The sequence below is a fragment of the Citrus clementina genome, unplaced genomic scaffold, assembly GCF_000493195.1.
Source record: "Citrus clementina cultivar Clemenules unplaced genomic scaffold, Citrus_clementina_v1.0 scaffold_2, whole genome shotgun sequence".
NCBI lineage: Eukaryota > Viridiplantae > Streptophyta > Magnoliopsida > Sapindales > Rutaceae > Citrus > Citrus x clementina.
This window is the reverse complement of record NW_006262688.1, coordinates 22974488-23118666: the sequence shown is the minus strand read 5'-3', so window position 1 is coordinate 23118666 and position 144179 is coordinate 22974488. Positions and strand designations below refer to the sequence as shown.

Here is a 144179-nt window from a genome sequence, read left to right as displayed (position 1 = left end):
AGACAACAGAAGTGGTGGAGCTTGTTTTGGATAAAAAGGGTAGCATGATTGAAAGTTCTTAAAGAAAATCCAAGCAAGATTGATGAACCAGAGTATGTCTTCAATTTATTTTGTTCCAAGAACATGTAATGCCATTGCTCACTCTATAGCTAAAGTAGCTTTAGATTTTAAGAATCCTGTTATTTGGTTGGAGGATTTTCCAATGCAGATTATAATGTTACTTTCAAAGTTTATTCAATAAAAAACATTACTTTTTCACCAAAAAAAAAAAAACAGAATAATGTACTAAAGGCACTTCTGCAAGACACTCTTAAAGAATTGGTTCACCCAACAACCCTCTCTTCGTCCACATGATGTTGGCATGTTAGAATGTAGGGACTCCACACAACAAAAGATAATCATTAGTTAATATTGTGACCTTTCTAGAGATGAGGCAATTCACGTACTCATCAAGGATTCACCCTCTCCAATTCTTGCTCTCCAACACCCTACCCCAGATTCGATTGTAAGGACCAATACCCTCTACCTTACCCAAACATTTCTTGCCATCTATGCATTCTGACAAACATTCTATGAAGATCAGTTTTAAGTATAATGAGCAACTTAAGTCATAGCACCACTGTAATCAACCTCAGCCATTGCTTTTAGCAATTGATGTGCCCCCTTATCATCATTCCAATACTTAGTGGTTCTCAATCTTTCGAAGCTACCTACATATTACTTGGATTGGAAGTTGCCTGACAATTATTTAATCGAATTGCCTGACAATTATTTAATCGAATAATTTTGATTATTAATCCCATATAAAGGCTTAAAGACAAGCATGTTTGTGTGGGGGGGGGGGGGATGTTAGAACCAAAGTAGTTTATTTTAATTTCTTTCCTATGCATATTCGGTTTTTTTTATCACAATTAAGATTTAGGGTTATGATTAGATTATAATTCGGATTGTGTTGAGCTATTATAAATAACTGGTTCACAATTATATTTTGAACAAGCAGCAATAAAATTAATTAAAATTCCTCGGTAAATTCTTTTCCCTAAAGTGAACTCTTCTTTCTTCCTATGAATGCTTAAATTCTTCCTCTCTTTATGGTTAAATTCTCTAATCAAAGCCCTAGAATCATATTAGGGTAAATGTTGGTTTAATCTTTACATTTTGACATAAGTGTTCCTTACTCCCTCACATTTTGAAAAATACCTCAAAATATCCCTATAATTAAATATGTTATATTCTTAACCCTTACTTTTCTTTACTTTTACAATAAATCCTTCCAATAATATTCTTGATAATAATTAATTTATCTATAAAAAAGTAAATTAGCAAATTAACTAATAAATATTAATGTGAAAGAACTAGTAATTTTTGTACTATACAACAATCTTAGTAATAATATTTATAAATAAATTAATATCAGCCAACTTAAAACATTATTTAATATTCTTACAATAATCTAACTAATAATTATTTTATAAAAAATTAATTTACCAAATTAATCATAAAAGTAAAATAATAATCATAATTTGTGTATATTTTTATGTTACTGTTAAGGTTAATTTGATAAACTATCATTTTTTTTATTAATGTCTCCAAGAATATTGTTTGCAAAAGAATTATTGTAAAAGGAAAGAAAAAATAAGGGTATGGGTATAACATATTTAACAATAAAGGTGTCTTAAGGTATCTTTTAAAATATTAAGACTAAACGAGTACTTAATTTAAAACATAAGTATTAAACGAACATTTACCCAACCATATCATTTTAGCAAGCAGTAATAAAAAATAATTCAAATCCTCCTATTAATTAATTTCTCTCCAACGAGTTCTTATTTCTTCCCTTTGAATTATTAAATTCCTCTTCTTTTCTCTATAGAATTCTCTAAATGAAAAACTCTAGAACCCTATCAATTCTCTTATCTACTCCTTGTGCTTGCTTTAATTATTAGATTTCTGTCTTGAGTAGATTTGATTTTCTTGAAATTTCTAACTTAGCCGATAAACTAATAAATCAATAACCATCAATGCAGCAGCCATGCGGAATAACAAAGTTGAAATATTTTAATGGACACCCTTAAAATTTGAATTAATGACAAAATTACCTAAAAATTTGCTTTAAACTCCGTTTGATACAGCTTTTCAAGTAAAATCTATTTGAGTGGAGCTTTTGTGTCATAATCCAATCCAAATCTAGCAAGATATTATTTGTTTTACGCCTTAATAAGGCCCTCACGGTTTTGTTTATGAGGTGCCCATACACCTCAAAAAGTGTCTTACCAATTAGGGTGTGGATCACCATTTATAAACTCAATATCTCTCTCGTGCTTTGTCGATGTGTGATTTGCGTAGGGTGTTACATACACCCTCTTAAGGGACTCAATAGTTTCTGTCATAACCCAGCCCAACTCTGACAAGATATTATCCGCTTTGCACCTTAACAAGGTCTGCACGATTTTGATCTAGGGTGCTCATACGCCCCAAAACGCGTCTTGCCAATTAAGGTGTGGATCATCCCTTATAAACCCAACATCTCTTCAGTGCTTTGTCGATGTGGGATTTTCCTAGGGTGTTACATACAACCCCTAAGGGACTCAGTGTCCTCGCTAAGGTTTGCCCCACCATCGCTCAAGAAGACACGCGGAGCCGCTCTGATACCGTCTGTTATGACCCAACCCAAACCTGAGAAATATTAACAAAGTCCACACGATTTAGTTTCTAGGGCGCTCATACACTCCAAAACGTGTCTTACCAATTAAGGTATGGATCATCCCTTATAAACTCAGCATCTCTCACGTGCTTTGTCAATGTGGGATTTACCTAGGGTATTACATTTTGTTAGTAGAACTTTTCCAAATATAACTTTAAACCAAACAATTTTTATTATTTGGTTGTTAATGAGAGTTTTTATTAGAAATGATAAAATTACTTTAATAAACAATTTTTTTAAAGTTATGTTCTGACACGACTCAAAAGAGTATTACTCTCAAGTATAAGAGTGTCTAGTTATAATATAACCCGCTGAGTCCGGGGTCGAACCACAGGAAATTTTAAATCTAGTAGTTAATTTAAAATTAAGAAAATTAATTGTGGGGAAAAGAAATTATTTGAAATCAATTTAAAAATATGCTAAGGTTCAGTATCCACTCTTTGTATTCAAACTATAATTTTAATACTCTCTCATGTATACTTTTCCTCATTTTTACCAGTTAATTATTATATTATTTAATTTCATGTGTGTGGATAATTATGGAATAAAATACCTAATGTGCCACACTATATTAATGTGTCAACATTATGTCAAAATATCATACAGATCTAAAGAAATTTATAAATTAACATGACATCAAAATAACTAGAAAATAATAAAATAAACTTAAAAACTCATTTGAGAAAATAATAAAATTTAATAGTTTGAAACATTGAGCTTCACTCTTCACTTCAACTTAATAAAATTAGTCACTCGTATGGAAAAAAAACACAATATTCTTTTTATTTGATAAAATTTTGAAATATGTTACAAAGAAAATTGATACGGACGGAAACAAGAAAAACAAAGAAACAAAGAAATTTTGCAGCTACACCATTTGCTATCACTCTCTCTGAGAACTCAGTTCCCCCTGCTTCAGCTCATTTGCCTCCTTTTTATAGGCAACAAATGCTTTAACTTAATTTATTTTATCATTTATTTATTATTTTATTATTATTATTATTTATATTATCATCTTTTTGAAATGTGTGATGGTCAAGTGATGGCCACTTGTCCATCACGAGCAACCAAATTGCTTGTTTTTGTTCTTTTTTATTTTTTTATTTATTTACATCTCCTCAATTGATGAATTCCAAATTGCTTCAGCTGTCCTTCTTTGTTCCTACTTTCAACTCCAATTCAATCTTTATTCCTGAAAAATATTTACAAGATAAAAATTAACAAATTGCGAATTAATTTAACATAAAATTTATTTAGGGAGTATTAAAATAATTTAGAAATAATAAACGCATTAATCGACACAATAAGTGAAAAACTAATAATTTTATCCTCATTAAATGTACACTTTTTAGTGTCAATCACATCCCACAACCAGCTTATTGCTAGGCCCTAGCAATTTAAGCGATAAAAATTTAGTAAAATTTCAAACTCAAATTGAAAATCTTTTTTTTTTAAATTGTGTTTACTTCTTCCATCAAATTAATGACAACAATCAAATAAAAGTATAAGCATTATCTTCAGCCTAAAGAAAATCACACCCGCACAAAACAGTTCAGTAAAATCCTGTAAAATGATCAATTATCATAGCTACATTAATCAATCCACTTTTAAGAATGATACATTAAATCTCAAAATCTCACGATTAAGAATGACTCTCTAAAAAAAAGGTATACCCTAAATTAAATTTTTGCTCTAAAAATGGTAGATTTGAGATAATAATAAAACAATATCACACGCTCTCACCAAGATGAAAAAATAATACCCACAACTTAGAAATTAAATGATCTCAAGTTCAAGGAATTAATATCAAAAATTATTTTTATTTTTATGCATCACCACATCTTTTAGTCCATATTACCAGCTTTTACTTCAGACTATAGTTCCCTAAAATCAAGAAGGACTTTTATTAGATCGTAATGTAGGCTAGGATCATGGCTAACAAAAAAGAAAATAAGGAAAATAAAAATATATGTTTGAAAAATAAGAGACTTTTTGGAGATTATAAGGTGTTTTTTTTAATTGTTTTCTTTTTTTCTCCTTTTTTTAATTTTTTTATATACATATCCTTTTTTTCATAATACTATTATTATGAATACATACTCCTCACTATTTTCAAACATAATTGGGTGGTGGAAAATATAAAATATAAGGTGATACTCCACATTGGAGTGGGATAAAATAATAGGTTATCAAAGGAAATTTTTTTTTTCAAAGGCTCAAAGGGGTTAACTATGGATTCTTTATAATAGGGTTGGCTAAAAAGGCTCAAACAAATCAAAGATGGTCTTCTGTCATCTTTTAGGGCTCTAAATAATCTTTCATATCCACTAGTTCAATGGACTTTTTGATGCGGCTGCACATACTTTTTTTTTAACTTTAAAGAAATTATAGAGATCTTGTACAATAAATTGTGAAGCTGTATAGGCAAACATGGTTACTCTCCAAGGATAATAGGCTCAAAAACTCGTTTGGACTTTTCATAACATGTACATTCCTCCAGATGGCTTAATCAATTTTACTCATCAAATTTCTCAATTTACGTTTCAACATGCAATCGGGAAAATATAGTGTAACATAATTCAAGGCCAAAGATAATACAAATACCAAAATTTGAAAATCATCATGTTATCCAATATTAAAAAATTACATCAAAAAAGAAAACTCTTTTTTTTTTGTTAAAGAAACACTAAAAAAAATTGGGATTGATTGCAGAAACTTAAGGGAGATGATTAAGAGAAAAAGAGAAAAGGACATAAAATATATTTTTTTTTTTTGGAGAACAAAACACTAAAATTAAGAAGATACGTTTCTAAATACACTAAATTCTATATTATGTCATCTTCGACTCAAATTTTTATCCAAAGTTAGTCTTTACAACAAAAATTAGTAAAAACATCACTAGGACTAAGACATTCCACAATTGTCAACTATTCCCCCTCCCCAAACCTGAAGGAGACATTGTCCTCAATGTCTAAAGAAAAGAGTAGAGTTTAGAAGATATCACATGGCCACTGCTGGAAATATTTACAAATGGAGAGTTAAATCTAATTTATATTTTTTACAAGAATTACTGCCATCGTCATCAGTTGCCCAATCCAACGCCAAAGTCATAGGATCTGGCTCTAGTTTGTAAGTTTGTAAAAGATCAAGTAACTCATTAGCAGTAGGAGCACAAATAAAGAGTTTTTTCGCTGAGGATAGAATGAAATAATTTTTTATTGCATGATTAAGAAAAGTTATTAAGCCATCATAAAAGTTATTAACATTTAGCAAATTGATGAGTTTTTTATGGATATTCAAATGGGCCCAAGAAGCAAATGTAATTAGTGTCTCTAAAGTTGTAAGATATCCTGGCAAGAAAATGAAAGTGTTAGCATGATTTAACATTTCAGATATTCTTTCTGGCATACCCAAGACAACTAACTCTTCTCCAGTTGGTGGGTCTGGTAGACATTCTAAAGGTTTTAAAGCTTTTGGAATGATGTCTAACACTTGGCTTCCTCAAACGAAAGCAGCTTCAGAGATAAGCTTTGATAACTCTCGGTCACTCCCTCCATATACAAGATATAGTTTCCTCTCTCCTATAGCACGACCTAAATCTATGGCTGCTTAAACGAACTCATTATACTTTCCATAGCGAAATCCAGAAAGTACACAAATTTTTTTAAGTTCACTACTTGAAGTTGCTGCCATTAGGACAATTCTAAAAAGAAATAATTTGTGAGTGTTTGAAAAAGAGCTTCTATTTAAGCATCTTGGTGATGGACATAATGATATACATCTGTAAATGGGGTGGTGTGTTTGTCAAATGACGAGTGAAGCTTTTAACTTAATAATTCAAAGGCGAACAGTGATTAGACATTAAAAAAAAACACACACACACAATAATAATAATAATGCAAAAGATAAAAGGACAGTAAAATAAAAGGATATTTACTAGTAGTTGTGATTGTGGCTCACATATTCCTCTGGTTTTATGTCCAGTAACAGCTTGAACGCCCTTTATAAGTCAAGGATAGGCTTCCCATCTAGTTTTCTTATAAACTGGCAAATAAGGTATTTTAGAATCACATTCCCAAGACTAAACTGTGCACTTTCTTTTTGGAACAGCTTCCATAAATTTTGAATTTTACGTTGAACATATCCGCTTGGATGCGTCTTAAGAGATCGTAAAATATCATCCAACGATTCTTTACTCATGCCATCCTTAACGAATTTGATTTTATCTTCACGATTTACATAAAACATTCTTAAAGTTTTACAACGTGGCTTTTTGTAAGCAAGTCTTACACAGTGAGAACATTCAGAGCCAAGTCGTTTAACTCTTATTTTCTTAGCAAATATACTTTTACCAAAACCAGGCATGTAGAAAACGAATGGATCAGAAAACTTACCTGCCAGTCGGACCTTTGCTTCAATTAACCAGCGAATGTCAGCAGGAATCCCATTGATCATTAACAAACGCAGTCGTTCACAACGAGCTTTTTAAATCTTCTTAAGAGCATTTTGAGGGGGAGACGGAAAATGTTGATGCAATTTTTGTTGTATTTCTTCCATGCTTGACATTAAGATTTCAGTTATTGTGGGAAACTGAGAATACTGACTTAAAAAGTCACGGAGTACCGTTATCTGCCATTTCTACAGGAGAGTGAATCAAAACAAAACGAATCAAATCTTCATTCCAATTGCAGATTATAGATACCATCATCTATTTCCTTCAATTGTCTTTCTAGATCTTTCACGTAAGATACTAACTCTAGTGGTTGGAGATCCCAAATGGGATGTGATTTACAAAATCAGAGCAATTTCCTTAGGTGAAATTTTACATGTAAAAGCTCTTTAAGATGATCGAAAAGGAAACTTCTCATGGAGGTACTCATGACAAGTATAAAAATTTGGTGAGCTAAAGCACAATTGTCAAATAACACACAATTAAAAATAATGCCATGCACGCCACTCAAGATATAGGGAAAAGAAAAAAAAATCAAACAATTCAAACGATAAAGAAACAGTAAATCAAATTTACAAAAAGTTAAAATGAAAAAGCTTAATTAAAATTTGGTGGGTCACTCAAATTGATTTTAGTATCTACTTCACGTGGTTGGTATTCTAGATATGGTTTTAATCTTTGACCATTAACTTTAAGTGTGACACCATCCTTTGGATTATCAATTTCTACGGCTCCATATGAATACACATTTTTCACAACAAATAGACTATTCCACTTTGACTTTAACTTCCCTGGAAATAAATGAGGACGAGAATTATAAAGCAACACTTTTTGACCAATTTCAAATATTTTCTGAAAAATTCTTTTGTCATGAAAAAATTTGGTTCTTACCTTAATAATTCTAGAATTCTCATATGCATCATTCTTTAATTCCTCAAGTTTATTTAATTACAATTTACGCACATTACCAGCATCATCAAGATTTGAATTAAACTGGTAAGTGGCAAGATTTAATTGCAATGGCCCAAAATGATTTATGTTCAAGTTCAACTGGTAAATGGTAAGATTTTCCATAAACAAACCGATATGGTGACATTCTTAAAGATATTTTAAAAGCAGTACGATATGTCCAAAGTGCATCAGTTACTCAAAGAGACCAATCTTTACGGTTTGGATTAACTGTCTTTTCTAAAATTTGTTTTATCTCCTTATTTGCTAGTTCAACTTGACCACTTATTTGAGGGTGATAAGGGGTAGTAACCTTATGTGTAATTCCATATTTTTTCATTAAGGACTCAAATGACTTATTACAAAAATGCTTACCTCCATCACTGATAATGGCTCGAGGTATTCCAAATATGCTCAAAATATTTTCTTTTAAAAAACGGATAACAATCTTGTGATCATTGTGCTGACAAGAAATTACCTTGATCCATTTTGAAACATAATCAACAGCAACCAAAATGTACACAAATCTAAATGATGATGGAAAATGGCCCATAAAATCAATTCCCCAACAATCAAATATTTCAATGACAAAGATGAGGTTTAAATGCATCATGTTTCGCTTTGAAATAAACCTTATCATTTGACAATTCTGACACAGTTTACAGAATGTATGTGAATCTTTAAATAATATAGGTCAATAAAATTCACACTACAATATTTTTGCAGCTATCGTTTTTGAAGAAAAATGGACACCGCATGCCTCAAAATGACAAAATTAAATGACCTTACTTACCTCATCGTCTGGTATGTATCTTCAAAAAATTTGATCAGACCAGTACTTGAACAGGTATGAATCATCCCAGTAAAAGCTTATCACTTCTGTTAAGAATTTTTTCTTATCCTAAGAACTTCAGTCACATGGCATTTCACATGTTATAAGATAATTAACAATATTAGCATGCCAAGGCATTTTGTTTATAGAAAATAAAAATTTATCAGAGAAAGAATCATTGATGGGTGTTGTTTCAATTGAAGACTCATTTGTAAGTCTTGAAAGATGATCTCCAATAACATTTTCAGCGCCCTTTTTGTCCTTGATTGTCAAGTTAAATTATTGAAGTAGCAAAATCCATCGTATCAACCTTGGTTTGACATCCTGTTTTGACATTAAATATCTCACAGCAGCCTGATCAGAATAAACAATAGTGGATGAACCAATTAAATACGAATGAAATTTAATCCAATGCAAATATTACAACAAGTAGTTCTTTCTCAGTTGTAGTGTAATTCATTTTAGCACTATTCAAAGTTCTACTTGCACAATAAATGACAAAGGCTTACCTTCCTTTCTTTGACCCAAAACAGCGCCAACGACATAATCACTAGCACCACACATTAGTTAAAAAGGTAAAGACCAATCATGGGGCTGATGTCAAAAGAGTAGTTATTTTTTAAAAAGTTTGTTGACAATTTTCAGTCCATTCAAAAGGTGAATCTTTTATTATGAGGCTACAAAGTCGTCTAGATATGACAATAAAGTCTTTTATAAACTTCCTATAAAATCATGCATGTTTTAAAAAGAAACGGACTTCTCTAATTGTCTTTGGTGAGGGTAATTTTCAAATGACTTCAGCTTTGGTTTTGCCAACTTCAATTCCTTTTGAAGACACAACATGGCCCAAGACAATTCTAGAAGTGGTCATGAAATGACATTTTTTCCGAATTTAAAACTAGTCATTTTCTTTGCACCTTTCCAAAACTTTTTCTAGATTATCAAAACATGTATCAAAAGAATTACCAATACATTTAAATCATCCATAAAAACCTCAAGACAATTTTCAACCATATCACTAAAAATGTTTAGCATGCACTTTTGAAATGTTGCAGGAGCATTACAAAGTCTAAAAAGCATTCTCCTAAATGCAAATATTCCAAATGGGCATGTGAATATGGTATTTTCCTGGTCTTCTAAGGCTATAGGGATTTGATAATAGTCAGAGTGGCTATCAAGAAAGCAGTAGTAGGGATGTCCAGTCATTCTTTTGAGAATTTTGTCAATGAAAGGGGAAAATGATATTTTCTAGTTGCATCATTTAATTTTCTGTAATCAGTGCACATGCACCAATTAGATGGAATTTGTGTTGGGATTGGTTCACCTTTTTCATTTTTTACAACAGTTATTTCAGATTTCTTTGGTACTACTTGTGTTAGACTTACCCATTTACTATTAGAGATATAATAGACAATTCATACATCTAGTAGTTTAAGGACATCATTCTTTACCACTTCTTTCATATGAGGGTTTAGTCTTCTTTATGGTTGACGGGTTGTTTTGACATTTTCCGCTAAGTATATTCGGTGTGTGCAAATTAAAAGATTAATGTCTTTTATGTCTTTTAAGGTCCAATCAAATGCAGTTTTATGCCTTTTTAGTACAAATAACAACTTACCTTCTTGATCATGCGTGAACTGGGAAGAAATTACCACCAGATATATTTATTGCTCTCCAAGATATGCATACTTCAATTCTTCTGGTAAGGGCTTTAATTCGAGCTCTGGTGCTTCCTCTTCGTTTGGTTCTTCAGGTTGTATTATATCTTCAAAGTTCGATTGGTCATCGTCACCTGTAAGTACCTGCATAGAATCAAGTGTAGAACATATGTTGGCAGTATCATAATTTAATTTTTTACTTGATTCAAAAGAACCAGCAAAATAAATTTCCACAGAGTTTGTAAAATTATCATCTTGAATGTGTTCCTCAATGATTGGCTCGATGAGATCAATCTCCTCATTCTCATTATCATTATCTTCTTAGTGGTGAGGTTGTTTACGCATGTTAAACACATTGAGTTCCAATGTCATGTTGTCGAAAGATAAATTCATTAATTCATTCCTCCAATTAATCAAAGTATTAGCAGTAGCTAAAAATGGTCAACCTAATATAATAGGAATTTGTTTGCATTCATTAGTAATTGATTCCGTTTCCAAAACAATAAAATCCACAAGATATATGAATTTATCGACTCGAACTAATACATCTTCAATTATTCCTTTCGGAACCTTAATTGATCTATCAACAAGTAAAAGAGTGATAGAAGTTGGTTTTAACTCACCGAGATTGAGTTGTTGGTATACTAAGTAAGGAAGCAAATTAACACTAGCACTAAGATCAAGTAAAGCATGTCCAATTTTATGATCCCTAATAGTGCAAGAAATAATTAGACAACCAGGATCCTTGTATTTCAAAGTACTATTGGTTGAGAGAATGGAATTTACCTGTTCTGCTAGAAAATCTCTCTTTTGCACCTTATGTTTCCTTTTCACCGTGCACAAATCTTTTAGAAATTTAGCATAAGAATGCACCTGTTTAATGACATCCATTAGAAGAATGTTGACCTTTACTTGTTTAAAAACTTCATAAATTTCTAGACTATGGTTTGATTTCTTTGGCTTGATTAGTGCTTGAGGAAATGGGGTATAGGAGGAGAGTTGGTTATTTCTTCATGGGTTAACAGTTCGACAGACTTTTTCCTATTTTCTAAAATTGAATCTTTACTAGTTTCACGAGGGTTCACAATGTGTTTTTTGACCATTTTACCATCACGAAGGGTTATAACCAATTTGACTTGATTCATATTTTGGTTTCCTGAATTTCCCATTTGAGGATGTTATTGACTCTTGGGTTTGGTTCAGGTTGAGCAGGAAACTTTCCTTTTTTATGCATAGTCAGAGCAGATGCAAGTTTGGAGATAGTTTCTGTCAAATTGGTTAAGGTTTGCATCGTTTAGTTATTGATCGACTCTTATTTTTCAATAAACGAATGCAACGTGTCTTCCATAGTTTTTTCTTGGTGGTGGGACATATGATGGGTAACTCTGGGGGTTTTAAAAATTTTGACGTGAAGGAACTGGTTGTGAAGGTTGTGCATGATTGTCATTTCTCCAACTGAAATTTGGGTGGTTTCTCCAACTAGAGTTGTAAGTTTGGGAATGGATTTGGATTTGGCCTTTTAAAATTGTCGACGACATTTACTTGTTCATGCAAACTTTCTCTCAGAGCTGGCAAAGTTGGACAGTCTTGCGTAAAATGGTCAGTAGAATCGCAAACATAACATAATATATATTTTGAACAGACTTTATATGATCATTCTTTTTTTACTCTAATGCTGATTTTTCTAGCTAATGATGCAAATTTGGCTTGAAAATCATGGTCTTTCCTAAGATTATGCATACATCCACTAGATGGAGATGGCTGGGGTTTACTTGTTGACTCATAAGACTCAACTGTATCCCAATGTTGTGTATTCTCTTCTATATAGTCAAGATAGTCTAATACATCTTCAGAACTTTTATCCATAAACTCACCATTACACATTATTTCAACGACTTGTCTACCTTAGGATGTTAATCCCTCATAGAAATAACACACTAATCTCCATGTTTCAAAATCGTGGTGTAGGCAAATGTTAAGTAGCTCTTTAAACCTATCCCAACATTGGTAGAGGGTTTCCCTTGGTTTTTGAGTGAATGTGGTGATTTTTCTTTTAAAAGAATTTGTTATGTGGGGTGGGAAGAATTTTTTCAAAAATTGTGCTTGCATTTCATCCCAAGTTCTGATGGATCCTGACTTAAGATTTTGTAACCAATAGCTTTATCCTTTAGTGAGAAAGAAAAAAACTTAAGCCTGATTATATTCATGCTATAATTTTGATTAGTACATGTGTTACAGACTTCCTCAAATTCCCTTAAATGCAAACATGTATTTTCAGACTCAAAACCATGAAAAGTAAGAAGAAGTTGAATGATACCAGGTTTGAAATTAAAACGTGATGCATCAAGAGGGAAAACTATGCATGATGGTGACCCTATTTTAGTATGATGCATGAAGTAAGATTTTGCAAGGCTTGGTTATTTTTGTACTCCGAAAACTTTTCACCTCCTATGTCAGCCATATCTAAGGGTGGTGAAGATGATCTTTTAATTAATTTGCCACTATTTGTACGAGACCAACGACGCATGCAATGCTAATGATGTGTGCTAAACCAATGATGCATAAAACGCTAAATGAAAATTGCAGAAAATAAAAATAAACTAGAAATTAAATAAGCAAAAATAAGAAATAAAAAAATTGAAAAATAAATAAATTAGGCGGTGAAACCAGCCATAAACAAAGAAATTAAAAGAAACACTTTATGCTGTATTTTAAAACCAGTCATATAATAAAACATAAAATTAAATAAATTAATGTACAAGAATAAATAAACTGAAATTAAAATGTTAGGCGGTAGAACTGACCATATAAACAAAAATTACATAAATTAACAAAATTTAAATAACAATCAGGCGGTAGAGCCGACCATTTAAAATAAATGCGTAAAGTAAATTGCAGAAATTTAAAGAAATAAATTCAATTTGGGGAATGATATGCAAAGGTTTCTGAGCTAAAATGAAGTTTCTCACAAATGTTTTAGATAATGTTAAAGTTTGAAAAGAGGAGGGGTGCTAACTAAAGTTTTGCAAAAAGAGAATAAAATAGAATTATGGAAAGATAGTAATGTCAAAAAAATATTAAAATAAGATAAAAATAAAGTAAAGACAAAATAATACCAAATTTAGAAAACTCCCCGGCAACGGCGTAAAAAATTTGACACCACTCAAAAGAGTATTATTCTCAAGTATAAGAGTGTCTAGTTATAATATAATCAGGTGAGTCCGAGGTTGAACCATAGGGAATTTTAACTCTAGTAGTCAATTTAAAACTAAGAAAATTAATTGTGGGGAAAAGAAATTATTTAAAATCAATTTTAAAATATGATAAGGTTCAAACTATAATTTTAATACTCTCTCATTTATATTTTGCCTCACTTTTACTAATTAACTATTATATCATTTAATTCTATGTGTGTGGATAAATATGGAATAAAGTACCTAATGTGCCACACTATATTAATGTGTCAACATTATGTCAAAATATCATACAGATCCAAAGAAATTTACAAAATTAACATAACATAAAAATAACTAGAAAATAATAAAATAAACTTAAAAACTCATTTGAGAAAATAATAAAATTTAATAGTTTGAAATATTGAGCTTCACTCTTCACTTCAACTTAATAAAATTAGCCACTCGTATGGAAAAAAACACAATATTCTTTTTATTTGATAAAATTTTGAAATATGTTACAAAGAAAATTGATACGAACGAAAACAAGAAAAGAAAAAAAACAAAGAAAGAAAGAAATTTTGCAGCTACACCCTTTGCTATCACTCTCTCTGAGAACTCAGCTCCCCCTGCTTCAGCTCATTTGCCTCCTTTTTATAGGCAACAAATGCTTTAACTTAATTTATTTTATCATTTATTTATTATTTTATTATTATTATTTATATTATCATTTTTTTTAAATGTGTGATGGTCAAGTGGCCATGATGGGCGAGCAACCAAATTGCTCGTTTGAAATTAATACGGACGAGCAACCAAATTGCTTGTTTTCGTTCTTTTGTTCTTTTTTATTTTTTTTATTCTTTTTCATTTTTCATTTTTTTTATTTTTTTTTATTTACATCCCCTCAATTGATGAATTCCAAATTGCTCCAGCTGTCCTTCTTTGTTCCTGCTTTCAACTCCAATTCCATCTTTATTCTTGAAAAATATTTACAAGATAAAAATTAACAAATTGTGAATTAATTTAACATAAAATATATTTGGGGAGTATTAAAATAATTTAGAAATAATAAATGCATTAATCAACACAATAAATGAAAAATTAATAATTTTATCCTTATTAAATGTACACTTTTTATGTCAATCATGTTCTAAAAAGAATAAAATAAGATTGTCAAATAAGTAGAGGATATTTCAGAAATTTTAAAAAAAAAATTCAACCTCTACTCCCAAAAGCCAAAAATTTAAGCTTTTGCTAGTAAAGAAAAAAATTGCATATTTAAGCTTTAAAAGCTCTATTTAAAAAAACAATAACAACAGAAATTTTGATAAGAGTTTATGAAATTAAATAAGTACGTATAACCATTAGATAAGATATACCAAACAAATACTTAGTAGAGTTGAGGTGGGATTCATTAATTAGGTGCATATTATTTTTGCACATAATATAATATATTTATAACGTTCATTAAAAGTTTAAAAAAAATTAAATTTAAACGATATTGTAACATTTAGGCCACTTTGGTAGGTTAGCAGTTGTAGCTTTTGAGACATGATACTGAAGTGTTTTGTGAATACTTACTATTGTACCTTGAAAAATAAGTTGATTTTATTTACACTTATATAATAAAATATTTACAATATATCTACTATTTCTATCAAAATTATTATTTAAAAATCATTAATTTTTATTTATAATTATTTTTTTCTCACAATCATTATTCAACACTTCGTACCAAATATGAACTTAACCGACCTGCCAAATAAGGATAGCAAAAAAGCCTATTCCCACAGCTTTGGTCTGGGCCTTTTAGATGAGGGCCTAGACAAGAGCTTAAGAAAAAAGCTCGAGCCAAGCCCAAGTTCACTATTTTTAAAAAAATAATTTATAAATTAGAATAATAAATTAAAATTTTAAAAATAATAAAAGAACAAAATAAAAAATCAAACTTAAATTCATAATTCATATATCAATAATGAATCAAAAAACTTAAAATTATGATACTAAATTCTTTTTTAAGTGTTAATTAATTAAGAGAATGCTTGAAATAAAGAATGTAGTACTAAAAAGATTAAATTTCTAAACTTTTATTATTTTATTTTGAAATATTTATTTTTTAATTTATTATAACAAATTGATTATTATTAACTGATTTTAAGTTTATGATAATTTTAAAAAAAATAAAAAAAATAAAAATTCAAGCCTAGTCCAAATTCAACCCAAACTTATAATAAACTCAGTCCTCACACTTTTAGTCTAATGAACTTGAGCCTAGGTTTAAAAAAACCTGATCAAGCCCGTGTTTTAATATCCCCGCTGCCAAGAAATACAGCAAACGCGCGCATTTTTAAAACTGTGCGATAATATACCGTAATTGCCCAAAGTTGGTTACGTCGCAATGGCGATTCTTCGTGTCCACGTATTTGCTAAGAAAATAAAGAAACAAATTTCAATCATACATTACACACACATACAAACAGAGCCTCACGTGTTTCGTTTTCGCCCGCACAAAATCAGCCCCTGGCCCATACGTGATCCCCAGCCACTCCAAAACCCCCCCCGGCATCCGCAATAGAACTGGAGTAGAGAGAAAAGAATAAAATAAAAATAGAAGAAAAGCAAATCAATTAAAATTAAAAACATAGATAAAGAGTAAATGGACGAGGTCTCAACGGAGCCGGTGGTTCCGGCGGTGAAGCCAGACATGAAGCCATCATCCACAGATACCGCTCCGCAAGAAACGGATGCCGCCGCCGCCTCCGCCGCCGCTGCATCGACGTCGGAAGTGGGAGTGTCGGAGCTGGACAAGGACATGCTGTGTCCGATTTGTATGCAGATAATAAAAGAAGCTTTCTTGACGGCGTGTGGACACAGCTTCTGTTACATGTGCATCATCACTCATCTTCGTAATAAGAGTGATTGCCCTTGCTGTGGCCATTACCTCACTAACAATCAACTTTACCCTAATTTCTTGCTCGACAAGGTTTGCTAAATTCTAATTGATTTCGTTCTTATGAATTAAAATTAATTTGCTATCACTTGCTTACTCTAATTTTGAACTCAATTCCCTGTGACAGAGAACTAAGTTTGTCAGTTGCCCATTTAACCTATATGTTTTAAATGTTATTATGATTTTTTTTTAATGAATTTTGTTTTATGTACACTTGTTGTGAATGGCAGTGAGTATTCAAATTAACTATATAGATTTTGATACTTTTAGTAAATTATATATAGGAAAAATGGATTTTATTGCTGTGAATAGAATAGTTATAGATTTTAATTATTTGTTTGACTGGTTTATAAATTATTTGTATTTTGAAGTGATATTCTACACAATGCAGCTTATTGTTATACGATTTCTCTGTACCACATTTGTAGCTATTGAAGAAGACTTCTGCTCGTCAAATATCAAAAACTGCTTCCCCTCTGGAAAATTTTCGTCAGGCATTACAACAGGTCAGTTACCAGTAGACCATGAATTTACATCCTTGAGTATCTTGTTTCTGTTAGCGGTAAAACACTGGTAATGATTGAAAGAAATTAGCGTTGTGCTGGTGAACTTCCCCAGTTAGAAGAGAGAAAGAGAAAGAATTTAATACACTTCTATCCAATAGCAGTTCCTATTTGCTGCTGTTGACCGAACACTTATAGTATTGTCTTTTTAATCCGTAGCCGACGTTAACTTTCACTTCTGAATTTTATTCTTTTTTTTGTTATTCACTTGGGATGTTTTCTTGTTAGTCAGGGTTGCGGAGTGTCAGTTAAGGAGATAGACAGCCTCATGTCACTCCTTTCAGAGAAAAAGAGGAAAATGGAACAAGAAGAAGCTGAAAGAAATATGCAAATACTGCTAGACTTCTTGCATTGCTTACGGAAGCAAAAAGTTGACGAATTGAAAGAGGTTTTTTCTTCTAAGTTTGAAACCAGTTAATTATGGCTTAATCACTTTTGAAACCAGTTAATTATGGCTTAATCACTTTCATCTATAACTGTGTCCTACTCTATTTCTTTGCTGAATATAATTTTTGTTCAATTTTATATTGTTACTTCTAAGATTTATTTGCTGATTAAACTTTGGAGGTTGGCATATTTAACCATACTGAACTATTGCTATTGATGTTCTGCAGAGACCTTTTAATTATCCTGGTCTTTAATTGTTTTTATGTAACTTTGCCTAAAAGTATATGTGCCTGTATTAACAATTACATTCATTGATTTTCGTTTTTGTTTTTATCTAAAACTTTTGTAGATACAAACTGATCTCCATTATATAAAGGAAGACATAAATGCTGTTGAGAGACATCGGATAGATCTGTACCGTGCAAGAGATCGGTACTCTGTTAAATTGCGGATGCTTGGAGATGATTCTAATACAAGAAAGTCATGGGTTTCATCAATAGACAAGAACAGCAGTGGTATCATCACCAGTTCTCTGAATGCAAGAGGAGGGTCGTCTGCAGGAAGTCTTCAAAACAAGAAAGGGGATGGAAAAGCTCAAGCAAACTCTCATGGACATCAGAGGAAGGATTCTTTGACTGGGTCGGACTCACAGTGTCTTAATCAATCGGGTCTGTCTGTTGTAAGAAAAAAGCGAGTCCATGCACAGGTATGTATCCTCCATGGACTAAAGGACAATCTTTGAACTTCCACAGATTGGTGTTGTGTGCTATATGTTTTTTACGTTAGATGCATTCCCAGACATGCTCAACTCAGCACCACCTTATTATAATTACATGGTGTTGACCATGTGAATCTCTTTATCCATGTTCTGAGTCTTGAGTATCATATTGTGGAATGTTCTCATCCTGGGCTGTATGAGCTTCTTGTAACCCTTGGACTTCCCCTTTCCCAGGATGATTTAATTTATAGGCTTGATTAGCTGATACAGTTGTTGCTTGATAACAAGAATATGCACTGGACAGGAATCTTCCCCGATTTTATTTGCATTTTATTGGCAATAGATTGGTTTACTATTAGTGTGTAATTTAAGGGTTTCAATGTTGTCTGGTGAGTGCTAATAATTCATTAATCAAACTGCTTAAAACGTGCTGTTTTGCCTATGTGCAGTGGTTTTTTTGTGTGTAAAGTATTTGAAATTTTGTGCTCAAGCCAACTGAACTGGTATACAAATTATCTATTGCCAATATTCAATATTTATGTTGACACATTATGCTTGTAAAAAGAGAGAGAGAGTGGGGGAGAGAGAGACAGAGAGAGAGAGACAATTGTGGATTGCTCATCACATATTCTATTTCTAGCTTATTCTAAAATTGTTTAGGTCATGACATGCTGCATTTGAAAGTATTTTAGATACATGCACTGCTCAAATCTGCAGGCCTGGGAACATACTCCATATCTCTTTATTTTCCCTCACTGGATTCATTTTCATTCATTTCATCCATTGCTGCAGTTCAATGACCTACAAGAGTGTTATCTGCAAAAGCGTCGTCAGATGGCAAACCAGCCACATACTAAGCAAGAAAGTGATAAAAACATTATACACAGAGAGGGCTATAATGCTGGTCTTGCAGATTTTCAATCTGTGCTAACTACTTTTACTCGGTACAGGTATAAAAGCTGATCTTCATTCCGAGATTTTTCTTTGTTATTTGTGCTATTATGATTCTATTTTCATAACATGTATTTTGTCTGTTTTTCTCTTGTCCGTCAAACAGTCGACTGAGGGTTATTGCTGAACTTCGGCATGGTGATATATTTCATTCAGCCAATATAGTATCAAGGTGAGTAAAAAGTTTTCTTTTCCAATATCTTTTGAGCTTTTGATGCAATTTATTCTCGTTTTCTCCACATGTGTGCCTGTTATACATACAATAATCATGTCTTCTTAATCTTAGACTCCTGACCATGTGTTTTTATTGCAGCATAGAATTTGACCGCGATGATCAGTTGTTTGCAACTGCTGGTGTTTCCCGACGCATTAAGGTCTTTGACTTCGCATCGGTAAGATCTTGATTTACTGGTGTCAAACTCATTGTTTTAATTGTTCAGAGAGTTGCTAGTCACAAGTGAGAACAAGTATGTCTAAGAGACATGGTTAATGTCATACTTTTAGGCTTTAGCACAAGATAATTTTCCTAATTTCTCTGATTAGAGGGTTTGCATTTGACTATTAAGAAAAATGTGGGAATAAGGGGTATACTTTAATTGCAGTGGTTAAGAACGTTATTTGACTGATTTTATATCTTCTAAATTCTTCATCTTTATTGCAAATTTTGGTTTCTTGTCAAAAAATATTTTCCAAATTCTCTGATTAATACTTGGATGCCATTTTATAATTTATTTTTTGGTAACCAATTTTAATGAACCATTATCGATACATATGTGAGACATTCAGTTTGAAGAAACCTCCTCTGTAGGATCTGGTCATCACTCAGTAGAAGTCAGTTTTAATGGCTGTTGTCTGTGCTTTGTAATTATGTGTAAATGTTGTTTCCATTTGGCAGTTAGTGTTTCCTCTCATAATGATTGGCGGAACATCCTTGGGGGAGATTTTCTCTCTGTTTGATCTAGCTAGTAACACATTGACATTGATCTTAACATTGGTTACTTTGCTCTTTTCTAATGCATAAATCTGCATATGAATTTTTCATCCTCTGTCTTTGACTGTTTGGTTAACCATTGCAAATTTGCATGCTGTCCAGGTTGTGAATGAACCTGCAGATGTACATTGTCCTGTCGTGGAGATGCCAACACGTTCTAAACTTAGTTGCTTGAGTTGGAATAAATTCTCAAAAAATCGCATAGCTAGTAGTGATTATGAGGGAATAGTTACTGTTTGGGATGTAACAACTCAGCAGGTAACTGTATTTTATAATTGATGTGTGGTTAAGGTTTAATCTTGTTATGCACCTGCACATTCTTCATGTTTAAATTTTTACAATTGTAGTTATGTGCTTATCTCAATAACTTTCAGTTTATATCACACATACATGAACCTCTGTGCAGAGTGTAATGGAATATGAAGAGCATGAAAAACGTGCATGGAGTGTTGATTTCTCACGCACAGAACCGTCAATGCTTGTATCGGGTAGTGATGATTGTAAGGTACTCTATTAATTTTCATATCTTTAACCAAGAATTTCTTCATGCTTTGAGATCCATAATGCACTCTTACATTTAAAAGATAAAGCAAGGGGATATACAAGAAGGGATGGTGCAGTTACCAGCCTTGCCAATTTTTAATCACTGTTTTAAATTTATGCTGGGGTTCGTCTGAGGGGCAATGTGTGTCTTGCCTTAATTACACTTCACTGGTGGCATTATTGCTGTTTTTTAGTAATATGTTCCTCCTGTTATAATGTTGTGACAAGTTTGAGCTTTTCACCCCTTAATTTTGAGCTTTTGTCTCTTGACATGTGGCCATGGCTTATGGGAAGGTCAGTTGAGTAAGAATCAAAATTGTGTTAAGGATCAAAATTGTTTGGGTACATCTTATCTGGTGGCAAAAGATAGAGCTTTGTTTTTAAAGTTTACAAGATGTGCCCAACTATCCATTTCTATCTGTTTATATGCCCACTGTTCGCCTTCTTCCTTTTTTAGTTTGAGTGGAGAATTTTGCTGCATAGTCCATGTTGCTTCTGAACTTTTCAGATAATCAAATTTTGGTTGGTCTAAAGCCTACATTTAAGTTGAATTTTGCTTTTAACAGGTTAAAGTTTGGTGCACGAGGCAGGAAGCTAGCGTTCTTAACATCGACATGAAAGCAAATATCTGCTGTGTGAAGTATAATCCCGGATCTAGCAATTACATTGCGGTATGAGTGTTTTACTTAAGTATTAATGGATATGTATAATATTTAATCACTTATGTCCTAAATATTTTATCATCAAGGAGCTGATCTAGGCTTTTACCCTTAATGTAAAATTGTGCACCCGACAGACAACGACCAAGAAAAAATTATTCTAGTCTTATGCACCAATGTGATTTTGTCCTTTGTGCGCATGTGCATTTATGAGTAGTGCTCTTTGAAATCCATTTATGGGATCCCTCGGTGTTTGGGAAAGGCAAATCGTTAGTTCATTGTTGTTGAAAACTTTAACATGATTATTGGAGCACATAATTGCTAAATATTTTGTTGATAATTATTTTTCAATGGAATTAGCAAAAAGGTTTTGTAGTTTACTCTCAAAGTAATAGGTTGGAAAAACAAGTGCATTTATAGATCTTCCATATTGTAGCTTGTCATTATTAAGTGTTGTGATAATGGTCTCATTCCTTATCCAAAATAAAGCGGTGATAATTTGCATGCACCTGTTTTTCCATGGCAAAAGGATTCTTGAAGTGAAACCATCTCTGCTTTCCAGGTTGGTTCGGCAGATCATCATATCCACTATTATGATTTAAGAAATATCAGCCAACCGCTCCATGTGTTCACAGGGCACAAGAAAGCTGTTTCATATGTGAAATTCTTGTCCAATGACGAGCTTGCTTCTGCTTCTACAGACAGCACACTAAGATTATGGGATGTGAAAGAAAATTTGCCGGTGAGTAATAACATGCTTTTAATAAGAATATCTCTTAGATTACGCCTTCGTCACAATATGTCAAAACTAGCTTCTAGACTTCATTCTCATTAATCAAACTGATAGAAGCAAATTACGGTGCACATGTCAAATCGTTAACAGGAAATTTCAATGTAAATCATGTTATAAATATTTTTTCTTCATTCAATGCCTTTGTTGAAACTTCCAAATTGTGGTGACACTGTAATTGAAACTGTCTAATTTAGTAGTTTCCCGTATCTAGGTATTTCTAAGCTTCAACATACCTTCAACAATGGTTTATATAAAACAAAGAAGACTTCTAAAAAAATTTTAAATAAATAAAGCAAAGAAGATTATGAATTGTCTTTGGCATTTTATCATCCTGTATTTCTGCTTCAAGAGATAGATTCACTCTTTTTTCCATCTGGTTTGCTGATGGTTTGTCAAGATATCAGTTATTGCACTGAGTCTCCATCCCATTGCATCTTCTCTTCCCATAATATTTGGGATGGAGGGTAAGGCATGGCTAAGATGAATTTCATCAAACTTTAGTACAGTGCCTTAGTCTAACTTTTCCAGCAAAGGAGAAAAAAGAGTTTGAATTATTGGCCAATAAGAAATTCTCTTGTTTCTTTGCAGAGTAATTATCATTAATTCCTTCGCCATTTATGATCTGTATTCCCCAGACATTGATATAATTTATGTATTATGAATGTTGGGTGGAAGGCTACCTAATGTTGTATCTGAACATGCTATGATTAGCGACATTTGCAGATGTTATTGGTAGAATGTTTTCGAAGAAAACTAGGTTGGGAAACTCTTACTAATTAATTGGGTCTGAGCAAGTATAGTTGATTTCCATTTTTTATCTTTACAGGTTCGTACCTTCAGAGGCCACATGAATGAGAAGAACTTTGTTGGTCTGACGGTAAATAGCGAATACATTGCATGTGGCAGTGAATCAAATGAAGTATACGTTTACCATAAGGTAAGAAATTCATGGTAGTCAATCTTCATACACTCACGTCCCCACTCACCCCACTCTCCCTGCTTTCCCCCTTCCCCCGGGCCGGGAAACTAACTATAGATTTTGAATCAATGTGCAGGAGATCTCGAAACCTGTAACGTGGCATAGATTCAGTTCACCTGATATGGATGATACTGATGAAGATGCAGGATCTTATTTCATCAGTGCTGTATGTTGGAAGAGCGATAGTCCTACAATGCTAACTGCTAACAGTCAAGGAACAATAAAAGTGCTTGTACTAGCTGCATGAGTAAGTTAGAAGAAGAATAGAAAAATTGAAAATTGAAAAAAGAAGTGGAAATTATTGAAATTCTCTCTTGCAATTTGTTGGTGACTGCCATGATTATATTTTCTGTAGATATCACTGAAGTGTGAATAGAAAGTTGTCTTACTTGTAGGCCATGGACCCCATGGTTCAGTAAATTTCATAACTTTGCTGAAAACTACATGTACCCGCATCTCTGAGTAAGCATAAATTTTATTATTTTGCTGAAAATTACATGTATCGCCATCTCTGAGTAGCATTTAACTGCTGATTAATGTTGTATCAAACCTTCCCGGTAGTGCAGTACAAAATTTAATCTGCCGGTAACATTCTATTCAATCCTTTTTGGGTGTTTTTGTTCGAGCTATGCTTAGTTATTGCTTATTATGTTCTTGCAGAATTATTCCCACATATAATTCCGTGAATTTTGAATTCCTTTCAATTTCAAGCAATTGTTATTACGTACACAAAAATGAGCCAAGATCATAAAACTTCCCGAGGTAGAAATTGAATACCATAAATAGGAGACACTTCATTTTCGTTATTAAAAAATTTAAAACGAGGATAGAGGAAGCATCCAACAGCTAATATATTTCCATACACCAACAAGGAAATTTCAAATTATATTAGTACGTAGAGCTTATTCAAAACAACAGCAGAAAAACAACATCAGTGCATTACATGTTCACGACAAATGTTGTAAAATAAAAACTTGTTATGCTCTGCTACCCTATCCACACGATCATGATCATGGAGAGAAACAAAAAGAATGGGATAGAAAAAGGAAGAGAAGCCTCCACGAAACGGTGAAGCTCTTTTTGCTTTGATCCTTTGAAAGGTTTCTTGAACCTTTTGAAGGTCGAAAAGAGTGATGATGACCAAAGGTCACCATGTCTTTGGACTTGCAAGGTCAAGAAAACTCGAACGACCTTCGTAAGGTTCAAAGAAGAAGGGAGGAGACGCAAGAAGAATAAGCTCAGGAGAGATATCGCCACAACATCTACAGCACTGATTCTACTGTATCCCTAAAATCTTGACCTAGTTGAACTATGAAGTAGATAAGTTTGAAAAGGAAGGCTTCGTAGTGCACCAACGGAGACAGAGCCATGGCTATGACCCGGAGTCAGTGTGTGAGTTGACCCTTTGAAAGAGCAGTGGCAAGACAAAATGAAAAAGATGGGTGTTGATATTTATAATCAAAGCCTCTGCCGAGTACTGCCTGCTAGCTCTGCCTCTGCGTGTGAAGAAGTAAAGGCTAAGGTATAATTGGCTGTTCAAAAAACACAAGGGGCGTTGATGTATCATTTTCCAAAAAGCATTCCAGGATAGAAATAGATAATGAGAGTTTGTTTGTTCCCTTGGGATTCCACATAAAATTTTCTTTTTATTTTTATTATTATTGTTGTTGTTGTCCCAAAAACTATTTTATAATAGTGTGATGATAAGAATTACAAATATTTGTACAATTTTATATAAAAAAATTTGTATTATATTTTACTTGTATTCATTTTGGATGCCTTTGGCAACTCATTGAAGCATTTTTTTTTAATACAAAACCATGTTTGGCTACAATTTTTAGCCACATTGTACCGTATTAAAAAGATGGCTAATCTGATGAAAAAAATATAAAATATTTCATGAGGGAGTATAGTTTAGGTTATATTGCATTAAAATACTATTCATTTTTAAATGTAATCATTTCACTTTTATTATTCAATAATTTGTAATAAATTTTTAATTTTATTAAATAATAACTTATATTTATATTAAATAAATCTATTTTAAATAATAACATAAAATATAAAATATCAATTAATGATAATATATTATTTTACTTTTATTACATGAAATCATTTTAATTAATTTACTTTAAATATGCAAAAAGTACTAAAATACTAAATTTTAAAAGTAAATTTAAATTAAATAATTATTTTTTGACATAAATAAATAAAAATTAATTTATAATTAATTTGAAATTTTAATATTATATTACATCGTATTGTATTGTATTATATGATATATTTCATTTTATTTATATTTATAAAATTATAACATTATACTCTTTGATAATGGTATATCATTAAATTATTTGTATGTCATAAAACTTAATATATCAAAAATAATTATTTAATAATTAATTTCACAAATTAATAGTATAATACTAAATATTAATAAATTTCAATAATACTAATTTAACTTTAATAATAATATAAAATAATATAACAAAATAATACTATACAAAATCAATAGTATACCAAACATTGTATTGCATTATAATTTAATGCAATACACTATGATATAATACAACCAATATAATGAAATGCAATTTAGTGTGTCAAACGCACCATTAGTCATTTCACTCATTTGAAGGCTTGCAGTTTGTAATATTTTAACCCAATTTTGTTGAAAATAAATAGTATTATTCCTTTAAATAAAAGAAAAAGAAAAGAAAAACAAATTATGGGTTTCATTTAATTAATTTGTTAAAACAGGGGCAGTATTGAGGCGTTTGTAATTTAAAATTTAACATACTCATGAAAGAAAAAAGTGTGGCCACCAATAGGATTAAACAAAATTTCAGCTGCTGCATGAGACAGTGGGAAAGGGAAAAGACATGAACAAAACCCTAGGAATTTCAGCTGCAAATGGGTATCTTCCCCAACAAGCTTTAACTTTGTATGACTGTTCCCTTTGTCCCTCTGTGTATTTTTTTTTCCCAAATTCATACAGAACAAAAAGAACCCAATACCTTATTTCCCATGTCGTATGTAATAATTAAATTTACACACACAGAACAGATAGCAGTTTCAGAAATTGGGACCTGCATTATTTGTTGCAAGTCAATCTCAGCAATGGGTCTCTGCCCTCCTCATTGATGATGCAATTGGGGTAACAAACATTTCACCCTTAGTTAAAAGCCCTTTTTTTTTTTTTTTAATTTATTTGGTTTTATAAGACTCTTAGCAAAAGCTGAATGTACGTACGCACAATGACAAATCATTCAGAAGAATCATACCATGTATTTAATGTTTGACAACAATAGTAGCAAGGGTAGTAGGGTTTGGTGTGATCACTTATTCACACAGCAGTTTTGGTGTTATAATACTGGGAACCCCTTAAGAGGTACATAAAAATAGAAATGAATAGCATTTTTTACAGGCATGCTTGAGTAACACCCACCAGAGGGTCAAGTGACCACAGAGAGACAGACATTTATTATCACAAAGTCATGATGAGGTTGGTTTGTCATCTTATGTTACCCCTTTCAATTAAATTTTTGGGGTCCCATTTCTTGCACATCTAATTTGTCAAATTGGTCGGCAGACTTTGTCTTAATCTTCAGTGTCTATTTCAAGAGAGTGAAGCTACTTACAGTTTTCACTTTTCACTTTTCACTTTTCACCAAACATACTCTTAAAATTTGAAATCCATTTTTCGTCTATATTTACTTTGGTTCTAAAATTGTCCTTTCAATCAACACCGTTGATTTTTTATTTATTATTTCTTTATTGTTTAGCAGTTTTATCACTCTTAAAATCCGATGTACGATCTCTTATTTATTTCCTTTGGAGCCTTGCTTCTTATTCTCAACATTAAAAAGTTTTTTCAGTGATAAATTTTTAAATGAGAATCATTGTCTTAAATTAACATGTCTAAGGATTATAGTTTGAAAGTAGTTTCGAAGCGTAGAAGTGAATTATTGTAATTGAAAGAAAAATAAAAATTAAAAAGAAATTATTTGAAATTTGAGTAAACAAAATTGATAGACGAGGACAACTCATAATTAACTAAGGATTATTAATAAGTAATAGGAAAATTATTAGTCATCCACCTTAAATTTATTATGTTATAAGATATGCTGCAAAAATTTAGATTTGTTTAATTTTTGGCCCTATGTTTGTAGTTTGCATCAATGGTCTACCAAAATGTTAACTTCCACTTGTAACTAAGGACATCACAAGAGAAATTTAGATATTTAACATGTTAAATAGAAAAGAAATTATATTGTGGACTAAAATGATGAATTCAAAACTTGGAGCAACTAAACGGCATCATTGGGTGATGTTTTAATCAAGGCTCAAGTAGCGCATGTGAGGATGCATGTGAGAAGAGAATCAAATTAGCTATAAAGTCGTTATCCACGTGGCAGCATTTTGTACAATATGGGTTTATTATCAGCTGTTATATAAGTCGATTGATGAGGCAATTTCAGGATTAATTCTAAGAGCATTCTAGAGAGATTTTAGAGAGAGAGAGAGTGTGTGTATGTTATCTTGTACTTTGTAATCTTTTTTGCAATTGCTCTGTAACTTCTTTTGAATCATCAATAAAGCCCATTCTAATGGCTTCTCCTGTGAATGTAGATTGTGCATTCTTACACAATCAAACCACACAAATTGGTCTTCTTTGATTGAGTGTTTGCTTCTTAATTCAGTTCAATTGATTTGTGTTTTTTATCTTTATTAATGCCATAGAAAGGAGTTGTTAATCATTGAATCATCTAGGCTGATTTATTGATTCATAAGCATCTTGTGTTGATCTTGGGCAGTGATTGAATTGCTTGCAAATCTTTGAAGCATTCATTCACAACATATAGTTTAAAATAAATAAAAAAATAAAAAAAATATTTTTTTATAACCAATATTCAATTGAATCATTTAAAACTATAATTTCTTCCTTAATTAAAAAAAAAATTCTAATTCATCTTCACAAAATTACATAATCAAACTTAATCTATAAATTGTTCTAAACACTAATTTATAAACACCCAATCAATCCAATCTTAAAACTCAATTTCATAATTTAGAAAAGAAAAGGCTAATTTTCTTCTCAATTTATCTTTACAAATTTATATACTTAAATCCAATTCACAAATTACCCTAAACCCTAATTCATAAACACCTAGTTAGTCCAATCCTTAACTTAAGGTGGATGGTTGATAATTTCTTTAAATTTTATTTTATTGTTTATGATGCTAATTCAAAAAAGCCTATGAATTCAAGGGTAAAATAATCAATTTGCTTAAATTTTGTTAAATAGTTTAAGGGTGTTAACTTTTTTTGTGGATGACTGATATAAATTATAAACTTAGTGTGAAAATTAAATAAAATTAATTTTTTTATAATATTTTTAATAACAAGATAAACTTAGGATGAATGATTTGTGATACTTGGGATGAATGGCTGATGATTCTCTTATAGCACCACTCATTTTAAAACACTCTCCCCATTTTGATGAAAAATCGTTAATAGTTGGAAAAAAAATTGGGCCTAAAACTTGATTGTTTTAATGGACATTTCACAAAGCCAGAGCCTGGGCCAACTGGGTTTTCTCAAGTATGAAGCCTTTTGGAAGAGTTCGAAAGGCCACGAGATCCAAAATTGGAACAACGAAACATAAAGCGGGTAGAATAATAATCTGATGAAAATATTTTTCAATTATGGAATTCGATTTTGACGTTCACAATTACCATCAAACAATTCTCTCTAGCAACGTAACCCATTGTTTTGAATTTAAAACAGTTTAGAGGAATATTTTATGTGAACATGATTTTTAGCTAGAAAGATAAGCAAATTTCGAAACCCTAATCTGCTGTATGGTTATGTCTCCACTTTGGGATTAGAGAAATACATCGACACTACTGGCTTCTATCTACAATCTATTTTACCAATTATAGAAACATTCACAAACTCAGTCGTTACATCATAATTACGTAAACCAAAATTTAAAAATTAAATAAATTTTAAAAAAAAAATTATCATCTCATCCATGAACATGTCTATATATCTGGCTATACACACACACACACACACATATATAACTCACGAGAAAAATGGATCATTTGAATTTTGGCATATTTCTTACGAAACTGAAGCAATTATTTCTTGTCCATTATTCGTATCGCACGTGCGAAATTTGACGTGGCTAGGCAAGCTTTGTGCTTCACATGAATAATGCACTCCCCAGGGTCAAAAGCTTACTGGTATTTGCGTGCAAAGAACAACATTGCATGCTCACGTCATATGCATGGATCGCCCAAAAAAAAAAAAAAAACTTGTATATTTATTTGATTTTGATATTAATTTTTTTAGGGTTCTCGCCAAACTTGGGGCATCTAGTCATTTGCTTCAATATTAGCCCATGATTTAGACAATGTTAATTTTTTTAAAAAAAAAAAATTTGAATGTCTTTCCTTTCAAAACCGGCACGTTCGAATTAAAATATGCTAAATTTTGACATTCTCACCTTCATCGCTCGTCAACAATTGTGTTACTTGCCGTAGTTTCCATAACGAGCAAACTAAAGTCATGACTCTCAACTACTTCTAAACTCTAAACCGACGCATGAAATTTATCCTCTTGTTATTAGTTGTTAATCGAACGACTAGCATGCGGCAACGCGTGATGCCTTAATTTTTGGATACTTAGTATGTCACTTACGATGTCATCAAAATTAAGTATCATTTTTAGAACTATTATTATTCCCTGCCTGCCTGCGCACAATCATAGATTTTAAACCGTATTTATTTATACACGCTACTCTCAAATTCATATTTTAAAATGCACGAGCTGATGTCCAAGGTTAAAATTATTTCCCCATTTATTGTGTCTTTGATGAATAAATTCAGCATATATTAATCTAAATTCTTTCCTTTCATCCTAAATTTATGAAATAGTCTTCCTTATCAGTATTAAATAACCATTAATTGTAAGTCAAACTTTGTTCGGCGATTCTAGCCATGATACATTATAAACAAATCAGTATAAAATCTAATAAAAGATCGTTTGACAAAGCCCTCACGAAAAGCAAACAAATGCTGGCTCTTCATCAAGTCATCACAGGAGGTGTTGTTTTGTCTTTGAAAACCAAAAAGCTCAAGCAAGAAAATGGAACCAATCACGCTTCCGAAAGTCAAATTTAATTTGCATGCAAAACTAATTAATGAACCTTATCGATTCGCTTCCTTGATCTCAAGTCAAAATAAATTAATATTAAACACCAATTGTCAACTAAACAGTGCAAAATCTTTGTTTTCTTTTGATTTTCAGTAATTCATTAACGCAGTTCTTGGCTTTTTTTTTTTCCTTTTGCTTCTAGAATCTTTTATTTTCTTGGCCCTTCCTTGACTTGAGAAAAGATATGTACTCAAGCAAAGTAGAAGTAGAAAAAAGAGAGGGTATGCGGGAGACAAATGAAATTTTGATTTTGTAATTTACGTTTCAAATCAATTTCAAGATTTGACCTTCAAGGTAAGAGACTACCTAATAACATTATATATGTTACCACAATTCTAAATTTTTCTTTGCTTTCATTTACAATTTACTTCCATATTCTAATAATTTTTTTTGGGGAGGGGGGGGGGGGGTTACATATTTCAATTAGTAAAAGCTGCATCTCATTGTGAAATTTTAAGTATGAAAAATGTTAGAGACAGCTTACGGTAACAAAAAGAAAACTTATTAGAATTTGTAACTAATAACTTGAAAACTGCAACTAAAAACTTCTAGTTGTTGTAAGGGTGTAATGAACAAATAAAATGAAGGTCTTGGTCATATAATTTTTAGTGTGCAAACATGTATGCAACCGTTGGCTTCAGGGTATTCATTCATACATGTCTAAAAAGAAAAGTTAACCAAACTGAATTCTAATCATATTTATCTCCTTTTAGAATAAAAAAAAAAGCAAGAGTTATGTCTTTAATTAGGTATTAGGTTGAAATCAAAATCGTCCTTTTTTCAGTGTGGAGCCCTTATTTATTTTTCATCCGAACACGCTTTTAAACCGTACGGTTTAAGAGAGTTATATATATAGACACACATATATATGTATGTATGAATGAATGAATATGCAATCGTCATTTTTCAATTATTATATTTATTACTTTTTAATTTGGTCGGTTCAGTTTGCTTAGCTAAGTGTATCTAGCTAGTTGTATGAAAATTGCCTTAAATCAGATTTGGTGGCGTGAGTTTCCACAGTGCATTCCACCACGTACGCATAAATAGTGCATGAAAATGACTTCATTAATTCAACATTAAGAATTATAATATAAACTAAACTTCTTTAATTAACATCCCAACTTTTAACGAGATCCACAAATCGCATATTAGTTAATTAATATTAGAATTCCATTAATCTGATTAAGCAAAGAGTCCAAGCGGTGGTGATGCTCCAAAAGCTCTTTTTTTTCTTTTCTTTTTTTGCCGACATTTAATATAAGCCAACAAATTTGCTCAGTGCGATATTAGCTAGGTGACCTACTACTGTAATGGCAATTTGAATCAAGAAAGCAGAAACATTAATTAAAAAAAAAAGAAAAAAAAAAAGAGAAAAGTTTTCAAGTTGAATTAGGTGCTTATTATGATGATAACATACTTGTAAAGTGCTTTTAAGAATTTGGTTAAAGAGGTTGACTCAATACTCTTTGAAGAGATAATTAAAGGAGGCCGTCAATTTCTATTAGAATACTTAATTGTAACCATAAATTATTATTATTCTTATTCTTGTTATTATTACTAAGATGAAAATATATTCTCAATGCTTTAATTTTATCATTACAAGTATCTTTCGCTGATGCTGAATTTAGAAAATATTTTGTCCTATCATACGAGTAACTTTCACTTTGATGCCATTGCCCTTCCACTATATATAGTATATAATTAACAAAACAAATTTTGAACATTTACTAGAATTAAAACCATCAAATATAAAAGTTAAAGAAAACAAAAATAAGAAAATCCCCAAGTTGTTTAAAAAAAGGGGTTTTGTTTGGTATCATCATCAAGGTAATTCGATTTTGTAAAATTAACATCTATATTGTCGAGTACATGAAATGAAACAACACAAAAACACTTCAGCAAGTTATGTAAATTTAAGAAACTTCCAGAAATAAATTTGTCAATTGACTGCAGGTTCTAAGCACTTAATAAGCTGCTTAATCTTGTGTCATTGAAGAATCTTACAAAAGTTTACTCATCTTGCAATTTTCCGAATTCAAACCTTTCCGCTTTCGGCTTGCACTAGCACTAGAAGAGGAAAAATTCCATCCCCACGATGTTTCTGTAAATCTTTTGTGCTTTATTTTATTTCATTTTTTCTTTTTTTGGGTGGTCGGGTCAAGCTAGTACGGTCAAGCGAAGGCTAGCAGACTACATTTTTTCAGTACTACTAAAGGTCTATTTTACCCACTCGAACATTCGTTGCCCGACCCAGATGTGTAAATTTTGTTAAACAAGACTAAACACATTTCATTAAAGTCTAAAAGATACCAACCACAATTGAAAATGATCAAATTATCCATCATTTTATTTCGGAACTTTACAAAAGCATTTGTCTATTTAATCTAGAATTTTGTTGTCTAATCTCGTCTGGCAAGTACAGTTAAATAGTTTAATATTTTATTGTAACATTGTAATCAATCAATATTGCTAGGGTTGACAAAATCCGAATCCGGATCCGGATGTATGATGCATCTGGATCTGGATCCGCATTTACATTTATCCATCTGGATCCATAAATTTTTCTGCGGATCCTCATCCAGGTAAAATCCGAAATGGATGCGGGCGGATATTCCAGATATCTGGATCCGTAAAAATTAAAATTTGATAATTTAATATATAATAATTACCTAATGACATCAAATGAAATTCAATCATAATTCAACAATTAACAATTCAACATAAATAACATACAAACAACATCATAAATCCAATACCACAATATAAATCCAACATAAAAAATAACATAAATTCAAGTACACCACCATTAAAATCCACAAATAAAAACACTACAAAGCCATGGAAATTCCAAGCTTTGAATCCAACACATCATGCCTCTATATCGTCAATCAACAGGATCTTCCATTCCTTCATCATTCATAATTTGTTCTACAAATCATTTAAGCAGAGAACAATCTAATAATGAAACATAAAAAAAAAAATTCATTAGGTGCTCTATTAGTTCCAAATTATAAAAATATTTAAATATATGAATAAATAAAATAAATGTTTTTACCTTTGATTTTAGTCCAATACCAATTTTCAGTACACATCAATGCTTTCACAGTGTTTTGATGAAGTCTATTACAATTAGCACTCAAATGCCTACCTTCAGTGCTAAAAGCGGACTCAGAAGCAACAATAGACATAGGAATGGCCAAGAAATCTCTAGCAACCTCAGCAGGTATCAGATATTTACCTTTATTATTCTTCCACCAGGATAAAATATCGAAATTGCTAGTAGTAGGCAAAACTCCCTCATCTAGGTAGGTCTCCAACTCAGACTTAGCTTGCTTATAATTGACTTCTTTGGAAACAAATGAGTCTCATTCACTGGCCATACTTAAATCCTTAAAAATAGGAGTTTGTGACATACCTCAAGAAGAACTCTCCGTCTCAAAATCTCCTCCATCTTTACTTGCTGCATGATTTGATTCATACTCTTTCACTACTTCACTAAGAAGGTTAAATATCCTTTCAGCTTGATAGGCAGCTTCATTTCCATATATCTTAGGAAAAAGAAGTGAACCATCATCCTCTTAAACCTAGGATCTAAGATATTCTCTATGGCCAACACTCCATGAATAACATCCCAATATTTTTCAAACTTGGCAAGCATATTTTTGGCCATTTGCATAATCCCCACATTAGGTGACGTCTTCCATGAATTCATTAACAATCTAATCTCACAAATTTTAGGAAAACATAAATTAGAGGTGGGATATCAAGATCCAGAAACAATTTCTGTCAACATACAAAACAAATCCAAATGAGCACACAAAACCTTTGCCAAATCCCACTCTGACTCATTAGACAAATATTTATACTACTTATCAAGCCTACTCAACCAAACAAATGCATCTTTATACAACAAAACAATAGTGAGTATTAAGTAAGTTGAATTCCATCGAATCTTACAATCAAGAACTAAACGTTAGGCCTCTTTAATACTTATTTGGTGCACTACATCCTCAAAATTTTCAACTCTTCCAGGTGTAACAATCCAATAATTGACACTATCTCTTATATTTTCAACACCTTTATCCATCATAGACATCCCATCACTCATAATCAAATTCAAGATGTGAGCACAACAATGCATGTGAAAAATTCTCCCGCCTAAAATCAATGAACTTGGCAAAAATTTATCCAACAATATATTAATCATCGCATCATTAGCAGCACAATTATCCACAGTCATAGTTGACACTTTCCTATCAATATTCTAATCCATCAAACAATCATACAGAACATTACATATTACTTCACTATTATGTGGAGCTGACACATATATAAATCTAATAATACAAAAAAAAGTATAATGTAATTAAAATCATTAAAATGCGTTAATATTAAAATAAACATAATATAAATAAACAATCAATGAACTTGGCAAAAATTTATCCAACAATATATTAATCATCGCATCATTAGCAGCACAATTATCCACAGTCATAGTTGACACTTTCCTATCAATATTCTAATCCATCAAACAATCATACAGAACATTACATATTACTTCACTATTATGTGGAGCTGACACATATATAAATCTAATAATACAAAAAAAAGTATAATGTAATTAAAATCATTAAAATGCGTTAATATTAAAATAAACATAATATAAATATTAAAAGTGTTATCTCATAATGCAACTCTATAACACCTATATGTTGTCAATATAATGTGTCATAATAATCATATAACCCTTTTTTTTTGGTTACTAGTTGTCCACATATCTATAGTAATTACAATTTTACTCTCACAAGCATCCAGTAATTCATTGCCTTCGACACCTCAACATCATAAAGCTTCAAAATTCCATTATTGATTGTTTTTTTACTTATTGTATCAAGTGACGCTTGAAACAACTTCATCAAATCACTAAACCCTTAATATTCAACAAATGAAAGTGGAAGCTCATGCAAAACGATCATTCTTGCAACAGTAATCCTCACGATTGCCATATCACATTTTATTTTAGAACAACTCTCAACTGTAACGGATCCATCATTTTTTGTGGCAAGAAGCATTTGGCCAACATCCTTGAAATTCTTTCTTAAACAACTAGTATAATAATTTTTTAAGTGTGTAGTCCCACTAGAATAATGTCCTGTCAATATTTTACTATAATAGTTGCAAACTACTTAATACTCCCCATCCGCGTCTTTTTACCTCTTGAAATAATTCCATACATCAGAAGTTATCCTACCACCACTAGATTGTGCTGATGTAGACCCTTCCGCTATACCTCCACTGTCATTACCTCTTTTTTGTTTGACACCACGCACACAGCCACAACCACGACTAAAACGGCCACAACCACTACCACTTTCTACATCCGATTCAACTTCAACAACATTGTCATTTTCAAGTTCACGAACATCCTCCAATCTAACATTCGTATTATTAACGCTACTTGGAGAGAATGAAAAATTATTTTCTTGTTCCTTTTCGGCCATGTTCAACTAATCCCAAAACCTAATTAAAGTAATTCGTAAAGTGAGTTAGCATATGTGAAAAAAAATGAGATTAAGCATTTACATTGCATTGAAAATTAATGCATTTAATTAAAATAATTAAACAAATCAGCAAAGAAAATTAATCAAAAATAAATTAAATTGAATCAGTAAGGAATTTAAATTAAGCTAGCAACATTTTCAAGTTTAAATAGATTTACATTAGATTAATCTCATTAAATACGATCAAACAATTAACCACAATACCAAATTATTAACCAAAAAAATTCATGTAATAAATAGAAAGAACAGAAAATTAATAGAAACAAGAAAGTAAATTACCGACAAGAACAATCCAATCAGGCGAGGCTGGGATAATGGCAACGCATGCAACAATAGCGGCATGGAGAGGCTTTAATGATGGCAAGGCTTCGACAACGACAAGGCGTGCAATGTGCAGCGACAGCAACAACAACGTGCTCAAGTGAGCTTTGATGCAAGGCTTAGGTGAGACTGCGAGGAAGACGACGACCAGTCGACAACATTACAAGCCCTTTGATTTTGGGCGTTAGGGATTTAAGGGTTATCGGTTACGGCTGCTTGTGGTGAACTACCGTGAGTTAGTGAGTGTGTGTGAAAGTTGAATGCGATATTAACTTAGGGTTAGAGATTAGTTTTTTTTTATATATTTAAGTTAACATATTATATATAATATTTAATTTAAAACAAAATTGATCCGAATCCGGATACCTGATTTTCCAAATGCAATTACATCCAGATCCGAATCCGAATCCGTGCAGATTTTAATTTTTCATATCAGGATCCGGATCATTCGGATCCTTGTGGATGCGGGTCAGATCCAGATTTTATTACCATTCCTAAATACTGCTAGCTCAAATATGCGAGATTCCAGAATTTGTCTTATTTTTCAAGAACGGTAACCAAGCAATGAATGTTTTAACCAAATATGTACTTTGTTGTTATAATCATTTTGTATGGATAAAAGATTTTTCATAGGATTTAAGTTGTACTCTTTTACTTCATATTCTGAAACATATATGCATTTTAAATAATACGAACTTCACACCTAGATCAACAAACTTGACCCATTTACACTAGTTTGTAGAAATGTCTTAATTTTATGGGTCATTATATAATGTTGTGATTAAAATCATTGTATCAATATTGTATTTAAATATGAATTATGTAAATGAAACATAAGACATGCATATTTAACGTAAACTTGTAAATCAATATTAAGTGTAAAACAAAACATAAGATATGTAAATGAAACATAAAACTTGTAAATATAAGGTAAAATAAGTAAATTGACACAGGGATATCAATGGTAAACAAAACAAAAACTTATGAATCTAATTTAAAAACTTATAAATCAATAATAAGTGTCAAACAAAACATAAATTGAGTGAACGAAATATAAGACTTATAAATGGAAGGTAAAATAAGTAAATTAACATATGAGTGATAAGTTGGAATATTATCGGTAAAAAAAATAAAAACTTACAAATATAACATAAAATTTATATATCAATATTAAATGTAAAATAAAATATAAATTATGTAAATGAAAAATAAAACTTATAAATGGAAGGTAAAAACAAGTAAATTAATATAAGAATTATCAACAAAAATAAAAACTTACAAATGTGAAATAGAAACTCATTATAATAATGATTACCTTATAAATTTTTTGATTTTGTTTCTAAAATGAACAATGACAATTTTGGGTTTGTGTAATACATGTGATGAATATGTGAAATTTATTAAGGATACAACTTATTCTCAAACTAGGATTTTGAAAAACTATTTTTTCAGAGTTGTTTGTAAGATAAGGTATTTTGCATCTTTCTAAACCTCTTCGACAATAACTCAAATAATCTTTAAGTACAAGTAAAAAGCAAAGTTTAAAATTATATGAAGTATGCGTAAAATATAAAATTAGACCCAATTTTATTGGTACATTATATTTGTCAAGTAATAGAAGAAAATCTTTTTATTTTGTTCTAGCTTGATCCACATCAAGAAAAATAATTTTGCTTAACTAACTTGTGTAATAAACAATACTACGATAGAAAATGAAAAAAGAAAAATTATAAATGTCTAGAATGATTATAGAATTTATAGTTAAACAAATTCAATAAAACTTATTTCAATTATTTTCAAAATAATTTTTTTTGTTTAATTAAATTAAATGAATAAACTATTTTTTGTTCAATGAAAGTTAATATTGATTTAGAAGTTCCATATTATTTCTATAAATGTTTGTTTTGTTTGTAATTTTAAAAAATAATTTACTATTCTTATAATAATTTACTTAGTCTATATTTTATTTTCTAATTTTATATATAATTTATAAAATTTATATTTATCACGGTATTAAAATTACGGAGTATGAATTTTTCTTGATTTTTCAAATATGTAATTTAAAATGTACGACGTCCACAGCTGGATCAAATCAACAAGAACCGATCCGTTTACAAAAGAGACGACGAAGTCGGAAGGAGGCAAAAAGCGAAAGACAGCAGAAGAGAGGCTTTTGGCTTTTGAGTTTTTGATGAACGTGGGACTGATTGATTACTAAACTAATTAGTAGTAGTTGTAGTAGTTGTAGTAGTAGTAGTTATATATATATATAAATATATAAATAAATAATTAAAATGGTACGTGGCGCGGCGAATCTCGCATTCTAGGCACTTACAAAATCCTAGATCACTTTCATCTTCTCTCCCCGCATATTCTATAGAATGTGCTCTTTTATCCTTTTCCCCACTTTCTTTCTTTTTTTTTTCTTTTCATTTTTTCAAATTTTTAATCTTTTACTCAATAATTATTAGAAAGAAGAAAAAGATAAAGTGAAAGAAAACAATTATGAGAGTCCAAGTTCTACAATGTGGACCAGCGCACCCCCATGTTTGGTTCTGGGGCCCACGGTGATTGCACTTATTTATGAAATGAACTAATGAAGAGGGCATGAAAAGGGCGGGTCAGTTTTGGGAATATAGTATTGGAAAATTAAAGTACTCAGAATGTGTGGCTGTGATTGATGGCCCTCCGTTCTCAATTGTCTGAGCGTTTGATTACAGCCAAGTACTGGTGGTAGGGTAACATTCCTCATTCGTGACGGAGTAGCGAGAAACACGCGCTTGTTCAGGCACTGGGGCAGCACGTCCCGCTATTGCCAACAAGGCAACAAGCGCGTCATTGCTATTTAACTTGCTAGGGGTTGCTTTTATAAATAATTAGTTTCTACTCACCATCAATCTTCATAATGATTTTTTTAATAAAATTAAAATATAAATTAGTTAAAATTAACATAAAAATAGTATAATTATCTATTCATTTGTAGTTTTTATTCATAAATTTAAAATATTTTTTGTTTGAAAATTATCAAAAATTTCAGCACTGAATTTGACAAAATAATGACCGTGAACATGTGCAAATTTTATAAAATTATTAATAAATTATGATAAATTTTATTTTTAATATTTTGAAAAAATGTTTAGATAACAAATTAGTTCAAAGTTCTCATGCTAATTTAATTTAATTTTGCTAAGTGTAGTAAACAAATTGATTATAATTTATTCATAACTTTTTTTTTTCAATCCAACATGCAATAGTTTTAATATTTTACCCTATATATTAGATTCAACATTTCATATTTGTAGAAACCCTCCACTTTGAAATCAAGTTGCAATTTCAATTTAAATCTATCAAATTGGATCATGAACAATCACATCTAAAGCACAATAATATTTGAATATTTCCTAAACACACAAACAAATGAAAAACAAGAAAACTGAGTTTCTTAGCCACGCTCATGCGACAATGTATTAAAATGGTGTTCTATAAAAGAGTTTTGTTACGTCACGCTTATTACTATGCGTGTGGTAATCTCCTCACTCACTCAATAACTCAACTTATCCAACCTTTTTACACAACTTTTTTTTTAAGCCGTTTATCAATTATTAATTTTCTTTTTCAAATAGACCCGTGACCGTTATTTTAGATTATCAGATTTTATTATTATTATTATTATTATTATTATTTTTACACTAATCATCTGACCGTATCATGGACGGTGAGAAATAATATCTAAAAATATCGCAGTTGGAGCCTTCCATATAATACATTACAACTATATTTATAATAAAAAAAATTTAATTTCCTGCTCATACTAGCTCTGATAGCAACCCAAATATTCCAATTTAATATTTACGATTAAAAATCCATAAGCATACAAGTAACAATTTTATATTTTATTATGGAATTTTCACTTTAAAAACCAAGAGAACTAAAAAATAAAAATAAAAATTACTTCCACGACACACAAACTGAGCATCTCAAACCCTTTATAGTGTTTATACACTCAATTATTTTATTATGGAATTTTCACTTTAAAAACGGAAAGCCAAAAAAAAATGAAAAACGCAAAAAAAATTTAAAAAAAAAAATTACTGTCGCCTGCCGTCTCTCTCTCTCTCTTTCTGTTTCTCTCTCTAGAAACCATAATGTCTCTATAAAATCCCATGATCAGCTCAGCGGGCACCACTTTAAACACTAACTACCAGCGCCACCATTTACAAGGCAAAATAAATAAACTCTTTTAACTGTCAAAAAAAGTCTTCAAGTATCAGAAGTAGAAACCCACCAACGCATTCTTCTCTTGATCCCATTTTCTTTCTTTTGTGGTTTTTTGATTTAAGTAAGTAATGAAAGTTGACAATCCAAGCAAACATAAAATCCAGCAACAAGAAGAAGAAGAAGAAGAAGAAGAAGAAGAAGAAGCAGAACAAATGTGCAGGACCATTGAAGTCGCATCCGTCGTTGACCTCTCATCTCAGCCGGCGCCGGTGGTGACCGGAGATGAGGTCACTCTCATCCCACCTTTGAACTTCTCAATGGTCGATAATGGCATCTTCAGGTCTGGCTTTCCCGACTCTGCCAACTTTTCCTTTCTTCAAACTCTTCGCCTTCGCTCCATCATGTAAGCTTTTCCTTTTATTCACTCTCTTGACTCTTCGACTTAATGCATCAATGAATAATTTTTTTTTCTTATTATTACTAGTAAAATAATATATATTTTTTTTTAAAAAAAAAGAAAAATTCTCTTTTGGTTTTGGTGATGAAGTTATTTGTGTCCGGAGCCGTACCCAGAAGCCAATACGGAGTTTCTTAAGTCCAATGGAATTAAGCTGTTTCAGTTTGCAATTGAAGGTCACAAGGTAACCCTTTTTTGATTTAATCTAGTATGTTTTGAATATGTATGAATCTTTTCAGGTTTCAAAGTTAATTAGTGAGCTCAACCTCAATTCTTGTTGCTGAATATTGAATACTCTTTTTGTGTTCATTTGTGTGTTTGTTTCTTGGTATAGGATAATTTAAAGGGCTAGAGTTTTTTCTTTTGGTTAAAAAAAAATATTAATTACTATTTTGTGGTTTAATTTTCTTGATTTGGTTGAGCTCTTTTTGAGTGTTTTAAGGATTATCCTGGATTACATCTTTTGATATTCAATGTTGAAAAGAAAAGCTAAGGATGGTATTTTCTTAAAGTGGTATGTTTAGCCATTGATGATGGTTAGGTTAGTTATAATAATTCTCCTTTTTTAATGTCTACCTTTCTGTGAATTGATATTATTATATGGTCACATAATTCAATTAATTATTTCCAATCTGTTAATCCGTTATTTTATATTTGATAATGCCCAGATAATATACCTCCTTTATATGTTTAGATAGATATCATATGTAGTAGCTGCCATAAATTGTAACTATGCATTTTCCAAAAGAAACAAAAAGTGCCGTGTTTGGAATAAGAAAACATAAAAATGGAATCCCGTGCAAGATATGGCTGACATGTGAGTATGAATTTTTAATTCAGATCTATGATTATCACATGCATATGCTTTTTATTATGATTGTTGTTTTTGTTGTTGTTATCATCATCATCATAATCCATTGTGAATGGAGGGAATAACGGAATAATGCTTATTCCATCTTTTCTATCCAAGACAAAATGTACCTCTCTTATTTGTTTTCTTGAAATAAGGGCTTGGAAAATCCATATGATTTGTAACTTTTCTTATTTTGTTATGCATTTAGCATAATTTTGTATGATTCATGTTCTACTTTGCTCGTTGTAAATATTGTTAAACTTCGACTGCTTTACAAACTCTATGAAGCATTTGGTCACAATCCCACAAAAAAATTGCCTTGGAAATTAGTACTTGGAAGTAAAACTTTTTGTGAGTATGATGATCTTTGTGGGATCTAGATATGTGCACATTACCTTAACAAGTCTAATTGAATGATGCAGCAACGTATTTCACAATCTGTCCCAAGGATTACTTTTAGAATAGCCTATATTAGCCAGATCTATTCTTTTGCCAGTTATTGCAAACTTTTAGCTATTAGCTAGTACTGGCCAAGCATGGTTCAGGCCAGATTGATATGCTTTAAGTGTGCATGTTGAGAAACTATCCACATGTAATTCAAAAATATAAATGAAAACATGAATGACAAGTCCATTTGTGAGTATATTTTCAATGGAATTGTGGTAGTTTAATTGATAACATATTCAGTATCTTACACGTGGGTTCCATCTGGTTGAGATGGTAAAATCTCTTGTTGAAAACAAGAGGTGTTGGGTTCGATAGACAGACAGATAGATAGACATTCAACCTGAGTTGAATTCCATCTGACTTGAAAATATCCATATTTGATGGATTGTGAGATTAAATTCTCTAATGATGTTCAGGTGTGTGCATGTCTTGCTCAGATTATAAATCCATCATTGACTAATTTAACCTACATTTCAAGCCAGAAGGACATAAAGAACACAATCTACTTCACTGAATTTGGACTTATTGTTTGGAAGTTAATTGTACCATGAAGCAATCTTTGTTCTTACTTTCTTTCATGCAACCCCAGCCACCAAGCCCTAGCTAGGGTCAATTCTTTACAAAGTCTGCTATCCTACTAGAACATGAAAGGTCTGTTGAATGAAAGTTTTTTTGGTAATTCACCACAGTTTTTGTAAACAAAATCTTTCACTAGATTGGTTTTGAAACAACAAAATTGAAGTTTTCTTCGTGATCCTTAAATCTATGAATCGTGGTGACGCAACTGGATTTAATCATGTCTTATATGCTGATTGTTTATCCAATTCCTGCTTGCCCATTTTTCTAATATACATTGCATATTTTTGCTTTGGTGAATTGCTAACATGACATTGGATGCCTAATTTGCATGTTTGAAAGTCTGGTCTGCACTTTAGGGCTCTAAGTAGAAAGTTTATGTCATTTTTTGTTCTTTAGATTATCATTAATAGCTTCGAATGTGTAGTCTAAGCTATAATGTATTGGCTTTCACGTGTGTCGTTATCTGGATTCAATGATGATTTTCAGGGATTTCTTGGTTTGAAATTTATTCACTTGACACATATCTTCAGTTTGGAATTTATTCACTTGACTTGGCCAAGATATGGCATGACAGAGTTTGATACTGGATGTGTAAGCCTTGGTATTTATAAATTTACTTAAATTCCAAACAACTTGTATTTTTCACCACTTAGTTTTTAAAAATCAGTGCACTTTTATACTTAGGTGCTACTGGGGAACCTTGTTGGGCACGCTAGAGGATTTTAGTTTTTCTGGATGGTCCTGTTAATATTTTATTTTTTCCCTGTTGATGTGAACCCACTTAACTCATAGTCATTCACTGCACTTTTGAGGACATTACAAAAATCTGTTATCCCTGCTGATTATATGTATTATGATCATGGACTTTTGAATTTGTGTTATGTAAAGAACCTGCTAAATCTCATTATTGTTAGTCATTCTAGCATGGAATGTCAGACTAAAGGGATGGTTATGGGAGATGAGATGTTGAAGAATCATGTTTTGAATAGATCATCATGCCTATTCAATTTAAGGCAGCTAACTCATTTTGCATCTCTGCATTTGTTATATAAAACATTGATTGATCACGAGATACTGATAAACTGACAGAAGTTGGCAGTGTCAGTTGGAGACTTGGAGTTAATCAGATAATATGTTGGCTCATCTGTGACATATGGTTTGGTTTAGCCTTCAGCATATCAGTATCAGCAAATATTTTCCAATGGTCTGGCAGTTAAAGAAGGCAATAATCGAGCTGGTTGATCCAATAGTTGGTTTAATTATATTAGTATAATGGGGGAGGTCCTTTTTAAAAAATAAAAAATAAAAATAAAGCTGGAAGTTTAATTGATTTTTTATGTGGTTGTCTAGTTTAATTGGTCTTAATTCATAGCTTTTCATTCTAATAATTAAGAGTCTTTATCGTACAGACTTGGTAGTCGACTAGTGGGAAAGCTGCAAATATGTGTGTTATATGATGATATGAAAAATAAAAGAAGTTCATCAACACGAACTGATATCCAATGTTACATGTTGTGTATGTAGGAGCCTTTTGTAAACATCCCAGAGGATATGATTCGAGAAGCGCTTAAAGTTCTCCTTGGTATTAAGAAATTCATCACCTCATTTTCGGTTATCATTTATGAGTTTATTAATGCTCACTGTAAGTTTTCTGCAATGCAGATGTAAGGAATCATCCAGTTCTAATTCATTGTAAACGTGGGAAGGTATGCTTATAATACACTTCATATTTATTAATTTAATTAATCTTATTCATAATCGACTTTTGAGTGCAACTGATGCGGTCATTTTCTTTGTGAAGCACCGGACTGGTTGTCTCGTGGGATGCCTGAGAAAATTACAAAAGTGGTGTCTCTCATCTGTCTTTGATGAGTACCAGCGGTTTGCAGCTGCCAAAGCAAGAGTTTCTGATCAGAGGTTTATGGAGTTATTTGATATCTCTAGCTTGAAGCATCTACCGATGTCATTTTCGTGCTTGAAGAGATAGACGACCAGTTGTACTAAATGGCTTTTGCATTTTTTTTCTCTTCATTAGGGGAACGAGAATCTTGAGTCCTGCTCTGGAATAAAATAGGAAAAGGTGATGAGTTCCCGGATTGCAATTTCAGCGGCAGAGGAATTATTCTTCTTATTTCCTTCTTCAGGATTTAAAAAAAAAAGCATATATATAGTGGCATATTCTGTTACTAAACAGCGTGTCAATTTGCACAAATTATCGTCGTAGATTGGTCCAGATTTCTCAGAATCAACTTCATGTAAAAGTCTTAGATGATGCCGATCCAAAATCCCCAGCATCAGTCAAGTTTGCAGCACTTCATCTCTAGGCTCAGCTGCTTCACTGTGTCTGTTATTATTACTACACAGAAAGGCAAGGGTGCCAGATATATGGGCACCCATGATTCAGTTCATTGGTGAAAGTAACCCAAAATATATTCAATCAGATTTTGGTTTGTAAAAGAGCCATTTTTTTTTATCTTTGTATTGTATAATCTGAACCCTTTCGGAAGTAAAGTGGTTCTCTATTGTTGAACTTCAGATACCTCTGTTGTAATTTTCATTTGTTGTGTGTGTCACTCACTCTTTAAGACATGATTGAAAATGGGCACTAGATTCTTCTGCACAGCTTTCCATGCTTTTTAAAATCTTTTCGAAACTGAGGGTTTGGCCTCTGCCAATATTATAATGTGGTTATGACTATCACTTAACGCTAGATTCCAAGCTCTTCGATTTGAGTTGTATCTGATCATGGGCATGGGGCTAATCAAATGATGGATGAATTCGATTAGCAACTGAACTTTGAGATTCTGAAGGATAAATAGAATATAAATAATTAAGAATATTATGAAGTCTGAACCCAATCAACCCATTAATTGATTCAGTTGAACGTTACTATAATAAGCATAAGCCATTCACCCAACTCTTGGGACCGTCAATATTCGATATTATAGGGGTTATCACACTGTTGTGTCGATCTTAATGTCGGCTGTGTAACATGTGTCCCCACCCAAGCTCTTGTCCTTCATTTTGCTTTGCTTATTATTTCTTTAGCCAGCAACGTCACCCACCTTATGAAACATATTTACTTTTAGTGTTACCTTAGATGTAAGACAGAAAAGACCCAAAAAAAAAAAAATATATCCCTTTCTTGGATTTGCTCCTAAATTAGTGAAATTCTAAGTCAGAACATTCTCGGTTGTGATCAATTCCAATTGTGGTAACTTGTCGATTTGCTATTTGATAGCGACCTCTCACTTTAACACTAAATTCTTCCTTTGTTTCGCATATTAATTTTTCAACCATCACAAGAGATTCCTTGCTAAGTCCACCGTCGATTTACCTTGCAGGCGAAGCAACGCAGAAAAGTGAACGTGTTTACTCGAGTGCTTGATGATTATTTACAGTGCTTTGAGGCAAAATTCCTGCCGACTGAAAGTGCTTTTGCTTTCTAATATGCGAGAGGTGCTTTGCGTGTATATCTTTAAGTTGTCTCGTGGGCTTAAGGAATCCAGTTATTATGATTAAAAGTTAGAAACCAAGTTTAACTTTGCCATAGCATTCTTTATTCATGTCTTCACTTGAATGATTAGATTTCTCCACCAATCACATTAATCAGCCCAACGCCAAGTCGAAAACAAAATGGTCATAATAGTAAGTTTAAGTGATGGGTTAGCTCTTGATGGCCATTAACTTTAAATAGGAGCTGCAAATGGAGTCTCAATGATTCTAGTATTTGGTTCAAGAATGCATTATATAGAAAATCGTTATATCTTCATGAAACCACATGCAAAAGTTGAAAAGTTCAATGGGTCTATAAATAAATCATGCAACCAAAGGTTCCTTAGAAATTTTTTTAATAATTTGTGTCTTCTAGGAATAGCCTCTGAGATCTACAACATAAATAAATGAAGGAGAAGAAGCAATTAATAGGAAACACAGTTTATTTTATTTATTTGGAAGAGACTACTATCACAGAGTAGTTACATTTGTTACTGTCTACAAATAATATAAATGGATGTCACACCACTCCAGCAGATAAAAATAATTTGGCTATAAAATAATAGTTTAAGCGGTGGCAATTGGACCCAAGTTAACATTAGTTTCCACAGCTTTCATGGCTTCAAATCTTGGTTCCTTGGCCTGGAACTTGAGGGGAACATAGAGCTTCATGTAGTCCTCAAAAACAAATTTTGGGTACACTTGTTTCTTCTCAGCTTCTTTTTCAAGCAATGCTGGTGCTGGATAGATCACAGCATCACTTCCAGGATTGTAGAATGAAGCTAGGGACATCCGGCCCTCGCCGTCGGTTTGAGAAATCACTCTGTGCTCCACACTCTTGTACTTTCCATTGGTGATCACCTGCAACGGAAGCGTTTGTCAAACAGTGTCGTTTATATTATATGTGCTTTTAAAATTTAAGCTGAAGCGCAATAGTTGCGAAAACAGGGCTGCACAGGCCCATAGTATAATAATGTATGTACCTCAATTTGGTCACCGAGGTTGACAACAATGGAGTGGCGCAATGGGGGCACATCAATCCACTGGCCATCTTTAAGAAGCTGAAGGCCACTGACTTTGTCATCCTGGAAGAGCAAGATGATGCCGCCGGCGTCGGTGTGAGCCCGGAGACCCTTGATCAAATCTGGCTTGGGGCATGGTGGGTAGTTGCTAACTTTGGTACCAAAGGTTGGTCCGTTTGCCCCATGAAAGACCTTTTTCAAGTACCCCTTCTCTAATCCAAGATTCTCGCATAACAAGTCCAATAGCTCCTCTGCTAATTTCTCCAATTTCAATGCAAATTCCTTCATCACCTTCCTGCACATCATATATACATATATATATAAGATCATAAGAGCGTTTGTGACAAATGTGCTTTTTACTTGTGGTAAAAAGGAGTGTCGTTTTTTCGTTTGTCACCTGTATTCCTCATCAAGATCTGGGACTTCATTGATGGTCGACTGAGGGAGGTGACGCACATAGAAAGTGCTTTCCCAGTCCATGTCATTGACCTCGGTTTGGATACCTTCAAGTGCCCTGCTTGCAACAAGCTCCTTGAATCTTTGCTCCATACATTTTCTGTAATGCGCCTTGGTCAATCTCTCCACTGTGTCCATAAACTCCGGCTCAATTCCATGATTCACCAGCTACACAAATTTTTAACACATAATAAATGAACCCCATTAGACATCAAATTGACAAAATGTAAAATTAAAAGATAAACTTCGATCCAAAATAACTTATGGTACCTCAAAGAAGCCCCAGTTCTCACAGGCCTCGTTGATCTTCTCCAAGATAGCCGCTCTTTCAGCACCATTGATGTTCTCCAAGCTGATAACGGGGAAGTTCTCCATATCTCTGAATTCTTTCTTTAACAAGCTGTGTGTTTGTGAGTGTTTGTGTTTGTGTATGTGTTTGTGAGCTTGTTAATTAGTGCAGAGAGAGCGGAGGATAGCTTGCTATTTATAGGAGCTTAAAGGAGTGACGAGGGGGTCAAATAATTGAAAGTAAAAAAGTAATTAAAAAATGGATTACATATGCTTTGCCTTGATTCAGTAGTATCCATTTTGAACTTGAACTATGAGTTCTATGGTGGAGTTGGGCCCACTCTAGTGGCCAAAAGCTTTTCTTGACAAATTTGACCAAGGAATGGCTGCCCACTTTCCTAGCATGCGCCATTCTTCTTGGAATTGTTTGGCTGGTCTGAAAATGATGTTGTTGTCGATGGAAGGTGCTTAGTAGTTGCAAGTTGCAACCCCTCCAGGGGGTGATGGCCGATGGGTCCTTAACATTTAATTTTTTTTTTTTCTTCTCTTTTTAGTGGAATGGTGATGTGTTGGACTTGGACCATTAATTTGTTCAAATCCTATCCTATTCATAAATTTTCAATGAAAAAGAAAAAAAAATACAAATTATGTTTTGTTGTAGCCACATTTTTGGATCAACGTATCGACATCACACGTGTAATTTGTAATATCTTCGTAGACTCCTTCTAATGTGGAATTTTGAAAAGAGGAATAGATTAGAAATTGAAAAATCAAACTTAAGATGTATTTATACACCGCATTACAGTATGTGTTTTTCCTTTTTCTTTTTTTATATTCGATCCTTATTTTATAAAAACATTAGAAAGATATTCATTTTTAATAACATGTCATTTTATTGTATCAACTATTATATGTTTTAAGATTACGTTCTTTATAATACTAATATGACGTTAATCATTTTAAATATTATTCTTTTCTATACTTAATGTTTTAGCGACCAAAAAATCAATATAAATTGGGTTAGTTAATTTTTTTAGATTAGTATCGATATTAGATATGTGATAAGTCATATCTTAATGACTTATCATTAAAGTAATATTAGTTTTACACTCTTTCTATTAGTCATGTTGAGATTTCCATGTATTTAAGTCATATACTATTCTAAGGTTACGAACCTTATTCATTCAAATAGGAAGGGAATTGTACTACTTAACAATAACCAAAAAAACAAAAACATATCCTATTCTTGACATTTTATATATTGAACAAATGTATATAGTAAATTAGGTTTTCATCTTAGTAGACTTTCAAACAAGTCGATATCATACATATGATGATAATTATGATTATGATTATTATTATTATTGTTGATGTTGTTTTTTTTTTTTTCCCCTAAAGAAGGGTGCAACATCAGAATTTCTTGAACATGCACTATGAAGATATGACCATGAGATCAGGTTCATTAATTAGTGCTGGTATAGTCTCACTCAATATGATTAATATTATATTAATAATTTTATAACATTTTAGCATTGATGTGGAAATTTTAATCTGTTTAAATCATATCTTATTCCTCGCTTTTTTGTGAGTCACAGATATTCAAAGCTATCAAATGTTTTTATACTACCATCTTTTTATTTATTTATTTTCTAATATTAATGTTGAGATTACCTTTTTTGTAATTATGGCAAAATAATAACGATTTTAATTATCTAAAAAATAAAATGAAACGAGATTTGAAAAGTTTCTAAAGACATGAACATGTTGTGTAGATTCATGTTTGTACATATATTACCTTAACATCATATACTATTTCTAAGGTTCGAGCCCTTTAAGGATATTGGATTGCCTAACAATAAAAAAAAAAATAAAAAATCATAAACTATTCTTGATTTTTTTTTATATTGAACAACATGTATATAATAAATTAGATTTTCTTCTTAATTACAATTTTAGATGAGTGCTAATATCACACGCGTGATTTTTTTTAATTTAAAAAAGGGTCTAACATGAGAATTTTTTAAACATGCATTGTAAAGATATAATTATGAGATCAAGTTAATCAATTAGTATTGGTGTGGTCGTACTCGATACTGTGTGATTAGTAACACACTAATAACTTTATAAAATTTTATCGCTGATGCGGAAATTGTAATCCGTTCAAATCGTATCTCATTCCTCACTTTTTTGTGTGTGGGTAAATGACAAGGGTTTCAATCATCCAAAAAAATAAAATGAAATAAGATAATGATGAAAATATCACTTAAAAAAATTTTTGAAGACAAGAACATGTTGTGTAGATCCATGTCTGTACATATCCATTGCTTGCTAATTTGGGGAAACTAACAAAATAGTGCTAAATTAAACAGAAGAGTCTAACATGATCCCAGTTCCCCCTTTCAATTAATTAATCAAGATTTTGCATAACATGTGATTTAAGCCCATGTCGAGCAATCAATATTACATTAATAACACAGATTACAATGAGATAAAAGGCAAAGAGAAGAGGGTGTTTCTGTAAGATTAATAAAATAATGTAGAAGCCCGGTAAAGACGATAAAATTGGTCTGCATGGTGGGGGACTGAAAAGAACATCAACGGTGAGAGCGGCCACTATTTTATTGTCTGTAGCTTTTTGTGAGTGAAAAAAGTTGGCATGAAATAAATGCTATGTTGAGTCACTTCCGACTAATTGTTCGACCATGCCCCAACAGCATTCTTTTTTAACCTTCCCTTTCTTCAATTAAATATATATGGTCATAACCAAGCTTTATCATTAACTTTTATTAGACGTAATTTAAATATAAAAAAAAAAATTGTCAAAGGTTTGGAATCATATGATCCCTTTGACACATTATAATCACATCGATCACTAAGTTTACGATCAATGGTATTAGAATCAGGGGAGAGGAGATCTATTACTTAAACAACTCACCTTTGATGACGGTAACCAGGAAAGTAGAGAGGTGGATTGGCTAGAGACCTAGAGTCCAGCAACTTAGGCTTAGAACATCTCCAAAATGTTCTATAAATTTTACTCTTTAAATATCTATTTACTTACTTATGTGGTAAATAGAATAGTGAAAAAATATGTTATTCTCTAAAAAATTCTTCAAATAGAAATGAGTTAATATTATTTTAATTAAAATAACTATTTTTTTTAAAAGGAAAAGTCAATAGTAATTAAAGCACATTTCCTTCTTTCTCAAACAAAAAGTAGTAAAATATAAATTTTTTTTTTTGAAAAGAGTAAAATATAAATTGAAAAGGGAGAAAACAACTATCAAAATTTGAAGATATATGATCATTTTTTATTTAAAGAATTTTAATTAGAGTGTCTTTTGAATCCTTAAATGCTGATGTGGCTCTTCAAATAAGTAATAAAATCTTATTTGAAAAGTCTTTTTGTAATGCTCTTACTGCAAACTAAATACCGATGGTGCTTGTGAGAAGATGGGTGAGTCCATCGAACAACCGGATGTTTGGTAAATTTTGGTGCTAATTTACTTGCAAATTACGTCTTATCTGTTCGTCTATGTTTTTACTTTTTTTTTCTTCTCCCCCACCTCTCCCAGTGTGGTTATTTTTTATTACTCATGACAGGTATGGGGTTGTTTATTTCTATTTAGTCTTGTCTTAAATCTTTTTAGAGTCCGTTTGTATCAAGAAAAAAGAAAAAAGAAATTTAATTGTCCGCTTTTGTTTGTGGAAGTATATTTGTCATTTTTTTTCTCCCTTACTATCCCTAAGGATTGAACCCGAGTGGCCAGTGGCTACAAACTTCATGTTGTTACCAATAAATAATAATAAATTAACTTATTTTTGACAAATGTTATACCGGTAATTATCAACACTTGAAATGAAAATTTTAATTTATGTGATAGGATTGAAAATTTAGTCCAAAACAAATATTTTTTAATTCTCCTCAATTGTTTTTTACAGTCTACGCCAGTAGAGGTGGTAACCCATCCGGTCCGGACCCGGACCGTATCCGGGCGTTGTGGGTCGGATATTATCCGGTCCGGGTATGAAGCCGGGTCGGTCTTGGGCATCACTTGATAAACTCGGAACCCGAATTTTATTAAAAAAAATTATAAAATATATATTATTTTAAATATTTATATTTATTTGACTCATTTATTATACATATATAAAGTTTTAAACACTTAAAGTCTATATTTTCATGTCAAATTTTATTGAAATAAATTTAAAACTTATAAAATTACCAAAAAATAAAAAATATATACACATATAATATTAAAAAATATAAAATTTAGGTATCCGAATTAAAACTCAGTTCGAACCCAAACTCAGACCGGTTGCATCTGGGCAGGATCCAATCATTGCAATACCCGGATCCGGCCCGGGATTTTGCCATCTCTATACGCCTGTCATGCAATACACTTGTATTAGTTTATTTTTGACGGTTGAAAAAATGAAAGGTGACATCGAATTATTCAAATTGAATTTGTTGTCAAACAAATATCTCCCGAAAGACCCACGTGGAAGACAATTGAATATTTGCAGGTAACAAGACCTTTGATTAGGAATCTCTCACTATCCGTTTTCACTTTAGAAAAAAAAAATCATTATAAATGAATTCAAGTAAAGTTTATTATTATTAGTATTATTATTGTTATTGTTATTATTATTATTATTGTAAGGCCACGTATCGTGTAGGCCACTAAAGCAAAAGCAGCAGTGAAAGACCGATGGTGGCTTCTTGAAACCCAACCCATTTGGCTTTGGGTTAAAAGCACTTTTGTTATTGCTGATTAAATTTGATCCACTTGTCCTACAGACCCAGATCTCTTAGGGCATCTCCATCCACTTGGCAGCCCTAAAAGGTACCCCTAAAAATTATGTGCGAATTGTCATTGTAAACTAAGACCAATAAACTTTTTTCAAGAAAACAAAAGCCACCATTACTCTATTAGGAACTTGTTGGACAAAATGTATTTGTCTTGCAAAAAAAAGAAAAAACACATGAAAATTCTTTATAACCATTTAAACATGAATACATGATAATATTTTTTTTATTGTCAAACTTTCTTAGAAAATTCTTACTTTTACAAATTACGTGCCGTTTTAAATAAATTCTCCTTTTAGCCATGTAGTTTTATCCATAAAATTTCATACATGGCATGCTAATCACATAAAAAAATCACGATTGTTAATTGTTAAGTTTTTCTTCTTTCTTTTGTTGATGATTCAAAAAAGTTATGTAGATTTTCAATAAAGGTGGGTAAATTCAATTCAACTGGATTGACCCAATTCAATTCAACTCAACTCAACTAAATTTAAATTGGTTGATTTGGTCAATTTTTTTAACCTAATTAATGATCGAGTTGGGTAGAGTTCATGTTACTCATAAAACTTAATCCAATTAAAAAATAATAAAAAGGGTTTGACTATATTGGAACCGTTCTAAGGTGGAGCACACATTCATAACCTTACGATCAAAGTTTTAATGTGTTTTTTATTATTTATCATTTTATGTGTGTTGCTGTGATTTTTACTCTACCTTAAAACAGCTCCAAAGTAAACATTGTCTAATAAAAATTATAGTGAAATTAATATCAACTATCAAACTATAGCTCAATTTTTAGAAATTCGATCTAACACAATCCCTACCCGCCCCTCGTTTTCGATATTTGAAAATGATGATTAGTTATGTCTGTCCTCACGCTTTTAACTTGAAAATTGAGTTCATCACGCATCAATTTTGACCAAAGTATTGCAAATCCACAATTAAATGTAGCTTATTGAATGAAAAGTTTGAATCAAAAGCCATCGCAAATAGTAAAAATAATAAATGTGCTTTCATGTGATTAGTGAGACAAAATTCATCACTTGAACAGCATGGAAGCTTCATTTTCTTGTCGGCTAATGAATAATCTTTTGTGGGTTTATGAAATTTTAAAAACATTTATGTGGTTACTATTTTCTTGACTAAAAAAAAATTCCACATGATACAATGGAGAAGAAAAGAAAATTGAATGTCTGCTTTTGGAAATTTTCTCACTCGACTTTCATATTTAAAATGAATTTGTGGCCTAAAAAAGGTGATCAAATATGACAAAATTAATATTTAACTGTTATACCAAGTGCCAAATTTTATTACTTGAGTGTTGAGAAATTTGATTGTGATATTGGTGCTGACTTTTCGTATTATGTATTTGTGACTCAGGGTCCCTGATAAATAATTAAATATTCGTCGTCCTAGTACTAAATGATGGGAACAAGATAGCCGTCAATTGCGGGGACCAAAATTTTCAGAAAAAGGAAAATTCCCGCGAAATTGATTTGATATTATCCAAAGCTTAAGATTATTTCATTCATGGACTATTCTTGGCCTTATTTTTGGTTTATCATGTGATTAAAAAAAATCATACTGTTATGGTTTTCTTTTATAACTCTTCATGCACCAATTGTAGATTTGAAAAAGAGTGAAGAGACTTGACAAATTAATGCACGATGCTTATCATTTGTTGGGAGCAAAGTGCTGTAATTTGAAGGAAATTTCGGACGAGGATGATTTCAAAGCCGTTTTTTAGGAATTTAATCATTTGAAAGTGAAACATGACCGAGATTTAGGATTTTTGGCGAGCATCAATGATTTTCACGTTGCCATAAGTTTTGGTTAGAGTTTTTTAGAAAAATATTTTTTAATAATTAATCTATCGACAACTCACTCCCCTCTTTATGTATGCAAGCGAGGTTTAAATCCAAATCTCTTATTTGTAACGTAAGATTTTATCATCTCAACTAAATGAAACTCTGAATATAACTAGTGTTAAAGATAATAAAAATAAATTATGTGAGTCAAGAGATATCTAATTCAATCAATTTTATCATGCTACATCATTTTGTACAAAATAAATTTGTACAAAATTTTGTGACTATATCATTACTCTTTTAGTTTACTATTAAAACACATGATTTAATAACGTGCCCACACAAAAAAATAATAATAATAATAAGGGTGCCTGCAACTGAGATTGAATATATATATAGAGTCCTCATTCATCACGACATCTTGGATCCACTTAATTGTGATTTTGATTTTGATTGGTCTATATGAACTTTTTTAATTGACCAAATTATGATTGTAAATTTGATCAATTCTCTAAAAATAAAAGAATTTTAGAATACATTAAAAATGTTATATCAATCATACAATAAGGCGATATCATTATTGTATGTATATATTTATTTTAAAAAATTATATCATGTGAATGGTAGTTATGATAAATTCAAGATAAATGGGTCTGGTTATGTTAGAACCATTCTAAAATAAAGCACCCCTTTAAAATTACAAAATTAAAATTATAATAAATTTTTTAATATTTATCACGTTGTGTATGGCTGAGATTCGTACCGCAAGATAAGCATAACCTAAATTCAATTCCAATCTTACTGTTTTCCAAAGCTTTGACTAGTTTTTCAAGCTTGGACTAACTAGTGGTCAAAATGGAATAATTGTCATTGATACCAACCCTTAATTAACGGAGGCCCTCAACTAACCAATTAACGAATGTTTAATTACTGGCCCTACGAGAAACCTTTACTTTTTGATTGGGTTGACTTTACAATCATATCTTAACTTCGTGGGAAAGCAATCAAGAGGAAGAATTTTTTCCAAATTTATTTAAAGCAAATTTCTCCATTGTTTTTTATATTTCTGAATTTCTGCTAATTGATGTGACCTCAACAAATTTTTAATTATAAAATTACTATATTCGTATAAAAAATTTGGGATTCGAATTATAATTCAGATTTTTTTTTTATAAAAAAAGTATACTTTTATACTAATTATGCTATTTTTTTTCCCTTTTTTGGTTAAGTAATTATGCTATGGTTATGCAAATAAAAGAATTAAAAGTAATTTATTTTTCCAAAGGAAAAAAGAAAATCACCATTATTACACCAAAGTATTTAGAAGTTTCCGAGAGCTTGCACTTGGGAGCAGACCTTTCAAATTAGGCAATAGATATCAAAGTATTAGCAGACCTTTGAAGTTACACTCTTATCACATAATGTCAAGCACATTGTTTTCACAAAACTAGCAGCTCCAACATCCTGATGAATGTATCAACCAATAAATTTCGGCATGATATTATAGTGCTAAATTACTTGCTATTTGATTCATGCATTGAAAATATCACATCTCACAATATTAATATACATGATATATCATGAGTTCAATTGTGCTATGGTACAATTTTTTTTTTATTTTGTATAAATTGATGTAACAAAATAATTTTTTTATATAAAAATAAAAAATAATTAAAAAATCATACGTTTTATGTGGCATTTCCATTAAACAATATTTACACCACATTTATTTGTCAAAATTTTTGCGAATATAACATTACTATGAGCTCTCTTTTTTATGCACTTGTATTCAATTGTTTGAATTTAGAATATGAATTAATGATATGGCAACACATTCTTATATTCTTAAGGTGTGTATAGGAAGCCAATCAAATGTTTGTGGGGCTGTGAAAGGTGGGATTATTTACATTACAAAAATTTCTCTGAATATTCTTATTTTTATTAAAAATATGCATTACAAAAGCACCCATAATGTGAATTACTATTAAGAATAATTTATTATAAATTAATATTATATAATTATTTTAAACACCCATATAACAACTCATTGTTCAATTTATAATTCTCATAAAATAAAACAAAAGTCTTGTAAAATAACTTTTTTTTATTTTTTATTTTTGCTTTGGCCCTTCGTCTTCATGTCTTTATCTTCTTCTTCTCGTTTGCTTTTTTTTTTTTTTTGTGTTGGGTATTATTTATGAAATATTTATTAATATTATTATTATGTTTTCATTGCAAGTTATTTTGGGTGAAAATTCAATATTGAACATAAATATACAAAAAATTAATAACTAAAATTATGTTAAATAATATTGTTGTAAGTGTATTGTTGGGGGGACTTAGCATAAGATTTATAGGTATCCAACCCAAAATACTAGCCTTTTAGGTGGAGTGACCTACCACCTTATAAACCCAAGCATCTCCCCTTTACTAGTCAATGTGGGACACAACTCAACATGTATGTTAAATCTCTTAAAGTTAGTGTCTAAATAGTTCTATTAGTGTTTTCAATAAATAAAGTTAAATAACTTAAATATTTTAAGGATTTTTTTGTACAAAATAAAACTTAATCTTTTATAATTAATATGATAATATCTGAGTATATAGAATAACAGAGTATTTAAATTAATATTTAGAATACAAATAACCTCACCCAAATGTAAAACATACAACTATTTCATTAGGTAGTGGATACTGGATAGACATTATGCAGCTGATCAGATTGGAGCCGTGAAAGCCCAGGCCCAATTTTGCTGAAGTAGAACCTGAAGGTCGAGTCAACCGTTGTGAGTTTTCGTTGCAGGTCCAGTCCATAATCACAAAAGCACATACCTCTCGTTTGTCGTCCGGGTGATGAGTATGTAAAAACTAAAAAGAGTTGTGATGAATATCTAAATTTTTTATCTTAAATTTTATTTAAAATAATATATTATTTATTTAGTGATTTATAATTTTTTATAAAATTTAAATAAAAACAATTTTGGTCGAATTTATTTATTTTAAATATTCCGTTTTATTTATTTATTTTTAATGAAAATATTGGCTGATCTAAATTAACAAATTTCCAATACTATTTATATTTATCTAATAATCAAAACTAATTTTAAAAAAAGATTTATTTGATTTATATTTTTTTTATTTAATGGCTTAATGGACTTAATTACAATCAGTTAAATCATTAAGTCCGATTATTTTTTGACTTAATGAAAATTTTCAATTTTTAAGTTATTAAGCTAATATTTTTAACTTCTTACTTAATCTAAAAACTTTGAACGACATTATTAAAAGATATTCTCCAAAATATCCCTATCTAATTAATTAATTATCATTCGTATCTAAATAACTTTAATAATTTGCATATAACTTGTGATAATATAGTGATAGACTATTATTATTATTATTTTTTATTTTCTTCAAATTAACATTATTTATCTTTATAATTTTTAATGAATATTTTTCATATAAAACATTATAAACAATAATAAAATTGATTAAGATATAACAACTTAGAATATTAAAAGGTTGTATTCAAGTGAACATAATTATGTTATGAAAAAATATTCTCTTATTTGTTTTCTTTGAAGTGTTATTAATTGTTTAATATTTATAATTTGTAAAGATACCGATGTAAAAATATTGGTTTTTATATTTTTTGAAGTTAAAAAAATTTAATATTTATTTTTTACAGTTAAAAAAAACATGTTATTTAGAATTAAACATTCAATTTTATTTAGAATTGAGAATACTTTAGATTTATTCAAGTTTCTAATAAGAGCCACTTTAGATTGAATTGATCGACATAGAAGAATTTTTTATTTAGACTGTATTGATCGACCTAGCTAGAAGAAGCATTTTGGATAAATCAAATGATAATCAACACAGTCTATTATATGAATATGAATATGAATTTGAATCTCTCTCAAGTGTTATTAATTGTTTAACATTTATAATTTGTAAAGATACATATGTAAAAATATTAGTTTTTCATATTTTTTAAATTAAAAAAATAATTTAATATTTATTTTTTACAATTCAAAAAAAAAAGAAGAAGAAAAGAACATGTGATTCAGATTTAAATATTTAATTTTATTTAGAATTTAGACTAATTCATATTTATTTAAGTTTCTGATAAAAGTCATTTTAGGTTGAATTGATCGATCGACCTAGAAGAATTTTTTATTTGGACTGCATTGATCGACCTAGAAGAAGCATTTTGGATAAATCAAATGATAATCAGCATAGTCTATTATATGAATATGAATTTGAATTTGAATCTCTCTCAGTTGCAAGTTGTACGAACATCTATTGGAAAGGAAAAAGGTTCTAAAAAATATCAAGGATTTCAATAATCGAACGGTTGCAAATAGGACAAGTCCCGCGATTGAGCCACAGATCCCTTGAACAAACTCTGCAAAAAGTGTGGCCGCAGGGAATAAAAGCCGCACCTTTATTCCTCTCCATGCAGACGCAGCACATCCAATCGCTGCCCTCCCTCAGTGTCAGTACTTCTCCTCCTTCCACGTCGCCATCTTTTTTCATCTGCCAATCACCACCGTCCGTTTCTTCAATCAGCATCATCAGCGTCTTGACAGCGGTTCCAGCAGCATTCTTTTTGGGAACCACGAGGCCGTCTCCAGAGCGCAAATTGCGCTCGGCAGCTAGTGCCATGGCCAGGTTCATGTTAATGGTAGTACCGGCACCAGCAGCAGTAACTGATGCGGCAGCGTTTCGCATGTGCATGCGGACGTGGGTTCCCCGTTCTTGTTCTTCTGGTTCTTCTTGTTCTTCTTCTTCTTGTCGCGGCATGATTGTGAGTGTTTGAGTTCTGAAGCTCCACATGGATCCACAACACCCCATTCCCTTCAATCGCAGCCGTTGCTTTAGATTCTGCCACACTCTCGTCCTCCTCTCTATGCCGTTCATTTCTTTTAAATAAAACATCAATAAAATAAAAAAAGAAAGGAAATTCAGTGATCACACTCTACCCCCTGCTTTAAAAAGTTGCATTAATGATAATGTGATTCTTGCATAATGATATTATTATATTAGTGCAAGTAATGAACCAAGCTTCACAATATTCACTTACTTGGGGAAGAATTGGGAGTCTTATCTTGTGAGTTTCTTGTAGATTTAGATTCTCTCGAGGAGGCCAGAAGCAGAGCCAGAGGAATAAGCAAATTGAACTGGCAATCGCAACTTGGGAGTAGAAGTTGGGGACTTCAAAGTTTAAATTAAAGGCTAGCCATCTAGATAGGGCTTATAAAAGGGACGGAAAAAAAGAAAGGGCAAGTGAGAAAATATTTAGCTACTTGGTTACTTTGTCAATCTACTGTTACAGTGAACTACAGATTAGATAAAACGCGTAATCACGTTTGTCTAATTTCAGAGAGAGTTTTCAATGCATGCAGCGCGGCGGTGGGGGGGAATGGGAATACATATAGAATAATGTATATTCTATGAGTAGGGTCCCAACGCAACCCTTTAAAACATTTTGCTGTCAGTGACTTTAAATCTCTGTAATTGATTTGATTGGATTCATCTTCCTTTCCTCTTTGAACGAATGACTGAACAGTGAAGGAGGGCTTAATTTAATTCAATTATTATCTTAAATGAGGAGCAAGCAATATATGGCATGGGTCCTCATTGGGATTAATTATTTTGAATTTGGAGTTTGAACCAACTCCTCGAAGAGCTTAGCTACACTGTTGTTGTACTATCCCCTTGCCTAATCAACTTAATTTATTGTTTTGATTGTAATAAAATGAAATACCCAGAAAAATAATTCATGTCAACTAACTAAACTAAACATTGAAGATCGAACGGTATCAGCATGAACAACCCTGCTAGGACCCCATCAATGTTGCGTCAGAAGCACTTTGTGTAACCAAGGGTGGGGGGGAAAAAAAAAGAAAAGAAAAAGGCCCTGTAATATAAAGCTGCTCGCCTCCATCTCATCTCACATCTATTGTTGATAGAAAAAGGTCATTGGTTATGAGAATATATATAATGATTCAATTTACTCTCGTAAAGCCGTGAAACCCGGCGCAATTTGCACTTGCAAATGTGTCCCAGTTGGGGTAGATAATTTGGGGTTGTTTCTCATTTTATGGCAGCTTAATTTAACGAAATGAGGGGCTCCCTCAAAGCGAATCACACAGGAAGCACAGTACTGATTTAAATTTGTTACTGCCACGGTCGTTGGTTATAAATTATGACAGCTGAACTTTTTACCCTTTCTGGTTCGTTAAAATGATGGAAATAAACGAGAATCTACCTGCACTATGCAATGATAGCAATAACATGGGCTCGTGGACTTTTTGGATCTCTCTAGGGCCCCATGCCAGGTGGGCTACATGCCAGGATTCTCGCGAGGCTGAGCCATCAAAATCTTCAGAGTTAGGCATCAAGTTTAATTATTATTTATAACCTACACGAAGCGAAGTATTAATAACTCGTGTGATTAATTTATAGGGATCAACATGAAATGCGGAGACGAGTTCCGCGAAAAATGTCAAGACAATTGCTGATCAGGACGTGACCCGTGTTTTGAGTTACATTTTATTTTTGACAATAACACATATACGAGGGCCCCACCACCAAAGACCAGATCACAATGTATTACTTCATCTTGTACACATACTAACATTGATTCCCGAAACATGCTTCTGCATTATATCTAAATCTTCTTTGGCATCCAATGTGTTGTGAGTTGTGACTGAAACCATTTGGTTTTTGACTGTTATAACTCCTAAACAATTAATTCAGAGGTCCCTTTAGAGTTCTTGGATATGACACTGCTACACTCACCTCGTTATAATGCATATGTCCTCTCTGATGGTAAATGTGTCTTGGTTAGCGAGATCCGAATACAGTTCAAAATTTACGGTTTGCCCCGGCGCAGCCCTACACAACAGGAAACCAAAGTTACTGCCGTATACTGCTGTTAATGTCAAAGGAAGAGGCTGAAAAAGCAAGTCATGGTTACCAACCAGCAGGGCACTTGACAAATTCAGATTCAATTAACTGCCAGCTTTTTTTTTTTAATCTAACTAGATGGTGGAATGAATTGCCCTTATGTAATAAAAGCATGAGAAATCTATGCACAAGGGGAGGGAAAAACCTTATAGCCACCAAAATTCCGGTAGAAAATCACCAATTGTAAATTACACCAGCATCTGCTTACTGTACAAACTGACAAAAAGTATTGATAATAAACATTTTCACAATGCAGCAAAATTATTCTGAACATGTGCATAGCATAGAAAGACATTGTTCAGACACTTACCGTATCAAGAAACTTCAGAGAGAAAATAGCATCACTAAAGGGGCATGCCTTTGCAACAATAGGCCTGAAAGGTGAACCACATGAATTTATACTAAAATGCAAAGAAGATTTTCATTGTGATCAAAAGAAAAGCTATTGCATCCAAAAAGAACCTGATCTTTCAAAATTTTGAGGGAAAAATACACAATAAAGAGAAAAAAAAACAAAGAAAACGTCCTGCAAGTCTACAAACACCACATTTGCTGAATTAATCCATTAAAGTTTAAATTAAACCCATCTGATTGTAATTGCTCATCCCATAAATTTTCTGTGCAGAAATGATCCCCATGAATAGTCAAATGAGGGAATTCTAATCGTTTAAAAAATTTAGATTAACAAACAAAAGTTAAATTAGATAGGTGTAGCGCATACTCTTATGTTCTGTCCTGTAGCATCAAATGGCGATAGCTACGGCCTCGGAAAAATCGCTGCCAGTGAAATTGGAGATAGTTCCAGAAACTCAACTTCATCTGCTCCAGGACAAGCCTGCAACCCAAGTTTCAGTTGTAAGCAAGCATGTGAACACACACATTGTTTCTAAAAAACCCTCAACCCTCTCTTTCCCCTGCAGGTAAGCTTTCGCACTCATTTTTGAGTATTTGAGAGAAGATTGCTTACCATCTCACAAGGCACCTCTGAATACCTCTAGATATGGGGCGCATGAAGGATGGATCCCGTTGAGCATAGAGCAAACCAACCTAGGGAAATACAGAATGAAAGAAATATGAATTTACAATACCACGGGTATGCGGTTTGAAGAATTCAGATGTTCATGGGGTATTGAGTTTTAACAGAAAATATAAGTTCAAAATCCAAACCCCAAATTCTAGCATATTTCATACTTTTTCAATTTAATTTTTAAAAACAAATCTGGAAAATATAAGAAATTCAATGACCTCAAGTAAAATCAATGGTATATCATAATCTGAACAAGGAAAGAAATAACAATATTACACTGGAAGTATTTTGTTTAAACTATATATGGATTTGGCAAAAGAGTAGATAAAAAATCCCAGAAATTGAATTACACCAAGAAAAATGCCAAACTTCAATGCAAACCCCAAAATCTTATTACATCAAGAAAAATGCAAATACCTCCAATAACGCAACAGCAGCAGGGTCATCGAAAATCTCAAGGCTACAGTCAGCTAGGTAATTAACCTGAAAGAAGTAGGAAAAAGTTCACAGGTTACAAAAAGGACAAGGTAAAAAATAGATAAATGAACAAAAAGGGGTATGCAGGAACCAGCATTAAGATATGGCTTCACTAAAATGGTATTACAGGATGCTATCACCTGTGATAAATACTTTTCACAAAGTAATACCAATCAATTAGCTCTTGTATACACATAAAGGGAGAGATAATTCCCTGATGACCTGACTTGACTGAACGAAGTGCTAGCCAGAGAGATTTCAAGATCAGACAATTTGGACAAAATCACAATGTGCAGATTATAACTCGCAGACCATTTTTTAAAAGGAAAAAAGGAAGTATAAAGTTTAATGTTTAAACAAGCCAATGATGCAGAAAATATGTGTATGATGGCTAAAAACACAGGACTGTAGAAATCTAGAAGAAATGAATACTTGTTTTTTAAATTAACAATAGAAACCCAATATATCAGCAAAATAGAAGGGATCAGTTTAGAGTAGAAAAATTGTGATATTCCAAACAGCACATGCAAACAAACCGCTTACCCCAAATTCTGTACGGACTAGAGCCTGAACAAAATCCATCAGTTGAATCTTTGCCCACTCTGCAAGCAGAATAGTGTCATCTGTTCGAGGAGGATGCCTCCAAGGAGCACCAAAACGTAATTTGTCTTCCAGTACTCTTCCATTTTTGGCATCAAAAGCAAACTTTTGCAGGAGTAGCAAGGCTTTATCCATGGCAGGATTCACCACAGTAATCTACAATGAATCATTTAAGAAAAAGTAAGTTAACATGCGATCCCAAGTGAATTAACAAACCTAACAAATTGTAGGAACAATTCAATACAAGGATTCAATGAATTAATATGTAAATAAATAATAAAACTTACTTGCAAATAAGCTAAATATGCATCAACAATGTCCTCAAATGTACTAGCCCTGTCTTCCATGACCCTACATTTCAACCAAAATCAAGGTCATTAAATAACAGAATACGCTTCATCACTTTTGAACGAATAATTAACTTGGTTACAAAGAAAGACAAAAGTGATATTGTATCTCACAGTGTACTACCCATTGCGCCACAAACTAAATATTGTTGGATAGAAATGAGTGAGAAAAACCCAGATTATCATACAAAAATAACAGATGTACTTTGTTTGTGTGAGAACCGGAATATACCATGCTCCACCCATCACTCATATCTAGATAATGATGGAGCCAGTTTCTAGCCCAAAAAATGAAGATATTATCCATCTATATATGTTGCATGATAATTCAACAAACATAGAATGATCCTTACTTCTGGTAATAATTGCTTTGTTTGAGTGCGTAAAGCTCAAACAGATGGCGGGGGTTAGGCCCAAGTACCTCAGCAATCACCGTCCACTACAATTTCATCAAGGATACTGTTAAACTAATTAAAAAAAAAATTAATTCATGACGTTACTCCAACAAGTGTGAAAAAGGGGATGGGGGACTCATTTAATGCTATTAGAAGGAAATGCGGAATTTGATGCTGTGGTTTCTTTGATCATCTTTTAGCTGTGCATCAGTTCTTTCTTTCCCAAACAAATGTTCAACAATAGACCAGCAAAGTTGGTCACCTCTGAATTGCTGAAGTAATCAGTAACCATATGCATTTTAGCTTCTTGTGGAGTCCACCCAAAAGTCTGCAGATTTAAAAAATTAAAGTGATATATATCAAAATAACTTGAATATGGAAATGTGCATGAAGTATCATATATAATAGTATGACATGAATGGATAAACAATGATGGTGATAGAGACCCACAAAAGTTTTGTTATGAGTACCTCACGGGAGATGAATATGTCTATAAATCCAAAATCCAAGTAGGCTCGGTATGAATAGTAACTGTATATAACAAATTATTAGCAGGTACACCAAATTTAAAAAACTTCTAAGTTATAAAAAAAACAAGAGGAAAGCAATTACAAACATTACTGATATCAATGCCAAACACAAACTTCTCACATGAATTTAAAATCTCACAAGAATTGTTAGGGGCTAGGAGAACATTCCCTCGTGCCATCAATCATTTCTAAGTAGAACTTATTGTTACTTGTAAGTTGACAAATAAACACTTAAATAGCTGCTATGAAGTAAAAAACAAGCAAAAATTAAGATGATAGTGGGATGGGCTAAACCTATCTGAAGTAACAAGTATGACAGGCAAGCACCGCTCATTTACACCCAAAGCAATTATTCTCCATATCAAACTGTCATGATACATTGATCCACAGACAGCTGAATCATCCGTTAGAATTGCATTGCGGAGAACTTCAATATTGTTTATAACCAGCTTCGGCTGCCCAAACAGTGCAATACATCAATCAATAACCATCTTCCACAATAAGACTCTTCCAGCATAATTTTTCATTTCATAACAGGCATGAACAACTAATGCAAATATACAATTAAAAATTATAATTAAAGAAAAAGGGAAACCATATACACCAATTCAAGCATATGGGTTTGGCACTCTTACATAATTATCAAATTCTTAAATTACCAAATTGTCTCTCCATTTGGAATTTACACAACAAAATGCTAAATAAAATGATGATGATGATGATAAAAATCTGCCTGAAAACTACCTGAAAGCGATCAATCTCGGCAGCTTGTGACAACAAATCAATCAACAAGCAAGGCCAATCGGTACAAGAATTCGCCAGGGACCTCGAAAACCCACCAGTTCTGTTCAAGTTGGCAATGGCATTAGCTCTCCACTCATGCTGCATGTTTAACACCTCCTTAGCCAACTTCAAAGCCACAAGCCCTTCTCTCAAATACGTCTCTTCTTCAAGGGACAATCTCTTCCCGTTCTCTCTCAACTCCAAAACCCCATCAATCTCTTTGGCATTTACTCGAGCAGACAGAGCGTAAACCGCCCGCTCCCACAAAACAGACCCAGAAACCTTATCAGACACCGCATTTTTCACCTTCTTGTTACTTTTACTAAGTATTCTCCTAAGTGCAGTGTTAAGGCCGTGCCATTTGTTAAGAGTGGTGAAAATTTGCTGCGAACTAATTGTACCAAGTTTAATTCCCCTCTCCGCCATTGATTCGAGGCATGTCTCGAGCTGGGCTTTGCAGTTTGACAAAGTGGGCGGCTCACAATTTGACCAAGACGACCAAGGAAAAGACTGATTGTGCTGTGGGTGATGATCCTTAATCGATTCAGCGAAGTCTACGTAACCAGTAAGGTGAGGTTCTTTGTTCAAATCTTTCAGTAGCCCTGCCAAAAAATAAAATAAATAAATAAAATGTTATCAGAGAAAGGGTTAATTGTTAGTTGTAGAGGGGGGTTGAGTGTGAAAATGTGTATTACGTTCGAGGAATAGGGTGGTTTTGCCGACGCCACGAGGGCCGTGGATGATGAGGGGTTGAGGGACGCGGTGGTGTTGAGCGTGATTATTTAAGACGGTTTCTAGTAATGGTCTTGGTATTATTTTCCATGCTTTGTTCACCATTTTTTTCTTTCTTTTTGAGTATTTGTTGTCTCTGCTGCAGCTGCTGCTTCTTCTTCCTCAGCTGATGATTCTGCTGAATAAAGTTCAAGGCTTGGGGTTTTGGGTTTTGCTGTCAAAATTAGGGGTTTAGATTAGTCCTGGGTTAGCCAACTAATGGGGCTCGACACGGGCTCAGTCTATTGCTGCAAGACTGACCTGTCCACGTTGTTTTTGCTCGGTAGCTTAAATGCGCAATGCAACGATTGCAAAATGTCCAACACCGTCCACAAATGACACATCTCACATCATTTGGAACATAAAATTCATATCCAATAGTTTTCTTTTCTTTTTTCAAATAAACCTCAATAAGGTATAATATATTAAATTAAAAAAAAAGATAACGAGTTTATTTCATAATGACAAAATCCAATGAAATTTTATAAATATTTCATAATAAATCATATCGAGATTAATACAATCATTATTTGGGCATCTCCCAAGAATCATTAAGTAGAAACTTTTTAATTTTCAATATAAGAGAATTTTACTATATGAAATGTAACAAGTTCAAATCAATATTGGTTAAAGTATTTACAACACCATTATCTTTTCTGTAGATATCATAACAATAAAATGTATTAATTTTATCATAATTAAGCAATTAAACCATCTAATGTAGAGTTGTCGATGAGGAGAAAATACGTCAATTTCTCTCTCATACATCGCACATGTGGCTGATAAAATCTGGGTCCAATCACAAGGCAAGACATCATATCCATTAGGTAGGTACTAATGTTTCTAATTTCATTTCTTTATTTTATTCTACATATATGTTTTTACTTACCTACAAGCTTGATACAATCTTAATTGAGACGTGTATATTATATTGGCCTATATTTTTATTGCAATTTACAAAATATACTGGTAATTATATATATATATATATATATATATATATATATATATATTAAAAAAAGTAAAATTAAAATATATTATACATATGCATTAGAATGCGATGTTGAAATCATCCAATTTTTATTATTTTTTATTCTTACTTTACGTCGTATAGTATTTATATCTTTTAGTAATTATTAAGGAAAAGAATTGTTTACTTTATGATAAAAAAAAAAAAAAAAACTACTCCAAGAAACATTTTTGGCATTTTAGCATGAATATCATGACATTCGCGCATAAAAGTACTTTGGTTGTTAAAATTAACATGATCACACCACGTGTTGGTGCTGTGCTAAGAGGCCACTCCCTTTCATTGATTGAGAAGGCAATCAAGTCTGCGAGCAATATTGAATTTAATTTGAAATGGACAGAATTAGGCGTTTGGGCCAGGACCGCTACATTGTAATTGGGTAAATACATTTCCGAAAAACCTTTTCCACTCTCCACCACCAGCCCTTAGTCCCCTAATAACAAGTTCCCCAACAATCACCTACCAAAACTCATCATTTATTTGAATTGATTTTAGCGAGATTGATATGATAATATCAAGATCAACATATCAAATGAAAAGAGGCAAAGTATAATTTCAATATACAATCAAGAAATTATAAATTAATTGGAGTGAATGATAAATAATGAAAATGGACCAGCAATAAAAGTGGTTGAAATTAGAATGAATGATAAAGAATGGTGGCTTGGGTGCTAACAATGGCGGTGCAAGGTAGCTAGGGATTTTGGAATTATTTTTATCTTTAATTAAATTTTTATATTATAATGACGATAATTTTAGAAATAAATAGGGTTAATTGAATTGTGGGGGCTTATAGGCGAAATGACTCCCTCTAAATTCTAAAAACACTTAAATAAGTTCTTTTCAATAATTTTTTTTGGACATACCCATATATATATATATGTATGTATGTATGGGAGTATAAATTATGTAATAAGAATAAAAATAATTTAAGATTTTAGGACTTCTATGTATTTTGTAAATAGAAACTTAAAGATACTCTTTTTGAGTAAAGTTTAATTATAAGATGATTGATTTTAATTTATAGGTTAGTAATTTCATAAATTAAATTAAAGTATTTTAGGAATAAAATTTAAAAAGTGTGTTGGAAGGATTATTGTGGGGGGCGTTAAAATCTCGAGTCTATTATTGAACCGGCTACCGACGCAAGTTTTCTAATCAAACATTACCATCACACCATCGTTTTCTAATCAAACATTATTATTATTATTATTATTAATTTTTTTTTTTCCATGTGTATCAATTCGGGAACTTGTTTAGGTTTGGAGAATTGGAGTAACTTCCAACAAATGTCCCTCAATAATTTATATTTTATTTTGTACATGTGCTGGATTCTATCCTAATAAATCCAATAGTTTCAGTTCCTATCCACTTGCTAAAGGAACTTTAATCGAAAATTTATATATACATGTCAACACAAAGCAAAAGAATTCGATCTGATAGAACGAGTATTCTCTTTGTGAATTGCTCTCCACAATTGTATCTAATAACGACTAATCACCTATTTGATATTTTATTTTTAAAAATTAAGATGAAAAAGTTCAAAAAATTTAAGGGTTTATTTATTTTTATGCCTGAAGCTTATTTCTGGACTTTTATGAAGATCTCTGAATAAAAAATTAATTTCCCCCCCCCCCTCACAAATACTATAATTAAATGTAATTACTTCCTATTATATAGCAACAAAAATCTAATCCCTTCAATTTTTGACCCAACTAAAACGATAATTTTTTTTTAATTAACTAAGATGTAATTTACACGTAATTTCTCCTAGTCTCAACTTTTACTTGGTCTAATGATAATTAAATAACTAACATACGGTCAATTTCAATTTTATGCAAATTCATTTATTATTAGATAACAAATTTTTCTGCACAAATATTGTGTTAAATTCTTGGTTGGACCAAGGCTATCTGTTATCAAAACAAAATTTTAATTATGTAGATTTATCCATATATCAAATGCAGAAATGCTTATCTTATAAATATTATTAATATATAAAACGATAGATATGTACTTCAAATACGTATAACACTTTCTGTGATGTAAGTGTAATAAACGATGTTTATTTTTATATTCATGAATTTTTATTATTTATATATATTTTGAGGAAATACTACACATAAACAAAGCTTGAGATAAAAGATACTCTAATTTGATATCTCTTTTGAGTCCACAAAATGATAACATTCAATAATCAAAGAACACAACAGATTCTGCATAGGATAATGCCATAATACATCGTTTTTACTTTGTAGGTAGTGTAATTTATTGATATTTGACTTCTTGTATATTATTATATATATGAATTGAAACCTCATATACGGAATGATTTTTTTAGTTATTAAAAAAAAGCTCATTTTCATTGACTAGAAATAAGCTACGTAAAGAAAGTGTACAACTAATTTATTCATGGGGGTGGATGGAAACGGAGACACGGATCGGAAGCTATGATAAACAATTCTTTAACCAGACATTCGGCCAAAAAATAATTTGATCAAATTGAAAATGACGTGGCATGAGGTCCGTGAAAAGTGGAAGAAGCTGACAAGCAGGAGGCTGGAGCTACGAGCCAAAACAAAACTGCTTTACCTTTCACGACTCTTCATTAGTCATTCGGCAGCAGCACTACTCCTCGGTCCTCTGCTCTGAAACCAAACTCTCTTTTTACTCTTTCCCTTGATGCCTTCGCTTTTCCTTCACCTGTAAGTAACCCCCCCCCCCCCCCCCCCGTCCTTCTTCACTCACATGCACTCTGACAGTCATTCCAAATCCAACCCTGCCTCTAATTCCTTTCCGTCGTGATCATTTACCCGGCCCGGTTCGACCCGACCCGAGCCCAACAAATGCATTCTCCTCCTCCTCCTCCTCCTTCTCCAACCCAAGCCGCCGAAAACGACGCCGTCGCCCCGCTACAACCACTGCTCGACCTAATAACCAACATCTTATCTCTCCTCCTATTGTCTTCACTTACCGTCCGGTCGTTCGTCGGACGGTGGCAAATCCTCCGGACGAAACTCGTCTCCCTCCAGTCCTCCCTCTCTTCAATCTCGGACTCCCCTCACTGGAGCGAGAATCCTCTCCTCCACACCCTCCTCCCTTCGCTCCTCTCAACTCTCCAGCGCCTCAAGGCGCTCTCCGACCAATGCACCCTCTCCTCCTTCACCGGCGGCAAGCTGCTGATGCAGAGCGACCTCGACATTGCCAACACTTCGCTCTCTAATCACCTCCACGATCTCGATTTGCTCCTCAGATCCGGCGTCCTCCACCAATCGAACGCCATCGTCTTGTCGCAGCCCGGCCCCGGCTCTCACAAACAAGATTTGGTCCTTTTCATTAGGGATATCTTCACGAGACTGCAAATTGGCGGAGTCGAGTTCAAGAAGAAAGCTTTGGAGTCGTTGCTACAGTTATTGAAAGACGACGACAAGTCGGCCGCCGTGGTTGCTAAGGAAGGAAACGTTGGTTACTTAATTAGCTTGCTCGATTTCCACCACCAGAGTTCAATTCGTGAGCAAGCCGTTTTGGCTTTATCTATCATCGTTTCGGCCAACGATGAGTCAAGAAAGATTGTTTTCGAAGAAGGCGGCTTGGGCCCTTTGTTAAGAATACTCGAAACCGGCTCTATGCCGTTGAAAGAAAAAGCGGCGATTGGTGTTGAGGCTATAACTACTGATCCGGAAAACGCGTGGGCGATTTCTGCATACGGCGGCGTTTCGGTTTTAATCGAAGCGTTCCGATCTGGTACGGCTTTAACTCAGTCGCATGCGGTGGGTGCGATTAGAAACATCGCGGCCGTGGAGGATATTAAAGCGGCGTTGGCCGAGGAAGGGGCTGTGCCGGTTCTGGTTCAGTCACTGACTTCAAGTTCGAATCTTGCGCAAGAGAACGCGGCTGATTGTATAGCGACACTCGCCGCTTCCGGTGAGTACTTCCGTCTTTTGATTATTCAAGAACGAGGGTTACAAAGATTAATGCATTTGATTCAAGATTCAACTTCAAGTATAGTTACGGTGGAAAACGCTTTGCTTGCAATTAGTTCACTTTCTTTATCAGATTCCGCGGCCAGAATATTGTCATCGACCACTTCGTTCATAATCCAGCTCGGAGAATTTATCAAAAGGGGGAATGTGCTTCTACAGCAAGTATCGTCCTCTCTGTTGGGTAACCTATCGATCAGTGATGGTAACAAGCGAGCTGTTGCAAGTTGTATGGGCTCTTTGATAAAGTTAATGGAATGTCCGAAGCCAGTGGGGCTACAAGAGGCGGCCACTGACGCGGTGCTTTCCTTATTGACTGTTCGATCGAATAGGAAGGAGCTGGTGAGGGACGAGAAGAGTGTGATGAGATTGATGCAAATGTTGGATCCTAAGAATGAGGCCTTGAACAAGAAGTTTCCGGTGATGGTGACGGCGGCCGTGTTGGGTGGAGGAAGTAACGGGTGTAGAAAGAGGCTGGTGGCTGCCGGAGCTTATCAGCATTTGCAGAAGCTGGCGGAAACGGAGGTGCCGGGAGCAAAGAAAGTGTTGCAGAGACTCGCCGGGAATCGGCTCAAGAACATTTTCAGCCGGACTTGGAGGGAATAATCGCAAAACAGTAACTAACACCCGCCAAACAGAGGTACGATTATTTTTTCAAGGGTAGAAATGGCATTTAATATTTTTTGGACCTTGGTTTCGAGGCGCGCCTCGCTTTAGTAGATATAATTTGCCTCTATTTTAGCGCCTTCTTACTCTCAAATGACTCTGCTGCCCCCAATATTTGCCCTTTTGCCACATTAGCCATTGACAAAAATTTGCCTCATTTAGAATTCATCTAGTAATCTTAGAAATATTATTTCTCCTTGAAGTAACGAATAATGATAATATTTGGACCATGAGCCGTGAACTTTTTGGAACATCAAGATCCGATTACAAGGACCCATTGGCCATGCTCTAAGCGTGGTTAATTGTAGTGGCTTACTGATCTGATGTGCTTGCATGTACCGAATAAATTGGCATCTGTTCTTCCACTTTAGTCTTAACACCGTCCATTGAATTTGACATTTATGATGTCAACTGTTGCCTCGTGAGCTTTTGTCTTTATAAAATGTAGACCAACAACTAGTCAACACGTGAGTCGTGGCACACATTATTTTCATTTTTATGTCATTTTTCTGATAATTAAATAATGTTATAATGCACAGATTTTTCTGATAATTAAATAATGGTATAATGCACAGGAGGACCCTGTTCCGTTCGGATTTTCTAACCGTCAAAAGTATGGGCAGAGCAACTACCTCGCTGGACAAAGCCACAAAACAAACACACTTCGAATACTTTTTAACTTTTATTTTCTCTGTTTATTTTCGTAAAGTTACATTATATAATTTTTTTTTAAAAAATTAATTATCTTAATATAATATTTTAACAAAGGCATGGATGCGGTTTTAAGGGAGTATCCTCGTTTTGCTTTTTGCTTTTATCTTTTTTAAATGGGAAAACTGATTTCACTCATGAAGCTGATGAGCTGTGTAAGAGAAAGAGGTGATGATGAATGGTTGTAATTTCTTTTTAATTTTTTTTTCTTCAAACGAACTTTGTTTGATAATGTAAATGCTTCTAGCGATGGATCTAGTTGTAGAAAGAGTGCAACTTTATTTGTATTTGTTTTTACTCCCAACAGTATGGATGATGTTGATGATGATATATTATTGATTGATTCTCATTTTGTCTGGTTTTTCTTGGTCTCTTGTATGATGATTTCAATAATGATGATCATGAATGTTGATTGAGATGGACCTTACTGATCCATAAATGGGGAGTACAATAATGTATGATGTACAACCCCACCCTATGAATGCCCAATTCTTTAGGAGCTAGTCGATTTCCTCTTTTCCAAGTGGGTAATTGAAATCAATGGCAATGATTCTAGTCTTTAGTTTTCCATGTAGCGGTGTGGCATCTCATCAGATTTTGGAGATGGTCAGTGGGTCCATTTATTGATGAACAAAATGAAAATTCTAGCTCAAGCCTGTATCTCTGTGCGTGATATATGGGCTGTAAGCAATATGTTGTGTAATTTGAGGGCATTGAATATTTGACCGGCGGATGCCTTGACTTGGACCGCAAGGACTAGTTTATTGATCCGACGGTGGTGATTTCATGGGCCGGCGGGCCCTTACAGCGGAATCCGAAAAAGCAGAAAAAGAAAAGAGAAAATAGGGAAGAGGAAGGCTCGGCGCAGATATAGGGAAGTGAAGAATGGGCAGGAGGGAACAAGAATTGCGGGTCCCAAGTAGAAGACGAAAGAGAGCTCACATGCCGAAGAATTCACAATCGATTATTATATAAAATACAGAATAGAATATGAATATGAGAATGTGTGGTTTGGTGTGGTCCATTTGGGTCACGAGCTCACATGCAATATTGCTGCCTTGATTCTTGTTGGGTGCCACAGTGCACCGTATGCAAATGAACAAAAGTTTTTTTGACTTTTTCTGGCTGTTCATATTTGCAGTGATAGCAATGGCTCGCCTTAAAAAAGCAACTGCATCACACAAGCTGTAAAGCTTCACGATTTCACGGTCTCTTATTCTTAATTTCCCGCCAAGATTTTAATAGTTAGCTAGCTAGCTAGCTGCCATACCAAATTGACCTTTGTATTCTAATAAAATGATATGATAATGAATCAATGATGCATTTTCCTTCCTTCGTGTAGCTACTACCAGTCCTTTTATAGTTTTATGGAATACATGGACATCTTAGACACAAAACTCCGCAAATGGTAATATGATATGAATGGGCTGGTGGAAGGCAGCAAATATAAAAGATAAAAGGAGACATGGATTTGAATGGGTCACTTCAAAGGCCAACGAGCTAAAGACAGCTATGAGTCTGAATCTTATTAATGGTAAATTGACGCATCTAAGTTGGACATCTCTATCCAATTGGACTAAATGATATCCATCCAAAAAATCTTTTGGATATGTACGAGAATATTATTTTAAATATTTAATTAGATATTGAATGGATACGGATATTAGATAGACACTTAATATTTAATTTATTTTTTATAATTTTAGATTAAAAAATAAACAATTACAAAAATATTTTAAATAAACACATTTATTCTTAAATATATCTTCCCAACAAAATTATAGAAGAATAATTTAATTTTAAAAAATATATTACCAAAAAAAATAACTCGTTTTTTCTCTTTAAAAAACTGAACGCCGGCGTCACTGTTCCAAATAATGACGAGTCTGGTATCGTTAGACTCGAAATTTCACGATCTACTTAGTCGTACTAATTTTTTTTTGGCAAAAAGAAACTGATGGCAGGGCAAATGTTGCCCAAAAAGTGGTGGCAACATGCTATCGCCGACTAATGGCGAATCAATGAGATTCACCACCGCCTCCGTCAAACTTGGCGGAGGCTGCTGAATATAAATAAGGTGGCGGCGCTTCTCACCGCATCACCGTTAGGCGATGACGTTTAGTTGTTGTCATCGTTTTGGGTGGTATTTTTGCCGCCACCATATTATTCTTTGCCAGTGAATTCAATACCATTGTGCAAATCATGAAATTCCGAGTTTGATGGTGTTGGATTTGTCTTCATTTGTTCACTTTTTCCATCGCCCGCGGCGGAGCAGTAACTTCGGCGATATTTGTTCTATTATTATAGTTATATTCAAAAATAATTTTCATTAGCTTTTAAAATTAATGATTTAGTAAATATAAATAAAAGTGAATAATAATTTCGTAATGTAATATATTATTAATTAGTTTAAAAATACAAATTTATTAATTTATTATATTATTTTTGAATTTAAAAACATAAAATTTAATGTTCGTGGACATCCATATTCATGAGGATAAAATTTATATCCGTATTCAATATTTAAAATTAAATATAAATGTGGATATATTTATCATGAATAATTATGAACTTGCACTTGGATGGATAATATCTATCCATATTGCCATCCCTGGGTGTGATTCCAAGTAAATTCGGACTTTTAAAGCATAGTTATTGTGAACGGGAATCACTCAGCAAGTGTATAAGTGTTGTATAAGTGTTTAAAGTTGTTGATGTAAAGCCTTGTTGGAAAATTACTTTGTTAAATAAGGGTCCGTTTAGGTCAGCTACGCTGTGGGCTTTATTTAAGGGGATATTCCCTTAAATTAAAGCATGGGGAGCAGCTGCACTGTAGCAGCGCAGCTGTCCCAAACGCTCTTTAAGTATGAATAATCATGCCATTTACAAAATTGTATACTGTGTTTCAAACATCAAGCCTTATGCTTAGCTATAATCTTGTTTTGGTTCTGCAACCACAACTGTTGTTCTTGCCACAGCAGATTTTGATCTACAGACTCAGCAGCCACATGCTTGTCCGCTGAAATATCAAGGCACGGCCCAAACGGATCATCTTTATTCTCAAACGTCGTTCCACCCTGGCTGGGATTCTGCGCGCTAAATGTTGGAGCCACTGAAAATGCATTGGTGGCTGGGACTATGGCAAGGGAAGAAGATAGACCAACTGCATCTTGTAAAAATGGATTGTATTTTCTTTCCAGCATAGAATCTTTTTCGACAAAATTGTGCTCAACTGGTGCAGCTGGTAAAACTTCGGCTGGCTTTGTAGCAGTTTCAGCAAGCACAAGCTCCCAATCATTTCTTGCTCCATTGCTTGATTCAAAGGCTAAATTTTGCTCTTTTTTTAGCCGTCCATGTTCTTGCTCTCCTTCGGTAACCAAGATATCTAAAGTCGTGTCTTTTACTGATTGTTCAATCGGAAAAGACTTGTTTGATACACTTTGTGCTGTGAAATTATTGTCATTTACTTCCGAAGGTTTGGACTGCTCTGAATTTGGAAAATTTTCAGCAGAGTGGCTAGGACTAAGGGATGTTCCTCCATCTGTCATGTTCACAAGTTGTTCTATCGAGGGACTAGGGCTCGTTCCTCCGCTCATAAGATCATCCAACGATGCACATTGCGAACCATGTTCAGATTCTCTCTCTATTTGCTCTGATGAATAATCCCAAGTTTCACCACGATCAGAGCTTGAACCAGGATCCTTTATCGGTGTCGCGGGGAGCATCAATGCCGATCTCCCATTAGCTGCTGGGAATGAAGCTTGATCTTTCAAGAACTCTTGTAACGTTTCTATAAGCTCTTCCGATACCTTCTGCACACTTGGGTATTCAGAAGTTCTTCCAACGCCAGTGCCTTTACACAAGTCATAAAATGAAGAGAGCTCTTCAAATTGCTTTGAGGCCTTCACGCAAGCCTGGAAAGCACTAACACAGTTATGATATTGTAGATGAAAGAAGCTATCCAACAAAAGCGCCAATGCATCCGAAATATCCCTGTAAAGATCAAAACTTTCTTGCACAATAGCGTACAGAGAGACTTGAACCAAACTGTTGTTCTTGGCTGCACCTGTTGGTTTTGAACCAATTGCTCTGTCTAGCAATCTTTGCCAATTTGATATTCTATCAAGCAGCATTATAGGTTTCATTTCACAAACGGGTGCATAACTTCGCTCTATTCTTCCATTTCTTCTCCCCCGATTTGAGAATCTTTTGTGAAGTTTCCCTGTAATGAAACAATCTAAACGTTCGTCAAGATACAAAGCAAAAGTCCTCACAAACGCGGTGTAATCCCATGGGCTCGAGTTCGAATCATCTCTAAAATTTGAAAGATTTAGAAACTTTTGACCCCTTTTCATAGCATGAGCAACTTCCCTAGGAAAATAAGGATCCCCATCTTGAAAAATTCTAAGAACAAGCATAAGGGACTTGAGTGCAACAATCCAATTCCTCGTCTTGCCAATTCTTTTGGAAATAACTTGTGCACAAGCCACCGCATACACTTTGCTAGATGCAATCAATTGAAGAATTTCATCCACGTACCGTTCATCAAGAGGTGCTTCGTCGTGTCTCGTGGCCTTAAGGATTAGAACCTCAACGTTTGATGCATTGGCGTTTGAAACTTTTGCAAGGCTAATGCTCGTTTGATCTTTCACTGCCCCAATTGCCTTCTTTAGCTTGCTTGGCATTTTTACTTTCACCTTTCTGTGGGTTTTATTTTTTATTTTTCTTCTTTTGATTGAAAATGGAGGGGATTTTTTTTTTTCCCAGGAAAAATTTTAGAGCTAGAGTAAGAATGTTTTGATTATCTTAAAGGTGAGCAAGCAAGAATGTTTAATTACAACAAAAAAGCTAAGTTGGTGGTTTTAGATGAGTGATTTGTAATTAAAGCCATGAGAATCTCTTACCCTTTGTTAGAAGAGACGAAGGAGTCGTTAATTTCGTTGACCGAGTCAATAAGTTCGTTGAGATGTGATTAATTCCCGCTTGATCTGGTTAACGTCCTCACCTGCTCTTTTGGCGCGTGGTTGTTTGAAACCGAACAACAGAGACTCGGAGAGTCAACTCATCATTTGTAACGATTCTTTGTATGTGAACGATACAATTGCAACCGTTGGATCTGGTGATTTTTTGTCTAAAAGTCAATTTCATTACTCTGTAATACATACAATTGACGATGAGGGATTCGCCCCGTTCGAGAAATGGACCAGCTTCCGACTCCAACAGCGTAAAAGGCCCAGCCCACAAAATGCCCATTAATTGTCAACCTCTGGCCTACCTACATCAGTTATGGGGTCCAATTGATACTTATCGCTTGGATTTAAGAACGATCCCATTTAAGAACGATCCCATGTAGGGGTGGGCATATTTTAACCGAACCGATTCAAAACGACCATTTGGATCGGTTTGGATCAGTTTCATTAGTAAAAAAATTAGTTTCCGTTTGTTGGATTGCAAACTGACATCACTCGGTTTGGATTTCGGTTTGGAATCCTTCCAAACCGATTCAAACCGATCCAATCCAAAAATATTATATAATTACATTATATTCTAAGTTAAGCAATCTAACTAATTATATTTATCATTTTATGCAGATTTTGACAAATCAAAAGTAATTGGGCCATAAATTTTGACGGACAAGATACACAATATTTTAATTGTCAAATGTTGTTCAAGTTTATTTTAATTTTGTGAGTTTGTTTTGAATGAACAGGTTAAGAACTTATTTATTATGACGTATTATGCTGTAAACTTGTATGGATGTATCTTTGAATTATTATGTAGATATCAAAGTAGATATAAATAATATAAAAGATGTATCAATTTGGATTACGGACACAAAAAAATAACAAATAATTTAGGTAAAATAATATAAAAATAAATAAAATTTTAGCTAATAAGTTCAAACCGGATCCAAACCGATCCAGTCGGTTTGGATCGGTTCGGTTTGAAAAAATTTTAGGTTGATATCGGTTTGAAAATATTTCAAACCGATTAGTTTGGATCGGTTTGAGAATATGTCCCAAACTGATCCAAACCGAATTTGCCCACCCCTAATTCCCATGCATGTATAAATAGACGCAAGCTAACTTTAATTTTTTTTTTGAGTCCAACTATTGGCACCCCTCCAAAATTCTCTTTAAACTCCTTTTCTAATTATACTCCACATAATGTCGAAAATACCCCTTTTTTCCCTAAATAATCATCTTTTTCATTTGTAATTTTTTTTTCTATTTATCTGTCATATAAATAATGAATATGTGTGTCTATGATAACATTATCAAGGACACAGATATGGTACCTATGAAATGAGAATAAATTATTATATAAATTGCTTGCGGGCATTAGCAATCGAAACGTTTCCCAAAAGTCTAAATGCAATTACAAGTAGATGTTTTTCTCCAGTCAATCTATGAATCCAGCTGTGGGAGTGGGGGTTGCATTGCCATGAAAAATTGTTCATCTATAATGAAAAAGAGAAGAGAGATAGAGCCAAAAAAAAAAAAAAATCATTCATGTGCTAGCAAAATAAATTAAAGAAATTTTTTAAAAAGAAGAAAATAAAATTAAAGAGATATAAGTGGGGTTAATTTTATTTGTATATATCTTTAAATGTAATTTTAATGAAATATGGGTTTTATAAGATTAATGAAGGAGTGCCAATAGTTCAACTCTTTTTTTTATCCTAAATCGACGTAACAAACTAGACTATTTTCAATTGGTCTTGATAAGAAGAACATTAAGAGAAAGGTGCCATTTTGATATGAGCTTCTTCTGTAACAAATGGAATTACCTTGTTTCTTGTACACACTTGGTGGGACCGTCCACCATATGTCACAAGTTATTTAAAAATACCTAGACCTATTTTAAGTATCATTTTATAACTTAAATTTTTTGTCAGGATACTGTTAGAATAATAAAATTTTTAGTAAAAAACTATCATTTATAATACAGGAGCATTCATATTGTATCACGAAAAATCAATAACAAAATATGCGAAACTGTATATGAATTCATAATAGTTAATTGCTTTTTGTAGTCGTGTGGTTGACCTTCTAAATCTATATGTTCTCCTACAAAATCTTTTAATTTTTTATGTGCTCTCTCTTTAATAATGAAATGTCAGAAAATTGTGACCATTCATATAGACAACTTTTCCTATTATCTTTTGCTATTCCTATTTCAGCTCATCATAGAAATAGAAATTACCTTTAGATCTCTACAGATTAAAGGCCCACACCCTATTAGAGATATTAAATCCCAAATTATCGAAAACCTTAATAGAGATCACTTTTAATTGGGTACATCCTTATATGATAGTTCACAACATATAATTATTCACATATAAGCCTAATGTTGGATTAAAAGTCTAATAATCTCCTACTTGAGCTATATGTATAACCTTAGAATTATGTTTTGTAAAAATAATCGTATAAGCTCAATCTTACTGTCATTATCGAAATGTATCTATAACCAATCGGGTGTATTAATCATACCAACATAAGATCAAAGCGACCTTCATTACAATTATCGTAACTCGACCTATCAATGGTCATTATGCCACTACAACTGAATGACATGGATCATGATGTGGCTGTGTAGCATGAAAATTTTATGCAATATGATCATAATATACATATTTCCAACTAGTCCACTTTAAATCTTAGTGAGATCAAACCATACTAAAATTAGAGTGTGAACAAACCTAAACTTTATCTATGCAGAAAATAATCTGAAATATCCATAAACTGAAGTAATTGAAAATGTCTATAACATAGAACATCTAAAATCACAAACTCCCACTAAAACTAAATATCCTTTAATGATGTGACACCCATACGAACCGTATGCTCATGAACCATCTTTGGTGGCAATCCCTTAGTAAGTGGATCGCGATCATGGAGTTGTGCAGATGTGCTCTATAAACAGCTGTCCACCCTGAACTCTTTTTTGAACAACTAGGAACTTATAATCTATATACTTTGACTTCGTCGAACTCTTGTTGTTATTCAAATACAACACTGCTGACTTATTGTCATAAAATAACTTGAGTGATCTATTAACACAATCTACTATACGTAACCTTATGACAAAATTTCGTAGCTATATTCTATGATTGAATGTCTCATAACACGCTACGAACTCTATTGCCATCGTAGAAGAGGCTATAAGTGATTGTTTAGCACTCTTCCAAGAGACAACACTCCCAACTAGCAGATATATGTAACTCGAAATGGATTTCATATTATCCTGATATCCAACAAAATCGAAGCACTAACCTAACAATCTTTAGCTGATACGACCTTCGATATGTGAGCATGAAGTATTTTGCTCTTTGTAAATACCGCATGACACATTTAGTTGCTTTCTAATAGTTTACTTATATATTAATTACATATTTTCCCAACATTCCAATAACACACGCAATACCCAGACGCGTACAATTTAAGTATACTCCTACTGCTGGCGCATAAGGAATCTTTGGCATTTTTTTTCCCTCAAAATCACTTTTAGGACACTGAGTGAGATTAAACTTTTCTCCTTCAGCAATAAGGGTATCACCTAGTTTGCAATCTTGAATGATATATCTCTTGAGAACTGTTTTGATATAGCTCTTTTATGATAATTTAAGAATACCGTAGGAGCAATCCAATATATCTGTATGCCTCATACAAAAGAGGTGTCACCAAAATCTTTCATCTCAAAGTTCTTAGATGGAATCTCTTGGTGTCGTGCAATAAGCCCATATCGTTGTTGGCAAGTAAAATGTCATCGACATATAAAACTAGAAAAATATACTTGCTTTCACAAAACTTATGGTATATGAAATCATCAACTAAATTCATCTCAAAACCAAATAAGATGATCACTTAATGAAACTTGAAATACCACTATCGAGATGCTTACTTGAGCCTATAGATGAATTTGTTAAGTTTACAAACCATATTTTTTTAGTTTTTTCCTGACAAAGTTTTCTAGCTGCACCATTTAGATTGTCTCATCAGTGTCACTATTAAAAAAACACTATGTTCACATCCATATGATATAACTCTAAATTGAAATGTGCTATTAATACCATTAGAATCCTAAAAGATTCTTTCAAAGATATTAAAGAGAAAGTCTCTTTATAGTCGATGCCTTCTTTTTGTATAAAATATTTTCCGACAAGATGAGTCTTATACCTCTCCACATTGCCTTTCGAATACCTTTTGTTCTGAAAAATCTAATTGCAACCAATAAGTTTCGCACCTTTTAGCAATGAGATAAGATCCTATATGTCATTGTTCTTCATGAACTTCATCTCCTCATTGACATCAATCTACTCATGAGAGTTAAAACTTTTCATGACTTGACAAAAATTGATCAGATCATCTTCCATCACTTTAATGTCTACCTCTTGTTCTTGTAGAAATACAATGTAGTTATTTGACATTGCACTTCTCATTTCTTTGATAGGGGGTTCTTCAATTGTGTCTTGATTTATTGTGTCTTGAACAATATCAGGAATGAGAACTTGATCAATGCCAATAACACATGTAAGAACATCAACATATTCCTCTTTAAAGACAAAGTCCCTAGCCGTGTCTCCCCCCCCCCCCCCCCGGAAACTCGATATCATTAAAGAACTAAGCATTTCCTAACTCAAAAATTGACTTGGTCATGAGATCATAAAATTTATACCTATAGATCTTTCAAAGTATCTAATAAAATAACAACTCACCGCCTTTAAGTCAAATTTCTTTTCATTAAGCTTATAAGGCCATACTCAATTGGACATCCCCAAACATGCAAGTGTTCTAAACTAGGTTTTTGGTCGTCCAAAGCTTATAAAAGATTTTGGTAGTCGCTTTAATTGAAACCCTATTCAGGATATATGTTGCAGTCTTAAGTGATTATTCACAATGTGATTTGGGTAAGATAGAATGACAAATCATACTTTTTATCATGTCCTTAAGCGTCATGTATCGTCTTTTAGCAATGCCATTCATAGGCATTGTGTACCATGTGACGATACCGCATTCCTCTAGGAACTTAACAAACAGTCTTGAACATTGTTCACCTGAACAATTAAATCTGCCATAGTATTCACCACCACAGTCAAATCTAATGCTTTTGATTCTTAGCTGAGTTGGTTCTCAACGTTTGCCTTAAAATTTTTGAATATATCCAAGGATTGTAACTTTTCATGAAGGATATATATATAGTCATATCTAGAAAAATCGTTTATAAACGTCATAAAATATTGTTGACCATTCCAAGCAGCTATAGGGAATGACCCATTAATGTCCGTGTGTATGAGTTCTAAGACATCCAAAGTCCCGTTTGCTTCAAATCTCTTTTTATTGGTTGTTCCCCCTTGATATAGTTAACATTAAATCAAAATCTGTAAAATTTAAAGGATCGAGAATTTAATTTGAGAAAATCTCTCTATGTTCAACCTGCTACCTGCAGATATGAGTCAAATTTAAGTGGTTTTGAGTTTACCCTTGATGGTGACAACATTGAGCTTATGATTAGACAATTGTTCAAGATTGTTGACAAATTCCGAAATGTTGTCAAAGTCTTCGCAATAAAGAATGATTTCAAACTAAAAACGGTGAAAAATGAGAAAAGTATGGTTACATTAAAGTGTTCAGCTTCAGGATGCATTTGGAGAATACATACGAGTCCAAATTGGAATAAGAAACATTTTCAAATTAAGAGTCATATGCCTGAACATACTTATGAATTAAACAATGAGAACTATGAAGCAAATTCAACATGGATTGCAGCCACATTCCTACATTTGTTCAGAAGCAACACACAACTCCCTATTGATATGCTGGGGTCAGAATTGTTCAAAAATTACAAGATAGAATACTGTAATAAGAGGCTGTACAAATCAAAGAACAAAGCCTTGGAGCTGCTTGGTCAAGACCACAAGGCTAGTTTCACAAAACTATTCAGGTACATGCATGCAATCTTAGCCTTAAATCCTGATTCGACAGTATCATTAGAAAAAGATTGGCTTGGTGGTGGGGTGAATCCTCACTTTGAATATATTTTTTTTTTTTGCATTCTTTGATGCATGTAGGAAGAGGTTTTTTTTTAAGGTTGTAGTAATTCATAGGTGTAGATTGTTGTCACTTAAATGTTCTATACAAGGGGGTCTGGCCATGTGTGTGGTTGAAACTGAAAACACTAAGTCTTGGGTTTATTTTATGGAGAAACTATATGATCATATAGGCTGTAATGATTATGCGGGTTTGTGCTTCATGAATGATAGACAAAAATGTATATTGAATGCACTTAATAAGGTTTTTCCTAGAGCTATGCGAAGGTACTATTGTAGGCATAAATATATGCAAATTTTAAGATGAAATTTCAGGAATCTTGCTTAGAAAATAATTTTGGGCAGCATGTAGAAGTGAAACCAAATAGAGTCCAACAATCACATGGCTGAAATTGATAGCATCAACCCTGCTGCTTATAGGTGGTTGTTACAAATTCCTGTGACATGTTGGGCCAAACATTACTTCCCTACTCAAATTAAGTGCTCACATGTCACAAACAGTATGGCCGAGTCCTTCAATAATTGGATAAGTAGCTTTAGAGGCATGCCAATAGTAAGAATGTTGAAGGAGATTAAGAGAAAGATTATGATTCTTATGTATAAGAGACATGAGCTAGGCAACACTTGGTATGATGAACCTCCCTTACTTGTTAGGAGGAGAGTAATGGATGCAGGGGTTGAATCTAGAGCATTATCTGTAATATGTGGACATAACATATCATTTGAAGTTATAGAAGATGTCTCTAAGATGTGTGTTGTAGATCTAGGCAGTAAGCATTATGATTGTGGGGAGTGGGCTGTTTAAGGCTTGCCTTGCAAGCATGCTATGTGCTGAATTGATGCAATGAGGTATAATGTGAATGAATATATCCATCCTCTATTGAAAAAAAAATGCATTCATGATGACCTATCAATACCAGTTACATCTAGTGTCAGATGAAAGCAAACATCCATTACTCTTGCATGATAACTTACTGCTACTAATTGTGACTAGAGCTGCTGGTAGACCCCAAACTAAAAGAAAAAGAGAGGATGGTGAAAGACAACACTACTACAAAAAAGGACATAAATGACGTTTAAATTAACTTTATGATGACAAAATAAAATTAGTCATCTTTGTAGTAGTCATCTAAAACGAGATACAAAAGATGACACGTAAAGAGAGTCATCTAAAAGTATTATAAATGACTCATTTCTAAAAAAAAAACAATCATTTAGTATTGTAAAATAACTATCTTTTCTTCAAGTATAAATGACTACCTTTAAGTAATGGACGTCAACAATAGTAGTCACCCTAATATGAATAAATTACTAAAGATATGAAATGGTTGTCATTATTATTATTATTATTATTATTATTATTATTATTATTTATGTTTACCTATAGTGTAATAAATTTATTTTTTTTGAAAGCGTGTAGTGTAAAAATAAAAATTCACCAAGCAATTGCATTAATCATATATAAATCTAGTACGTTACAAACAATACTAAAACAATATTACAATTTCCAAATTAAAGGAACTAGATATCCATAACTCTTTTTCCTAAAAGAAAAATATTACATTCTTCAGAGGAACAACACAATGCGGCCATCCTATTGACTACTTCAATAATCATGCCAAAGCCAGAGAGAGTTGGAGAGTGGGCCCTTTTGACGAACCTTCCTTGATTACATTATCGAAATAATTGAAATAATTTCACAAATCATTTTAATGTTCTATTCGAAACAAAGACAATAACAAAGATATGAATAAAAAAAAATAATACTATTCATTTACTAAGCTCTCAAAGTCGTGCTACAAAATTTAGCGAAAATTATTCTGCCATATGTACTTTGTCCACTCCATTCTTACTTCATCAATATCCTTTTGGGTATAGATGTCTCATCCAACAAACTATATATCGTACACAAAATAGTCAATATTAATACATGCATCAACGTTATGAAATCTATAAACTTTAAAAGGATAAGTAAATGACTACCTTGTTTTTTATTGAATCATCTTGGTTTTCAATAATTTCCTTCATAAACCTAATCGCATAATATCCACATTCAACATCTGTAGTTTGTTAAGGACACTGCACAAGAATTTTGAATTAATTAATGTCATGTGCATATGTAAAGAAATTTAAACTGAAAATATATATGTATAGTTTCATGTACCTTAACCCTCTTCCCAACAAAGGATTTTTGATTCGTATTTGTCATTTTTGCCACAAAAATCTTGAAAGCACTTAAGATATAATTAGATATACACATTTAGTCATGTTTTTCTACATGCATTATAATTGACAATAATTTATAGTGATACAAAATTCTTCAAATCAATGTGCGGTTCATGACAAAGTGAATCAATATACTATGAATATGTGTGTATCCACAACAATCAACATCCAATGTTTTCTATATATAATGATAAATATTAGTCTTGCATTTTCTATAAAAGAAAAAGAAAATAAACTCCAAATGCTATATACGACCAATAAAATAACAAACCCGGTATTGTCAGGAAATATTATAATTTGTTCTGGATCAAGTATTTCCATTCTTGATACATTACACGAGCTCTAGTCTCATCACTATCTCTAGTTTCATGACAAAAGGTTGAAGGATTACCAAATTTATAAATATGGTCCAAGTAAGGATCCTGCAAGACCTAGCAAAGATGCCTTGGGAAAACAAGTTATAATTACTACACTGCATACATAAAAATTATAACTAATTATGCTTGCTAAGAAAATAAGTAATTTAAGTACTTCATGTAACAAGTTATTGTTGTGACCCCAATTTTTTCCATGCTATAGAATTGTACGATGTCGTCAATTGATAAATATAATTAAGCTTGTTCATTATCAAAGATCCCAGGATAAATTTCAATCAATAATGCTTTAGTCAACACTCGCGAGCATACTTGCAAACAACATCTATTCTTGTTGGAACTTTGTATTCCTACACATTCTTAATGGATTACTTTATATAACTAGAATAATAAAAAATATTATTATTATTAATTTATGACATATCAAAGACAAACAATAATTATAGATATGTACCTCACATCATTCAAGATGAAAAATTATTTAGGCCAAGCAACATGGGATCCAATTTGATTACCTATGTCCTAATTTGAGAAAAAGTGAAATTATTATCCTAACTGAATAATATTAACAAAATATCAATTTATTAAGCACATAGCACAATAGATCGAATAATCTTGATGGACATGAAATGTCAGAGACCAAGCACAAAAGCACAACAAATGGATTGCTCCGGTGGTGAGCATTTGTATTAATTTAGTGTTGAGCATATGCTAAAATAGTTTGGTATTTGTACCTTCTTTAAAATATGTAATTATAGACATCACAAACTCCTTCATAAAATCTAATCCCTAAAGATAACTTTACTGTTCATCCATACTGTTAATATCTGCTACTCAAACATGAATAAATTAGACAAAGAAAAAAAAAACAGCACATGTAGACCATCCACGATCAAACAATCTATCATTTTCTTTCACAAGTATGATTAAACAAAAAAGAGAAAGTACCTTTGTGTGGAGACCAAAACTTTTAAAATCCAAGATTAAAGGTGGTCGAATACTTCAATATTTTGTTTGATAGTGTTGTGGTCCAAGCTTTATAATCTTCTCCTCAAAATTTTTGGTATAGAGCTTTAAGATTTCTTCTTTGTCTTCGCTTCAACCATGTGTGAATAGTCAGGGTTTGCTATTTTGGGCTGTATAAATAATGGGTGAAATTAAGGGTTTACAACTTGGAAGTAGAAGATAAGAAGATGTTGTGGGGGAAAGGGAATTTTAGAGATGAAGATTGTGAAATTTCAGAGAAATGGAGGCAAGGAGAGTGAGAGAGAGAGAGAGAGAGAGAGAGAGAGAGAGAGAGTTGGTGTTTCATTGGAGACAAAGGAAATAAAAGCGAAAGTTGAGTTTTTATACATGAAAAATAAATGAAATTTTTTAAAAATAAGATTCACTTTTTATTTAATTAGAGATGATTTATTATTTAGTTGTGAGTCATTTGGATATCATAAGTAAAAATAATTTTATAATAGATAACTTTCAAAATAAATAAAAGTCATCTCAACTAATATATGATAGCTAATAGTACACTAGTCACGTATTACATGTCATCTTTTTCATGTTTTGTAGTAGTGACCATTTAAGAGGAGCTCAAGTGTAAGATGTTCCAGCTGTGATGTGTAGGGCATTAATGTAAGGAGTTGCATATCTATTATCAAAGGTGGAAAACATAAAAAAATTATGAAGAAGAAATTCTATTAGGTCTTAATTAGTTGCTTATGTTATAATTTTTACATTGTTTTCTTCAATCTTATGGTGTTTTGATGAAGAACTAATATATAATCTAATTGTTTATATGTAGGATCAAGGAGAGACATCTATCTCTAAAAATTGAGATGTTGCAGCAGCTAATGTTGTCATGAACACTCAAAATAATGTTCATGAAAATGGTAAGCATTTCGTGTCTCGTTTACTTTTTAAATTAATTTATATACACAAGTTTAAATACACCAACAATTTGTTTTACTCTCATGCTGTAATTTCAAATAATATATTACATCTGATTTTTTTTATTATTAAGGACAACTTACTTAAGAATGAGCACTGCCAAATTAAAGTATCCAGAAGCATTAGAAACACCATTTTTATAGTTATGAAGTGAATATATTAGGTGCCAAGCTAATCCCTTCTAATAAATTATTTTGAGGGATTAGCTGATACACCAACTTCAACTATAAGCTTTGATATGAAGAAATTGCCATATTATCATTTTGTCACTAAGCCATAGATATAGGTTTGAGTTTTTGTACATTTTGTAGTTGTGTGGTATATTCATGAACACACTATTGATGAGGCCATGTATGCTTTGTTTGTTTTAGTCCTGTCATGTTAATACTATAATTGCTGACTTGCCACTACAAGTTTAAATATTGGTTGCTCGTATTTGTATTGACTTATATGAATTCAGCCATTAATGACATGTGACACTTTTATTGTTGCTGGAATGCATACGGATTTATAATTTATATAGCCACATATAATGTTTATCTAGTATCATTACTTAGTTCTTTATTAATTTTAGTTTATTGAACATTTCATTACTTAGTTCCTAATAACGAATTGACAGTTTTTGTGTGTATTTGCTATGCTTGAGACTGTCACATCAAACAACAAAATTTGCTCTGTTTATGCTTGGTATGACAAAGTGAGATCTGTTGTATGTGTTTGTTGTGCTTGATATTGTCAGTTTTGAAATTCTAGGTAAGTAACCCAAGAGAGGGATGAATTGTGTTTTTAAAACTTAAGCAAATAAAACCACATAATAATTTAAACTAATGCCTTAATGAAATAAAAAACAATAAATTTTACAGTGCACAATATTAAACAGTCGGTTAGCTGCTTGAAAGAGTCGGCTAGCCGTTAACTCTCTGGAATGAAAGTTCTAAAATATGAACACAGTTGGTTAGCCGCTTTAAAGATCCGACTAGCCGCTAACTCTCTAGAATGAAAGTTCCAAATTCTGAACACAATCGATTAGCCGCTTAATAAATCGGCTAGCCGCTAACTTTTGGAATTGAGTAACTGTTTTATGAAATAGTATTTAGCCCCAAAAAACTTTTTGAAATTATACTATGGCTCAATTCATTTAAAAATGTTTTCAAATACGTCTATTTCCAGAATTTTAAAAATAACACTTACAAATTTCAAAAACTTAAATCTTTTCAATACGGTCTATACAACTTTAAAATATCAATTTTGATAAAATCATCTGCCTTATAAATATAAAACCTTAGTTTATGAAAAACGTAATTTGTTCTAGAGATAGTTTAGGCATATTAATTCTTAAGCATTATTAAATTAAGCACAAACATAGCTAGGTTTAGGTATATCATCATCTTCACCAAATCCTGACTTTTGCAGCTTCTTCATAATAGTCTTCATTTCTTTCACATTTGATTCAATAGCATTCAGGGTATCACAATCCACTATTGCACCTAAATTCCCCTCAAACACGACTCCCTTGTTGAAATCATCCCTTTCTGAAACCCACCATTTGAAGTATTCGCATGTTGTTTGTTCGAGCATCTATAATAAAGCTTGTGATGATTCTCATCCGATTCGGATATCATCACTTCAGCTCTCATACGACATCTACAGATTCGGTTTGAAAACTTAATCAACCTCCCATTAACAAAGTTCCTCCAAGCTGGCTCATAAACTGGTTGCATATTTGATTGGTTGGATGTGTTTGAGCTTTGAGAATCCATATGGTTGAGATAGTGTTTGATCTTGATTATGTTGAATGCTTTTGTTGATGAGTTGAATGAATGCTTCTGTTGATGATGATGATAATGAGTGCTTCTGTTGAAGAGTTGAATGGATGATGATTTAAAACCTTAAGAAGAAGATGAAGATGAAATTCTGCTATAGTGATTTGCTGACTTGCCAAAGCCTTTTATAGTTGTTGCTACTACTCAAAATATTACCGTTTAGTTACAACGATAATAATGACAGTTTTAATTTATTTTATCCATATTTTTTTAATAATAAACAATATCAATGAAATCACATAAATGGGTAAATTGGTCATTTTTTAGGTTTTATGATTCTAGTACTAATTTTATTACCTATCGATTCTTAAAGCCTTATTTCGTGATTTATTATTTTGGCAAGAAGGGTATTTTTGTAATTTCAACAGTCTACTAACAGTCAAACTAACTAAATACTAACAACATAGGAGGTGCTTGTACTTACGTGAATACATTCTTTCTAAGTATTAATACGCCAAACCTCATAGGAGGTCCCTAAAAATTACCCAAGTGACATTGATATTAAATCCAAAATTGACAATTGTCCCTATATAGAGGATGAATAAACCCAAAATAGAAAGGGAAACCATCAATATCACTGTAAATTTAAATACCATCATATAAGTTCCGCCACCTAAATTTAAATACCCACCTTTTACAAGCTAATCCTACATTTTGCACACAACTTTTTCACTTTATGTAAACTCCAATTATTAATAACATAAGTTCAAGTCTTTTCTTTTATTAAAAAAAAATCAAAACAAAAATCACGGAATTGTTGATATTGTCACTGATTCAAGCTTGAATAACATTAGGCAAAAAGGTCCCCCTTATGAATAGAAACAATCTTATTCACAAAAATTAGCACCAACAACAAAAGAAACTCATAACCTGTTACTGTAGCAAAAGCTAGCCATAGCCATGTTCAATTTTTTTTCAATTCTTCTACTAGTATTATTAATCACATCATAAATAAGCAAACCTTTACACAGTTCATTGTGATCATGGAATCTTTTCCTCCTCCCTCTTGATGACATATCTTGGAAAGACATGATTTTACAGCCATTCTTCCTATCAACATCATATTTAGTTCTAGGGGTGCTAATATGGGTTAGAGTTTATTTATTCGATTCGATTCAATGCGAATTAAATGGGTTTGGATTTGAAAAAATTGATTCGTTTAATAAATGGGTGAATTTGATTCGATTCGCTAATAAACTAATCGAATTCGGGTTTGAAAATATTGATTCGTTTATTCATTTAGAATTCGTTTAATAAACAGGTCATAAACGAATCGAATACAAGTCGATTCGTTAAAAATTTGTTTAATTAAATTACTTTTTTGTCCTTAAGTTTATTTAATTTTTTTTTAAAAAATTGAAGGTTATTTGTATTATTAAGGATTTGTAATTTAGTATTTGGATGACTGTATATTTAATTCTAGAATATGGTTTGGGTTATTTGCATTTTGTTGTATGATATTAAATTTGCGGCTTTTTTATATTTTATTTTGCTTAATTTTGTTTATTAATTATATTTTTCTAAATGAATTGTAAATGAATCATGATTTGATTCGATTTGTTATGGATTCATAATAGGATAAATGAATAATAAACGAATCCAGATTCAATTCGATTCGTTTATTAATTCTAGTAAACGAATTAAATTAATCGAACCGAATTTTTGTCTAATAAACGAATCGAATCCGAATCAGTAGAATTTTGACCCAATTCGTTTACGATTCGATTCGTTTATTCGTTTTGCCACTCCTATTCAGTTCGATGACTACATGATTTCAACTCGGGCGAGGCAGCCGGTGTTCCACGGTTAGGGATTTGGGGTTGTTTCCGATTGCAGCTGTTGGTGAGTGGTGGGAGCTAGTTTTTAGTTTTAGGGTGAGTTTTTAGCTTTAGGGTTAGGTTTTTTTTCAATTTCACTTATATATTTTTCAGTGAAAATTTAATTAAATAAATAATTTGAATAAACAATTTTGTAGATTCAGGTATCCAACTTTTCGGATGGCAGTGCATTTGAATCCATATTTAAATCCATGTATATATTAAAAATCAGACTCTGGATTCGCATTTTTTAATATATGTATCCAATTTTTTTCAGATCTAAATCTTTTAAATCTTTATGGATGCGGGCAGATCTAAATTTTTTGACCATCCCTAATTGGATCGTTCTGGTGAAAAAAGCTTTTGACTGGTTAGCAAAGTGGGATCTACCTCAATGTATCGCGATAATTCTTCACTTCAAAAACTCCAAAAATCTACTGAGCAAGATTTCAAACGTAGTACAGACATCACACAAGTGGACAACAGTGCCATTCATAAAAGTCGGAAAGTAGTGTGGAGTCAATAATTGAGCATGTGAATGCACTCACTCTGTAAATTAATGGCTAAACGATGGAGGCAAAGAAAAGGAGAATCTCTGCTGCTACACAACTTTGATTCTTCTATCCAAATTTTGAAAGCCAGTGACCCCGACACATCAGGTGATGTACCATTTGCATACCCTCAATCATGACCCGCTTCGTGCTTTTCTTTTCTTTTTTCATTCCCCCTCAAAAGTAGTCATCCAATCCTCTGGCGAAATTGCCGAATCCTACAAATATTCATGATGTTATTTAAACGAAAGTTTATTTAGTCTTTATATTTTAAAATTAATATTTATTTAATTTTTATATTTTTTAAAATACCTTAAAATATTTATGTCGTTAAAGTATTGATCCTCTTACCGTTACTTTTTATTTTTCTTGACTTACTTTTATAATATTACCATTTTATAATAATTTTTTTGGATATTAATAAAAAAAAATTAAATTACTAATTTAATCTAAAAAATAAAAATAAAAACTTTATATTAATGTTTTTGCAAGCACCATTTACACACTTGTTAGTTTGCATATAATTTTTAACAATTAAAAATTAATATAATTTTTTTAAGGTTAAATTAGTAATTTAATTATTTTCTTTTTATTATTATCCAAATAAAAAAATTATTATAAAAGAATAATATTATAAAAGTAAGTCAATAAAAATAAAAATAATAATAAGAGTATCAATACTTTAACGGCAGAAATATTTTAAGACATTTTAAAAAATACAGAGACTGAATAAATATTAATATTAAAATATAAAAATTAAATAAACTTTTACCCTTTAATATTTGTAGGTGCAGAAGAAATCAAAATGAACATGTGAAAGTTGGCACACCAAATTTTATCTTTTGATATCATGTCGGTGAAATAACTTCACCCGAAATATAAACTTCTACGTAAAATAGACGGGAGTTGATCAAGTATGCGAGCAGCACGAGTGTTAAATATTTTTCCATTTAGTGAAGCTATGAAATAAATAACAAAGTGCAGCAGTTGGTGCACATGGCCACGTGGGAGCAACTCTCACAATAAAACTAGAAAATATCTACAGCAGTTTATAAATTATATTCACCAAGACAATTGTTTTTTTTTTAATACTGTTTATATAGGACTGTAGGTATTACAATTAATATTTACACACAGATTCTACAATTGGGATCTTCATCGTGGCATGTACTCCTCTGAAGTGCTGCCCAAATTCTTCAAACCCTCTCAAATATTCGAGGACTATCCACTCTACTTACATTTCGTGAGAAATAGACTGGCTCCACTTAATTATGTGATAATTGAGAAATGATTGTAAATAAGTCCCATAAATATTTTTATGGAGGCTCGAACCCTTGCACTCATTATTCTAAGTGAAAGGGCTTTTTTTTTTTTTTTTAATTTCCCAATTTTCACTGCTATGATGATTCATCCACGACTGTTCTACATGTAGCAATCATGATGTTGTGGCACATTTCTAACTAAAGATTCTTAAGCACAACCAAACCAAGCCTTAAATTTGATGACTTGCTGCATATTCTAATTTTACGGCTCATACAAAAAGCACCCATTCAATGGGGGATCCAAGGTCACTTTTTATGCCTCGATAATTAGGGCCTACAATTTGCTTTTCACTGCGCCCACTAGCTTTGTTACAGATAAGGTCTAAGGTCTGGTGATAAAGCTACATGCTTACTAACATGTCCCATATGGCACGAGAGACTTCATATCTTACAACACTATATATCCTTCCTTATGAGCTTTGCTCCCACTTGAACATGCTCTGCACTGAGCAATCACAACATACATAATAATCACCAGTTCGTGTGAGCATACTTTTTTCAACTCACACAAAAGTGGAATCCAACGGCACCTTAGGTCGTCATGCTTGCACTCACAGGAGCAGCAGTTGATTTCCTTTTTCATGAGCTTGGCAAATTGGCATTTCTCTAGTCAGGTTCAGTACTCTCAAGCAACAATTTGCCTCGTTTTATTGAAAAAAGTTAACTGAAATTAATGGCTTTATTAAAGCTTCTGGAGTTAAATAAGCAAAAAGGGGCCTTCATATTTAGGCTGGCTGGCGCTACGTACGCCACACACAGCAACGACCCCGTCACGAAAACTGTTACTGTATGTGGGACGTCGTATAGCAGGACCCTCATATTTAAGGAGCCTCTAAATTATAATAATTGTATCATATATCTCTCATGTGAACCACGTAAAATTATAAAACCCATAATTTATGTGATTTACACAAGAAATATATATTACAATTATTGTAACTTAACATTTGCCTCGTATTTATTATATAATGACCTGTTTCCTTGCAGGTAATTCTCATGAACTCACTGATCCGTCTTCTATCAGAACCGTCAATGTTGTTACTTACATTAAAGCTAAGAGAAAGATTGTCATTAATTGATCAAAGTAAATTAGGAGCATACATATAATATAGAAATAGAATTTAATTAATTACAAACGAGGATGTCAACCAACTACTGAACTACATAAAAATACATCAGAAATTCCCCCAAAATTATATGTAGCATTGAAACCCAAAAACAGCTACCATAATAAAATTAATTAGTTCTCTAATCCTCTTCATTAACCACCAATTATAAATAAAACCCATCTGCATTGCCTCTTGAGCTATCATCAGTATCCAGTGGGAAATTCACACACCCCATATCCTGCAAAAGAAGACAACAAAACAATACAAGCTCAGATCTTAGCAAAGATGAGTTATTATTTATTCACAGCAAACTATCTTTGACTTAAATGATGCCGCGTCATCAAAAGAATTCATTCAGTAACTTTTTTTTTTTTTGACTTTTTTACCGATTCCTGTGACTCATTGGGCCGCAAGTTAGCAAGTGAATGAAGTAACTATTGTGCGCCGAGACAAAGCAAATAAAATAAAATTTAATAAAAAGATTTAAGACTGATAGAAGACGGAACACGTACTCGGTGGCTGCGTAACAACGTAGGCCGCCCCGCCGAAATAACAACTGCCACCGGCGCGAGATTGCTTCTGGTAGTAGCTGTTAAACGCGAACGAAGCATGGGCCTCAAGAGTGTTAGGACTGTAACATGTGGCACCCGGTTGGATTGGACGGCAGTCAGCTCCTCCCTCACCGCAAGCGTAATCCAAGCCCCTCTGCAGCTTCTCTTTCCCCACTTCGGCGTTGGCCACGCACCACGTGTTCCCCGAAGTACTCTTCGACACTCCCCCTCCGCCGTTGACCGGCGCCCTCACCGTTGGACTGCGGTTGACCGGCGACCTGTGGTCGTGGTAATTCTTCAGACCCTCCACCGTAAACGGAATGTTGTAAACTTTTTCCTCGTTGGGGTAGAAAAGCCCGTAATTTCTCTCCGATGTGGGACCCGGTTTTTGGTCCTCGTTGAAAAGCGCGAAGAGATAAACGGTCAGATCAGCCTTTGGTCTCAGAGGGGTCCCACCACCAGTCAAGATTCTGCGGACGAGATTTCCGTTGTACGCAGCAGCGTTTTCAACGCTTGCACCATTCTCATTCTCATCCCCTTTAGACGGCCATCCCGTCTCCGTTACAACCATTCTGATGTCATCGTACTTCAAGGCAGACAAGGCAGCGAAAACGGCGTCGATTTGGGCATCGAAGAGGCTGAAATAACGTAACCCGTTACCCGCATCCACGACGCCGGGGTTCTCCCTAAACAAAGCGTAGTCTAAAGAGATGACGTCAGTGTTTGACTCGTAGGCGAAAAATGGGTATGCATTGACCATTAGGAAAGAACCGGTTTGGCGGAGGAAATTCAACATGGGCTTGAAAACGGGTTCGATCAATTCGGGTCGGAAAGATCCGGCTGATGACGGGTAAGAATTTTGCAAAGCGCTCAAGGCAATGGGTGACGAGACTTTAATGGAAGAGTGGAGATTGTACTTGACAAGAGCTTCGTGGACGTTTTTCATGGCGGGCAGGAGAAACTTGGTGGTGTTATGCGGGTCGACGAACACTTCATTGCCGACGCCAATGGCTTCGATTTGAGTATGGGGGTGGTAAGCGGCGACGTTTTTTTGGACCCATGAGAAGGCAAAGGAGGGGCGTTTGGCTGCGGAGAATAGAAGCTCGTTGGGTAAGTCGACGGTGACTTTGATTCCGGATCCGGATAGGGCTTTAAGGACTGCCGCGTCGGTGTCGAATACTTTGACGCGTTCAATGCCTTGAGATTTGAGGAGCTGCACGACTTTGGATGCTGATGGTAAGTTGTTGGCTATGCGGCCGTAGTTCACTCCTATTGATCCCGCGTCTGCAAAAGTGTAGAACAAAAGCATATGAGAAATAAAAATGAAGAAAAGGGTACGTACGTTGCTCTTTCTTTTCCCCCTTCTCCCCGGGAAAATGCTGAACAATGCGCTCGTTCTCCATCATTTTCCTTTTGTTTTTTCCCGGAAAAAAATGAACAGAGCGAGAAAGCAAGTTAGTGTTTTTACCTGCAAAAATGAAACTGGAGAGAAGTAAGAAAAAGTAGAAAGCAAATAGACAATCCATGCTCTGGTTCTTGGTGAAGCAGAGCATGAAAGGGAGAGAGGGAAAGAGAGAGAGCGGGTTTGGGGGTGTGAGTGTTCTGGTTTTGTGTGCAAGCCAAGAGAAAAATGTGTGGAGTAAGAAGCAGGGAGTGAGTTTGAGAGAGAGCAGGGATTTGGGATATAAAAAGAGCAGAGACGATAGAGACGTTGTGGTTCGGGATAATAGCATGCCGCCCCTAAATTTTAGCGAAATAATAACTCAGGATACATTAGAATTTGGCTTTGGCATACATGATAAATCTTAGGAAATTCGTTATATTAGATGAGAAAGGATTCGTCATCTATGCGATTACAAAATCCGTTGTTAAATTATTGAAATAATTAATTACAGTATTTGGTTGTCACTTTTTTCCCCCCTTGAAAGAGACTGTGTGCTATATCGATATGAACTTTGAGAATTATCAGGGATTAGTATGAAAATAAATTATACACCATGCTTTAACTGATATTGAAGAAAAGTATAGGGACCATACTGTTACTGTACTGTTATTTTTCCAAGTGGGAGATGGTGGGAAGGGACCCACGTGTCACAAAATGACAAGAACAAAAGAGGAGAGTGTGTGCACGGACCACGATTTCCAGTTGGGTTTGGCTCAATAGGTACGAACCACGTGGGTCCGCCCCTCACGTGGACCCACGAACTCGACCGTTTTATTTTAGTAGTACTGCTTGGCAATACTATTTATGTAAAATTAAATATTACAACAAGTGATCATGAACTTCGAAGCAGGGTTGTCCTCTGGTCCTTACACGTGTCATTTATGAGCTGGAATCCAAAATCGTTGATTGATTCTAGCGAAGGTTCATTGATGTTGGTGGTGGTGTGGTGCAGTGTACAAAATATAATGGCCCAAGTAATTAGGTGAAGATGTTTATTACTTTCGAGGCTGCTGGATTTGGAACGTTGGGTTGAGGAGACAGGAAATGGCAGTGTTTAACGGGAATGGCAAAAGAGAGTGGTCCAATAATTGATGCGATTTGTAATGTTACACGTTAACATTAAATTTCACAGTAAAGAAAGTAAATAACGTTCAGAGTTTCAGGTTAGATTAGTAAATTTGGAAAGAGGGGAAATTTTATCTGGGGCAAAGAGATAGGGCTGCCTCTGCAGCCTCTGAGGAAACGCAAGAAATGTGGAGCCGTGCGCATGCGTAAATGAAGACATGCTGCTGCAGCATGTGGTTAAGGGTAAAGGGAGGTCAAAATCAGTAAGTATGTTATCACTTTGGGAAGTCTAGTTTTGTATTTTTTGCTGAACTTTTGCTTTGTTTGCTACATGAAAGGGTTACTTCAAAGTCCATTTCCAACTATTACTAGGACAGTAGGAGGGGGATCAATCTGAAATTTGTTGCGCCTGGACCAGTTCAATTTCGTTACAATATATCGTCCCGTATATGCTTTCAAAAATTTTGGTTTATTTAAAAAAAAGAAAAAGCATTAATGAATTCACATGACGATAGTGGACTCGAATCCATTCGACTTTTTCATCCAATTAATGGGGTTGATGGTTCGCTCAGGTCGGAATCGGATTAATATATTGATTTTGCAAATACAAAGGTGAAAAGGGCCATACAGAACGGAGACGGGCCATTTTGATCAAGCCCACTTGGGGCCTCATTATTGTATAGACGGCAAACAAAAGTTGGTTGGACTATTTGCTATTTGAGAAGGCCTTGGGTACCTCTCAAAATTCCTCATAAAAATTATTTTTAATTGAAATTATCTAAATAATCAAAAATAAATTAAACTTATTATTATTTTAAATGAATTTTCAATTAAATACTTAACTAAAGCATTCTTTTAATTTTCTTATAATTTTATAATTTATAATTTATATATAGAGATAGAAACTATCTAAAAAGTATTATAGAGATAGAAACTATCTAAAAAGAAGGAATAATTTAAGATTTTAAAATTTTTATGCATTTTATCAAAAAAATTAAAACAAACATTCTTGTTGGAGTAAAATTTTATGGCAAGATGGGCGAGTTTAATATATAATTTGTATCTCATAAATTAAACTGAGAGTATTTTGAGATATAAAATTCGAAAGGGCTGCTATACGACATTTGCTGGGGTGTTGAAAGCTACAACCCATTAGGTGATGGAGGGAAGCCCAATGTACGCAGTGAGGCTAACATATATAATAAGCCCTCTCATGCCACTGCATATTTTTATTAAAAAATTAAAAAAAATAAATTAAAATCTTTTAAAATTAATGAAAAACGTGAAGTTATAGGATTTTATCAGTCCATCACGCGGTTGAGATATCCAGGAAACTGTTTTTTTAACCACTCTATCATTCGCCACATATAAGAGGACACACTGACCGAGCTCCTCGAAAGTGATCTCCGCGGAGATAAAACCCAATTTCGTTTTTTTATTTGTTTAATTTATTTTTTCTTTACAAAAACGATAGCTAATTACAACTGTCGTTCACTTGCTCGAGTCTACGCTCCCAAGGCTTTTTTAAAGGGAAAGCCCTAATCTCATCATCACAACACAAACGAAGAGATCGAAAGAGCAAGAGATAGAGAGAAAGAGAAAGAGAGAGAGAGAGAGAGAGAGAGAGAGACGAAGCAGAAGAGAGAATGTCAGGCGTCACGAACACTCCGCAAGAGGAAGATAAGAAGCCCAACGATCAATCGGCTCACATCAATCTCAAAGTCAAGGGCCAGGTTTTTATTTTCTGCACGATTAAAACAATTTAATTTTAGGGATTCATCTTTTAGGTTTTTTTTTTTTGTTTGTTAGTGTAAGTTACGTTGTTATTTTGAATAGCCGCTATTGGGTTGTTGAAATAACGGTTTCTGCAAGTGGGTTTGGTTTATCTGGTTAATTAGGGTTTGTTTTGGTTAATTGTTGATTTTGGTTTCTGTGGTAAAACTGGTTGAGGTACACTTTTGTGTTTTTTTTGGGGGCCTTCTTTTGCGTTGAAGTGTATCTATGGATGTTTCTGATCATGATGCCTATATTGGTTTGTATCATGTCTAATTTTTTTTCCCAAGTCAACTGTAAGTAAAAATATAAACCTATTTTCGCTTCAATGAGTTTTATTCTTGAAATTATTTCTTTCATGTTTTACACTTATTGATTCCTTGCTTCTAGTCGTCTCTTTTCAACCAATCAAACATAGATTTTCTTTATTTGCTTTGGCGCACAAGTCTAGTGTTTTTGAATTTAAATTTTTTCTTTTATTTGTTTTCACTCGCCAGTCTAGTCTTGTTGAGTTAACTTTCTCTATTATTTGTTTTCGTGTGTTCCTTTTTAAAAACCTTGGAAAAACCTGAGTGGAATTATGCATGATGTAATTTTCTTTTGTTAAAAAAGAAAAAAAGGATCTTGTAGTGCATGTTGAAACATAGAATATGAATCTGGTAAAATTAGATCAAGGAATGAGATGGAATTGATCACACCTTGCAATCTGATTCAAAAGTTTTAACTTTATCCTTGTCAGTCTCTATTGACCGTATGGATCTGGAAATTTTACTATTGAATATGCTTTTTCACTATTTAATAAATTCCAATACACTTTCTCCTTATCGCGTTATGCAGTAATTCATACATGTCTCTTAGCAAATGGTCATTACAGTCGAACTAATAAAATTGCAATTGTAGGATGGGAATGAGGTTTTCTTCAGGATCAAACGAAGCACCCAACTAAAGAAGCTTATGAATGCATACTGTGATAGACAATCTGTGGAGCTGAACTCAATTGCCTTCTTGTTTGATGGCCGCCGTCTTCGAGGAGAGCAAACCCCTGATGAGGTATTTCACTCCCCCCCTTCCTCTCTCCCTGAAGAATACACTCTTACCAATGTCTGTTGACACAGATATATGAATATATCTGCATTCTTAGCATGGACAGTCATCCAATCACACTTTTGTTTTTGGGACATTCATGAGTATTTGTTGTGGATGCATTCCTATATTTCTCTAATTCTTTTTCTGAATCAGCTGGAAATGGAAGATGGTGATGAGATTGATGCCATGCTGCACCAAACCGGAGGAATGCTGATGTTCTAATTATGTAATGCTCGTTTGAGAGCTTATTAGTAGTATTAATGTAAAACTATTTATGGATGGATGTAAGTTATGCAGAGGCTCAAGATTGTGTATTTGTGATCTACACCATTATGTTTGGATTACCTAAGTATGTAGCTCTTTCTTCAAGAGCCCTGATCGTTGCGGTTTATATAGAAGCTAGAATTTAAATATATCTGTGATGATTGCATCTTCCTTTACTGATGTTTGAGATGGGCGATTCCATAATGTGGCAGCAGCCTGAGGCCCTGACCGAAGTTGCTCTTGCCTTTGAAACATAATTGTCTGGTAAGAGGAAGTACAACAATCTTTTCTGTTATCTTCCTGTATGATTTAGCCATAATTTGAATCACAGCTAGCATAATCCCTTGTTTCACTCCTTGAAAATGGTCTGTCATCATAGCTCCGTTAGGGAAAGAATGCAGCAGTCAAAACTCAAGAACTAGGTTCCTATTTTGTATTTAACTTCCCCTCTGAACTTTAATCCACAATTCAGAAACATTGATCAAAATTCTACGCCTGTACATGCTATTTTACATCAATATAATCAACAAATGTATTTCGCAAAAGTGGAGAGACGAACTGAGCTTGGGATATGAAAATAACTTCTCGAAGTCCATAGAATGTGGGCATTGGAACCATTTCGGGATGATGACAGAGCCCGCCCATTTTTGGTCTGAGATTAGCTGCTTGTTCTCCTTGTCAATGGGTATTATTTACTGGGACACATACTCCCCTTATCCAAAGACATATTTACACTTCTGTGAACCCTCAAAATAGGGCAAGAACTTACTTCACTTAATGTGGATTCTCCGTACTTCCGACTGCAACAACCATAAGCAATGCAATCAGATCAAGGAAGCTTATATAACGCTGACAAAGTATGCTATGACAGAAACGCATATTCATTCACATAATTGATGACTTACCAAATTTTGACCTCTTTGTGTCGCTCTATTATGTCTTGAATCTGAGTATTGTGATCTCTTTGTCTGACCAAGCAATCTTTGAATGAAGTCTTGTATATGATTATAGATGCTGCATTCCAACATATCAGAAAATAATTCATAAGCTGACTGAGCATAAAACTTGTGATAACGAATTAATAAGCTGGAAAAGAACAAGCAGAAAAGTTAATTAAATGAAGTTTTAATACAATAACCAGAATGCATCTTCCTGTCTTAATTATCTTAGAAAGTAATTTAGCCAATGAACCAGAAAAAATCATGAATAATACTCACGGCCTTCATATGAAGCTAAAATTCTAAATTGAACAGACAAGCGGGGATTCGATAAGACAGAAATCTTTCTTCAATTTAGAGAAGGCAAACTTTATTAATTAATTCCATCCTAATATCATAACCAAACTCATAAATAACATAATCTGCTGGATGAAATGATGAAGCCAAAAAGATCTTCAAGAATGTTCATGCACAAATAACCCATCTTCAAGGCAAAGCAAGACACAGAAATGACTATTTGAGATTCAAAGATCAAGCAAAGTAAAACTAAAATACCTAAGGCGGTGTCTGTTGCAGGCTGCGAAGAAGGCAACAAAACCATTTAATATGCTCCTGACGGCACGAAAAACCTGAAAATTTGTTACGAACAATGAGAACCATTTACATAACTGCATCATACAATTTGTCATATGTAATTATATATGTTTTCAAACCTGAGAGAATAGGTCATTCCAAAGTGAACGCCACATGGAAACTTCATATGTGGTTACTGTAGCCTCAGAAGCTGAAGCAAGTTGGAATATGCTACTAACAGTCTGCCAAATATCTCCCATCAACTCAGATATGGAGGCAAAAATGAAAGCCCCAAAACTTCCTAAAGCAAGGAATATGCGAATTGGAGAATATAGTATCTCCCAAAGGGTCCAAAATATTGGGTATAGAACTGAAGTTCCTGAAATACAAAGCGATAAGAATAATATAAAAATAATACAAGGTTTCAAAGACTCTGTTGACTTGAATTAAGTAAAAGCTCAAAAATGAACAATGTACTTACCAATTTTCCAAAGAATTGAGATGATTGAAGATATAGGCAAAAATATAATTTCTATTAGGTCACCCAGTAGACTGGACGAAGAGTCGATTATAACACCAACAACTGAACAGAAACTCCTCGCTACTTGGATGAACATGTTCCAAATTGGAAGAAGGAAGCTCAAGGACTCCGTTAGAGTTGCTGCCAATGGTTGTGTGACAACTGAAAAGAATGACTGGAAGGTACGTGCAATTGCTAAAAACCATTCAACTGCCTTTTGAAAGTTATGAAGAAATAGCATGGTTCCCAAGTACTTGATTCTCGATACCATCTCCCAAGTTTCTATCCAATCAAAAAGAGGCCCAAATAAACGAGATACAGTTGCTTTGAGAACAGGAACATTTTTGTATAAATCATAAAATCCTATTAGAACAGTGACCACTGAGATCATCACATATAAAGCTCGAGCTAGCGGGCACATCCATGGCCGATAGAGATGACAAAATCCTGGATATGACTGGAGGAAGATAACCCAAGATGGTAACCCAGCTTCTAACAGAGTAAGTAAACGCAGATCAAACATTATAACTTGCCTCAACTTAAATGGAAGGTCGCGATCATTGAACCTAAACAAAATCAAAACATCACAATACTGGCTAGCTTCAACTGCAGTTTTGCATTCACTGGCATGAGAGTCAGAGCTGTAAGATGAATCTTGAATATCACTTGGTGTTGCCTCAGTATACACATCAACTTCAACACCGGAACTCATGCACCTTGTTACTTTTCTTCTCTTATAAGGCCCAGTTGGAGGAGGCGTATGGGGCTCACTTGTTCTATCTTCTGTTGGCGCTGTGCGACCAAACTGGCTATCGGTGAAGTTAAGAGAAGTATCTTTACCGCACTGATTATCAGGGCAAAGACATCCATCATCCTCAACAGGTTTAGTCCTTGAAAAATCTTCTTCGGCATCATAGAAGATCTCTCCTGTAAAGTTCAAATGAAATATCATCAGTATTAGCTTCTTTCCGGCTTATATAAGTCTCCTTCAAGTGATCTGTGATCCTTAGCATATCTATGGGCAATCAAACTGTGATGTGTGACCTACTGACAGGCAACATAACATATCAGGTATCCAAAGACACAACACCGATTAGGTAACTAGTTTAATGTACTCATCTTTTCTACGTTTCAAGAACCTAGGTTATCATAAAAACATTAGGCGAGGCCAAGAATATACCTGCGGCAGAATCTAAATACTCCTTCAATTGAAACTGCTCGGACAGTGTCCCTGAGAACCATGAGGATATACAGCTTGCAGCTTGGGCTATGCTATCAAATTCCCATCTTTGCATAAATTTAGCCTCTATAGCCAGGGATGTATCAGTCTGCAAGTGCCATGAAAATCAGTAAACAAAGACATCCTCGATTCAGAGAACAAGATCTGGAGCACAAACAAGGGACACTACCTGAAGTTCATTCAAGTAGTTTATGCCTCGTACATTGGTCCACGCAACTTCAAATACAATAAAACCATACAAGGTTCTATGCAACTCACTGCTTAAAAGCAAATGGCTGCGCAGTGTCTTTACAGGTAATAAAACCCTCTTTCGAGAGAGTGTAGCGGCATCAATCAATGAGAACCATCTCTCCAACTTTTTGGATTTAATAGCAGCAGGTTTGGAGCAACTGTCCTTTCCCTCTTTTCTCTCCCTCCGTGCTTTAGTATTTGCAAAAGGAGATAATCTGGACTGAGAATTTAAAGAAAAAAAAATGCAATTTAACATTGTGATCATTGTCATGTAAAAAAAAAAAAACAATATTGATAAACATAGGCCTATTTAACAACCTTGGTAACCATCAATTGCCACAAGTGCGTTGGCCGTGCACCTATGTCCCTCAGCCATGGCCGATTGTCCACCAAAATGTAGAATTTGTTACTTTCCAGGGCCAAGAAGAGACTAAGATCTGAAAGATATGATTGCAAGTCTCTGCAGGGATAAATAGCAGAAAATGCATAAATTTTTCAGGCAAGCCAAAAGAAGACAACAATGATTATCAATCCTCCATTATTAACAGCCAAATCAAGCCATATAGCCAAACACAAGCTTTAACACGACCATAAATCCCCAACTCCCAAAAATATATACAACCTTAAGCTTGGTGATTTCCCGGAAAATTTCAATTTGCTCAAAAAATTTCAATGAAACAAGAAGAAACCAAAATAATCAACTTAGTTCACTTTCCACTCAAATTAGTTAATAAGTAAATCGACTACAATTCCCAGTTTCAAAATCCACATAGAATATTACTGCACGGGGGCCCCTGCGAGCTATTCTCTTGCTAATGAAACAGTTCAAATTTTAGTAAACAATTAACAGTGAAATCAATACGGCATTTCCACCAAATTTAACTCAATAAAATCATTGTTCAATGATCGAATTCAATAAATATAAAGAATAAATAAAACCATACCCAATTTGCAGACTTGTTAAAGGGAAAACACATTTGTCATCATTGTCATTCCCCATTGGAAACAGAAACCACTGCCACAGAGAAAACACAAAAAAAAAAAAAAACTTTTATAATCGATATTTTGTTACATTAAATGCAAATTATTAAAACAAATACATGCATTCTTTATAAATGACACGTATCGGTGCACGCATATTAACTTAATACGCACGAGTAATGTAGAGGCAGAGAGAAGGAGATACGGTACCTTGAATTTGATCAAGCGAGTTCCATTGGCGGAGAGAAGAAGAAGAAGAAGAAGAAGAAGAAGAAGAAGAAGAAGAGAAACGAAACGGGTGAGAACAATTCACCGCCAAACTTCATAACAAAAAGGTGTCCACCGTGGGCGAATCAACGGCCGCGATTGGAGGCCGCCAAGTGGAGAGAGATCAAACGGACAAAAAAACTAACAGAAACAGAAAACAAAAATAAACAAACACGGGTCTCGGTCTCCGTCCCTGTGCCTCTCTCTAACTAACTTCTAAACGAAGTCAAAATGAAAATCTCAGAAGAAGAAAGAATAAGCGAATTTGTTTCTGTATTTGGAATTAGAGGTTGCTTCGGCTTGCCTTGGAAGGCGCGTGAAAGGGGAGACTTATTATCATTATCATTACTACTACCATGAATAATAGTAATATAATAATAATAATAATAATAATATTATTATTATTATATTACTATTATTTGGTAAATGATAATGAATGAATAAACGGGGGATAGAATGGTAAATTAGGAATGCCTCCCTCGGGATCTGATGATAGATAGGATAATACTTCAATAGAGGGGGGGTTTGGCGCCAGGAAGAGGAAGATGGCGTTGTTGAGTTGTCTCTGTCGTTAATAAAACAGAAGAGCCACAAACAATCAACAAGCCTTTGGGGGGCTGGGAAGCTGCCCAGAAATAACCTGTTCAAGCTGTGTGATTCGCGTGGATGCCTCGTCTCATTTTAATTTGTGCCGGAAGAATCTTCTATCTTGTATGAGTTCTCACGACGTGTCATGCAAATTATAGCTAAATGGCTTCCCTTCCTTACCATTAGCCCTTTGGATTTTCTTTTTCATTTTTTTTAAATTTTTTTTAAAATACCACCTGTAATGGATGCTTGGGGGTTATAATCTGTTTTCACTTACCGTGGACTCTAAAAAAAACTCTGCTAATCTACGAGTTTTTGTTTAAAGTTGGATTCTATTAAAAGACTTATCTTAGAGGTACTTTTCTATCAACTTAAGTTCTTAGATTAAATGAACTTCTTTAATAATAATTAAGTTGGAGAATAAAGCATTATATCTAGAAGGAAAATTATCATCCGTATATCCTATAGATATTCTGTTATCAAAAATATTATAATATTTTAAGGGTGTATCAATCGTCTATCCTAAGTTGATAAAATGTATCTACCGTTCACCAAATTGTTACTTATCTTTTAAATAGGATAATGCTAGAGGGGTAATTTGATCTTTTTATATGATACAAGTGATAATTTAAGGGTATACAAGTGATATTTTTTAAAGGTAAAATCGTTAATTCGTTTTAATTTCGTTAACTTTCAAACGGTAACTAATAGTTTAGTGGTCGTCAGATAATTTTTGTTAATTTAAGATGAATGATTGATACACTTTTAAAATATTATAATATTTTTAATAATAAAATATCTATAAGATATATGAATAATAATATCCCTATTTAAAAACTCATGCTCGATTTAAGATGTTTAATATAAGAATTTGAATTGGAACACTTTTATTTATGGTAGTCCATGAGCATCCAAACTTTGGAGGAAGTTTGAGAGCGTGAAGCATTATTTAATTTATAGCCTTTATTGGGACTCGTTATTATTATTATTAACTGGATGCCTAGCATATTCTTCTTACTTATGAATTTTCTGTCCCAGTTACCAATGCGGCTCAGGCTTTAAATGCTCCGAAGCTACTTCCCTAGCTGCTCTTGGCCTTATCCTACTCAATGTAAACAGTAAACACCCACAATATGTTACATTGACAAAATTAAAAGTTTTCCCCCTTCTTTTTTTTTTTTTTCGTTTTAAAGGAAAGATTTTTGCCCCTTCTCAAGTAGGAGTATATATAGAAACAAATCCACCAATTCAATCAAACAACTCCATTTAACATTTAATTTCCTAAGGGAAAATGAAACGTTTCGCAAATAAGACATCTTTGACATTTCATGACAATATCATTATCACATGCGAAAGTACCAAGGCCACAATGTAACTCGATTTCACGTCCAGCCCTGTATCATTTTTCCTTTCTGCGAAATTCCATTGAAATTGAAATCATAGTGTAAGACTCAATAATTGCTACGGTTTGGTCACATTTAAGTACACACAAAAATTCACTCGGTGGCTGGCTACAAAAGTTGTTCACATTACCTAATCTCAACTGCTGCGCTTGAGACCAGTAAAGATACCGGAGATCCATCTCATAATAGGGGATCAAGCCTTCACTAGCAAAAATAATAATAATAATTCTAAAAGCGGAAATCGATTATATTCTAGTTGAGGGTTTTTAATTTCTTGACTAGAGGAAATGAAAGCCCGCCCATTCGAGAGAGCTGTCTCACTTGTAAAACTGGAAGGACAATCTACAAATGGAGATAAAGAATAAACAATCCATCCCCCTTTTCGTTCTTATTTCCTTCCTGTAACTCTGGTAACTGTCCACTGAATACCGTACTCTTTTTCTTTCTTCAAAGATACTATTCTTAGTTGTAAACTGGAAAAGCCAGATGAAGATGTGACAAGACTTCTTTTCTCAGTATGTATATATATATATATGGCAAACTCTATCTTACATGCATGTAAGATAGGAGATCCCTATATATATATGCTTCTTCACTTTTTGTGATTGGTTCCATCTAAACATTACTAGTTGAGAATTAACAATTAATGTAACATACACATTCAACAACAACCACACAAATAATAGACCCACACAATTTGTGTGGTTATTGTTGAGTGTGTATGTTACATTAATTGTAACATAGCATTTACCTTACTAGTTATTAATTAGTCTCATCAAATTTATTAAAATACCCTGTTAAATCTATAAAAATAATCTTCATAAATTCGTAAATCTCATAAATTTTAAAATTTAATTTTGAGAATTATATAAGTCTTTACTTTAATTAAAAAATTCATAATAATCCATAATGATGGTTTTATTATTTTTTTTATTTAACCTGTCAAATCTATTAAGACAACATTCATAAACTCATAAATTAATAAAAATTCAGTTTTTACATCTTGTTGTAATGTAATTTAGCCTCTGATAAATCTTTTTTTTTTTTAATCTGCCATTGTCCTCAAAGGCTGAAAACATTAACCCCTAGATCTTAATTGATCTTGTTACTTAACAACAACCCATTAATTAGGCAGAATCACTACTCACTAGTGGCGGATTTAGAAAAATAATTTATCAGGGATTAAATTACATAATAGTAAAATTTTAAAACTAAAACTTTGAATGAATTAAATATTTGTTAATAAATTTATAATTATTCTCGACGTATTTTCAAGAATAGAAAATTGTTTGTGGTGATGACCTATCATTATTTTTAATTATAGTGTAGGCTTTTATAACTCTAAAATTTAAAGTTTAAATTTTGTGAGTTTATAAATTTATATGATCAATTTTAATAGATATAATGGGGGCTAAATTAAAAATCTTAAATATTTCTTCTTTTATTCTTAGAATTTTTTAATGGGGGCTAATTAAAAATCTTAAATATTTCTTCTTTTATTCTTAGAATTTTTTAATTTAGCCAACCGGGGCTACAACCCCCATTGATCACATACTACATCCGCCCTTGCTACTCACACCGTATTTGATGGATAAAAATTCAGTACTGAGCTGAATTTTTGCTGAGTATTGAATTAATAGTTATTAAGTAAAAAAATAAAAAATAATAACTCAAAATAAATCTCGATAATTTATTCAATACTCATGAAAAAAAAAGTCCAGCACTGAATCTTAATTTGTATTTGATATGCGACAACTGAAAAATATTCAATAAACACTTACAGTTTTTATTTGAAAGTTACAATAATTTTATCACACCATTATTATTTTTTTAAAATTATATTTATTATTTATGTTAGAATTATTATTTAAAAATGATACTTACTAAATACGGTCGCCTTTATTTCACGCGGCAACAATTCTAAGCTGAGCTAAGTTTGATGTATTCACTTCAGTTTTTCACAAGCAGTTTAAATTTTATAGAATTGCGTAGGCGGTTGCAGAAACAGACACGAGATTCGCCCATCGCCACTTCATGACTTCATTCACGCAATGGATAAGATCATCAAACATCGCATAAAGCGCATCCACTTTGCCCTTCATGGTATCCTCTGCCGACCCCACCACCTCACCACCGAGATTTACAATCATACTACTCCCGGACCCACTATAGTTTGTACGCATGTGATTTGAGGAATAACTGATAATCACGGTAGGTCCCGTCACCCATGCAGACGTTGCATACTAGGTTTGTCTTGTAGCGGACGGTGTATAAAATAAATACTATAGGACAGATGCAGAGAATCATGTTTGCACATGATGTGGTATTTGATAACGTCATAAGCTGCCTTTAACAAGGAAGCCACGCGGCGTTGCGTCAGATAAAATCAAAGACAAACGGCATGCAACTGGCTTGATTCATGCTTTGCTGTATGCCTATGCCTACCATGTGTTACTAGTATTAGTTTTGGAGATATTATCAAAGAGCCACAAGAAATTTCTTGACTATTATTTTACTATTAAAATTTTCTCACAACTATATTTTATAATTTTATAATTTTATATTTTTATTTTATTATTTTACTACTAAAATATTTCTATTATTAAGAATTATTGAGGTCACAAAGATATTTAAGGATTTTAAAATGAAGTTATTTTCTTAATTTTTATTTTTTTCAAAAAATCGATTTACGAGTCTCTCTCTCTCTCTCTTTTTTTTTTTTTCAATCATTAGAATTTTAAGGGTTTTATTATATGAATCATTTTGGGGTTTTATTATAACTAAACTTAATAGGGAAAATTTTAATTTGATTATAGATGCATGAAAAATTTTCAATTAGTATCACTCTGTTAGAAAACCTAAGGATATTTTAATATAATAAAATTCTAATAACTGAAATAAAAAATAAGTAGCTCGTAAATTAAATGTCTGGAGAAAAATATAAAATTTTAAAAAATTAAGAAAATAACTTTGACTCGAAATTTCACAAATACCATAGTGACCTCAATAATTTTTTTTAAATAATATTAAGATTTTGGTGGTAAAATGATAACAACCAAAATATCAGGTGATAAAATATACTTATAAATTTTTTTTTGTGGTATATGATACATTGAGAACTTTTAGTGGGTATTTAATAACACCCCTTAATTTTATGGATCCATTTGAATTAGCTAAAGTTTTTTTTTTTTTTTACTCTTTTGAGCATTTCGAATGAGATGATTGAGATCGCTTGGGATTGAGATTAATTTTTATTTTTTTATTTTTGGTTGATTGATTGGTAAGAATTTCTTTTCATAAGTTTTAGTTAATGCTTACCAACAAAGCAAATCGAATCTAGGGAAATTTTATTTAGTTAATGAGGTTCACCTAACTGACTCCATCTTGGAATATAGAAAATAACTCAGCCGATTAAACTTGAAAATCTTACCAATCTATCAAAGATTGACTGTTATGCACGCAATAATGTTGACATGGATACACATCACATTTATGTTACATTTATAATTTACAACCGTTACGTCACAAATTTCTAAAGCTGTTCAATATAGTTTCTAAAAATCTTGTTGTACAAATTTAAATCAAGGTAGAAGATGAGATCGCTTATGAAAAACTAAAAAATATAACCAACAATTTGTGACTTTATGAAACACTTAACTAACAATTTGACTTCTATATATATAATCGTCATATATATATATATATATATATATATATGACGATTATATATAACAATTGTAAAGTGACCCTAATAATAGACCACATAATGTGGCCTTGTATTTGTGCCACCTTATGTTATTAATTATTTTTTTTGTTTTAATCACGAGGTATTTTGAGGAGGACCCCAACTGTGGGATGCACCTTTAAACCCGTACCACAACTCAGATTAGAAGTCTCTGTACGAACCGGGAGGCACATGTTCTCCCAACAAATGCGACTTTCCTGCGACTCGAATTGGGGAATAAACTCAGTCCAATCACTTAAGAAGACTCTATTGCCAGTTGAGCCAATACTTTATTAGTACCTTGTGTTATTGATTATTATTAATCCTTTGAATGAATGGCAGATTTTCTTAATAAAAAAATTCACTACTAAATTGTTTCTTAAAAAAGGAAATCACTAATAAATTGAATCAGGATATGAAAAAATTTGTCTCGTTGTCATTGCAAGGTTGAGACTTGTGAGCGTAAATGCATGGATCGTATTCATATATTGGCATTTACTCTTTTGCGTCTTTTAAAGGCTCCCTGTCCCGATAGTGGCGTGGCCTTTTCAGAGGACGAGGTGCTGTGAAATAATGACACATCGCCAGAAGTTAGCACCAAAATTCCTCTATTGTGCCACACGTAGCTAACCAGCTGGCTAAAGATAAAGAAGGTGCAAACCCTTGTCTCTCTGCTCTTCTGGATTAAGCCTCAAATTCGAAGCGAGACAAACACAGCCTTTATTGCTTGCTTTGAAAAAGAAATAAGAAAGAAAGAGCATTTAAATCATAAGTAGCTCTGCAAAAGTACTGAAAAATGTGTGGCGCATTCACCAATCGCCCCAGCTTAACTCAATTGGCTTTGATTGCATTTATAAGCAAACTCGGTCACTTACCAACAAATTCGGCTCAACACGAAAAAAGGCCCAAAGGCAATGCTTTTTGTATTTAAAAAGGCCCAAGTGTCTTAATGCTTGCTGGGTCCATTAGCCTTTAAACAATATCTTTGGCAAAATCAAATTAATTAAATAAAAATTTTAAAAAAATTGCTAGATCAGCAGTGTTATTCAAATAATACTGTAGTCTCAATGATAGCAGGCACAACATTTGCCAAATACTGCACAAAACGCTTATAAGTTTATATATTATACACAGCACACACGATGAAATTTTAAGGAACTACAACACGTGTGGACTCAATAGTGCGACTTAAGTACCACTCTTTTTAACTTGAAGAGGCCAGGACAATCTCCTATTGTTTGTGCCATCAGACTGACTGAGGTCACTCACTTCACTAATTGCATCCTCTGCTTCTTGCCGCCCTAGTTCTTGTCTTCTTAGATTTCTGATAACCAAGTCATCAAGGCTTGATTCGTTTGTCCAAGGAGGTGGAGTTACACAATCAGAACCACCTGGTACTCTTTGTGAGGAATTGTTATCTGGTGTTATCGGCAATGATGAGGCAGAATCACCAACCCTTAGATGTTGTAGAGTTGCAAATGATTCTCTCATGGCAGACATGGCTTCAAAGAAACGGGTGCATGATGCTAGAGCAACAGGAATTGGGCGAAGCATCTCCTGCACCAAGAATGTAAATTTAACTAGTTAATGATTCAAGAAAAAGGGAAAAAATTCAACTACTTCAAAGAATATCATTGATGTTTCCAGAAAACTTGAAATTTTTTTACTGTATTATCATTCTTGCATTACAAGAAAATTAATCAATACTAGATCACTACCATTTTCTTAAGCTTGACAACAGATTGCATTAGTAACCTGACCAAAAACTTAAAAAGGAACTAAAAATATGACCTCTTTAAATGTCGACAAGTTCCCTTAATTATAGCAGTCCACACAGAGTTATGTATTTGAGAGTCGTAATTTAGATGTAAAACTGAAATGAAATTATGTACAAAAAATGAAAAAATTTGTAATGTGTGTGGGTTTGGATTAATGATGATCGATATTGTACTCTGACGTCGATATAAACAAACAAATGCTTCATGAGCATACCCCCCAAATTGATGGAGGCTCCTTAAAGCTCTGACTCCATTGGAAATCTGCAACTGATGCTGTCAAGGCTCCATAATCACTAGCAGCTTTCATCAGTAATTCAGAAAATTGTTTCTGCAAAAAACCACAAAAGATGCACCCCTAAGCAAAACATATTCTACTTCCCAAAAGACTTGAGCACTGAAATAGTTATTCAAGATTCTTCATGAAGTACATTAGAGACAACATGGCCTATGCGGAAAGAACATCAAAACACTGCTTGAAACAGGGAACTACATCAGTTGATTCAAAAGTCATCTAATTACTCATCATTTGATATTAGGCAATAATGTTTAATGAAGAAAGACCATTTTTACTCAAACTCTACACATGGAAGGGTGAAAGCCAGTGCCTGTTCTCTTTCACTCCAGGACACCATATACTTGAAATGTAAAAGGTGAGGATTTATGTCATGTTAAAATTATGGACTTATAATTAATTCTAAAAATTTAACTGTCAGCAATTATATAGAAAAATTGTACTCAATAGAAGCAAACATATGATCTTACTGTACTATATATGACTTGGATATAGTAACTCAATGGATCAATCCAAGCACAGAGCCATATCATCTACAGAAGAAGAATATTTTACTGTCTTTAAGGAAATTATGAGGACATGGGTCAAACAAGTACAACGACAAAGAGAAGTTACCCATAAATTGCCAGAATTTGAACCTAAATTTGATTGGCTTTTTGAACATGTAATCACAAGCGTTGAAATTGAATCCACAGTCCCTCAAAACCAAAGTCAACCTACCTAAATCTTTTACTCCAAATTCAGAACTCTATAAATGTTTCTTGGAAAGTGTGATCTAACTAGTTTTAATTCAGAGGTAATCTAACTTGTCGATTCACAGTCAACAAAACCAAGTTTCTAATAAATATGAGATTCCACTCTGCTTTGGGTAAAAAAAATGCAGTTCACTCGGTCACCAGCCTGATATTCTGCTTCCACAGGAATGCAATCCAGTGAATAGGGTTGTTGAAGACGAGCTATAATGCGATCCTGGCATCATTTACAAATAGCAGAATGTCAAATGAGATAATGAGAAGGCAATAGAAAAGAATAATTTTGGACAGAGCAAAATTTCTTCTAGTGACCAACATAGTTCTAGTTGCAAGTTTCATGATTGATATTAGATCTAAGTTCCATACTGATGGACTCATATAAACAATATACGAATATAATTCTCATTTTCCCATATGGCACACAGCAAACTTCTACGCATCTCATAAAATTTTGCAAATTTGTAATGTTCGATTCAACAATTTAGACTTCATGCTATCTAGATACCACAACAATTTCAGTAACCAGAGGAAGAAAACAACTACTATCTCCACGAGGAGGTATCTCATGAACGAAACTGCAACCTCTATCACAGTCCATGAAACTTCAGCATATTCAAGTAAAAAAGCCAGCAATGCTATTAGATAAATTACCTTATTCTGAATAACATCTTTCAGTATCGTAGTGATCCTTGAGAGAGTTTCAATCTTCTTTTGCATTTCACTCACATGTGTCAAATGTGCCACATTTTTATCATCCTAAGATCCAAACATATAAAACATGAAGCAGCTCAGCAACAAAAATACCAAGCATCCATTGATGATCACAAGTGATTTTAATTCATTTTTCAGCATTGTCTAAATACAAAATAATCCACCTTTCGACCTTGAAGTTCCACTTGCAGATCAGCTATCTTTCTCTGTACAGCTGTTAGCTCTCTTAACACTCTTATCAAGTCATCACCTTTTTCACCATTAGCGCACAAGTTTTGAAGCTCTTCCTACATAACAATCCCAAGTTCAAATTTTGAAGCATGCATATGAAAATCGACCAACCCATTAGAAAACCCAACTAATTTAAACAACTAATTCCAGTGGGTTACAATTTACACAAATGTCAGATACTAATCAATTACATTCTTATAAAACGTAAAAAAGAAAAAAAAATCTTATAAAACAAAAATGGGCCTTTTCAATACTTCTTAAAAAATCTAAGCAAATATGGATAAGCTGAAGATGAATGCGAATAATTCATTAAAAAAAAAGTGTGCGCAATTGAGGAAGTGGGTACCTGAGAAGGAGGTGGGGCGACGGAAAAGCCAAGATCGGCAGCGATGGAGAGAGCATCGGACATGCCTCCGATGCGTCTAAGAGGTTTCTTCCCAACCCAGGTGCTGCCCGTGTCACTCCCCATTGACATTTTCCTCCAACCCAAACACGGTCTTCTTTTTCTCCAAAAGCGTCTTGCTGATATATGGGATGATTGGGGACGGCCAATAGAAATTTTGAATTGCCGTCGACGGCAAAAGCTTCTACTTTACTGTTGGTTGAGTTTGAAATTATCAGACAAGTCCTGTTATTTTGAAATAATAACTTTACAGTATACCACTTGTTTAACAGTTGCCCCTTTGGTTATTACCCTGCCTTCCCGGGGAAAAAAGGAAAAAATTCTTCGCTTTGAGCCCAAAACCTTCAGGGGCCTAGACAGGTTTTGGTCCAATAAGTAAAGGACCAATGGACCCACAAAATAAGGCCCATCACTATTGCTTCACGGTCACCACCGAAATTCTTGGTTCTAGGGTTTTATTTTTCGTGCTGTCTCCTCTATATAAGCCCCCTTCTCAGCCTCCCTCATCAATCTCTGTCTAGGATTCTTAGCTTCCTCCACTTTAATTCAAATGTTTAGCGTTTCAAAATCGTTTTCTTTTTCACCAGGGCGTTTTTATTAAGAATTTATCCCGATGAGGAAGCAGACCCAATTGATAGGAAGTGCCGTATGACACTTATAAACAGCAGTGGTAACGTTCAGGATCCCCAATTCTTCCCATCCACCAGTCACTTGCTCTCTGATTCGTCTTCCTCACGGGATTCGCTCTCTAAGGGTTCTGTGATTGGTCGGGACCTTTTGGGCTTTCCTTGTTCTTCCGCTGTGTGTGTGATTTGAAACGGGACCCTGAGGGCGTTTTTCTCCTTTTCATTTTATTTATTTATTTATTTATTTCACCAGGTTCAATGCCACGTCGCCGGTAGCTTACGAGCGTTGACCGGCGATGCTATGATTGGACCGAAAGCAATTCCATGTTTCGCTTTGCTGATAGGAACCTGTGGACTCCAGCTTTCGTTAGTCTACGGAGCCGTTTATGGCGATTACATTTTTAATATTTATACAAGTTAGCTTAGCTTCTTTCGAACTTTAGTCGAAGCCTATGATGATTATCGATCTTTAAGTTGGAATTACCGGCTGAATTTTGATTGATGTGTAAAAGACTGCTGTCTGAGGCTTCCCTCAACAATACAACTTTTTTTTTCCAATTTAACACTAATTTTCTTTATATTTGAATTTGTGGTGGTTTTCCTCAATAATACATAAGTGGTGGTTGTATAAGTGGTGGTTCTATTATTAAGGATACGCAATTTATAATTGAATTCGAACAAAATGTGATTTAGTCCCAGAATCTAAATCAAGTTAGAAAATTTCAATTCCATGATATACAGAAAGAACAAAATCAACTGATTTCCTTTTATTTTTCCATCTACAGAAAAGATCATTCATGGGATCAATTGTTGTTCTACAATCCTAACCTAGGCCACGTTAACATGGCCTACAAAAAATTGAGCTGAATATCTGCTGCATGATAATGGACATAGAACTCAGGAAGGAAAATGGGCAGGCATGGTTAAACTGAATTGGTATATAGCAGAAGGAATCAGCTTGCTTTAGCTGCTTTATAATTTATTTTGACGGAGACTAGCTCGCACGCTATGTGGGGGGAAAGAACCTGTTGAGATTGAACGGCAAAGTGTAGAATTCTTCATTTCTGTTGTCGCCTCTGAATGTTCTGAACTTTACCCACCATGGCATTCCCCTATCTTTCTTTGATTTCTCAACCTCTAAGGTGTTGTCGAGGAATACAGCCACGATTAAACCCACTGTTGGTGGCGATGAGAATATGGTATTCAAGAAAGCATTGAACTGCAAATAACAAAATGTAGTTTGTAAAGCTGCTTGTGATGTGGGAAGTTCTAACAATTTGAACATCTATACCCACCCATCCAGCGTTGGTATGGACAAGACCATGGTGCTGCGGATTCCAATATTCATTGAAAAATTGTGGGATGGATATGCCGAGGAAGAGTGAGAGCCCAGTGATCACAAGGTTTCTCATGCAATTCATGTTTGTGAATTGAAGAAATGATAAGCCAACTGAAGCTGGAAGCAAGGAAGGATATGATTATGTCATTGATGAGGGGGAAGAAAGTAATCAAAAGGATTTCTTAGATGAACGTAATTCCGTACCTACTAGCCCAAAGAGAACACAGTATAATGCAGCAAATATTGGAATGGGTATAGATGCAAACACAGCTCCAAATTTTCCTGTGTGAATAAGATATCACATTTACAGAAAGCAATTTAATAAATCCCAAATTGTTAATTAAGAAAGGAGAAATGCATTTAGCCCGATGGTGTTATCAGAACAAGCCAGAGTACCATTAAGCAAACAGATAAGCAGTCTCTCAATTTTCACGTGTCTAAGAAGTAGCACAAACCTAAGCAGGAGAAAAATATCATGAAGCCTGCAGAAATTTGAACAACTCGACGACTCCCAACTCGAGTCAGACCAAGAAGTCCCACATTTTCCCTGGAAACATTGGCATGACTTCTGGTAAATTTGTATTATATAGACAAGGACATAACATAACAATATATCAATGCAACAAGCTGCATACAGCTTATTACTAATTTAGGAGCGCATCTTACACAGAAACAGTAGATCCAGTGCCTGTCCCAAAAAGACCATCAAGCAAAATTCCAATTCCCTGCCAAAGGGACAATACTACAGTGAGAGTTGGGAATACTTAAAGCAGATGGTAAGCATGATGCACGTGCCATAGGATGATGTAAGGACAGTCTTGCTGTCTTTTTTAACTCATAATATTGCATATTCAATACGATGTAATGGAAAAAAAAAAAAAAAAACCTTTTAACATCATTACTGCATATTTTGTGCTTCCCTTCCTATACTCAGATATCTTTCCTTAGTATACTCAGATTTCAAAAAATCCAAAATTCCTCTGAGCTAAAGCATAAAAAATCTTTCAAAATTTTGACGAGGAATGTTTATATATCTCAATAAATATAAATCCATTCGAACAGACAAAACTCTACTTCTTTGGACATTCATAACAACTAGGGCCTTATCAGCACAATTGCTCATTTCTCATGGGCATAATTTACACCACTATCTCTTAAATGTTGTGATGAAATTGAAAATATCATATGCCTAAGTAAATATGCGGAGTAAGTGACAATTAACAAAACCAGCTCACCTGCCAACCAATGCCACGGCTCAATACATAAGCAGGAGGTGGAGTGGCAATCGCCAACCGAGATGCAGCCTTGTATGCTCCAGTGGACTGCAGGTTGAAAAGCAATTTTATCAAACCCAGAAGCAATCTATTAAAAAATTACTACTATGATACTCCGAAGGAGCCACATTTCAAACAAGTATAGCCAAAGAGAATATTCAGATGAAACCATTTCAGTTGAGTAGTACCCTAGCATTTTGATAGCTAAGGATATACCTCAACCATAGATACAAGAACTGCAGACATCATAGCAAATGAATGGCCTGCTGAAAATGTTGGTGGGCCCCACTGTAGGGGATAGGGGAACTTGAACCTGAAAAAACAATATACATAAAATTGCAGAACTAGGGAAAAACAAAGTAATCCGAGAGAACTGTGAATTGATTAGTATACCATGGGGCAGTAGATATAAGATTTGCCCTGTCAGTACGGCAACTTATTTGAGTTGTATATGGTTTGCCTCGATAAGCCCCACTGGCAGTTAAGATAACAGAGTAGATCCAAATGATTGTGACAGAGATTAATACTGGAAATCGTTCAAATATTGGAAGATCTCGAAATGGTCTCACATGCTTCAGGTACTGTGATGTCAAAAACCCATAAACTCTGTTAGGGAAATAAGCAATAATCATGTTCGTAGATTTTACCCAACACGATATACAACCCACTCACCTGTGACAAGCCAATAACCAAGAGCAGCATTGGTATCCCAATTTCCACACAATTTCCCAGCTGCAAAAAGAAAAATGTGTGGCAATGGTAAATTATAGCCGGTTCTGAATACAATGAACTAATAATAGCTTATGACACAAAGAACAACGTGTTTTACATTATTCAGTGATCTTTAACATTCTTCTGGTTGGAACTGAATTGTTGTCGCCCAGGATTTTTTTTAAAAGAAGAAAAATTTAAATCTTAATAGTTTCATCAAAAAAATAAAGACCTTGCATCACAAAGTTGAAAAATCAGAATGTCATAACTTTTTTGTCTCAGCAAATTGAATAGTAGCAACCAACATCAAATTCTTGTTTTTAAATAGCTTTCAAGACATTTTAGGTGTTAGGAATGCATAGTAATACGAACCAAAGGAAATCCCCGTTGAAACAGTCCCAAGCCAACTAATCCAACCACAGGCGCAATTCCAAGAGGACTGAAGAACCTGCAAGAAAGACCAGTATTAAAGTCAAGAATATGATCATACAGAGATGACCACTTTCGTCAATGTTTCTGCTGCTAGTGTACCGTGAAAAGAGGCCCCAAACTTGACTGTAACCGAGGATGATTTGTATGCTTGAAGCTACAATTAGAGCCCCTTGGATAGCTCGCATTGTTTGTATAAATCTCTGCAAACATTCATGGTGGAAAACCTCATTCAATGGATGTCATCAAATGGGAAAGTTTGATTTCTAAGAAGGCAACAAATTCGTAAGGATTATTCCAGATGGGGCTCTGGCTGAAATTGACACCAACAATCAAGCTAAGCAAATCACTCTTTAGAGAGTTTTTGTGTGTATGAGGCAAAGTTTTCCAAACATTGTTGTCCAAACATTGGCAAACTTACTTCGTGATCATCTGTTATCCGTTGCAGTGAGGAGTCATTTATAATATAAGCTATGGGAATGACATACGCAAAGGAGCCTCCAACAACAGCTGGCAACCGGGTTCCGAAAAGTGCTTGGAGAAGTGTATTAATGCCAGATACAAAGAGAAGAGTCTGTATTACCCGTGCTTTGTCCCCCTGGTTGCGTAAGCAAGAATTAGTCAGGGAGAAAAAAGTGCTAAAACAGAAGCAGGGAAAAGTTAGATGAAAAGGCCAATAACAGACCTACCAACGTTACAGGTCCCACCAAGATCTTCTAGGCTAAAATTCAACCATATACAATAACCACAACAATGCAATCTACAATTGCTTTTGGACAAAGAAAGAAAATATGGTGCTAAGCAGTCAAGCTTTTGAACCGGGGAATTTTGACCTAGAGCATCATTGGTGGGACATGATAGTCAAAGTACAAGGTTTTTCACTTATCTCCTTTGGGTATGTCAGGATGCCAAGCATGAACATACTTGTGAAAAACGTAGAAATTGTGTTTGAAAGGAAAAAAAAAAAGTTTGACAGAAGAGGAGCTTACATTACTTCCGCCCATTGCATGTACGAGTAAGGTAGGGATCATTACACTTGTGCCCAGCATCAGTATGTAGTTTTGAAATGCTAACAGAATAGTTTCAGCTGCAAGACAACGCTTTCATTGTAAACAAAGATGAGAGAGTAAAGAAATTAGATCAAACACGCAGACATCTAATCTTCACGATGATAAATGATGAAACTTGTGGGTTTTACATCCATACAATGATGCTATCTCTTATGAATGCTCTACAAGAACCTGCTTTATTCACTAAAAAAATTAGCTTCTAGCAATGATAACAATAAGGTCTTATCATATCTGCTAGAACTTGGTGCAAAATTGAAATTTCTTTATTTATTACACTAATGCAGCAAAAGCCACTCATTCCCAATGCTCCTTTCTATGGTTTAACTACATTGCTGCTCCGATCATCCACCACATAATTTAAAGATTGCATGAGATATTGGAAGAATTTTCAAATCAGCATCAATAAATCATACTATACAAGCAAGAAAGATGTAAAAAACTTTAAAACAAAATGTAATGAGGCCACAGTGTCATGATTCACAACAGATGCAGGAGGTTAAGACTTAAGATTGAGTGTAGGGGTATAATTGTAACTACAAACAACCTTTACCAAACCCAGCGGAAAGGAACATTTGAAAAACCTGAAATGTCGCCATATAAAATGGAACCAAACTCTTAAGAGTCTTCTGCTTCATCATTTTGCAGTTACTAAGCAACAGAACAGAGTACCAAATAAACAAATATAAGAGTTAAAAAGAAAATACAAACATATTCACTTAAAAAACTTCTTGCATCAAACTGACGAACAGAAGTTGCAGAATAATCTTGCTCTCCTCCGTCATCTTCTACTAATGCAGTTCTTTAGTGAAAGAACAAATGTTTAGTTTTCTTTCTGGTGAGACCGAGTTAGAGCAATGCCATTAATACAGGCCTCAAGTGAGACGGCAGAGCAGGGGACAAGCCACTAAAGACTGAAACAACTCTACTCAGTTTCGTCTACTTCAAATACCCACAACCAAAAGACAAGCCCATTTTCAATCTAACATCTTGAGAACTCATAAAATAAGTATCACGCAGGCAACAAGAGATAATCAAGCAAAAGGAAAGGACACGTACCCCAAGGAGGGTTAGAGTCTATGCAGTACTCAAGGTCTTGAAGCTGATCCATTGGAGGGTGGCTATACTCTGCCATTTGCTATAACTCTTTGAGAAATGAACCCAAAGAAGAAGCAGAGATGAAGGAAGATGAAGATGAAGTAGAAGAAGAAGAAGAAGAAGAAGACGAGGAAGCAGAGTAACTGAGAACAAAGTAAAGTGCAGATATAAAGTGAACTAAAGTTGGCATAATATTAAAAAGAAAGGAGAGAAAAAAAAAAAAAAAAAACACAACCCCAAAAAGAACAATATGCAAAGCAACGGAAAACTTCCCGGATGACGCCCCTCTTCTGTCGTCGATGAGCATGTTTTTTGAAAATAGTGTCATAACTGCATTCTTAACCTTGGTTTTTAATTTATCTACGAAATTGCCATTCAGGTCAAGTCCACTATTTTTTCCTGAATAGTCAATCGCCAAATTTTAGTTTACAACATCATCCAGTGCCTTCTTTTGTGATTAAAAAAAAAAAAAAAAAAACTTTTTAAGGTAGTTACTTACTTCCTTTCATAAGTCAGCCTCATTGTATGCATTTGACTCTAAAGTAAAGAACCGAACTAAAAAAAGAATGAATTAAACCAACCCGTTTGATTTTTATTTTTTATTTTTTTATTTTAGTCCCAGTTTTTAGTGATTTTCGTTTATTCTATGTGGGTGAATTGAAACACAATTTGAACCGATTAATTTTTAGTTTAGTTCTGTATAATTTGTCAACACTTAAAAAACGACACTGACTCATAACTCAACTCTATAATATTGAATACGGCAATTTAATGCTAAAATACTACTTAATAGAATACGTTAATTTAATGCTTAAGTACTTAATAGAATACGGCAAGTTAATGCTTAAATGATACCTCCATTACTATTATTAAGCTACAAGCTAAATTAAACTCAGATCGTGATATTTTCATTATATACATAAAACAGACGGATATGTTTCATAAAGTGGTGGTGTCAATGTTACATTTCGATTGAAATAATTAAAATCGGTTTTTCTGAAATAAAGAAAATACTAGAATGAAACCATATATATATATGGATCTCTCTAAGTTACATGCATGTACCTTATATCCCTCTCACATGAATAGTGAGTGGACCCACATCATTCACTATTCATGTGAGAAGGGTGTAAGGTACATGCATGTAACTTAGCATTAGTTTATATATATATATATATATATATTGTACAGATGGAGTGGGGTCTAAATTCTAAAAATGAAATAAAAGTAAAAGTACAGCCGAGCTGTTAAATACGCAATCACCATGCCACGAATGATTGACAGCTGAATGCTACCATATCTGTAGGTACTGGCCCCACGTAATTACTATTTGGTAGCCGTTGAAAGCAGCAATGGATGATGATCAATCAACGTGAGCCCTCCGATTGGTGGAGTAGATCATTGGAAAACCATAGAGACAAAGCAAAAAGTGCTGCAAGAACTGTACCCATCGGAATAGTAAGTTTTCAAAATCGTTGATGGGGCAAAAAGCTTTTGGCTTTGGGTAGGTCTGCAAATGAAGCGCAGTATTAAATTTGTTTTCAGGTGAAATTGACTGGACTTAAATGATATGCCAGACGTCGCAGCTGTTTGAATAGTTTTTCAACCGGAGATTTTTTAAATTATTAAAATAAATATAAATTAAAAATAAAGAAAAGTATATATTTCCACAATATTATATAATAAAATATACTGTATATTACAGTATGTATTTTTCTTATTTTTTAATTTATTTTTTATTTTAATACCTCAAAGAATTCTTTATTGAATAATGACTTGCAATTGCAGTAGTAGTTATGTACGTGAATAGTTGTATTTGCCAGTGCATTATAACCATCATTGTGGCAATGAAGCTTACAAAGAGCATACTTCATGAGTAATGTTACTCTCTAAACTATATTGCAAATAAGATTCAAATGTTTGATTTATAAAATTAATATGAATTATTTTTTCCTAATATGTTGTATCAACTTAGCCCCTAATTGAAATTGAGGTTGGGTATTTAAAAGTTAAAAGTTACAGTACTAAAGTGTTTAGTAAACACTAACTATTTTAATTTGTAAATTAAGCTGATTAAATGTTACACTTGTATAATAAAAAAAATTATTATATCTTTATTAATTTTATCAAAATTATTATTTATAAATTATATTTACTATATATTGTTAATTTTTATTTCATTATTATAATTTTTTTAATAGAAATATAGCACCTCAATACTAAATATTACAATAATTAAAACAAATTTTAAAAGATTTTATAAGTTGAACCTCCTAACAGTCTTGAATCATTGCGCAAAAATGCTGTCTATCAATTACATCCAGACAATATAGCCTCGTCACTTTGATCCTTGTAAAGGAAGCATGGGTTCGGTAAATAGAGTCTTCTCATATTAATATTGATGGGATGGGAGAATTTTAATTATGAAATCGGAAAAAAAAAAGAAAAGAAAGAAAGGCTAACTTTCAGGTTATATTAGGCAAATGCTATGTTACAATTAATGTAACATACACACTCAACAACAACCACATAAATTGTGTGGGTCCATTATTTGTGTGGTTGCTGTTGAGTGTGTATGTTACATTAATTGTAACATAGGGGCTTCCGGTTATATTATCTATTTAAAAAAAAAAATTAAAGAAAACTGTATTTAATATTTTGCATGGCATACAGTTGTGTTTTGTGCTGCGAATAAAAAGAGAGGGAATATGTGCTGAACAAGTAAAAAGATAAGTGGGGCTGCAGGCAAGCTTTTGAAAAACGTAAAAAAGTGAGGGTAAAATAGTGAATAATTGGAAAGAGAAGGGTAGATTGTTAAGGAAGGAACAGTGTAATGTGAATTTGTCAAATAAGTGTGAGGTTGCACGTGCGGCACAAAGCTTTGAGTTGGCACCTAAATTAAAATTCCCCCCCACCCACGATCTTTACATCCCCCTCAAAATCCGATTCCCATGAAATTGAATTGATTTATGAAACAAACAAAAACCCCATCTCAAAAGAAACCCAATCATGTTTTTTCGATTTCTTGGTCTTCTATTTTCAAACTTCTCTATTCTCAAGATAAGAATCTTTGTGCTCGTTTTATTTCTTAATTATAAGAGAGATTGTTGGAAATTCAAATTTATTGTAATAGCAAGATGTATTTGTTGAGATATGCATATACATATATAGTAAGATTTAGAATTCATTGGATGGTTTTATAGATGACTGGTGGAAGCTTTACTATATGTCAATCTATAATGCTCTTTCTTATATTTTTGTGTCAAAAACGTTGAATCAAAATAAAAAATATATTAGAGATATAGATATTGTTGAGGTTGAGCTTTATGTTTTGGTATTCGACTTGTTAGAGAAACTAATTTATTTTCTTTGATAGTTAAGTGTGACTCATTGTATGTTGTTCAGTTGATCCTAATATTTGATATACTCGCACGGAGTTATTAAATATTGTTTATGATGTTGAACACTTACTTGTACTAAAGTAGGATTTTCATAATTGTCATATCTTAAGGATTTATAATCAAACTGTTAATGCTTTAACTTATTATATTTTTTTACTGTTCTGATTTTCATATATGGTTGGAGGTTTTTCCTCCTCAAATGTCTTCTTATCTTTGAGAATTTTTTTTTTTACCGAAAATAAATGAGGGTTCTATTAAAAAATTATAATGTACTATGAACAGATACGGTATAATTTCATTTTGAGATAGAATCCTTACTAAGAAGTTTAATTTACAAATCGATTATTATTTTCCGCAATCAAACTCATAGGATGGTTTAATTGAGAATGATGTATTCTATTCCCTTAAAAATATTCCTCGTACTATGGACTATGGTAGTAATCTCAATTACAAGAAGAAAATAAGGAATTTGGAACTGGATAAAATTACACCTAAATATTGAAAAATGTAAAATCAATGTGAATTTGGCTCAAGGTCAATAAAGAAAAACCTACGTCTCAAGAATAGAAAACTGATTTGATTTGCTTTCCGGCCTCATTGAATTGAAAAGAATAAACAAAAGAAGTCGACAACTTTTTATTAAATAAAATAAATATGCATTAAAGTTCCATTTAGTCCATAAGCCATCGATATTAAAAAAATCAAATCCAGTATTTTATACTAGCTCATTTGGAATAACTTAAATCGGCTTCCAAGCACCACGAGCCAAGCGATCACTTTTCATCGCACTGCCGGAATAAAATTAAAAATAACAATCCCTATCCCTTATTACCAAAATGCCAACAATTAAAGTGCACAATCATTTAATATTCACAAATTCTAATTTACAGGCTCATACGATTAAATAAATAATATCGAATGTGTGCCCTCTTCTTCTTCTTCTAATTGATCACCCAACACTTAACAAATGAATCACACATGATAGGAGGCATAATATTCGACCTAATGTTACATGCAATGATGCGCAAAATTTGTTAAAAAAAAAATAATTATTATTATAATTCTGTTGTTTCTGATTGAAGTGGGAAAATTTAAACAAAATTAACAGAAAAATCAGTAAATCTTAATCTACTACTGCTACTCTAAAACTTCATCCTGCTGCTGTGACAATAGTACTTTGAGTTTCTTAATTTTGATTTCTCCGCCTTCTGGCAATGACCCATGTGACTGCTTCCAAAATAACGGAAAATGCTACCAAGACAATAAGATCGTACGCAAGCACAAGCCAAGAGCCAAATATTCAGAGGGTTCAGGATGTCGAAACCTTAAAGATGTTGATGGTGCATGATATAATGATAGCGTATCCAACAGAATAGTCATAAAAGATCCACCAAATTCTGTACTCGTGCTCCTTATTTGGTCTCAATTACGACAAGAACAAGTAGTATCCCAACTGTCCTGTGAATAGAATGTTGGAAGCTATGAGATTTATTGCCAAGATAAATTCCTGTCGCTGCTTCCGGCCATACCAAGTGAGTAAGCCAAGCTTTGGCATATGTATGATGTGAGCATAAAACCAAGCAGCATCAGCTGATTCGAAGACCTTCACGCGCCTGGCATCGAGAAGCCCCAACTAACCGTGTTTATGATTCCACGAACCTGCTTGAATCCATACTCGAGATTCCACCTTTGGCTGCCGTAACTTTCCCTGGAGTAATATCCAAAGTAGCCATTGATTTGACACTGTCGCCGCTGATAGGATTCATGCCAAGATTATTGTCACCACGCACATGACCTTCTTGTCACAAGTGGCTCAGCGTGGTCATGTTCTTTAGAAGCACCATACATCGTCATGCGTGTACTACCATCTGGTTATTGGTAATAATTTATTTCCGACGGAAAATGTTCTTGGTAACCATATTAGGCTCCGTTTGGTACAGCCTATTAAATAGAGCTTATACCAATAGAGTTTTTGGACAAAAAGTCATTGGGTGTTTGGTTGTCAATAAAAAAAGTATTTTTGAACCATTAAACTGTATGATATTTTTTATATTATATATTTTTAAAAAAGTTCTATAGCCTCTACTCCCAAAAGCTCAAATTTTGGGCTTTTACTAGTAGAGGTAAATTAGCTTATTTAAGCTAAAAAAATTCTATTAAAAAAATAATCAAACACCATAAAAAATTTTAAAAAGTGCTTATACGATTAAATAAGCACTTATGACTCTTAAATAAGCCATACCAAACAAGCACTTAGTCCGTCATAAAATAGTATACCTACCATTTTTTTCGGTAATAAGAACAAATTTGGTAGGTAAACATATTAACAAGCGAATTTATCCCCAGTCATAAGAGAAAATTCCGTAGGTACAATTATTAACTAGGAAATTTTTTCCTCACTAGTAAATATTTCCAAGGGAATTTTGACGTTCATTTCCATCGAAACCTAAATACCAATGAATTTTATTGATTGATCGGCTTCGGCATTAAGTGATTGGAAACTAGGGATGGCAATGGGGAGGGGAGGGGAGGGGACCAATCTCCCCATACCCATCCCCGATATTTTGCATATGTCCCCGTCCCCTCCCCGTCCCCGTCAGAATTGCTTGAGAGAATCCCCATCCCCTCCCCGAATAATAACAGGGGATCCCCGAGGGTCCCCGGTCCCCGAATAACTAATAGTCTAATACATTTTTTTATTTTCGATTTTAAATTAATCATATTAAAATAAACTCATACCGCTATTGTAAGCTCGTAACCAACTTTGACAGCACATTAAGGCCTCCAATGTGCTTGGATGAAGTTTGTTATGGTATGGGCTCACAACTCTACCACTAGTGTTAAAAGCTGATTCAGAAGCAACTGTTGTAATTGGAATTGCCAAAATATCTCTAGCAATTCGAGCTAATGTAGGATACCTATTAGCATTTGTCTTCCACCAACTCAAAATATTAAAATATTCCATCCGAGGTATAACTTTCTCATCCAAATATGAATCTAATTCATCTGCAACAACTGCACAATCTCCATTGTTTACATAATCATCAAAACCTGTCATCCATTTGGTTGCTTTCTTATAAGAATCCCCTGTAGATCTAGTAGAAGAACTACTACCAGTATAATCAAAGTAATAAACAGTTGGTGAAAACTTCAATTAATACTCTTCAACTAATTTCCGGCAAAGGGTGACCACTTTCCCAACATACAACTATTTTGATATTTATTATTTTTAACAATATTTATAATTTTGTTATTTATTTATTAGTAATTTTAAAAATAAAAATAAAATTAAAAATTAAAATGGGGAAATGGGTAGGGGATGGGGATTCCACCTCATCCCCGTCCCCTCCCCGAATAAAAAGTTGGGTAAAAAATTTTCCCCGTCCCCTCCCCGAAAAAAAAATTGGGTATAAAATTATCCCCGTACCCTCCCCGAATGGGGAAAATCCCCGAGGGTACCCGTCCCCGTGGGTATTTTTGCCATCCCTATTGGAAACATACCTTAATCCCTTGGAAATTATGGTTTTCCCTAAAAAAATATAATATCATTATATTGATTAAATATTAAATGGTTTTCCCTAAAAATATAATATCATTATATTGATTAAATATTAAATGGTTTTTAAAAATAGATTATTTATTTCCTTTGTTATCCTTTAAGCTATTCACACTCAAATTGTATAATAATGTACTTGAATTTGATGGAAATCATAATAATATTAACACAATCATCTAGAGTAATTTTGTCATTGTTCAACTTTATGCAAAATGATTCATCTTAATCAATTGTTGTCAGGATTAATTAACAAAAACTTAGATTGCATATTCTTACTTCTTCAATATTCCATCAAGTATTTAAATCATCACTTCAGTTTGTTCTTCATCTCCATTTTCTCCAATAGGATCCTGCATAAGTTTAAAATCATATTTTTTTATTATACGATGCTATACTGACAATTAAAGAAAGGAAAAGATATTAACATGATTCAATCATGACCCATTCAAATTTTACTAATTATATGAATTTGCATGCTAAATACACCAACTATCAAACCAGTAGCTCACCACTTTTTCAAATAGAACCTGTAAACATTCAAAAATTTTCAGTCATTGTACACTCAATGCATTGCAAATTTCCATTTACAATGCACATAAATTAAAAGTAAAACAAGCCACATATATTCCCTCAAATTTCCGTTTCCCACCTTTTTGAACCTTCAATCTTTAATAACTTTATGAAAATATCATTATCAAAAATTGAAATACCTGAGTCCAACATTTATTATTATGGGTCCTTAAAAGTAAAGCAACAATACTATAATAGATTCATGACATTGCTTATTGAGATGTATTATATATCAATAATAAATTTCCATAATTTAACAAGATTTAGTCTTGAGCAAGAGAGAGGGGTGATAGGAATCATCAACAACAGACAATTTCCAAAATAACATTCGAATCAAACATGGCAATTTGCATAGCTTTGGCAAAAGGATTCGCAATGGATCGATTGATTCAAACTATGCAAAACTCACAGAAAGAAATCAAGCAAGATTCTTATTAACTCTCCAACGGATAGTTCCTCAATAAGTGGCCATCAATCAAAATAGTTTATTAGGCTTCATTTGGTTTCCATCTCGAAAAGCCCCATAACATGTATATATATTATTATACTCATGCTTTTAAAAATTAGAAAAACAATATCATTTAGTCTTAAGTTTCGATACGGTATTAGAGCTTATGGCTTCTAGCGCAAAATCTAAACCAAAAGTTTCTCTCTAAATCTTCTACCAATGTGCAAGTTTGGTTTCAATCAAACTCAAAGGTGACAATTGCCTTCTGCGGAGTTCCCAAATTCTGCCCTTATAACCAGCCTTAGGCTGGAACACGGTACCATATCACGGATCTTGAGACTCCACCTAGATTTCTTAAAGAAGAACAAACTGAGAAAATTAGTCTTGAATTCCTAGTTTGGAAATCAAACGATGGACTTCTTATAACATGGTTAAAGGGCATGATGACAGAAAATGTGATAAGTATGAGTACAGACGAATTTCTCAAGAAATTTAAAGGATTATGAGGAAACTTGCTACTATTGGTAAGCCAGTCGGTGATGAAGATCAAATATTTCAAATTGCTCGAGCTTTGGGGCCCAAATACATAGATTTTAAAACGGCCATCCTCACGAAGCCGTCATATCCTTCTCTCAAACAGTTCATTTAGGCTCTTCAAAATCACGAGAAGACTGTTGTTATCCCAAGGAAGAGGAAGGCAAAATTAACGTGGACTGTTGAAACCAAATTAATGAACAAGATTAATTTGGAATCCCCAAGAACCACTCTAAAGAACTTGATCTGTAATTGTGATTGTAATCGTTACTAAACAAAATTTAAAGTGAGTTGGCTTGGTAACTGAAATCAATCACAAGATAAAAGCAGAAACAAAAACAGATCAGACACATTGCATAAAGGTTTATAGTGGTTCGGCTGTTTTCTTGCCTACATCCATTGTGAAAAGAGGAGGAAGTTTTCATCAATTTCAGAGTTTACAAGATACAATGATGAAGAGTATGTGTAATTGAATGGATCTAATTCAGTAACAGATCATAACACCTTTTTTATAACAGCAGAACCATCTAGAAAGACCCCCAAAAGACTAGCTCACGTTTATGGGTTTCCCAACTAAGCAAACCTAGTTGCATCCCGTGTGAATAACAGAATTAGCGGCCTTTTGAACTGCTTAAGGACACTTGTCAAATGCTCATATAATATGCTACTCAAAATGCAAATGTGGCTGCCGTTTAAATTAGTGAAACACGTGATGTTTCACGTGTATAGTTAATTTATCTAGCCGACACAGCAACCTTGTCATACAGCCTCTCTAACTGACATGTCGTCACTCTCTCACACAAGCATCTGACATGCCAAATATACTCATATATCCAGGTTTGAGCTTCAACCTCTTCAACATTCTCCACCTTGAACTCAAATCAGTTACTCCTGAGCTTTAACATCAGTGTGGATTTTCACTAGCTTCACCACCCCTCTTAACATTCTAACCAAACAAAGTGAAGTTTAATGTCAATATGCTTTGTCTTTTCATGATGCACCTGGTTTTTGCTTAAGCAAATTGTACTTTGACTATCACAGTGAACATCCACCTGCTTTTGTTCATACCTTAACTTTGTAACCATTCCTCTAAGCCAAATTGCTTCTTTAATGGCTTCTGCCACTGCAGCAGTGTATTATGCTTTAATTGTTGACAAAGCAACAACACTTTGTAATGAGGCTTTCCAATTTATAGTACAGTGGTTGAGTATGAACAAATAACCTGTCAGAGACCTCCTTTTGTCCAGATTCCCTGCATAATTGGCATTCACATAGCCTTCAACATTCACTTCAGTACCCCTTTTGGCTCCATACACGAGACCATAACCAGCAGTACCATTTCGTTACCTCAGGATCTACATTACTGCCCTCCAATGTTCCTTACCTGGATTTGCCATATACCTACTCATAACACTTACAACATAAGAGATATTTGGCCTAGTTAGGACCATTGCATACATCAAACACCCTACAACACTTGAATGTAGAATTGAATTCATTTCAACCTTTTTCATTTTCAGTTCTTCAATATTGTTGGCAAGACAATCTAAAATGGGCTATCAATGGGGTCTAAATGGGTTTTGAGGTTTCCATTTCAAACATTTCAAGTGCTTTCTTGATGTAGTTATGCTGTGATAGCCTTAAAATGTCTTTCTTTCTATCTTTAATCAAATCCACTCCAAGGATCTTTTTGGCTGCTCCAAAATCCTTTATCTCAAATGCACTTTTCAACCGTTGTTTTCATTCATTTATTTAATCCATATTTTTGTAGACAATAAGTATGTCATCAACACAAAACAACAAATAAATTTTACTGCCTTCTCCTAAGTCTTTATTATATACACAACAATCAAAAGAACACATTTGAAAACTACTTTCAACCATGAACCTATCAAACCTCAAATATCACTGTCTTGGGGATTGCTTTAGTCCATATATAGACTTATTTAGATGACAAAAATGATTAGTTTTTTTCTGGATTCACATAGCTTTCTGGTTGCGCCATTACAATCATTTTATCTAATTCACCATGGAGAAAAGTAGTCTTAACATCCATATGCTTCAGATGCTTGTCATTTACTACAACAAGTGCTAACATGATCCTCAGGGAGGAGTGTCTCACCACTGGGGAAAAAACTTCATTTAAATCAATGCCCTCCTTTTGTGTGAAGCCTTTGGCAACCAGCCTGGCCTTAAATCTTTGTGGTTCAACCCCTGATATTCCCTCCTTAATCTTGTATTCCTTCCTTAATCTTGTAAATCCACTTGCAGCCAACCACCTTATTCTTTATTGGTCTTAGTATCAGATCCCAAGTATGGTTCTTAATCAATAATTGCATTTCCTTATCCATGGCTGCCACTCATTTCTCTGAGTCCTTACTACTGATAGCTTCAGAGTAAGTTTTTGGTTTATTAGTTTCAATGCCTTGTCTTACTGTTAATGCAAATGCAATCAAACCTGCATATGCATATTTCTTAAGTAGCTTTATTTCCCTCTTCTTTTTGTCTCTCACCAACTGATAATCTCTAACATTATTATCACCCTCTGATTCTTCTTCTGGTTCAAGGACATCCATGTCAAGTACATGCTCAGGCCCTGCTCTTAGATCACATTCTGTGTTTGAGCTTGGCAACTCCACCTCAAAAGAGATATTCTGATCATTTCCCTCATGTTTTACAATAGTTTGTTTTGCTGAGACTAAATTCTGGAATATTTCAGACTTATTAAACATAATATCCTTACTGATTATGGCTTTTGGTGGCCTTAAATTAGTACACTGGAACTTATAACCCTTCACCCTAGCAGGATAATCAAGAAACATACACTTTAAGGCTCTAGGCTCTAGCTTCCCTTGTCTGACATGTGCATATACTGGACAGCCAAAAACTCTCGTATGAGAATAATCTGCTGGTTTACCAGACCAGAGCTCATAAAGAGTCTTGAAATTAATTGCAGAAGAGGGACTCCTATTTACTATGTAACAAGCTGTTGATAGAGCTTCAGCCTACACGGTCATAGGTAACTTTGAATGAATAAGCATACATCTTGCTTTATCAATTAGGGACATATTCATCATTTTAGCTAATCCATTTTGTTGTGGAGTGTGTCTTACTGTCTTTTGTCTAACAATATCATGTTCAGTGCAGAAATCATCAAATTTCTTGTTACAAAATTACAAACCATTGTCAGTTCTCAGCCTTCTAACCTTCCTGTTTATCTATGTTTCAACCAGTGTTTTCCAAGCTTTATACTGTTCAAAAACATTTTCTTTTCCCTTCAACACAAACACCCAAACCATCTTAGAAAAAATCATCAATGAGATATAAGAATTAACTAGCTTTACCTAAAGAAACAGTCTGTGTTGGTCCCTACAGATCAGCATGGATATAATCTAGAGTTCCATTTGATACATGAGTACCATTACTGAATTTAACTCTTGAAGACTTTCCTAAGACGCATTCTTCACAAAAACTCAAAGCCTCTATCTTATCCTGACCTAAAACCCCCTGTTTTGATAGTTCTTTCAAACCCCTTTCACTTATATGGCCCAACCTCAGATGCTACAATATTGTGTTATCTACATTCTGGTTTGTAACCCCAATTTCTCTTGTAACAGCTAACCTTTAAAGGACATACATGCCAATGTTCATATTTCTCTTCGTTAACACCATTGACCATTTCATTACTTTTAAGGTACCTGATTCAAGTCTAATTGAACACCCCATTTTATCAAGCATGCCTAGAGAAATAAGATTCCTTTTTAATTTAGGCACATGTTTCACATCTTTCAACTTCTTAATCATGCCACCAAACATTTTCAGTCTAATTGTGCCTCTGTCAACTACCTTACAGCAAGCATCATTTCCTATTACAACTATTCCACTATCATAGGCTTCATTGTTCATGAAAATATTTTTGTTAGGCCATATATGAAAGGAACAACCAGAATCCAACACCCAATTACCTTTGGCCTGGCCATCAATGGCAATAAGAACTCCAGTAGAGTCATAACCATCCAAATCTTATATTTTTTATGCAACAACAACATCTCCACTCTTCTCTATTGTATCTTTATGCTTGTTTTTCCTCTCAGGGCACTCCTTTTTGAAATGACATTTTTTTTTGTGGCATTGGAAGTATTTCAAGTTCTTTGCCCTCGATTTGGATCTCTTCTTATTTCCCTTGCCATTTTCTCTATTTTATGTTCTTCCCTTTGCAGTTAAACCTTCTCTCTCTATGGCTTCTCACTTTATTGCAGCCTTGGAACTCAGAGTTTCCTTAACATCTACTACAGAGAGGGTTTTTCTTCCATACATTAGTGTGTCTACAAGATTTTCATAGGAACTGGGTAGTGAGCAAAGTAAAATTATGGCTTTATCCTCATTATAAAATTTCACATTAATATCTTCAAGATCTAAGATGATCTTGTTGAAAGTGTCAATGTGATTAGTGATTGATGATCATTCTTCCATTTGTAAGGTATACAACTTCTTTTTTGTGGCTAACTTTTTAACCATTGATTTCTTTGTATATAAGTCTTCATGCTTCTTCCACAACCCTGTAGTTGTCTTTTCACCATCAACTTCTCTAAGTACATCATCTCCAAGGCTGAGAATTAAAACATTGTGTGCTCTATCCAGCACATCAGATAATTCTTCATCAGTCACCTTTCTTGGCTTCTTGGATGATGATGCTTCATGAAGTGCAACATCAAGTCCTTGATGCACCAGTAAAGCTCTCATCTTGAGCCTATACAGATGAAAATCATTTTCCTTTGTAAATTTTTCCACTTTAAGCTTGGTTGATGCCATTACAGAAATCAAGAACCTAGAGATAGGCTCTAATATCAATTTGTTGAAACAAAATTAATGAACAATATCAATTTGGAATCCCCAAGAACCACTTTAAAGAACTTGATATGTAATTGTGATTGTAATCATTACTAAACAGAACTTAAAGTGAGTTGGCTTGGTAATTAAAATCAATTACAAGATAAAAGCAGAAACAGAAACAGATCAGACACACACTACACAAAGGTTTATAGTGGTTCGACCATTTTCTTACCTATATCCACTGTGAAAAGAGAAGCAAGCTTTCACTAATTTCAAAGTTTACAAGATACAATGAGAAAGAGCATGTGTAACTGAATGAACCTAATTCGGTAACAGATCATAGCCCCTTTTATATAGGAGTAAAACCATCTAGAAAAACCCCCCAAAAGACCAGCTTATGTTTCTAGGTTCCTAGCTAAGCAAACCCAGTTACATCCCGCGTGAATAACAGAATTAACGGCCTCTTAAACTGCTTAAGGACACTTGTCAAGTGCTCATATAATTTGTTACTCAAAAAGCAAATGTGGCTGCTATTTAAATTAATGAAACACGTGATGGTTCACGTGTATAGCTAATTTATCCAGCCGACACAGCAATCCTGTCATACAACCTCTTTGAACTTCTGTGGCTGACATGTCGTCACTTTCTCACATGAGCATCTGACATGTTAGATATACTCTTATATCCATATTTGAGCTTTACCTTTGCAACATAGTTGTAATTAATCCTTTTTTAGACAAAGAGGAAGAGGTAGAAATTAAAAGAGTGGCGGGCTTGGTTTGTTTGGTAGAGGACCACCTAAAAACTATAACATAAGATACGACTATGGAAATAACAAACCTGGCTTCCAAAATGGCGATAATATAATAATTATAGAAACAAAAATAATTCAAATTACCAAAACAGAAACGTTCAGCTACAAAAGGACACCAATACAGAGGAGGCCATTATATGACAAATTTGTAAAAACATAACCATACTGTTGATGTTTGTTGGGATAGATATGAATATGAATATCCTAAAGAAAAAAGGGGCTAAGCACTTGCCGCCATAAATCTGCAAGATAAACCTAATCAACAATTTTTGTCAGACTTTAGAGCAACTATTCACATGGCAAATAATCTAGGTATCTTAAATAGTGTCTTGCCAAGAGATGGCCAATGGGCTGCACGACATGTGGCACTACATGTGTCTGTACTGCATGGCACGACACGAGTACGTTTCGGTGGTGCACATTACACTGTACCGCACGACACGCACGTGGGTTGGGTCAGGCTTAGAATTTTAGGCATGCGAGTCTTAAAAACACAACGCGATTAGAGATGAGTTAAGCACAACACGATGAAAAAGCCCGCAATAAGCACATTTTATTTTTTAATGAAAGCAAACTTAAAATTTTATAATTTTACAAATAACTTGAAATTGAATTTTTTAAATTCATTTAATTCTTAGTTAAAAAAAACCATAATAGATTTATGTTTATAATTTATTAAATAAATAATTGATATCATGATTTTAATGAATAAAATTATAAATATCATGATTTTATAAATATGCATTAATATTATTGTGAACTATGATCTACGACTCTATATAGGTTCAATTAAACAATTAAGTTAACCCTTAAGAAAAAATTATTATTATTGTTGTTGTTTTTAAGTATTAAAAAAATCTAATACTATAAGGTTAAACTTAGCAATTAATATGACATTCTCTTACTATTATTAGTTTATTATTATTGAATATGGACTTAAGTTTTGAATTTTCGATTATACTAAATTTGAATAAAGGTATAAATCTAAAAAAAATATAGACTTGAAAAAAGTACGTCAACAGTTAGGCATGTGCTCTTAAAAATTTTTTTTAAAAAGAAAAAGATTATTGAACTTTTTTTCTTTGGTATGGCGGTATGGCATGGCCCACGGTACGACACGTGTTTTGGGCTGTGCTTAAAGGAAAAAAAGATTAGGCACGACACGAAACATATAGTGGGCACGACATGACACAGACACGAGCATGCATGGGCCTTGCTTTGATGCTGGCACGACCCATAGGCCATCTCTAGTCATGCCCTACAGAGGATTTGACAAAATCTTTGTTGATAATGGACAAGGCTTGCAAATATCTCATATAGGCAATAAGCAAGTATAAACGAATAGTGGCGAATTAAAATTAGATAATGTTTTAGGTATACCTCATCTAAAAAAGAATTTAATTTTTTGTTAGTCAATTAATAAATTATCATAAAGTTTATTTGAATTTAACACTCATGATTTTGTGATTAAGAACAAAAATAATCAGGTACTGCCTAAGGGACGCAAGCAAGGTAAGTTGTTTATGTTAGAAAAGGGTTGCAATGCTGCTCTAACGGCAAGAGATTATACAACTTGTGGTAGAAAAGATTCGATCATGCCAATTCAAAGATTCTGCAAGCTTTAAAAAATCATGGATTAATTAGCTTTCTTAATTGGATAAAACAACAAAAACTATGTGTTTCATGCCAATTAGGCAAAAGGTATAAGTGTCCATTTATTTTGTGTAATAAAAAGTCAGAATTTCCCCTTGATAAAATACATTGTGATTTTTAGGGTCTTGTTCCCATTAATTCAACATAAAATTTTTGTTTTTATTGCTTATTTGTTGATGATTTTTCATGTATTTACTGGTTATTTCTGCTTAAACATAAATCTAACTTCTTTGGCTGATTTTTAGGTTTTTAGAAGCAGGTAAAAAACTTATTGGATAGAAAGATAAAAATCTTTCAATGTGATAATGGTGATGAATTCAACTCAACATTATTCATACAGCACCTTGAACAATGTAGCATACAAAGAAAAATTTCATGTCTTATACACTCAAACAAAATTGCGTTGCTGAAATGAAGCATAAGCATATTGTAGAAACTGCTCTGACAATGTTGTTCTATGCTTCACTAACTTTGTAATTTTAGGTTGATGTATTCTTTACTGTTGTTTATGTTATTAAGAGGATGCTTTTATCTAATTTGGACAAACAAAGTCCTTATTACTTATTGTATCATAAATTACCTGATTACAACAACCTCAAAATTTTTAGTTGTAGATGTTTTCCTTACTTAAGGGACTATAACAACATCAATTTTGACAAAAAGTCTTATCCTTGTGTCTTCATATGCTATCGCCCCTTACATAAGGAGCTTAGATGTTTACAACCATACTCTCAATGAGTTTACATCTCTAAGCTTGTTGTTTTCAATGAAAATGTTTTTCCTTTCTCAGATAAACAAACAAATTGTATTGTGTAGGAACTGGAGATATAACAACTTTTCTAGATGCTGATGAGTATATATCCACTACAAGTCTCAATAATGCCAAAATTATGGATCAAGAAAGTCATGTTAGATTTTCACCATTTTTGGTCCCTCACAACATGTTGACCTTACATGACTTTAAACAAGCTGAAGCATCACAATTTCACCATGCACCAAATGTTGACAAAGCTGATATTACCTCAAACCATATTGTCCAAGATAGGTCATTTGATAGCTCACAACATCAAGATAGTGGTAGCCCCGAACAAGTATCTAAATCCAATATTAACCCTTATAATCAAGCTTCCTTATTGAATTAAATTATGGGAATGATCAGCTCATCTCTTTATCAAATCACAATTGCAATAAACCTTCTAGACAATCCGAATATATAAACGAAAGACGTGTCTCTCTCCCTAACATATCAGATACGTTATTTATTGATCTAGTCTACCAACCCAGATAGAAACCAACACATATAACATAACCACCTTTACATTGAAGATCCATCCTAAGACCACCGAGAACAAACTTTAAATGAACCTTAACATAGCTCTTTAAGTTCTGCATCTTCAAACTGAGCCAAAAACTTAAAACCAACCCCAACATAGCTCTTTACATTGAACATCCATCCTAAGACCACTTGGAACAAACTTAAAACCAACCCCAACATAGCTCTTTAAATTCTGCATCTCCAAACGGAGCTAAAAACTATCAAATCTACCCTCCAAAGTTCTGTTTGGGTAGATGCCGTGAAGGGAGAATTGACCGCCTTACATCATAATAAAATCTGGATCCTTGTCTGTCACCTTGGAAACATCAATGTTATTGGTTCAAAAGTGGGTTTACTAGATAAAATACAAGGAAAATAGAAAAGTGAAACAAAATGTAACTTTAGGTAGAGTACAGTAAAAAAAAAGAAAAGAATTGTGTATTTTTGAAAAAGTTGGAAAAAACAGGTGGACGGTGGATATTTTCCCAAACCTGATTAAGTTCAGACGTATCGAATTTGGGTTGGAGTTTTTGTACACATTATATATATAGGATTTTAATCTATTCAAGTATTCATACAAAAAAAAATCATATTTTTTATTTAAGCTTACAAGGAATTGAACAATTATGCTCTAAATTTTCAATACATGAATTTTTCTGATTTATTATTTATAATACATTATTAACAATACCATAAAAAAAATTAGGTTTAAAGACTTGAAGCCTTGGGGCTTAGAGGAACTTGTAGCAGTAGATCTAATCAGTGGTGATTGCAGGCTGCGTCGGCAGTCCGTGAGTGTTGCATTTCAGTGTCTGTGTCAATTTGGTGAGTGCTACCATTGGCTGCCACTGCATATGTGAAGTGCTGATGTCATTGTGTTGTGTGTGTGAACTATGAATTGCTGCTGCCGCTATGTTGTGTTTTGTGTGTGTGTGTGTGTGTGTGTGTGTGTTGTGTTCCGGCTGCTACCGATGTTTGTAAATCGTAAGTTTGTGGTGTTCAATGTTAATTGAATAGAATTAGGTTTTATTTATTTATTTTTAGAAGAGGCCAACTCGATCAGTTTTTCAGATTGGATCAGGTGAATATTTAATCAGATTGGCCAAAATGCATCTGATCGGGTTTTTGTCAGTAATCTAATCCAATTCAAACCTGACATTTTTTTAATCAGATCGGATATTTTATCCAAATTAGTCATTTTCCCATGTATAAATAAGCTGAGCTCATCAATTATGCCACGCCAAAGCAAATCCAAACGACTTTTGGGGCCATCAATTAATCAATTACGTGGAGAAAGGCAATCTTATCCCATGCAACCTTTGGGATAAAGTTGGAAAACTTTTAGACTGCGTTTACTTGCCGGATTTAGGAATGAGAATCTAGAATCGGAATGAAACTTGCGTCTACTTGGTAAAATAAGAGGAGGAATGAGATTTATTTTGGTGGGCCCCATAGCAATTTGGGAATCAAGTATGGGAATTTGATTCCCAAGGGGGACTTGGGAATCAGACTCCTATTCTCGACATTTCCTATTATGCCCGCATTAATTTTTTATTATTCCAAAAATACCCTCACTTTAGATAACAAAAATTATGAAAAGCGAAAAATAAAAAAAAATCCCTAAAACCTAAACTCTCTTGCCCGTGCCTCCCAATCGAATGCCATCAGAGCTGCTTCCATCACCATCGTGGCAATCACCATCTTTGTTGTTGTGGTCCTCAACTATGGACAATTGTTAGTTGCTGACTTCGTCGTTGTCTCGATTTTGCCCCCATCTCATTTCGTCTCTAATGACGATGGTTATGATATGATGATGCTGCTGCTGCTAACGACGATGATTGTTTTTGCCGTTGTTGTTGATGACAATGGCAATTTCGATTTTGATTGTTGTTGCTATTTTTTTTTCTTTTGGGAAATGGATTATTTTGTTGATGATGATGAATCCGACTATGATTATTATTATTTTTTCAAATGGATTATTATTTTGCTAATGATGATGATTTTTTCTTTTGATTATTATTATTAATTTTATTATTATTATTAATGATAAATTATAATTAATTAATATACTAACAACATATGAATATAATTAATTAATATATTAACAGTAATTTTAATAATATAATAATAGTAGTTCTATTATAATTAACTAAGGGCACTTTAATAACTTGAAACAATTCAGCTTATTATGATTCCGATTCCAAAATAAAATAAACATATAAATGGAATTTCATCCCATTCCGATTCCAATTTCTGTGGGTCAAGTAAATAATTTATTCTGATTTTCATTCCTTATTCTTATTTTAGCTCATTTTAATTTCAACTCATTCCAATTACCGACAAGTATACACAGCATTAATTAATTAGTAATGTTGGGGATTAGGGAACATCCAACTTGCTATCTTTAGAGAAAAATTTTAATTGTTTGACCGAACCACAAAAAATTATTATATAATAGCGGTTATTAACTAACTAAGTATTAAATTATAAATTTTTTTTTCTGTAATTACTCATCATTGCACTTTGAGAAATATAAACAAAACAATTAATACTGGAATTACGTGAGGTCGTAGTTATGTTCCTACAAAGAGAAAGACTTTATAATTTTTTTAATATTAAATTTTAGTGGTCTTAACATATGATTATTTTGTGAAAATGTCAGTGGTTGGCGCATACAAATTTTATTTCCCTACAAAATCAAAAACAAATCCAAAACAAATTTTGGGCCCACTAATTAATCCTTCACACGGAGAAAATCTTATCCCATCCATTCTCTGGGATAAAAATTGGATAAAGTACTATTAAATACATTTAATTTGTTAAAATGTTGGGAACTTGGGAACATGAGACTTGTTTATCTCTGCTTGTTTAGTCTTCAAAATGAAGCTTATTTGACTAATTTTATTTTGTTGGTTAAAAAATGTTTAAGCCAATATTTTAACATGAAAGAGAAATTTATATGGGTAAGCTTATTAGCAAAAATTTTGTAACTTTTATTTAATTACTCAATTTTTCATCACATGTCATTTAATTTAATATGCTTTCCTGCAATAACGGATCATTCTATAATGCCGTCAGCCCGTCACTTCAACAATGACCAAGACTCCCTAGGGAACAAGAACAAAAGCCTATATATAAATGGCTAATGATAAGCTACATGCATGTAACTTATAATGTTAGAGAATAATAAGAATATGGAGGCAAAGAACAAAGAAGTTTTCTTAGGATTTGAGACGTGTTTGCACACTTTCCTTTAAGGTTTTATTTGCCCTCACCAATCTTGGTTTGCTATAGAGTTTTAATGGCAAATTACCCCCAAGATATATCAAATCCTGAATACAATTTCTAGCAAATAAGATTGTATTTCCAGAACATATATGAAACCTTCAAAATCTGATAATTTTTTTTAATTGTATATGTTTCCTTTATGAAGAAGATGTTAATTCAAAAGAATGCAACCATTTGAAATGGTACTTCTTCAAAAAACTCTTTTGGTTTGAATTTGCAACGATCAACACTTGAAATTTTCAAGCTTGTCAATTGTTTCTAGTTGACGCCTTTCTGGAAATAAACGGTTCACCGTTTTCTCAATAAACGGTGAGCCGTTTTATTCTAGAATGTCAAATACGTTGCTCTCTGTACATAAACGGTTAACCGTTTTCTCAATAACCGGTGAGCCGTTTTCTCTAGATCATAAAACATGCTCTCTGGATTTAAACGGTTAGCCGTTTTCTCCATAAACGGTGAGCCGTTTTCTCTAGACCATAAAACATGCTCTCTGGAGTTAAACGGTTAGCCGTTTTCTCTATAAACGGTATGCTGTTTTACCCAGAACAGAAAACATGCTCTCTGGACTTAAACGGTTAGCCGTTTTCTCAATAAACGGTAAACCGTTTTCGTCCAGTATATCAAACCAAAAAACTTGAAAAATGTTACAATTTCTCTTACAATCCCCACTAATGAATGGTGTGGGTTCACTCACTATTTATATAAGAGGGTTGTAAGTTATATGCATGTAACTTAGAGGGATCCAATATAAATATACCAAATGCAAATTGATCTTCAAAGGGTTCCAGCTAGATGTCGCATTTTAATTAATAGTGGTAAATAATCCACCAAATTCTCTACTGGCGGTTCTTATAATTATAATTATTATAAATTAATTAATTTAACTTTCTACTTATTCTCTTTAATTAATGCACCAAAGAAGGCACCTCTTCCCAAGAATTTTGGCGGCTAAATTTCTAAAAGAAACCTGTTTGTTCATAATTACACATAAATTCAATTTCAAATAAATAAACAGATGAATAAAAACTCCACTAACATAAAATTATCATTTTGTTTAGTTTATCT

General features: G+C 33.3%; 12 protein-coding genes, 1 long non-coding RNA gene, 3 other non-coding genes and 1 pseudogene across 22 annotated transcripts; 7 read left to right on the top strand and 10 right to left on the bottom strand.

Moving 5' to 3' along the window:
* Positions 1–16245: 16245 nt before the first annotated feature.
* LOC18050526 (E3 ubiquitin-protein ligase COP1) lies at positions 16246–23922 on the top strand. Its single transcript, XM_006447593.2, has 13 exons — positions 16246–16748; positions 17144–17221; positions 17511–17666; positions 18015–18371; positions 19176–19333; positions 19441–19506; positions 19648–19726; positions 20428–20583; positions 20732–20830; positions 21435–21539; positions 22090–22269; positions 23147–23257; positions 23376–23922. The coding sequence occupies exons 1-13, from the start codon at positions 16422–16424 to the stop codon at positions 23544–23546; spliced, it is 2043 nt and encodes a 680-aa protein (XP_006447656.1). The 5' UTR covers positions 16246–16421; the 3' UTR covers positions 23547–23922.
* Positions 23923–40511: 16589 nt separating this feature from the next.
* On the top strand, positions 40512–45491 carry LOC18050525 (tyrosine-protein phosphatase DSP1). Of its 2 annotated transcripts, XM_006447591.2 has the most exons (6): positions 40512–41023; positions 41168–41261; positions 44481–44538; positions 44619–44662; positions 44758–44873; positions 44992–45491. In XM_006447591.2, exons 1-6 carry the CDS (start codon positions 40749–40751, stop codon positions 45023–45025), a joined length of 621 nt encoding a protein of 206 aa, XP_006447654.1. In that variant the 5' UTR covers positions 40512–40748; the 3' UTR covers positions 45026–45491. The 2 variants fall into 2 exon arrangements, with proteins under 2 accessions (XP_006447654.1, XP_006447655.1); XM_006447592.2 differs by having other exon boundaries at positions 44758–45491.
* Positions 45492–46876: 1385 nt separating this feature from the next.
* On the bottom strand, positions 46877–48399 carry LOC18050524 (1-aminocyclopropane-1-carboxylate oxidase). Its single transcript, XM_006447590.2, has 4 exons — positions 48200–48399; positions 47871–48097; positions 47435–47768; positions 46877–47312 (listed from the first exon to the last, which is right to left on the bottom strand). The coding sequence occupies exons 1-4, from the start codon at positions 48302–48304 to the stop codon at positions 47019–47021; spliced, it is 960 nt and encodes a 319-aa protein (XP_006447653.1). The 5' UTR covers positions 48305–48399; the 3' UTR covers positions 46877–47018.
* Positions 48400–59091: 10692 nt separating this feature from the next.
* LOC18050523 (E3 ubiquitin-protein ligase bre1) lies at positions 59092–60221 on the bottom strand. Its single transcript, XM_006447588.2, has 2 exons — positions 59922–60221; positions 59092–59760 (listed from the first exon to the last, which is right to left on the bottom strand). Exon 2 carries the CDS (start codon positions 59756–59758, stop codon positions 59159–59161), a length of 600 nt encoding a protein of 199 aa, XP_006447651.1. The 5' UTR covers positions 59759–59760; positions 59922–60221; the 3' UTR covers positions 59092–59158.
* A 925-nt stretch (positions 60222–61146) lies between these two features.
* On the bottom strand, positions 61147–67041 carry LOC18050522. Of its 5 annotated transcripts, none has more exons than XM_024191968.1 (15): positions 66665–67041; positions 65931–66571; positions 65481–65641; positions 65127–65187; positions 64919–64984; positions 64615–64700; positions 64202–64265; positions 63858–64070; positions 63255–63320; positions 62778–62857; positions 62532–62645; positions 62121–62184; positions 61956–62026; positions 61643–61738; positions 61147–61262 (listed from the first exon to the last, which is right to left on the bottom strand). In XM_024191968.1, the coding sequence occupies exons 1-11, from the start codon at positions 66804–66806 to the stop codon at positions 62534–62536; spliced, it is 1692 nt and encodes a 563-aa protein (XP_024047736.1). In that variant the 5' UTR covers positions 66807–67041; the 3' UTR covers positions 61147–61262; positions 61643–61738; positions 61956–62026; positions 62121–62184; positions 62532–62533. The 5 variants fall into 5 exon arrangements, with proteins under 5 accessions (XP_024047736.1, XP_024047734.1, XP_024047733.1 ...); XM_024191966.1 differs by lacking the exon at positions 61147–61262 and adding an exon at positions 61278–61550; XM_024191965.1 differs by lacking the exon at positions 61147–61262 and having other exon boundaries at positions 61278–61738.
* Positions 67042–70171: 3130 nt separating this feature from the next.
* On the top strand, positions 70172–73479 carry LOC18050521. The gene is made up of 2 exons (XM_006447585.2): positions 70172–72390; positions 72992–73479. Exon 1 carries the CDS (start codon positions 70617–70619, stop codon positions 72354–72356), a length of 1740 nt encoding a protein of 579 aa, XP_006447648.1. The 5' UTR covers positions 70172–70616; the 3' UTR covers positions 72357–72390; positions 72992–73479.
* A 2384-nt stretch (positions 73480–75863) lies between these two features.
* LOC18050520 (clathrin coat assembly protein AP180) lies at positions 75864–77842 on the bottom strand. Its single transcript, XM_006447584.2, has one exon. It carries the CDS (start codon positions 77810–77812, stop codon positions 76040–76042), a length of 1773 nt encoding a protein of 590 aa, XP_006447647.1. The 5' UTR covers positions 77813–77842; the 3' UTR covers positions 75864–76039.
* A 7984-nt stretch (positions 77843–85826) lies between these two features.
* LOC18050519 lies at positions 85827–88075 on the bottom strand. Its single transcript, XR_002907155.1, has 4 exons — positions 87726–88075; positions 86342–86401; positions 86161–86256; positions 85827–86072 (listed from the first exon to the last, which is right to left on the bottom strand). It is a non-coding gene; the product is annotated as an uncharacterized LOC18050519 (long non-coding RNA).
* Positions 88076–95281: 7206 nt separating this feature from the next.
* LOC18050517 (glucan endo-1,3-beta-glucosidase 12) lies at positions 95282–97570 on the bottom strand. The gene is made up of 3 exons (XM_006447582.2): positions 97363–97570; positions 95856–97178; positions 95282–95581 (listed from the first exon to the last, which is right to left on the bottom strand). Exons 1-3 carry the CDS (start codon positions 97445–97447, stop codon positions 95547–95549), a joined length of 1443 nt encoding a protein of 480 aa, XP_006447645.1. The 5' UTR covers positions 97448–97570; the 3' UTR covers positions 95282–95546.
* Positions 97571–99746: 2176 nt separating this feature from the next.
* LOC18050518 (small ubiquitin-related modifier 1) lies at positions 99747–101677 on the top strand. Its single transcript, XM_006447579.2, has 3 exons — positions 99747–100136; positions 101077–101226; positions 101416–101677. The coding sequence occupies exons 1-3, from the start codon at positions 100050–100052 to the stop codon at positions 101482–101484; spliced, it is 306 nt and encodes a 101-aa protein (XP_006447642.1). The 5' UTR covers positions 99747–100049; the 3' UTR covers positions 101485–101677.
* A 251-nt stretch (positions 101678–101928) lies between these two features.
* LOC18050516 lies at positions 101929–107137 on the bottom strand. The gene is made up of 10 exons (XM_006447581.2): positions 106220–107137; positions 105973–106043; positions 105347–105488; positions 104967–105248; positions 104738–104885; positions 103519–104484; positions 103178–103416; positions 103020–103093; positions 102432–102540; positions 101929–102326 (listed from the first exon to the last, which is right to left on the bottom strand). Exons 2-10 carry the CDS (start codon positions 106026–106028, stop codon positions 102297–102299), a joined length of 2046 nt encoding a protein of 681 aa, XP_006447644.1. The 5' UTR covers positions 106029–106043; positions 106220–107137; the 3' UTR covers positions 101929–102296.
* Positions 107138–112933: 5796 nt separating this feature from the next.
* Positions 112934–116389, bottom strand: LOC18050515 (AUGMIN subunit 2). The gene is made up of 6 exons (XM_006447577.2): positions 116102–116389; positions 115689–115811; positions 115465–115569; positions 114962–115030; positions 113984–114097; positions 112934–113548 (listed from the first exon to the last, which is right to left on the bottom strand). The coding sequence occupies exons 1-6, from the start codon at positions 116228–116230 to the stop codon at positions 113180–113182; spliced, it is 909 nt and encodes a 302-aa protein (XP_006447640.1). The 5' UTR covers positions 116231–116389; the 3' UTR covers positions 112934–113179.
* Positions 116390–116539: 150 nt separating this feature from the next.
* Positions 116540–122803, bottom strand: LOC18050943 (nucleobase-ascorbate transporter 1). 2 transcript variants are annotated; one of them, XM_006447576.2, is made up of 14 exons: positions 122664–122803; positions 121527–121624; positions 120959–121135; positions 120640–120740; positions 120481–120556; positions 120070–120129; positions 119791–119978; positions 119614–119710; positions 119359–119445; positions 118790–118848; positions 118579–118670; positions 118328–118405; positions 118080–118240; positions 116540–118003 (listed from the first exon to the last, which is right to left on the bottom strand). In XM_006447576.2, exons 1-14 carry the CDS (start codon positions 122737–122739, stop codon positions 117791–117793), a joined length of 1563 nt encoding a protein of 520 aa, XP_006447639.1. In that variant the 5' UTR covers positions 122740–122803; the 3' UTR covers positions 116540–117790. The 2 variants fall into 2 exon arrangements, with proteins under 2 accessions (XP_006447639.1, XP_024047532.1); XM_024191764.1 differs by lacking the exon at positions 122664–122803 and adding an exon at positions 121882–121900.
* Positions 116767–116833, top strand: LOC112101371. Its single transcript, XR_002907498.1, has one exon. It is a non-coding gene; the product is annotated as a small nucleolar RNA U49 (small nucleolar RNA).
* On the top strand, positions 117037–117185 carry LOC112101369. The gene has a single exon (XR_002907496.1). It is a non-coding gene; the product is annotated as a small nucleolar RNA snoR2/U65 (small nucleolar RNA).
* On the top strand, positions 117231–117316 carry LOC112101361. The gene has a single exon (XR_002907488.1). It is a non-coding gene; the product is annotated as a small nucleolar RNA snoR77Y (small nucleolar RNA).
* A 4437-nt stretch (positions 122804–127240) lies between the features above and the next one.
* On the bottom strand, positions 127241–127980 carry LOC112100984 (annotated as a pseudogene).
* Positions 127981–144179: the final 16199 nt, after the last annotated feature.

What these genes read in the sequence shown, in the direction of transcription:
- LOC18050526 (XM_006447593.2), top strand. Translation starts at nt 16,422, where the DNA reads ATGGACGAGGTCTCAACGGAGCCGGTGGTTCCGGCGGTGAAGCCAGAC. An exon ending in AGGTCTTTGACTTCGCATCG is followed by an intron (nt 19,727 to 20,427) that starts GTAAGATCTTGA and finishes CATGCTGTCCAG; the next exon opens with GTTGTGAATGAACCTGCAGA. An exon ending in AAGTATACGTTTACCATAAG is followed by an intron (nt 23,258 to 23,375) that starts GTAAGAAATTCA and finishes ATCAATGTGCAG; the next exon opens with GAGATCTCGAAACCTGTAAC.
- LOC18050522 (XM_024191968.1), bottom strand. Translation starts at nt 66,806, where the DNA reads ATGGTGAACAAAGCATGGAAAATAATACCAAGACCATTACTAGAAACC. An exon ending in CATATTTAGCTTATTTGCAA is followed by an intron (nt 64,071 to 64,201) that starts GTAAGTTTTATT and finishes GATTCATTGTAG; the next exon opens with ATTACTGTGGTGAATCCTGC. An exon ending in TAGTCCGTACAGAATTTGGG is followed by an intron (nt 63,321 to 63,857) that starts GTAAGCGGTTTG and finishes TACTTCTTTCAG; the next exon opens with GTTAATTACCTAGCTGACTG.
- LOC18050515 (XM_006447577.2), bottom strand. Translation starts at nt 116,230, where the DNA reads ATGTCAATGGGGAGTGACACGGGCAGCACCTGGGTTGGGAAGAAACCT. An exon ending in TCGCCCCACCTCCTTCTCAG is followed by an intron (nt 115,812 to 116,101) that starts GTACCCACTTCC and finishes ATTGTTATGTAG; the next exon opens with GAAGAGCTTCAAAACTTGTG. An exon ending in TGGAACTTCAAGGTCGAAAG is followed by an intron (nt 115,570 to 115,688) that starts GTGGATTATTTT and finishes TTTGGATCTTAG; the next exon opens with GATGATAAAAATGTGGCACA.
- LOC18050517 (XM_006447582.2), bottom strand. Translation starts at nt 97,447, where the DNA reads ATGCTCTGCTTCACCAAGAACCAGAGCATGGATTGTCTATTTGCTTTC. An exon ending in CTCCAGTTTCATTTTTGCAG is followed by an intron (nt 97,179 to 97,362) that starts GTAAAAACACTA and finishes ACACTTTTGCAG; the next exon opens with ACGCGGGATCAATAGGAGTG. An exon ending in CGTTGTTACGCAGCCACCGA is followed by an intron (nt 95,582 to 95,855) that starts GTACGTGTTCCG and finishes CTTCTTTTGCAG; the next exon opens with GATATGGGGTGTGTGAATTT.
- LOC18050520 (XM_006447584.2), bottom strand. Translation starts at nt 77,812, where the DNA reads ATGCCAAGCAAGCTAAAGAAGGCAATTGGGGCAGTGAAAGATCAAACG.
- LOC18050525 (XM_006447592.2), top strand. Translation starts at nt 40,749, where the DNA reads ATGAAAGTTGACAATCCAAGCAAACATAAAATCCAGCAACAAGAAGAA. An exon ending in AGCGCTTAAAGTTCTCCTTG is followed by an intron (nt 44,539 to 44,618) that starts GTATTAAGAAAT and finishes TCTGCAATGCAG; the next exon opens with ATGTAAGGAATCATCCAGTT. An exon ending in TTCATTGTAAACGTGGGAAG is followed by an intron (nt 44,663 to 44,757) that starts GTATGCTTATAA and finishes TTCTTTGTGAAG; the next exon opens with CACCGGACTGGTTGTCTCGT.
- LOC18050521 (XM_006447585.2), top strand. Translation starts at nt 70,617, where the DNA reads ATGCATTCTCCTCCTCCTCCTCCTCCTTCTCCAACCCAAGCCGCCGAA.
- LOC18050516 (XM_006447581.2), bottom strand. Translation starts at nt 106,028, where the DNA reads ATGGGGAATGACAATGATGACAAATGTGTTTTCCCTTTAACAAGTCTG. An exon ending in GGCAATTGATGGTTACCAAG is followed by an intron (nt 105,249 to 105,346) that starts GTTGTTAAATAG and finishes TTAAATTCTCAG; the next exon opens with TCCAGATTATCTCCTTTTGC. An exon ending in GTATTTAGATTCTGCCGCAG is followed by an intron (nt 104,485 to 104,737) that starts GTATATTCTTGG and finishes TGAACTTTACAG; the next exon opens with GAGAGATCTTCTATGATGCC.
- LOC18050524 (XM_006447590.2), bottom strand. Translation starts at nt 48,304, where the DNA reads ATGGAGAACTTCCCCGTTATCAGCTTGGAGAACATCAATGGTGCTGAA. An exon ending in GATCTTGATGAGGAATACAG is followed by an intron (nt 47,769 to 47,870) that starts GTGACAAACGAA and finishes TATGATGTGCAG; the next exon opens with GAAGGTGATGAAGGAATTTG. An exon ending in ACCTCGGTGACCAAATTGAG is followed by an intron (nt 47,313 to 47,434) that starts GTACATACATTA and finishes CTTCCGTTGCAG; the next exon opens with GTGATCACCAATGGAAAGTA.
- LOC18050523 (XM_006447588.2), bottom strand. Translation starts at nt 59,758, where the DNA reads ATGAACGGCATAGAGAGGAGGACGAGAGTGTGGCAGAATCTAAAGCAA.
- LOC18050518 (XM_006447579.2), top strand. Translation starts at nt 100,050, where the DNA reads ATGTCAGGCGTCACGAACACTCCGCAAGAGGAAGATAAGAAGCCCAAC. An exon ending in ATCTCAAAGTCAAGGGCCAG is followed by an intron (nt 100,137 to 101,076) that starts GTTTTTATTTTC and finishes TTGCAATTGTAG; the next exon opens with GATGGGAATGAGGTTTTCTT. An exon ending in GAGAGCAAACCCCTGATGAG is followed by an intron (nt 101,227 to 101,415) that starts GTATTTCACTCC and finishes TTTCTGAATCAG; the next exon opens with CTGGAAATGGAAGATGGTGA.
- LOC18050943 (XM_006447576.2), bottom strand. Translation starts at nt 122,739, where the DNA reads ATGGCAGAGTATAGCCACCCTCCAATGGATCAGCTTCAAGACCTTGAG. An exon ending in GGATAACAGATGATCACGAA is followed by an intron (nt 120,741 to 120,958) that starts GTAAGTTTGCCA and finishes GAATGTTTGCAG; the next exon opens with AGATTTATACAAACAATGCG. An exon ending in CTTATATCTACTGCCCCATG is followed by an intron (nt 119,711 to 119,790) that starts GTATACTAATCA and finishes TTGTTTTTTCAG; the next exon opens with GTTCAAGTTCCCCTATCCCC.